The 126,104-nt window shown below is 49.4% G+C and overlaps 4 protein-coding genes across 11 annotated transcripts; 1 reads left to right on the top strand and 3 right to left on the bottom strand.

Annotated features, from left to right (window-relative positions):
- Positions 1–4,260: 4,260 nt before the first annotated feature.
- Positions 4,261–44,417, bottom strand: TLK2 (tousled like kinase 2). Of its 8 annotated transcripts, XM_074163003.1 has the most exons (22): positions 44,326–44,406; positions 42,442–42,507; positions 35,585–35,656; positions 33,037–33,106; positions 31,948–31,991; positions 30,767–30,862; positions 27,602–27,769; positions 26,923–27,018; positions 23,875–23,967; positions 22,328–22,438; positions 20,794–20,930; positions 19,252–19,404; positions 15,423–15,489; positions 13,436–13,533; positions 13,022–13,103; positions 11,242–11,333; positions 10,195–10,284; positions 8,980–9,149; positions 7,375–7,513; positions 6,123–6,234; positions 5,035–5,142; positions 4,261–4,704 (listed from the first exon to the last, which is right to left on the bottom strand). In XM_074163003.1, the coding sequence occupies exons 1-22, from the start codon at positions 44,404–44,406 to the stop codon at positions 4,531–4,533; spliced, it is 2,319 nt and encodes a 772-aa protein (XP_074019104.1). In that variant the 3' UTR covers positions 4,261–4,530. The 8 variants fall into 8 exon arrangements, with proteins under 8 accessions (XP_074019104.1, XP_074019105.1, XP_074019106.1 ...); XM_074163004.1 differs by lacking the exon at positions 42,442–42,507 and having other exon boundaries at positions 15,423–15,549; XM_074163005.1 differs by lacking the exon at positions 42,442–42,507.
- A 13,548-nt stretch (positions 44,418–57,965) lies between these two features.
- Positions 57,966–71,329, bottom strand: METTL2A (methyltransferase 2A, tRNA N3-cytidine). Its single transcript, XM_074162843.1, has 9 exons — positions 71,223–71,329; positions 69,296–69,387; positions 65,075–65,436; positions 63,647–63,696; positions 63,112–63,172; positions 61,804–61,943; positions 60,908–61,014; positions 60,623–60,688; positions 57,966–59,258 (listed from the first exon to the last, which is right to left on the bottom strand). The coding sequence occupies exons 1-9, from the start codon at positions 71,309–71,311 to the stop codon at positions 59,107–59,109; spliced, it is 1,119 nt and encodes a 372-aa protein (XP_074018944.1). The 5' UTR covers positions 71,312–71,329; the 3' UTR covers positions 57,966–59,106.
- Positions 71,330–83,081: 11,752 nt separating this feature from the next.
- ITGB3 (integrin subunit beta 3) lies at positions 83,082–104,825 on the bottom strand. The gene is made up of 15 exons (XM_074162574.1): positions 104,768–104,825; positions 99,148–99,233; positions 95,004–95,196; positions 92,429–92,681; positions 91,908–92,070; positions 91,153–91,314; positions 90,915–91,010; positions 90,614–90,703; positions 90,096–90,230; positions 89,225–89,654; positions 86,938–87,160; positions 86,643–86,743; positions 86,404–86,523; positions 85,178–85,344; positions 83,082–84,465 (listed from the first exon to the last, which is right to left on the bottom strand). The coding sequence occupies exons 1-15, from the start codon at positions 104,823–104,825 to the stop codon at positions 84,397–84,399; spliced, it is 2,346 nt and encodes a 781-aa protein (XP_074018675.1). The 3' UTR covers positions 83,082–84,396.
- Positions 104,826–109,438: 4,613 nt separating this feature from the next.
- RPRML (reprimo like) lies at positions 109,439–109,774 on the top strand. Its single transcript, XM_074163067.1, has one exon. It carries the CDS (start codon positions 109,439–109,441, stop codon positions 109,772–109,774), a length of 336 nt encoding a protein of 111 aa, XP_074019168.1.
- The last annotated feature ends 16,330 nt before the right edge of the window (positions 109,775–126,104 follow it).

Raw genomic sequence — 126,104 nt, 5'->3', positions numbered from 1 at the left:
AGCGGTAGCAAACCTCGCACGGAGGCTTTGCCAGGTCACAAAATAAACCGGGGCTGGCCCCTTTGGCAGAAGGCAGCTCATTTCATAGCGTGACTCCCGACCGCTGGCGTAGGAGGCGAAGCATCCAGCGAGGCAGCCCCTCAGTCAGTCTCATTCCCGCTGGCATCGAGCTGAGAGCGTCATCCTGTGTATGTCCCCCGCTCCCGGTCACCCCACACACGCCTGGGGGGTACCTGGCCCGGGGGTCCGACCGCCGCCACCGCGGGATGCTTGCGCATTCGCTGCCACCTCCCCTTGCCCAAATCTGCGTCGCATCATCAAAACTGGCACGGGGGGCCAAAAAATAATGAGTTGCAGCAGCAGGGAGGGAGCCGAGCTGCTCTCAGTGTTCGGTTTCACTCGCCCTCAGCTGAAAGCTGACTTGAAGTTAAAGCGCAGCGAGGGTGACGTCAGGTTTGCAGAGAAACCCTGATCCCCAGAAACTCTTCCCAGGGAGGAAGCGGGCTCTGGAGGGCAGGTACCAGCCCGTTTTGTGGTGGGGATGCCCCGCACAGAGGGTGGGAGACGCCTGCGGAGGAGCCGGGCATGTGAACCGGCGCTCCCCGGTTATTAGTCCAGATATAAGCAGACTCCACGTCTTCAGCTGCCAAGGTCCTCTTTTGTTTTCTATTGTATGTTTTTAAAGCTGACAAGACTCAGCCATAAATTAATGAGCCGAGTTTCTCATCACTACTCAACGTGGTTATTCTGGGTGACTGAGACCGGAGCCCCGGGGGCTGGGGAGCGGCCAGTGGCTCGGCACAGCCGGCCAGGGCACGGGAGTTCAACACTGATTTTCATCAACAGACAAAAAAAGGCGTTTTTTGTGTCCCAAGCATACATAGCTTCTTAAGGCAGCTGCTACTCTACTGACAACGAGGGACAAACCCACCTTGGATGTGACTGTCTTCCGGAACAAGATTCATAGATTCATAGGTTGGTCCAGGCTGGAAGGGACCTCCAAAGGTCATCTAGTCCGACCTCCCCGCAGTCAGCAGGGACACCCCCAACTAGACCAGGTTGCCCAGGGCCTCGTCGAGCTTCACCTTGAGTATCTCAAGGGAAGGGGCCTCAACCACCTCCCTGGGCAACCTGTTCCAGTGTTCCACCACCCTCACGGTAAAGAACTTTTTCCTAATATCCAATCTAAATCTCCCCTTCTCCAACTTAAAACCATTGCCCCTCGTCCTGTCACTGCAGGCCTTTGTAAAGAGACCCTCCCCAGCCTTCCTGTAGCCCCCCTCAGGTACTGGAAGGCCGCTATGAGGTCTCCCCGGAGCCTCCTCTTCTCCAGGCTGAACAACCCCAGCTCCCTCAGCCTGTCCTCACAGCAGAGGTGCTCCAACCCCCTGATCATTTTGGTGGCCCTCCTCTGGACCCGCTCCATCAGGTCCATGTCCTTTCTATATTGAGGGCTCCAGACCCGCACACAGTGCTCCAGGTGAGGTCTCACCAGAGCAAAGTGGCAGAATCACCTCTCTGGATCTGCTGGCAACACTTCTTTTGATGCAGCCCAGGATGTGATTGGCCTTCTGGGCTGCGAGAGCACATTGCCTGCTCATGTCCAGCTTCTCGTCCATCAGCCCCCCCAAGTCCCTTTCCTCAGGGCTGCTTTCTAATACCTCATCCCCCAGGCTGTATTGATACCGAGGATTGTTTCGGCCCAGGTGCAGAACCCTGCACTTCCTTTTGTTGAACCTCATGAGGTTCATCTGGGCCCACCTCTCCAGCCTGTCCAGGTCCCTCTGAATGAGGATCAATGCCAGTAATTAAATAATACAAGGTAATTTTCAGCAATTCCCACCTCAGAGGAAGAGATCTCAGTGCTCTGAGCTGTTGAATGCAACCGTCCTCCATCCTTCCTCATCATCGCATCCCGTGTCACCTCCGTGCAGCCACTGCAAGAGAGCTCGTGCCAACGCTACAAAGAGCAAGACAGTAAGAGCCAGGCAAATCAGTTTCTTAAAACTTATTTTAATATCCATGTCTCATCTGTTGGGTAGAGCCAAAACAGTCTGGCCTGGTTTAAGTTACAAATTCTTCATACACTTTTCTTTAAGTAAATGAACAGTGTGGCAATAGGGTCTGTTATCGGAAGTGAAACCCATATTAACAAGGAAGCGTCGCAGCCAGAATTCTAGCAGGGTTCTTCACTGCCATCAGCCCCGGGGAAAGGCCAAGGCTGTCCCCAGGCCCCTGGATGGGTGTCGCACAGCAGGAATAAATGCATCTGACACAAAACTAATCACACCCACAGAGATAGCACACACTGTATGTCCAAGAAACAACGGGACCGGGATAGAAAAAACCCCTTTAGAATTCTCCCCGATGCGGACAGACACCGAATCATCAGTTTCAGCAAATGGGATGAAGCATCAACCCTGATTTCGCCTGACAGAGGCTGAATAGACACGTCGAAGCGCTGCTTGCGAAACAGTTAACTTCTGGAATAGAGCAGCAGGGATGGAAAGGGCTAAGAAATTATGGCTGAGGATTTAAAGATGCAGTATTTCTTTTCTTTGTTTAAAACACTACAGTTTAGAGACCACCTTAATGCAGCTGCAAGTGAATATATCCAATTAAAAGCCCAAGAGTCACTACAAAAATAGTAATAAAAAAATGAAAGCGGCAGAGTTCTCTGCTTCCCAGGTCCATTGCTTAAGTTCAACAGACTCTTCCATGTTTCAGTGGATCAAAAGTTCCTGATCGGGTTTAAGCATAGTATTTGCAGAGGATGGCTTAGAGTAAGGCAGACAAGCAGTAGTTCTCTCCGAAAGTGCGTGCTGGAGAACATCGCTTGCCATGAGATCACCATTCGGGTGCGGAGCGTCCCCAGCAGCCCAGGCGCTGCGGGAGCAGCCCCGGAGGTACCGCACAGAGACACCGCAGTGTCTGGGTACCGGCTTAGGAAGTGTGCACAGGGGAATTTGTTTTTTAAACAACCCCCTGAACGGCGGTCGTGCACCGCTCTGCTCCCTCCCGAGGCAAACCTCACTCTCGAACACTGCATCTTTAAATATTTCTGGCTCTGAACTCCTGCCACATGTTAGGAGCACTCCAACCTGGCTGCCACATGTTCAAGTGCTGTGCTTTTTGCGTGTGTTTTCAGTTTTCCTTCAATGCGGGGGGAAAAAGGGGGCAGAGTGGGGACAAGAGGCTTGCGTTTCACAGCAGGCAGACTCCAGCTGAAGGTGTAAGACCCCTGCAGGCAGATTACAGAAGGGAGACAAACCCAACAATTAAAGAGTGTTTGCTCCCTTCAAGAACATTATCTCATTCCCTCTCATTTGAAATCAGACGCAGCGACGGCAGCGAGTTAGGAAAGTCAAGTTAGTTTTAAAAGGAAAGTGTTAAGGGAGAGACGAAGCTTTGCTGCCAGGTCACCTAACTGAGAAGAGCAGACAAATCTTCAGCTTCAGATTTTTATAACCTGAACAAGATACGTACGGTACCACGGGAGCACAGACCGTGCCAGTGATCAGCTGAGCCTTGCTCCGATTCTTTCCCGTTCGCTGCCTGCCTTTTCAACAGTCAACAGTGATCACGCTCACGAGCGCAGAGAGCACGTCGTGAACACGTCAGGGTATGTTTTCAAAAAAGAACAGCACTTCAAATAAATTAAAAAGGTGCAACCGTTGAGAGCGCTACGGAGCAGCAGCTGAAAACCTCGTGGCAGTCTGAGCTCTGACCCACTCCGATCACAGGAGATCTACGCAGGCCCCTTCTCCCGTGGGCTTCACCGCCCTCCTGAGAAGGTGAATTATTCCTAAGAGGCCACCCCAAGGGAGCAGAAAGCTGCACCATCCGCAGAATGAACACTGCCATGAACCTGCTAATATGGGTTTCACTTTGAGACCAGAAAACTGTTTTCTTCCAAAAAATTGTTATTTTTAAAAAACTGAAATTAATTAGGGGTAAAACACTAACTCTAGTGCCATGAACAGGCAGGATCAACTTTTTTCCCCTCCAAAGGGCAAAGAGTCATATACCATCCCCAGCTGAACCTTGGTGCTTCGAGCTTTTCAGGAGATGTTACCTAAACTTTATTAAAAGAAAAAGAACAATGTTTAAATATCAACACTGGACTAGCCCAGTCTTTTTCCAAAGTCCACATTCTTCATATGAAGCACACACGGCGTCCTGGATTCCCCAAGGCTGCATGTTCAGAAGTTCACAGTACATGGAACCATGTCTTTTTTTTTTTTTTTTTTGTATTTTCTTGAGTTTCCCCTCCTTGCTCAGAGCAGCCACCCTTTGTGGTCATTAACTGGATAAACCTCAAGCCATCTCCTATCCACGTGGCTTGGCCTGGATGCCGAAGGTTTTCTTGATGAGAGTTGATGTTGTCATGCTCTATGGATGGAAAAAAGCAAGAGAAAAAAAGCACCTGGTACAGGTTTCTTGAGACCCTTGCAGATTCCTCTATTCCAAAGCTGTTTCTGAAAGTCTTTTTGCCGGTTTCTCAAGCAGTTTTTGGCCTATTACTCTGTCTCAGTTTGAAGAGCTGTTATTGGATGTTCCAGAAGTTGATGCAATTGCAGCTCCAGCTGGGCTGCTTGTGGATACAGATTTGCGGATGTGAGGCAGCAAGTAGGGGTCACAGGCCAGCTGCTGGACATCTATCCGATCCTCCTTTCGGTAGGCCAAACAGCGTCTGATAAATGCCTGCAGATACCCCAAAGGCAAAACAAGAATTAGCAGCCAGACAGAAACGGGAAGCTTTCTCTGACAGATGGAGCAAGGCCGATCTGACAAGCCCAGCGGTGAAATTCCTTCCCCAGGGACCCCAGAGACAGCCTGGCTCCTACACCAGGAGCTCAGCTTAGCTTGGGAGAAAGCATGGGGCTGCGCCCTGGTCAATCCTCAGCCTGACAACTGCAACAATGCAAAAACCCAATTCTTGCTGATTTTAAAGAAACCAAGAGGAAGGAATCGCCAGTACCAATCGCTGACTGACACACACAGTGCGATCAAATTCACTGAGAGAAGATTTACCTTTGCTTCTGGCGTGACTACTGGCTTTGGAGGGAACTGCACCTCGGTAGCTTTCAGAATTGTGTTCTCCTGCAGAATATCTTGCTGTGACTGGTTGTGACCGAAGGGCTACCAAAAAACCAGAAGACAGTTGTTAAAGGTTGATGACAGGCCTTAAAAAACCCGTAACGCTACTGTTTATCATCACTTGACATCAGCATTTTTCCAGGCAAGAAGCCACAAACGCCGTGAAGGTGCTGCAGATTCCAGCCAGATGAGCAGGACACGCTGCTCCTGCGCTTCAACTGAAGAAAAGGGACTAAGCGGAAACATGTCTGGGGTGTCTCCAGCTCACAGGAGCTGCCTGCTTCCAGACCTTGTGGGTCAGCTTCAGCACGTGCAAGAGGGCCTTCATCTAAGGTGACAAGAGATTCACCCACTTGGCTCTTTGCTGGGCTGGTTCCACCGTTTCTCTGACTGACACCACCAAGCAACACAGCCCACGCTTTCACAACACTTGGTTACCAAGGACTCGTGAAAACAAGAGTCGGTGGAATCCTTTTCCTGCTCCAACCCATTTCTTCTGTTGTCATAAAAACAAATTACCTTTTCTCATGACACATCACCTCTTCCTGGTCCGGACCTCTCCCTTCTAAAAGCCATCCTAAAAACTTCTAGAATGGGTCTTTGTACCTACTTTTTTTTTTTTTTTTTTTCTTCCCCTAAAACACTCACAGCTGTCAAGCAGTATCAGCTCAACAAAGACTGAGTGCATCTAAAGCACCACAAAACAACACCAGACCAGGAACCTCAGTGCCTGGCTCTGAACAATACACTTGTCCTGCCCTTAACGGCCTCAGTGGGAACATGACCAGTGGAAAGAGATGTTCTGCAGAACGTTGCTTTTGAAGGAAGTGCCACGTAGAGCAAAACACCACCTAGTGAGCTCTCCCCATTTCATTAGCACGGGCTCTGCCTTGGAACTGATGGCAAGGAGACAAGGCAGAAGCACCTTCTGAGCCTGGGGAGAAGAAGGAAGCAGAAGCTAGCTCTGCCTCCCGAAAGGTTTGGGAATTACTACTAGGAAAGGAGTTAAAATACCTTCTTACCTTTCTGCCGTAGAGACACTGGTAGAAGATGACTCCCACTGACCAGACATCAACTTTATTTGAAATCTTTGGAGGTTCTTTCCCAACCACAAAACATTCTGGTGGCAAATACCTGATTAGAAGGAAGTGAGAGCAGGTTATGAGCAGCATCTCCAAATAGTTTCAATCATTTTATTTTGAAAGGAACGAACAAGCTGTTCTGTGATCAGAATATTGGCTTGGGACTCGAGGGACCCTATTTCACTCCTGTGCATCCCCGGGCCAAGATTGTCAATGCATTCCCCTTCTGGGAACAGGGATACCATGGACTCTCCAGATGCTCATGGTCTGAGCAAGTCAGCACAGTGAGTTTCTTTTCACCAGAGTACATAAACCAATCCCATTTTCTTTTATCTTCAGGACTGGTATTTGTTGTTAAAAGGGCTTGGCCAACAATTCCACAATAGAACCACAGGGCCAAAATACATATTTCTAGAAATACAACCCCAGATGCCACGTCCCAGTCAGAGACGCTGAGCCTCACTCAAACTACAGCAAGTTCCATTTTTAGGAAGGGAGCAAACCTGTACAATACCAAGTGCCTTAACAAATGTCCCTGTACATCTGTTGCCCTTAGTGACAGTCTGCAGCTTGGGTAATATCTAAGAATCATGTTCAGTGGCACTGTAAGTCTTGCTCTCAGCCACGGGTGATGCAGTGACAACACTTGGCACTGAGGATCAAGTATTGCTGAAAACATCTTTCTCATGACACAAGACATGACATAGACACGACATCTTTCACTTGAAAGTGAAGCTCTGGCTACAGACAGCACCGAGGGATTTACTTCTCTTGTAAGAGCTAACTATGGATTTTCACCTCCTCATTTCATCTCCCTGATGTACCCGAATTCCCAAATAGGCATGCTATCCTCCTCCTCCTTGCTTAAACTGTTAGTGCCATTACGGACTGTGACACAGCAGCCAAGCTCCACTCTGAAGCTCACTATCTCAGCAGCATATGCAGCATAAGCACCAGTTTTTCACCAGGCCCTTCAGATCAGAGATGGTTTTCAAATATCTAAACACTAACCCACTGAAAAGTAAAAAGCTGCCAGCCTCAAAAGGAGCTGTGTGACAATGGGAGCAGTTTCCAGGGTCTCAAACCTCCAGCGTCTCAAGCTGTGGCAGCACATACAGAGCTGACACAGCTCCAAAGCTGTTTATAAACTGTTCTTGATCTGTAAGTTGCAAGTGCCCCAGGCGGCGCTTACCAGTAAGTACCAGCCCCCTGCGATGTCAGTTCCATGCCATCAACAGAGTTGTAGCTGTCATCATCCATGATTTTGGAAAGTCCAAAATCTGTGATTTTTATCTCTCCACATGCAGTACCATTGACTAGAAGAATGTTACCTAGACAGAGGAAGAAAACAGCCCCTTAGGATACACATCTAGCAGGGAAAAAGCAAGAATAAAATTGCATTGAACTCTGGCACTCTGCAGGACAGGACAAGGAACCTACAGAGCGAGCTGCAACAGCCTGGGGTAGATGTTTTAACAGTCAATACCCTGAGCTCCAGACAAAAGTCAGCTCCCACCCAGTGATCTGCCCATCCTTAACGACCCAGTGGCCCCACATTACTCGGAGCCTCCAGATTCTGAGCCCTATTAGCCAAATGAGCTTGACACCCCTGCTGTTTTGACCCCTCCCAAAGGTCCCGTTGGAAAGGCAGGTCAAAAAGGAGGACTAAGGAGAGAAATACACACACACACAGTTATGACTCATCCTGCCCAGAAGTCCTGACTTGCCCTGGCCTCGCAGCAGCCAGAAACTCTCTCCTTCCTGGCAGAGCTCCCCAATGGCTTTCTAAGCTCAAAAAGGACAACTGCTGCTTAGGCAGGCAAGAGGCTTTTACAAATCCATCAAGGATCAAGAAGTCGGATGGATCATCACTGTTTTTCTCAGAGCCTACAATAAAGCAGCAGAATGGTACGTGATGGCAGCAGATGAATCACAGTTTTAGGCAGAGCTCTGCAGCGCACTCAGACAACACCAGAACAGTCGGCAGCCGGGGGAAGAAACAGGGTCACTAGAACTAGTGCAACAGCACCACCTCCTGTACAGATTCCTTGTGCTGATGCAATAAACCACATCACATACCAGTTACACAATGCTGATGAAGTGCCACCAGCACAGGGAGACAAGCCAGGGAAAACTGCCCAAAGAGATGGCTGAATTCTACTGGACTAGGAAAAGAGCCGCGCAGCCAGTACGCAGCACCCCAAAAGACAGCACCTCCATTTTCCCCTTCTTGACTCGGCCTAATAATAAAGGGAAATCCGCAACAACGTTTGGAGAGGACCTTACTGAATTCAAAGGCAGAGCTGAGCACACACTTTGACTGTACGTCCCCAGCTTTATGAGCTGCCTCATGGTATGAAAAATTGAGTGCTTCCAAGTTTGCTTCTGCCACCAAATTTTCAGGCAGATGATTACAGAAAGAACAAACCAGAAGAATGGGAACACGAAACTCACTAGTAATTATGGGAACCCTTTATGAAGCAATAACAGAAGCTCTCAACGGCAGAATATAAGCAGAACATTAAGAAACCAAACGCAGACACTTGGTGGTTCAAGGGCTCACTCTGAACAAGGAGCCTACTTTTTCTAGAATGCTATTTCCTCGTTTTATGTTGCAATTCTGAGAGACAATACCCTTTTCACAGCATGTTCTATGCATTTTAGTGTTTTTTTTTTCTTGTTGCAAGTTAGTTTTCCCAGACAGCCCTGTCTCCTTTTTGCTGTCTGACCAAAGGAAACTTCCCCACATTACTTACAACCCATTACCTTTAGGCAAGTCAGTGGCAGCACAGCATACCTGGTTTAAGGTCATAGTGTATGATGGGAGGTTTGATTTCATTTAAGTATTTTAAAGCGTTCACAATCTGCATGATAATGGATCGCGCCTCTTTCTCCGACATTAACTTGTGCTGTTTCAGGTAGAAGTCCAGATCATTCCCCTCACAGTATTCTAACACTGTACAAAACCTGAAGGCAAAACAGTAGTTGTTGTAATTAAGGCACTTGATAGAAACCAGAACACTTTGTTATTGCTTATCCGTAAGACTCAACTATTTGGTCAATATATTAAATTAAGAGTCCTCCAGCTTATTAATCTCTTTCTAAAAATAAGCCACCAGGAGCAGAGTCCTCAATGTTCAATGGTACAAAGCTCAGAGATCCCTCATTAAGTGTTTGATCTAGAAGCAGAAAGCTGGATCAGCTGGGGCATTTTCCCAGGCCAACCAGGAGTAGGATTTACCAGTAAAGCACCACATTTGACATATACGGCACGCTGGTTTGTGAGCCAGTCCCTAGAAAACCAATGTTATGTTGAAACTGCCTCAGATGTCTCTGCAGTACAGTCTGTAGCATTGGTGTGGACATGTTACAGACTGTACATGTTACATGGTGAGGCCCCACCTCAAGTGCTGTGTCCAGTTTTGGGCCCCTCACCACAAAAAAGACATTGAGGTTCTGGAGCAGGTCCAGAGAAGGGCAACGGAGCTGGTGAGGGGTCTGGAGAATAAGCCTTATGAGGAGCGGCTGAGGGAGCTGGGGGGGTTCAGCCTGGAGAAAAGGAGGTTGAGGGAAGACCTTCTCGCTCTCTACAACTCCCTGAAAGGAAGGTGAAGCCGGGGGGGGATCGGGCTCTTCACCCAAGGAACAGGCGATGGGACAAGAGGAAATGGCCTCAAGTTGCGCCAGGGGAGGTTCAGACTGGATATTAGGAAATTTTTTTACACTGAAAGGGTTATTAAGCCTTGGAATGGGCTGCCCAGGGAAGTGGTTGAGGCCCCATCCCTGGAGGTATTTAAAAGCCGGGTTGACATAGTGCTTAGAGACATGGGTTAGTGATGGGGTTTTTTTATCAGAGTTAGATTGATGGTTGGACTAGATGATCTTAAAGGTCCCTTCCAACCCAGACAATTCTATGATTCTCTGGACTCTCCTGGGAAGTTTTAAGGGACCAGATGCTTCATCTGTAGTGAATGGGCCAAACCAAGTCAAAGGACACAGCAACATAACTTACGAGTCAGTATCCAGCGAAAAGTAGTCATATAGCTTAACTATTCGAGGATGATCCAGTTCTTTGTGAATTCTGTACTCTCTACACGCATGTCTGAAAATAGGCAAGTTTGAGCATTAGTCATACAAAGTGACTTAATTTTAAGTTCTGCAGATAGCAAACCCAGACATACCACGCAGCGGTCCAACTTCCATCAAACCCATGCACATTATTTAGGCAGCTTAAGAAAAGGCAAGCAAACAAGGAATTGCACAGAACAGTTCTTGAGAACCACAGAATCTGAGTGCATCTCCAACGCTGGCAATACTACAAAATAACTGACCTTGATTAATGGTACTGCTTGCCAAAGTAGAATAACCTCATAATAAATCGCTAAGGGATCCAAGATAGCTGAATGCAAAAATCAGCAAGTTCTAGAAAAATTCCAAGATGCTCAAGAGCCCAGCTTCCAGGTTTCAAATTCAGCTTAGTTTGTCTAATAACTTATCAGGGAATTAAGATCACAACTTTATCTTTGAAGCTCTGTCAAGAAAGCCTGGCTGCCATTCTGCAGACCTTATCTAAGCCATGGCATTAGGGAGCAAGTGTTACCAACACCTAAGGTTTCCTGTACGTCCCTTCTATGCCATGACATATATATAGTCCTCATCATCTGTGAAAGGATTAAGTATTCTAGGAAGCAAAGGGAAGGGGAAGGCTCTCAGGGAGCACAGTGCAGGTTGCACCTGGAAGATGGGCATGAACAACTGCTTCCTACAAGAGCAGAGCTTTGACATTTCAGAGAGGAGAAGCCACTTCAATGCTTTCTTCACAGAGATCTAGCTACTGGTGCTTTAAAACCTTGTGCTGCAGTACTTACACAAAAGTGTGTGTGTGCACGTTTAAAACATTTCTAATCTGACCATAACTTCTGCAAGTAGCTACTGGGAGAGAGCGTGGCTTTCGAAATGTGGCAAAACACAGGAAAAAATGGCAATCCATTCGGAGACACTGGAAAACCAAATGCAGGAGGAGTTTGGACACACGGCTGTGCTTTACAGCCTTACTTACTTGTGATAGTTTTCTTTCTTCTCATCTCTCCAGTTTTTATTTAACTGGTGTATTTTCACAGCTACATATCTCTGTTCTGTTAAATCAAATGCCTGCAGAGAGAAAAGCCGAAAATCAGTAGGAATCACAACTTCAAGTTAATACTGCAAAAGCAGACAAGCTCTAACAAACCAATATCCCCACCCAGGAAATCAGCATTACGACATACTGAGTGAAGAGCAAACCCACATTTTGATGTAATTAGTTTCACTAATGAAACCAAGCAACTCTGAAAACAATTGAATATTCTGTGCTTTGATCTGACCTTCCCCATGGGATCTAACTAACGCCGCATTTATTCTGACATTTTACCACCAGAGCTACAATGGGATCAGAAAGGCCAAATTACCAAAATATAGACAGTTAATCACTCTGGGAAAGACCCTGCCATTATTCCCTCAAGCCACCTAACTCATTTTCTACACTCAGTTAAATAAACCCAGAACATACAGAGGATTTTCAATACTTTGTTTCATGCTGGTAGCTCAGCTCTCCATCTTGGAGCATAATGTTTCAGCTTATTTAGAAGCTGGAGAATTCAATGGCAGAACTGTGTAAATCTTGTGCTGTGTTTTTTTCCCCCTCCAGCTTCTTGCTATTTAGGCAGTCTTTAAAGAATGGATCACTGGAATTGTACTCTTGGAGAAACACAGAAATCTTTTCCCTTGTCTGAGAGCAGCAGCAACAACTAATAATTTATAGGATGGGGCAAAATCTTATTGTAAGCAAACATGGATAAACTGTGTCCATCCCAGAAGTTGTATACTTAACTCCCTAATGCTTAATAGACCAGCCAAGACCCTGGAGAAGAAGGGCTAAGCATTTCTTTGCTTTAATAACATGGCTGAAACTCTTAAGTGCAGTCAGGTATGAAGCGTTCAGACCCTCTTGCTTTCCTCTGTGGAGCCAAGGCTTTCTACTTAGTCAGCAAAGCCTCCAAAGAGCAATTCAGGGTATTTACACACGCAGCTCACGCTCTTTTTTTCACTACCTGAGGGGTCTAGTCCCCCTGGTTTAGGTATCTATTGTTGTACTGCATCAAAATGATAAATCACCATGAAGTTTCCAATATTTGCATTGGCATAGTCCTTTTCATTCTAGCCAAATTCAACATGAATCAAAACCTACTGAGTACAGACTGGGAATATTTAGAATTGGAAAGGCTCTAAACATAATAGTCAAATAGCAAGCACCGAAGTATCACAGGTCTTGGCCATGCAGGAGTGCTGACCCAAGTAATCCTCAGTTCCAAGGAAGTCCCAAGACTACACACCCCTCCAGTTTGCTACTTCAGAGTGCAAAATGAAGGCACAAGGAAAAAAAACCCTTCTACCCCCAGGAAATGCAGGCTTTGCTCTTATTCTTGGAGCAATTTTCTCTTATTTACAATGATGTTCAGACCTCCTATACCATACTCAATAAAACTTCGCTTCTTAAGGTGTTTGTGTGTAGCACTCGAAGAGACAAGCGGTTTGCTTCTCTGTCCTGACAAAACTTGCAGACTTAGTGCAACATTTTCTCCCAACATACGTTTATAGGGAATCTGACCTCTGAGGATGAGGGCAGAACCTAAAAATCTCAAGCCTGTTGTTTAATGCAAGCCAGATGCAACACGTGCTTTGTCCTCCCTTCTTCCTCCACAACCACACACACCGTCGAGAAAACAAGTGTAGAAATTCTGCTTACTGCATTATTTCATTGCAGATTCAGATTACAGCACAGATTGCCACTTCAAATTTACCTTATATACTTCACTGAAGCCGCCTCTACCCAGAAGATGTAGCAACAAATATCTATCATTTAGCGTTGGATGGTCTTTAAATCTATCAAGAAAGACACAGTTTAAGAACACTGACAAATACTGCAATCTACTGCACCGTAAATTACAGCTACTACACAGCTTAGAAACAACATTTTTATATTAAGACAGAAAAATATTAAAACTATGTTAATGACTGACAGATTTGATACTATTTGACCATTTTGCACTGAGGAAAGACTATAAAATGGTACCTTGATGCACTTGGAAGCCTTTGTGTCTTACATGAACTTCAAATTATATCACCATGCCAGTTTAGAAAAAATTGTTTCCCATTATGAAGGGGATAAACAAAAAATTGTTATACGTTCTTGTCCCTGAGTCCCATGTACTTACTGTGAATTATCTTCATTGTGTATCCTTTTCAATTCCCTGATATGTAGATTTCTAACCCTCTCTAACCGCTCCAACTCCGCCTGGATCTCTGCTTCTTCCTGCATAAGGGAGAGACAAAAGGAAAACACAACACTGTGTAAGCTGGTACAGCTGGCATTTCTGCCTGATTTACGGAAACACACCTGTAATTCCACTTGCGAAGAACATATTGGTAAATAACTCATTTGGGAGATCAGAGAGACGGTCACAGTCAACTAAGAGTCAGGTGGAAGGACACAGGAATGAAAACGGACTGTGCAGTTTTGCTTACACCCCCCCCCACACCGGAGCAGATTCATCTTTACGCCTTGTTTTAAACATTTTCTGTAATTAAGCAGCATTGTAGCTCTGGTCCTGCTCCTTCCCTGGTTAAGTGCTATGAAGCTTGGAGTTTTTTGTAAGAACTCATCCTCTGCTGGGACAAGAGAAAGGGGACAGCCCTCAGAAGTAAGGAACAGGGATGTCATGATGGCACATGGGATGGGGCAGCACCCAGAGAGGATGGAGAAGGTGAAAGAACAACACACAGTCCCATCAGCGGGAAGAGGTAGAACAGGTCAGAGTGTAACTTCGTGCCACGTGCAAGTTCTGATGTAGAGTTGAAGTTCTAGTGCCCTCAAACACGACGCTAGAATTCACATCACTGTGGACAGGGTTGCAAACCTCAATTAAAACACGCGCCTTGAGCGGTATTATTTGGTATATATGACTCAAGGGACACAGTTACCCATTTGTCTTGTGACTCTGTTCCTTTCCTTCTCAACTTGTTCTATTTTTAGGCACAAAGAATGAGCCAGTTTCCAAAAGTGGAGAAGGATAAGCACAGTTTCAGACAATGGCGCGATCCCGGAACATTACTTCATTTTCCATTAAGGTCCATTTCCACACGGATTCCTCTGTTCCAGGGTGGCACACTACATGCCAGCAGAGACGGACCAGCAGTTATTCCACCCTAGCAATGCGGAAGCTGCAGAGCGAGCATGCCTTTAGTCTGCTCCTGCTCCTATCATTTCTCCTTGCTCACAGGTCAGTAAAACACAACGGGCAGAGCACCAGCAGATTCCACGTGTGCATTAACTTTCCCTTGCCACCGAAAATAACGAGGAGCACGGTAGCATTAATGAGGCCTTGCATTCAACTGGTGTGTCAAGGTTACAGGAAAAACTAAGCGTAGAGCTCAGGCACCACCTGAGAAAAGAAGGGGGACTCCAGCAATGCGTTTGCACCCTTCCTCTTTGTTTCATACGGGAAAGAAAACTCTTTGGCCTTAGCAGAGATCGCAGCTAACCAGGAAATGGTGGAAGACATCTGTTTTTTTTCCCAGTACTTTATCTGTTGAAGTGTCGCAAAAGAACTTATTTATAGGTTACTGCAATCCCTTTAAAGGTAACCAACAGCTTATCTAATTATAACCTCACCCGCAGGTACAGCTCCTACTGAAGCCAATGTATCTGAAAAATGTGCATTGCAGCGACCTAAACAGTACTAGCTTCCAAAAGCCCAAGAGATTTTACTGGATTGTTACTGATAATGCTGGTTACTCGATATTGCAAAGAAATGAGGAAGCCAATGACGGCTGCAGGTTTTGTTATGTTCTTATAACTTTCTTCCCTATAATTTTCCATTGCTTCGTGTTCCCCCGTATTAGACACGTACAGAGCCCAGCGCTGTGGAGATTATAGTGACAGAATAAGATGCATCAGAACAGTAGAACTCCCTGCATGAAATCATAACTGTAAGGACACAGAAATCTATTTATTGAAGCAAAGAACATCTTTGCTGAATACCACTGCCTTGGAAAAATTATTATAAAATCCTGGTCATCCCCTTCAAGCAACAAAACCCTCTCAATTATCAAACAATAGTGACCCCTATGGAGAAATGCTACTGTTCATAGAACACTGAATCAAAAACCTACCTAAATGCCTTTTCTGCAGTTAGTTCTTACCTTTTTAAGATGACCTAGTCGGAGTTTGAAGATTTCTTCCTGTTCATGGTATTCTGCTAATGTTAACCTGCATAGAAGAGACAGATCCAATGCATTAGGTTTCAACGCATGTGATAAAGGGAACAGCCTGCAGAACACACATCTCCACTGGAAGTGACAACGACACAGAGTATGTCAACAGCTGCAAGGACATTTTTTAGGTAAACTCTGCAATCTACTATTTTAAATTATTTTTTTTTAATAATCAATCTAAAGGAGACCAAAAGCTTAAACATTGATAAAGCACATATTCATTTCAAATCCAAGTCCCTAATAATACCTATTAAGGCTAGCGACTGACTTTTAACAAAGAAAGCCAAACCATAATCTAAATATGGAACACTGAAGCATTCCTCATCTTGTTTTTCCATTTAAAGTTTGCTTTACGGACTTGTTTTCAAAGTTTTCTTTGTAATAAAAGCTGGATAATTCAACCCAGCTATTCACTCCAGGACTAGCAGTACACCTGGCCACAGAGCCACTGCAAACAGAGCACTGACCTGGGATTCAGAACTTTTTCCTGTTTCAGGCTCTGCAAAGTGGCTTCCAGGGAAACCCTGGAATCACCTCACCATCTCTTTGACTCATGTGTAGTTAGGAGGAGCAATGGGATAAGGGGAATAATCCCCATTTTATTCATGGTGAGTGATGTGCAAAGTTTCCATCCTAGGTGGCTGGTGAAAAAAAGTTTCACAATATTTTCAATGTCTTCTATAGCCAAACTGTGTTGTGTAGGACAGAGGTAAAGCACAGCCTTACACTAAAATAATGATAGATCCCATCACTAGTGAAAGGTAATGATGTGCTGAGATCTTTAAGGTTAGAAAAAGGAATCATTGTACTAATTTTCTCACTACCACCAACAAGGAGTTTGGTAAAGGCATCACGTGAACGTGAAGTTATGAAGCCCGTATCAACTGCATTGGTTTACTCTGTAAACAAGATATGCACGTGACAGCATATAAATATCTTTTTTGAACCTAAATTGAGTTCAAAGCGTATCCCAGGAGGATTCCTGTTGCAGGGGTTACGCTCTGCATAGTCCTTAGGACAAAGGTTAGTGTATGAGGTCTCCACAGCACCAATACCACAACTAGTTTGAAGAGGGGACTGAGTCCTACATCTGCGCAGGGCCGTGGGACACTGCCTCACTGCACTGAACCCAGAAGAGGCAGTACTCTGCTGATTAAATGCTCATCTCAAAATGCCCCAGCTTCACTCCTCTGTTGGTAATGCAGAGGGTCCACAGAGTTGAAGTAAGTGCTAAAGCAGTTGTTAGCCGATAAATTTAATGCAAAATTCACAAGCCAAGTTCCCTTTGAAAGAATCTCGACCATAAGGAACTGCTTATTACAAATTAAAAATACATAAAAAACACAGCTGGTACCATAAATGTTTACATGTTATCTCACTTCATATATAAGCATGTTAATTCACACACCCCTACTTGCCCCAGCGACAGCTAATCAGACTCTGCTAGTCTAAAAGACCATCCCAAAAGTTTAGCTCTTTGGTTGGTGTTGCTGTATAAGGAGTAAAAAGACAATTGAATAAACCAGCAACAAGCTCTCCACATATTCTCGTGCACAAATGAAATACAGGGCTAAACACCAACAGCCCACTCATTAAGCAAGAGATGTAATGAGTACCACCAGGCTAACTTCGCTCAAAATAGCTGCCTGTTAGCAGCAAGCATCACAAAAATCAAGGGGGCTCTAAGACAAACACTGCCCTGTTTCACAGAAACGCGCCTGAAATACACTACTCCTAGTGAAGCTGAAGGCTCTAAGGTTGCCCAAGCTGCCCTAACAAACCTCAAGAAGCCCCAGCAGATTAATCTTCCTGAATGAAAATCTTTTTCTCATTCATAGGCTAGAAAGTAGTTTCAGGAGAGCGCACGTTTAAATTTGCATCATGGGACCCTCCTCTCCTTTTTAAGACACAGAAACAACCGTGAACCAAAGAGGAACCAAACGTCATGTGAAGGAATTTGGCTATCCACCTCTCATTCAACTTTCAGAAACATTTATATTCAACTTGCCTAAAAGACACCTCTGTAAGAATTCCACAAGAAAAAAATCTTCCTCCAAAAATAAGGAAATTTTGTACCTGATACACATCGGTCCAACAAATGCATTTATAGGATAACTAATGATTAAGGAAACAGTCAAGTACAGTTGCTTCAGCTGATTTGCAAAAACAACATTTTCATAAGCTAAAACACTCCACATGAACCATTCATACACTGGCAAGCAGTTTTTATCAAGAACGCCACAAGAAACTCTTCTAAACCACAAAGATAAAACTCTGAAACGTATTAGGGACGAATGATAAACCAGCAAGAAACTCAGAGAAAAAGACCTGGTAGCCCAACAGGCTGACTAGCAAACCCCAGTAAAGCTAGCCTATGTCAAGGCAGGCTCACAGCACAGGGAGAAGCTCACTGGGCGTCACAGACATCGTTATCGTGATTTCCAGGCATATCACGACCTGTGCTGCCACGTCTGCAGAATAAGCCATGCTACGGCTGCACCCGTCCGCTGGGGAAAAACAGCCCTGCAGAAATGTGGAAAGCATCATCCTATCCCTTAGACCTGAAAGGTGACCGCAATGAACAGCAACGCTTCCAAATACCCACACACAGACATCCAATTTACTTCTCCAAATTCAAGCTGCAAAGCAAAAGGACGGCTTTAAAACTTTATTTAGTTCTTCCTAAGCTCACTTGGCCAGAACGAGGGGTAAATGTCTCCACTCAAGCTGCTTACCTGCAGAAAGGACACAGCGTCCTCCAACTCCCCACACCAGCACCCTATTTGGGGGAACTGCCCTGGCTGCTGAGAGCACCCCAAATTCACCCAGTCACGTGCCACCTCTGCAGTGACTGCAAACAGCAGCAGGAGCTTTTGCTTCACATGCACTTTTAAAGATCAAGACCAAGAATTCAAAGGGCTCCAGGAACTCTGAGGTCAAGTCATGCCCAAGAGATTTAGTAGTGCAAAAAGAGAAGCGTCATTGAGAGTTATGGTTTTAGCCAACAGCAATAAAATGAAGATCGCAAAGGAAAATGGTAGAAGGTAGGGGAAAGTCTCTGACTTAATGTATTTCCAACTCACAGGAAATTTCCAAAAAAATAATGTTCTAAATTTCTTGTGAGATACAGCTTTAAGAATACTGAGACTCTCAGAGTATCAGTAACTTCAAAAGAGGTAGGGAAAAAAAAAAAAAAATCTATAAGAAGAAAGAGGAGCACTTCAACTACCTTTCCATTTCCCTGCAACGGACTGCTCTGGAGACACAAGTCAATCCTTAATACATTATCCTTACAGAAAGCATCTTTTTTCTTCAGTATACAAAATTAATTGTTTGAAAATCCTCACCAGGAAGTACATGGAAATAAGTGCTTCTAAATGTGTACGATTTTTTTTTCCCTTAAAAAAACCCCACCATGTATCACACAACGATCCCAAAATCAATTCTGAAGTTGCAACACTGAAGAAAAAGACACCTCTTTTCAAACTCGATGCAACAGGAACACTGAAAAAAACTGCGTTCAAAAAAAGTTAAGCTCATACAAAGCCTGGACTCAGCAATGATCCTTGTTTTACTCCAATGAAAACTATTTAGAACTGCAGCCAGATGTTGCCGAATGCCAGGCTAATTCCACAATATTCATTTGTTGTGGAGCGAAGCCTGGAGGCAAGGGCAAGGTTCCATTTCCCAGTAGCTATTCTGTGCTCCAATCAAAGCACGCAGCTCTGCAATGCACCGAGGCGGCCACGGAACCTACGTTTCATTTTCCGCTCCGTTGGTCTTGTTCTTGCGCTGCTTCTGCTCATTGCTTGCTGGAGGGGTCTGTCCCATCGCAGGTGGCTTCCGTTTTGCTAACATCTTTCGTTGTCTTTCTATTTCTTCCCGCTGGGAATTTATCCTTTCCTGTTGCCTGGAAAGAAGAGAGTAGAAAAATCATGAAGGATGAACTAATGGTCTGTACTCGGTTGTCTTCAGCATCTGTTCTTAACAGATTGGAGCAATGAATTTCAAATCAGTTGTACTTGTAAGATTAGTAACAAAATATTTTTGTACAGAAAAGGGGGATGCGCCAAACATTATGACTCAGATTTCTGAAAGGTATTTTTTACATAAAAGGGGATTCTTCTCCTGGCCTACAGAAACCTTTCAGTAAGTGAAAGGTTTTATTCATGCAGAGGATATCCAAAGCCAAGGAGCTGCTAACCTCACAGAAAACTCGGGGATCCATGGTAAGTCACTAACTTTCCACACGCTTTTTCCTAGAAGGCTCTGTTCTAAATCTCAAGCTTTCCTGTTAAAACTATTCCTGAAATCTGGAACTGTCTGAGAAACTATTCCTTATACTTCAAGGGTACAGTTAAACTACCCTTAGTTCTCTGAAATATAACCAACACCATTCCCAATTTCACTAAGAAAACAGTCTCTCCTCCAAGATAAAAAGACATCTTAAAACATTTCACAGTGACAAAAGCACTCTTGAAATTTCAAGTCTAAATGACTTGAGCATTTACATACTTAATTCACTTTTGAAAAGAGACTGAGACTGCAGGTAAATATTCCAGAAGTATTTCTTCCATGTCTTACAGCACAAACTAAGGAGGAAATACAAAGTCCTTAATCTGCGCCTAGCAAGAGCTGCACCTCCCTATCAGACTACAGAGAAGCGATACGATTTTAAAGGATCACACATAGCACTCTAATGCAATTAATTTGCCAAGTCCTACTTAAAGGTCTAGGCCAGGTGGGAATTCACTGGATATTTTCATTAACATCCTGCATAAAAGGGGCTCTGATCTTCATTTCCAGGTTTCTGCAGTCCCTTTGATCACTGTTACCAGGAGGCAAAAAAAGTTAAATAGTATGGATTTTCTCTTTTAAGCTTCTCTACTTTCTACTTTAAAAAAGAAAAAGGAGATAATTAGCCTTTCTTGACTAATATATGCAAGTATGCAAATCAAGTTGATTGACTCAAGATACGTGTGAGAATCTGGTCCATCCCTGCACCCCAAGCACTGCACAGCCAGGTAGGTGTGCTGAGAACCCCCAACAGGCAACCTGCTGCTTCCCAACCCAACTCAAACAATTCGATTCCAGTTTCGAGGCTCTGGGGGTTTAAATGGAAACATATTTCTCACTACAATGTGAAACCATTCCCCACTGTCGGCAGCCGAGTTTCTATCTCATCCTTTCACGCATCAGTCACACCACTCTCATATTTTGACATGCAAGACATCACAGATAACTGCTTAGTTTTTCTGTCTTTGCCTCTGAAGGTAAAGACAGCTCTGTGTATCCTCACTTGATGAGGTTCTGGAAAGCGTAGCCATCTGTCCACTGCTCGGTGAAGGATGCCCCGTGCCGCACAGTAGTGAAGTGACCTAGCCTCAATCGATCCTGCATGCTCTTATCTCTGCATGCCATCTTCTCCTGTTTTGACTGAAAACAAAATGAAACTCACGTTAATATACAAGCCATAAATTAGCAGCTAAGAGCTGTGCTGTGTTTTAAACCACTACCAATTCTTACCACTTTCCATTGTTTCAGTGCCACTTATCTGAAACCCAGCTGAAAGTCATTGATCAAATAATTGCTGGTGCTTCACACTGGTCTGACAGGCATTTGTTCGACCTCCTCCTTTCTGACATTTCAGCCTCACCTTTCCTTCCCCATTCCTGCTTGGGCAGCTCACACCCACTCCTATCATCAGCTGAAATCAGCCTAGCAGTAGGATTAAAACAATCCTTTTGTATCAGTAGCTCAGTGAGACTCCAGACACGGCTCTGATCAGGCCCTTATTCACTCAAACAGGAGATGAAGGAAGAAAATGAATCAAGCACCTTGAATCACTGTTAAGACTAAGATACAGTGAGAAGCCAGCTCAGTCCTAGACTCACACCACTCCTACAAGTGACACAATCTCGATTAGGTCACCAACACGCCTAAAACTCGGGGGTGGTGTCTGTCAGACAGCGTTTCCGGTAAGTGAGAAGAAATTTCCAAGGCACGAGATGCGAGCAGCAAAGTTTCAGTCAGTTTGGATTAAAGATGGAATAGCAAAGCTCCTTGCTGGAGCCATCCACCACGTACCTCAACGCCATGTCTGCGTAACACCTAGCCCAGAGTTACAAATCCTCCCGGAAAGGGGAGTCCCATTCAGCCAAGAACAATCAGCTCTGTGACAAAATCAACTCAAACAGACAGCACGTACTGGCCAGCACCCTGGTAGTTTTGCCCATCCAGTGCCCACAAACAATAGCTGTAATTGGCCAACAGGTGAAAGAGCAATCAAACCCCCACATTGTTTAGCCATCAGGAAATCTGGAAATCTTTCAACACCTAAGCAAACTGGACGCTGGTAAACAGCAGCCTGGCACCTTCCCCAGTGTCTTTAATATGTCGTTTTGAATGTTACACAAAGCAACGATCTCCAGCTTTGCCATTTGAAAGAAGGAAAGGTCTAAATCACTTGCCCATGTCACAGAGCAGATCTGGCAGTTTCAGTGCACAATGGGACACTGCTCTCGCATTGCCAGATCTAGACAATGTCACTTTTCAGGAGCGTGAGTTTCCCAATCAAGGAATGCCTGCTGCATTTAGAGCTCAGACTATTTCACTTAAGCAAGGGAGACCATTCTTTAAGACCGTGAAAAGTAACCAAACCGAGACATTCTGAACCATTTCAGTCTTAACGTTACATTCCTATTTGCAGAGAAATAATTCAAGGCAGAATTCCAGTTGTCTTTTATCACTATAGCAATAGGAGCAGGTTTTCACTCAGAAGTTTTCAAGGACATGAACTGTGACTGCGAAGATGTGGAAAGTCCCCCGCTCACCTTTTCTATAAGCAGCTTCTTGCTCATTGTTACACATCTATTCAACCGCTCCTTGTACTTCTCCAGCATCTTTTGCTGTTCATCTATCTGCCGTCTCAAATCGCAGTTGGCCTAAAAGTGAAAAGAGAAAAAAAAAAAAAAAAAAAAAAGCCTTTGACTTTAAATCACTCAGAGCCAAGCTAAGCATCACCTAGGAAGAAGTTTCTCCAGCTACCTGCAGGCATCAGATTAAAGAAAGCAAACCAGCAGGGTAAGGAAAAAAGACCAGGTTCCTCTTAGCAAAACATGCAAGCCAAGCTCTTCAGTTTTTAACCCACTCAAATCCTAATACCCCGGTAGAACAGTGAAGTGCTATCACCCTGGTTTACATATAAGGGACTAAGGTTCAAAGAGACTAACACAAGCACAAGGAATTTTTTTTATTTTTTATTTTTTTAAACACTTAAGACCTTGCCACAGCTACCAAGTCTCAAAACAGCTTAGTCATCCTGGACCATCCTCCCTCTTTAGCCACAATACTGGCAGAGGAAAAGGATGGGTAACTCCCTTTGCACTTCCAATTAAATTCTCCTTCAAGTTACTATCCGTTAGCCCTGCTATATGCTGCTCCCAGTAACAGATGCTGTTTTTAACACCACCACAGCGTGCAGCAGGATTTTATGTGCCACCATTTTTGTTGCTATAAAGATAAATTTAACCATCCCCCTTCCAACCAATAGTCTGGCTTCTGATTAAACATCGAATGGTAAAAATAAATTAATTTATTTCCTGCTTCATGGATTGTTTTCTACAAACCCACAGGTGTATGTCTCTACGAGCTTGTCTGAGCTTTTTTTAAGTGCTGAGACCAGACGCACACAAACACAGAGAACTTTCCCTCTAATGTGTTTTCTAACCCTTTTCAACACTTCACAAGAGATGCCTCTCCAGCTGATGAAAGCCAAATCAATGAGAAATCCTCCATTAAGACAAGATCCTTGATTTAAAGGTATTTATCTTTTACTGAAGAATACTAATGGGTTAAGAGAAGCTTTATTCTTTTGGTTTGACCAAAAGATGTTCTCCTCATCTCTGTACGTGTCACTGACTCTCATGAATGAGCATTTCAGAACACAACTTCCCAGTCTACTGAGAGGCTACTGAACATGCTGCTTAACAAAAAGCATTCAGCTCTTCAGTACTTAGAAGAGAGGAATAATTCTGCAGAGAAGCACGTTAGGTTACTTAGCAAAAACAAAACTATGCAACAGGTCAAAGAAAGGCCAACACTAGTGCTGGGGACACAAACACCTGAGCTACAGCAGCTCCACACTGTGTAGCCACTGGAGTCGCTGCTACACTGCTTGTGGGTTCAAGCAGGTCCAAATGGAGTATCTACAAGCCACGCAGTTATCTGGCAAGTAAGGGATGGCCAGATTTGTTTTACCTTTTGAGTGTTGGTTCTACAAATGCTATCCAAAATCCTGCTCTGCAGCCTAGCTACACATGCCTTCTAGGTATCATTAAATTGCAGCCTTTAAAAGAATTGTCCCACTTTAAATACTTACTCTTAGTAAGTCATCTATCCTCCCCTCCTTCTTCTCCAAGTCAGAGTTTTTACTGTTTTCTAGTGCAGATATTTTTTCCATTGTGAGGTCAGACTGTAGGGGAAAAATCACCATAAACCACATTTCAGAAAAACAGCTGATATTTCAGATAGTCAGCACGTAACATCACAGCGTAACCCCCTCTGATCTGAACTGTTAGGTCTAAGAAGAAGGAACTGATCCCCTGCATCGGGGGAAGAACTTTCTCCATTCTTCATTTCCTTATCGCATGGTGGGCTCCTCCAGCACAGGAGGTTCAGTCAGCACAAAGCTGCTCTGCAGAACACAAACTGGTAACACATCAGAGGCTACAACATCCTGTGTCCTGCAAATTTTGTTTTTATAATTGAGTTCTGCCCACTCCTTGGTGGTCTCTGACGTTCACTGTCCTTTCCTGCAGTGCAACATAGCTCGTACAGGAAAAAGCTTTAAGCAAAAACCCACCAAATCCCAACCCTCAGCTGGAATATCAAATTTATGAGATCTTTCATGGGCACAGACAACCACCTGCACAGACAAAAGACAATACCTGCGGGTTCTAAGGTGGTCCTGACAGAAAACACAGGTCTTCATTTTAAAATATTATAACAGATTGACAGCAAGAATATCGGGCACAAGCCTTTGGTTCTGACAAACTGATGTGTTAGTGCCCACTAGGGACAGGTGCTTTAGAGTTCCTGAGTGAAACCTATTTGGAAAGTGTTATGGGGTGCAGCCCATCTCAAATACCTTCACCAACGAAGTGAGAGTTATACCCAGGAACAGAAGACAAAAGACATATACTATATTCTCTAGCAGTAGAAATATTTCAAACTCAGCACTCTCTTTAATGGGTAATGGGGAAGAAAAGGGGAAAGAAGTCAGGATGTACATGAGCACAGCATCTAAAATACCCAAGTCAACACACACAAGGAAATCTCGCTCCATGACCGCATATACAGATTTCACATTTATGTCTAGCAAGCAGCTACCCTGGTTCTGAGAAGAGTTAGCAAAGACTTACCTGCAGAGCTGTCATATAACTGTTCTCCAAATTTCAGGCTTGCCTAGAAGCTACCACCATGAGTAAGAGCCAAACTTGGTGGACTGTTGCTGCTCTACATAGGCCCGGTATGGGAAAGATAAAAAAGAACATGTGCCAGCATTGCACATCAAGCAAGATGATCCTAAATCCCAAAAGATAAAGAGGAGGCCTGGGCAGGTCACCTTACTTCTGCCTTAGCTTTGTTTATGCTTCCTGACAACCTACAAGAAGCTACAACCAAAGCTTTTGTCACTGAAGGCAAGGAGAAGGTTGTCTGGTGAAAACCTGGGCTGCATCCACGCAGCAGAAAGTTTCTTCAGTAAGTGGCTGTTACGTCATTTTGCCAAACGCACAGCCATGCTTGCATCGTGTCAGACGAAGTCATGTTTCAGGATCCATGCCCTTACATCTGACTTCATCACAACTGACTTCGCCTCAGAGTGCTCAGAGGGCCCTGGCTTTGACTGAAAACACTAAGAAAATAATGCTCACGCTGACCCGCTTTTGGCATCGCCGCAAGTGATTCAAACTGCAAATCACTGAACTACTTTTTTTTTTTTTTTTTTTTTTTTCTTTAAAACCCTATCAACTCCAAACAGGTTTGGAAGGGAAAATCAAGAGTATATACCTGTCCTCATCACACAGTCAAGCATCTTCACGGATTCTTTGCCTTAAGCGTATGCTACATGTAGACCCTTGGAGAATACCATGAAGCTGAGCACTGGGAGAAAGCACCCTCAGATAACATGTCACTCTTTTCAAGGAAGATGGATCCTGCGGGCGTGCTAAGCACAGGGGAGAATAAAAACCGCTCGCTTGCTCCAGGAGGGACCACTCTTTTAAGCAGTGGTGTTGGGACAGCAAAGATTGAATCTGAAAGTTATCTCTGGCAGGTTCTCGAGTTATGGCATCATTCTCACACAAGAATTCTCCATGCACTAGCAAGGAAGAGAGATCGTCACAGACCAGTATTTTAACAGTGCAGACAACAGAAGTGACTCTAGTGACACAACAGAGCTCAGAGATTTAAGCTAATAAGTATCCCCAGAGGTTCTTCACGCACAAAGAGCTTGTACCACCCTGCTGGGGAAAAGGAGAATGAACTTCCCCCAGCAACAGAATCATCTCTGACTCAAACTGGTGTGAGAAAATGATTGACACAAACCGGATTGTTTAAAAATCACTTAAGGGAAGGGTCAGTCACAGAGAAATTGGAGATGAAAATCAAAAGAAGATTAAAAGCAGGCTTGGAGAAGAAATAAGCAAGGTGCATTGCAGATAAAGCTGAACATCCTTCTAAGCAACAGAGGAAGATGACACAGCTAAAAAGTAAATCTTGCCATAAAGCCACAAGAAGAATTTTAACAATTTAAAAGGCACCAAAAAGACATCAGCACAGTCAAAGGAGCTACTCCTCTTCTTGCCTCCATGTCAGTGAAGTTGCTGAGAAGCACTGTCAGGAACACATCACGTTCCACCTTGACAGGACAAAACTATGCCATGGATGCGCTCTGCAGAGGCCAAACAACTTCCAGCTAAACTGTGGGCATTTGTACTGTAAGCAGTGTAGAGGCACCCACAACCCAGCGCTTGAATAGAGGCATTCACAACTATGGCTTGGGTTTCCTTCACATCTTCACTTATAAAGGGAGGAAGAACATTCAGGATACAACAGAACGGAAACAGAGCTAAGGTGTTCCTCTCCTGATCGCATTCACACACAGCTGGAGAACTAACCCCGGTATCAACACAGAAAAGCCGCAGTAACAGATTAGGCAAACTTCAGTAGCAGCAACTGAAAGCATCCCTTACAGGATAAGAAACAAGGTTCAGAGTGATTCACTTCAATCAGTAGGTACAGCCTGAGTTGGGACTACTGGCTCTTTTCACTGGAGGCATTATGTCTACTGCAAGTGGCATCCTCTGGTGTGGAAGACAAGCTGCAATCTCATATCCAAGAGATGTTATCATCTAGTGAGCTATACCTGTGACTGTTTGTGCTGGATGGAAATCTGTTTTTGGGAAGTGCAGGAATGCTCAGTGTTCCCTGATCCGGTAGAAGATGGACTGCCTTGCTGGGCCTGCAAAAGAAAGTCAGTGTATTGTTATACGCTCCTCAGCACGATCGCTAGTGCCCATGCAGATACACTTATCTTCACATGGGGGGCGCAGCCCGGCCTGGGTACCACACTTTCATGTTAAGGTTTAAGAACGCTGTAGAGATTTAGTTCATTAAAACAAGAGAGTCAGTTTCTTTCAAGAAGTCTGGCCCAACCTGCTAAAAGACAAAGCTTTTAAAAGCCTAATGTAATTAATGTCAGCTGAGATTAAGCAAGGCCAAAACAAACACTTCTCACAGCAAGACTAAACTTCATTCTTTCGCTTTTTTGTGTCTATCAGATTAGCCTCTCAGATGCTATTATTTTGATCTATGTAAGATTTTGAGTCGTTAACTTAAAACTCACGTCATTTTATTAAACAAGCAAAGCCTGGGACCTAGAACTCTTCACAAGGAAGATGAACTTACCAGAAGATGGTAGACTTGGTCATCAATAAACCAGGCTGAACTTGAACCACTGTCTTTGAGCAGAAAAGCTTCAAATTCCCCATCCCTTAACTAGAAACATCCTCCCTTGGGATTCGAATCTTTTCAGAGCTGCTCACCGAGACAAAAGTAAAACAGAGGCCACCTCCCCTCTGTGCCAGCTGCTCATTCTCTAGCCGCTGCTTCGCCAGCATCACCGACATCAGCGTTGGCAGAGCAGAGTGTTCCTCCTGCGGTTCCTTTGCTGTGCTGCCGTCTACCCCATACAGCGGCTGCTCCACTCGCCGCTGTAACACAGTCAAAAAAAATACAATGAACTTTTTTTTTTTTTTTTTTTTTTTTTAAAAAAAAAGCAATTCTCTGACTCTGCCAAAACTGTTGTCAGCGAAGCAGCAGCTCAGGAATGGGCAGGCAGCATGGTGAGGATCTGATAATTCAAACAGGACTCCTGGAATGATTGTTCCAATGGCAGACATCAAAAAGTAGATGAAGTTTACAATTAAAAAAAAAAAAAAAAGTAACAAATGAACACACAGGACACAGTTCCTTGTCAGTTAATACACCCCCTTCCTTTGTATATACATGTGTTTCAGAGCCAGTGGGGCAAAACAGGTTGGAGATCCAAAAATCTTAGTGTATTGCAATTTTGGTCAATGCATTCAAAATTATGCTACTTGATGTTTTTTAAGGACTCATTTTAAAAGAGCTGATGTCACAATACAGTCATTATTCTGGTGAAGTAAACTGAGTCAGAACTGCCAAATGCCAGCAACCTAACCATGACTAGGACCCAGATGCCACGGTAAGCTCATTTCTGTCATTATAGCTGGGACCAATCTCCTGCAAGACAAGCAATGTACTAATGGGTTTCCAAAATCTTTTAAAGATGCATCGCATCTCTTACAGGCCAGCTCCGTTCTCCTGCAGTAGACTAATTTTCCAACTGTGATACAGGAACTGGGCTCAGTAAGAACAAGAATCATCTGAGCTACATTGATTACAGCACTCAGAATCTCATTGCCCTCGCTTTAAAAGCCAGCCCATCACTGCTAAAAATTGCCAGTCTGGGTAATAATAATCTAAATCCTGCCAAGCTGGAACTCTCGGCCAGGCACATGCCACATAGAAAGTAAACAGTCAGGTCAGGCTTCAGTTTTTCTTAAAAACCTAAATTGCAACCTGAAACATATTTTCTGCCTAACATTCCAAATGTCAAGAGGGTGCTTTCTTCCCCAAAAGAATGCTTGTATATGAGAGCAACCTCAGAAGAGTCTGAAGACCTGCAGATCATTCTTCTGATCAAAGGAGAAGCAAGGCAATTCAAAGCAGTCAAGAGATTTGAAGAAGTAACATCCTGAAGTCATTACCATTCCTCCGCAAGCTCTGATTGCAGAAGATTTCCAGTACAATACAGATTAACTCACAGGTTTGGAGGAGGTTTGTTTCATCGTGAAAGACACTTTAACATTGGTCCCCTTCCTAGATCATACCGACATCTGTAATGGGTAAGATACTCGATCTTCTCCAATTTTCACTCATCCCCCTGTTTTTTTGGGCTTAGTTCAAACCACTGATACTCAGTTTGTAAGAGGAGGACAGGTATTACAAATGTACATAATAATTTGTTATGAATAAGCAAACATTGTAGGTTTAGCTGCAAGAGTAAAGAACAGAAGATAAGAAACAAAAAGAGCACCTGCGTAAGGAGAGACACAATCTGGTCTGGCTGAAACTGTCACATCAGTCTTCACCTCGTGAGAAATACTCTGTTCAAACTTCTACCTACTCAATACGTACAAGCGTAGAAGAAGAAAACCAAAGGAAGAATCAACTTGTCCCACTATAAACACCTGCAGGGTGTCTCGTCTGCTGGAATCAAGAACTGTCCCTAACACCTCATGCATCTGCAACATTCAGAGATGGTATTTCTTCCACTAACTTCTCTCTAAAGAGGTGTATCAGCGAATTAATATGACAGGAGAAAAGGCTTTTCAATTAACCAGATATATTTTAATTTCTGTAAACATCAAAAATATCTAGAAGCATATCTGATGGCCTCCCGTAAAGCAGCATTAAAAGCTTCCAAAATTTAGCAACACATTGAATTCTGAGCAGAGCATTCAGGGCTGGGATTTAGTTCAGTACACATCCGTGAAATGTGCAAAGGTCTCTGCAGAATAATGTAATCAGTAAAGAGCTAGCATTTGGTTTTTGGAATACTAACCTTTCCCATAACGCTTCATACCTTTGTGACACTCAACAAATGCTGAAATTTTTTAAAGAGGGACCCAGGCAACGTTCAGAACTAGAGATCAGACACCACAGCCTCTGAATAAGGCTATGCTAGTTGAAAGAAATTTCTTTAGCTGCTCTGTGCTAAAATGGCTTAAAAATACCAGTGATTTCTTCACATTCAGATCTTGCAGAATGCTGGGACAGCAAAATGGAATTACGTAACAAAAAAAATAACAGCAGATGTGCATGTATACACATTCCTTTGCAAGCTTTTGCTAATGCCACTTACAAGGCACGTGCACGTAAACAGAAGTAAAAGACCTTCCCGATATAATTACAATACCCACGTTTTTCAATATACCCAAAGGGTCCAATCAAGGTCAGAATATCATTGTACCAGTGCTACATGGAATGGTTTTAAATTGAAAGAGGGGACATTTAGGTTAGATATTATAAATAAATTCTTTGCTGTGAGGGTGGTGAGAGCCTGGCCCAGGTTGCCCAGAGAAGCTGTGGCTGCCCCATCCCTGGAGGGGTTCAAGGCCAGGTTGGAGGGGGCTTGGAGCAACCTGGTCTGGTGGGAGGTGTCCCTGCCCAGGGCAGGGGGTTGGCACTGGATGGGCTTTAAGGTCCCTTCCAACTCTAACCATTCTATGATTCTATACACCATACTCCCAACTCCATGGAGAAGTTCATGAGCTACAACAGAATACAAGCTAACTATTACGTCAGTTCCACCTTTTATTAAGGACAGTGATGTATCTGTAACCACACAGCATGCTAAAAACACTCACCTTGCATGCTTTAATCTCAGATATTCATATCAGTTATAACTGGACTAGCCACTGCTAGAGGGTCCTAGACATCTGGCTTTGCTGCCAGAACCCAGTTTCAGATTTAAAAAAGAGAGATCTGAATAGAGAATAAGCCAAATCACTCACCAAGACACCCTTCTTTCCTGTTCAGAACCTTTTATTACCTGTCTGAAGCAGGACCACCAGCCTAACCAATGCCATGCCACCAGCTCCATCCCCAGGGAGAACACTTACCGGCAAGGGGTTGGATAAGGAATGCTGCGGTGACGATCTGGCGACAGGCGGCACACTTCTACCCGGACTGGTTCCTGGGCCACTTCCCCCAGCAAACTGGCCAAGAGAACAGATTTGATCATCAGTAATTCCACAGAGATACTACATTTAAACAAATTTAACAGACACAGAAGAAATGCATTAATCTTAAAAATGAAGCCTTACATGCTCTAGGGACTCATTTAAACCAACCAAATATAAGCTAAGAGGAAAATCTTAACATTTCACGCACTCCTTTCAAAAATAACAACAGAAGTACTTCAAACATTCATATTTGCACAAAGTACATTTTTCTTTTTAACACAAAAAGATGTAAACCCGCACACTTGGATATAGATCCGTTATTTACTTTATAGAATTGGGAAGCCCACTCCCTGTGAGGAGACGTGCCTAACTGTGCACCACAGGAGCGGTAAGAAAGGTACCCCCCTCCACTGAAGCCCCTGCACCAGTCACTGTTGAAGACAGGGTACGTAAACAGCTGGGCAACTGGTCTAGTTGGTACAGAAATTCATACGGTCCTGCATCTAAAAAACTTTAGCCAGCAAAGAACTCAGTGCTTATAAGTACTTAATTTCTGACTCCAAGTTACTCAGTAAAATAAAGAACCAGCTAGAGCTCTGGATTGTGCAGACCTAGAAAAACGCAATTAAAAGAATATTGATTTTTAGAATGTCCATCCTTGTTTTGTGGAGGGATCTCTGTCTCCTGTGTGGTGCCAGTCTCCCCCAGCAAGCTTTTCTAAGGAGGCAACCCTGTAAACAACCTCCTACTGAAACCAGCAGGACTTTGCAGGTAGGTTCTTTTGCAGCACTGGACCCTTATCAGAAGAAGTGTATACACTCAGAGATAACCTCATCTGAGACACAAGTTCCGACGGAAATCAACCTCAAACCTATACTTACGTGGCTGTTCTTTTAAATAATTGCTTTATCAATTGTTCAAAGAAATGTTAATTTAAAAACCAACTTCCAAAAATCTCACATCCTCTACCTACTCAGATCTGAGCATATCAGGTTAACATCGTCAATCAATGACTCTGATGATGGATCAGTAACAGCAGTCACATTACAGACTTCCATCTACGGATTTTGCGTGATGGGGATTCAAGCAGACTTCTCAGACAATGCAAAGATGCTTACCTCAAAATAGTCACTAATTTTATGTCCTCTAGGAGTGCCTTTTCCTAAAAAGGAAAACAAAGGATGAAAAAAAGAGTTCATATTTTTAAGAACATAAGTTATGATGGCATTCTAAAAACATACTTCTACGGTTTTATGCTCCTTTCCCTGTAGGGAGGTGCAACACCTATCACAACAAAAGCTTCTGCACAACAAAAGACTGCCCCAGGGTTACAGCTCTTCTGCTGTTGTTGGGAGGGTTTACAGTTGACAATTCAATTAACTCTCAATTCCAAACATGTCAAATCCAATCAAGCAGCATTTGCACTTGCTAAAGTACTTAAAAAACACTAAACATCATTGAATGTTGGGTAGGTTCTCAAGAATTTCCTTCAAGATAAGGACAGAGCAAAGGGTGCTTCTAGTCCTCCACCTTCAGGTAAATTACTGCATATTAGATCTCTCACCAGCATCGCTATAAGAGTCAGACAGATAATTAGTGGTGGCTTAATACCAGCTCATTAGAACTTAGCCCTTTCCTCTTATTTTAATATTATCAAAGCAGTTCTGTCAACACGATCCTCGTTGAAGAACAAAGGAAATAGAAATCTGCCCCTATGCCCATTTGCTAGAAAATCTGAACTTGGTTTCGAACACGCTGGGTTTTTTCTTAAGAGACAGCACTGCCGGCTTTAGACTTGAGCACAGTTTGTTCTCTATTTGTTATGGTAAGAACTTACTCTAATGAGGCAGGAATACGTCTCAAAAAGCAAGGAAGAGAGTACAGCCTGTATTTTGAAGTCTGGCTGCTGTATATGCAGCATCACAGGACCAAAACAACACTCCAGAGAAGCCATATTAAGCCTTTGGGCAGCCTGTCCTATAAAAACGCAATAGTTTGTGCGAATAAGCTGTGGACGAGTATTTTCCTGCCAATGAGGATAACAAGGCTCCCAGAAGAGAACTACACCATCATGGAGTAGTTTATAACAAGCTGCCTGACACACCCTTGAGAAGAGCCATTAGTTTCCTAGGACACTGACTGTGCAAAACGTGCACAAATTACCAACCGTTCAGAAATCCTGCAGCAGGGTCAGGAGAATGAATTACCTTGACTGGTCTCATACGCTTCCGCTTTCCTCTTTCTATTCCGCTGGTCATTCTGTTTTTTCTCGGGAGTCTGTTAAACAATACTTCAAAATTAACATTTTTGCAGTTATTCCAAGTATTAAAGAAAATACCAAAACACAATTATCTGCTCCATATCCCCAGTGGCCATTTCGCTTCTCTGGTGCATTTGTTTCTACTGCTGCTACTTAAAGAAACAACTGCTCTCAAACAGCTACTACCTTCTGATATATGTGCTGCAGACGGGAGAGAACATGGTTAGGAATGAGGTTAATTTTTTTTCCTATTCCAGCTGCAGCACGCCAACCTCTGCTGCCCAGTTACTTCAGATGGTTAGGAGAACAAGTTCAAACACTTAAAAAAAAAAACCTGTATAAACCATGTCACGGTGATCACAGTACTGGTATAAGAGGAGTGAGGTTTGAGTGACAAGAGGTTTGAGTACAGACATCCAAATTTGCAGCATGGTGGCTACTCGCCATCTAGCAGGACAATTTATCTCACCTGCAGAAAATGCTTCTTCCCAAAGCCCTTTGCAGAGCATAACCAGAACTGTCCTGTCCACCGGTGTGCACAACTGCGACCTTACACAAACCAAGGCAGAGCTCCCAGGAGAAAGCTGCCACAGACACAGCAATTCATTTGGACTTTTCTCATCAAACTCAAGGGTCGGTTGCATCTGCCATTTCTGTGAGCAACCAGAGACCTGAGGGGCAGTTTATCAGTGGACAGCGATACATTTATGCACAGGTACAATACAGAGCACCGGTGGGAGGCCTGAAGGCTCCAAAAGTGTCGTGCCTATCTGTCTGTACAAGGCTACGAAGCCCAGACACGTGAGAGTGGAGAAGACCTTTTCTCCATCACCAGGGTCACTCATGTGGCCAGACCTGCTGAAAACATTAGGCAACACTGGGCTAGAAGCAACTCACTGAGGTTGCTGGAAAGAAGGAGATCTTGTCATTTCCATCACCAACGTCATTTTAAAAACATCTCTTATCCCAAAGGGTCCCAAATAATTTCTGAGCTATATGCTTTACAATCACTGCTGCCACCACTAAACTATAGGCTGGGGGCAGGAAGAAAACCACAGTGTGCAAAACACAGCTCTAGCGGAGGGAAAGCCATGGCCAGAACGTTTGTGGTAAACCTAAGTTTCATGCTCTTTGGAAACCAAAGTCCAAAGTACCCTGTTGAAAGATCTCTGCCAAAAGACTTGGACACAATAAGCACAGAAATCAATCTACCTCCTTTAATAGGATAACAAGGATAAAGCTGACACAGCCAGAATCTAAACCTGGCTGTGTCCCCAGGGGATGCTGGACATCTACAGTCCCATGTTACCAGCTGGGAATCCACCGACACGTTATTGTTCTGTTAAGAGGATGGAGGGGATGTTGAGACAAAGGTGGCTGCTGTGTCTGCAAAGTACTTTTGAGAACGGGGGACTGACAACTCCGTAACTATCTAGAGATAGCTCCTGTACATGTAAAAGTCAGTGACAGAGCCTCCTAACTGCGTAGTGAAGAGCAACTCACGCACAGCGTTGGCGTGACTGTAACACCACAGGCTCCATTACAGCCTCCATGGAACTGTAAGCATATTAATGAGATTCAGTTTAAGTTGTTTTTCCATTCAAGTACTTACATAACAAAAATTACACACATTCTCTGTTACAAACTGAAAAAGCAAGGAATGGTAGATTTGATTATGTCAGCTTGGTCAATTTAAATCACTCCACAAAAGTCCAATGAAAAAACAAGTAAAATAAGAACGAATACTCAGTTTTCCACTATTAACTATACTTACTTGTATGGAGTTTAAGATACTGCATTCTCAAAAAACTTAGCTTCACCAGACACCTCATATCAGTTCTGCCATATAATGGAGGGAAATACGATCCAAAACTTACCTGATAACTGTGTGGAAAGTTCTTTAAATGTATAAGAAAATGCATTTAAACTTGAGCTTTTGCTTTACCAACATGGAATTTTGAAGTAAAAATGTAACTCTGCAATTCATTTTGCTGCTTTAGCAAGTGTTTTGAAATAGTTAATCCTAAAGCAGTGAGATTAAACAAGGACAAAGCATCAATTTTCACCCCCCGACACTTCCACAGAGCGATTCATAAAAATGCTCTGCTTTGTACAGGCTTCTGCAAATTCACATATTTGATAGGCAAGGCAAACTTTTCCATTAATGCTCTCTGGCTTTTTATTTGGCCCGAACTGTATCCAAACCCAGGAAACAAATCACAATGCAGCTGAAAACAATTTCCTATGATGAGCTTCATGAATGCTGTGCTTTTGGGGTTGGGCAAAATCTGCCTTCTACGTTGGGAAGCTTCAAGGAGGACTGTTTCACACCATGGTCCAAAGACTGTGGGGTTAAGATCCAGACGAAATACTTCCACTAGTCCCTTTCACACCCCAAACAAAGAACACTGTCACTCACACAATTCCTTCTATGTTTTGATTTCAGTCATGTTCCACCTCAAACCCGATTACCCCAAGGATTTGTGGCTGCTTACCTCCAATTCTTTATCACTCAGAGAACCCACGCTGCACAAGCTCTGGTTGGAAGACTCACTATTTAATGGACCCTAGTGAAAAACAAGCAAAGACTGTTAGAAACAACTTCCATACAAGGCGGATACGTCCTATCAAACACTGCATCTCTGGGCTAACTACGCTGCTCTATGTCACATGGATACAGCAGCAACACGGGTCAAACACCCAGGCACATGATGGGGCACTAAAAAACTTCAGAAGTGGCTTGGAGCAAGATGGAAGTTGGATGGTCTTGTCTCAATATACTGGTCCAGCCTCTGCAACGGCATTTCTCTCTCAATTTATGTCCTAACTGCTCTATTTAACCACATCCATAGAACGGCCAAGGCAGTATTCATAAAAAGTCTAAGACAACTGGCTTGAGAAACAAAACTTGTGATTTGTTGAGTAGCAGTAGTTCCAAGCTCGGCTCTTCAGGCAAGCATCTGCTTGACCCTGGGCTACGAATTCAGAGGCATCTTCCATCTGGGAAGGCAGCTATTACTGTTATCAGATGCTGGCAGTACCACTGATTTTTCTTTAAACGCGTAATTTTTATGCTTTTTTTAACACTAAGATAATGAACAAGTGAGAGTTGTGTTAACAGCAGTACAACTGGCACCCTTAAGGCGATCTTTCCCATTAGGCTATTTTATGGACCCGTGGCTGACCCGCCAACAGAGTGGTCGTTCCTACCAGGCTAAAGCACAAATTCAAGAGGCTGGAACAGTTTTACTGAAATAGTATCCAGATACCTACAAGCATCTGCTTGCATCTTTGCAAGCATCTCTACTGGATACACATCTGCATTTTTACGTATCCAAGCAGTTTTGAGAAATATTTTTTTAAAAATCTATATCAGAACTGGTTTTAAAAGGAAAGAAAAGTGAATCATGCAAAGTCACTGTGTTTTATCCTAGTGCTCTGACACAAAAGTATCCTCCTACAGATCTAACTTAAGAAATCTAGACGAATTTGACAAAGATATAAAAACAAGATTCACATTTACTGATGGAATGTATTAACAGGAAGAATGACATGATAAAGCCACCTCTCCATTAATAACTTGTGAGCATATTTTCCCTAAGATTCATTCTATTTTAGCAGTCTTATTTTTGCAGTAACCACTTCCCACCAATCAGTCTTTCCTCAAGGCAAAGCCACTTCTCATTATATACTTGAGCAGAAGACTTACGGGAGGGGCAGGGGAGAAGCCTTAACACCACAAAGAAATCCCACAGTAGATTATTTTTGAGGGTAGGAGCACTCCCTTCCCCATTTATAAGACAATCACCACCTGTGACACAAACCTAGCTGTTACTAACACCAAGTTCCAAGCAGGCATCCACAGAAAGCGGAAGTTCTGTTTAACTTTTGTATTACACTGGGAATGTTAACTACCAAATTTGTTTCTCCTAAAAGGACATGCTTAGTTGCTTCAACAACTACAAAAAAACCCACTTGACCAGCTCAAGAAGCTACACATTTAGGATTCTCTTTTAAAAGAAAATTACTTTTAAGAAAAATTGCAGATGATATTGCTTAAGTCATACAGTTGCCCCTTCAACTCATCACACAAATAGCTCAAGACCAGAAAGAAATTTTAACTCATCTCTTCAGCAATACAGAAACTTAAAATTTAGTTGCTTTTTTAAACAAAGAAGCAAGTTCCCCACCACCACAAGTTGTATAGGTACAACTCTTGGTTATGTGAGGGATTTATTCCTTGGCCAACAGGACTTAACAGAAGTGCCCACACTACCCTGGGCTACACCCACATGAAGGCCTCATTGATTAAAAAAATATAATATCTTATGGCAAGTGGCAACAGAAAGTTAATCTTTTCACCCAGGTAAGAAGTTTGTTTATAAACTACACAAATGCTGTCCTCTAAAACCCTCCACTTCCTCTCATGAGCTCAAACCCCAGCAGCACATCCAAGGCATCAACCTTCTGTGCAAGCGTGAAAAGCTTCATTAGGTGCAGGAGCATCTCAAGGAATGAGCATTTGTGGGTCTCAGATGGGACAGACTCGGGGTCTGACACGATGAAGACGAAAGCGAAAGTTGTTTCCACATTTGCTAAAATCTCGCTGCCTCCATTTTGCACATGGAGAGCAAGTGACAGGAACAGCTGCTCCCCAAATGCCACATTTGAGCTTTTCAGGAACACTGTGGTTGAAAGGGCGCATCAGCAGCTCATGAAGGGCCAACATTTCAGCAACGGACCTGTATTCCAGGGTAACCTGGAGACATAGACGGATGAGGCCGCCTACAGTTAGAAACGATCCTAAGATTTTTTCAGAAATAAAAGTTTATCCTCTCCAGTAAAAAATAATCCACTCAGATGCATCCAAATGTAAAGTTCTGGAATGCAAGCAGCTGGAAAAACGCCCAAAACAAAATCCACAATGTTATTCTTACTTTTAGTACCACAACTACCTGTACGGACTATTCCGCATGGGAAATTTACAGCTCTAGCAGTTGGAATCAAACCCAATTTTTGCATCAACAAAAGAGCAGTTCAGTTCTGATCACAGGTTCTTGACGAGCAAACAACATGTTTTCCCTTTACTTTAAAAGATCCTCTAGAAAATACACTGATAAAATCGTAACATTGAACTCAATGCAGTAGTAGAAATGGTGAAAAGGAACTAACTATGTAGTTATGGAACCAGAGAAGAACACCTTGTCAGATGTCCAGGTCCAGCCAGTTCACTGTCGTGTGTATTGGTATTGGGAATAAATGCAGAATTAATTCTTCGTAGGCAAATTCTGACCCATTTCCACTGCATGAGCTTTCCTCTCCCTTGATGATCTTCTAGAGGACCTTCCACTGACACTTCTCTTAGAGTAAAGGATTAGGCCTATCTTACAGACAAGCAGCTGAAGCATCTTGTTCATGTCAAAGTTGGCAAAAAAAGTCTTGTTTTGAGGAATTCTGGCTATGGAAACACAAGTTGTTCATTAGAACGTGCTGTACTCGAAGCAATAAAGACGCAATACCTAGGATGTTTAAGGAACGTGGCCTAGTCCTCAGCTGCACCTCTTTCACGTGCAAGAGAAAGGAAAAGCAAGTTTTCCTGATCATCCCATTAGATTAACTAGTTTCACACATAACCTCCTGTTATCAACTGCTTATACCAACAGGTTTAGACAACGGCTATGAGAAACCATACATCTGAGCATCTCCCCCTCAACTAACAGGCAGTGAGTGTGTGTATAAAAATCCCTTCAAATTTACGTTTTATCATTCCTAACTGTTTATATTTAGCTCAGCAACTGACATTGGATAAATGATCAGTACTTAATTTAGCATACCATTGTAAGTGGTCATGACATAAAAGGAATTAAAGGAACAAACCTGAATTTTGCAAGAAAACAATTAAGCAATGGCAAAGAATATTAACATCACAATATTGCTGGGGAAGTAGCAGTAGGGAATAATAAACATGTAATAGTTTACACAGGAAGGGCTTATACATTTTATTCCTGAAGAAGTCATCTGCGCTGGCATCTTGCTTTTCTAGCATAGGCTACTTTGGGATAATACTGCACTTCTTTGGTCTCACTTCCAGCCCACTCAGCCACTGTACCCTGTCAAGAGAACCGGTGATGGGGCTCAGCAAAAATTCAAAATACGTGGGTCATCTGAAATAAGCTAATAGTTTCTATAGTGTTTACCCAAATGACAAGCACAAGAACAGCACACACTTCCTCCTCCACAAGGAATTTCTTTCTGAGATAAGCTGGCGTGCTCTTTTCCCTTGTGATTCACCTATCAACTGCTGCTTTGAAGTCCGTGACCTACCTATGCACAACAGAACCTCCATGTTGAGAAGTGGATGCAGCAGGAGCAGGCACTTTCAAGACTCCTGCTCAAAGGCAAGAATTTAAAAATCTGTCCACTCACGCGAGTTGGTTACTCATTTCTGCCTTTGCAAGAGCCCTGGAAAGGCCACATGAGGCACAATGGCTGAAGTTTCAATAGAAATGACTTAGCCTGATAATAGTTCCCATCGGATCTTCCGTAGGTGAGGGCAGGCTGAGTCAGGCTGGCTTTGCTATCTCCTCCTCAAGCCTATCTACCGCCTTGCACGACTTGTGCATTTCCTCAGCCTCTCCAGGCTCCCCAAAACGATCCCTCAGGCCTGTCTGCAACTCTTACGTTGGGCCGTCTCCATTTTGTGCTCTTCAACTCCTCGTATTGAAAGAGCTCTAGGAACCCAAGCTGCCAAGCCAGAGCCTCCAACACGGACTTACAGCAACACATGTTGCAAAATTCTCTTGCTAACTCAATGGCAGAGACACGCTTCATTACCTCAAGCCAAGGTAGCCCACATTCTTCTGAATTCCATAGCAAATCAAGAGATTTCAAAAGGGAAAGGTCAATCCTTACTTCCACTAGAAGTTAGTGCTGACTCCACGCAGGCTTACACCAAAGTGAAATGGCTGAATGGTTTTCCAGTTACTCTGGTCCAGTGCTACAGTATAAATCAGGTTTAATTAACATATTCTTATTTTATTTCAAGCATCACATAAGTACGAGAATTACAGCCTGCTTCTTAATTGGGCTTTTAGAAAAGCTCGGTATTCTAGCCAATAATGAAATCCCCAAATCACCCAGGTCTTTTTGCCATGAGAAGTTAATTTACTATCAGACACTCACAGGTAACCTCCACTATATCAGATGGGTAAGCAGATTTGTAACAGGATTTGCTCGGCTTCCATTATGCCTCAAGAGTTCTCACACGTTGAAAAAATTGTCTTTTTATTTTACTGATGGCAAACTAGACAGAAGGGTCATGCAATTCCCCCTAACCTTCTGTTCGGGGGCAGAAAGAGAACTGAGGCCTGACAACTATCTCTGGGCTCTAATAGCCAGACAATACATTTGAAATAACTAAAGCTGCACATGGAAGCATCCAAACAATTTTCAAGTGTCCGGCATAAAGTCCTGGCACACTCTGTGGTATCTGATAAATTCATTTCTAAGTTTCAAAACTCTTTTTTTCGTCTGGTGGCATGTGACATGTGTTAAGGACCATCACTATCCAGCACCACTTTCTCCAAGAAAGACATGATTATTCTCAAACACGAATCCTCAACTTGGTAACTCTGCTGCTAAGAATGTTGCTACCACACAACTGGTACTTACTTAACTGATCAAGACTGCTAGAGTGACAGAGGAAGAGTAAAAACCAAAATAACACAAGTAAATTCTGTTCCTTTTTAAGAGCAATTCTCTTTTTGGAGGCAGGTGTTCTGCAGCATAAGTGACACTCTTCAGGTTATTTTCATTTCCCTCTTTACGATACCTCAAAGAGGGAGGAAAGGGAGCACTAACTACCATCACGACCAATACTTCTTCAATTCTAGCACAGTCATCTGCATCTACAAGACTCCTGCGGCATGACAGAGAAGGTTACTCTCTCTAGAAATACTTCATGCTTTTTAGTTTAAAAAACTAATAAAGCAGTGCACACAACTTCATTTGAAGATCTTTTAAAGACCAAACTTGTAGAAGATATGCGTGTTGCTGTGAGGATCCACCCTGGCCGAGCCTGAGACAAGCCGTGTGCAAATACAGTCACCCATCACAATTACCCATCCCAATTCTTATCCAGGAGAAGCCTGTGGAAATGACACAAATCCTTTGGAATTAACCCACCTGATATCTTAAAGGCAGCACCCAAACAGGGGGAAGGGAGGCAGAAGATGAGAACAGACAGAATTAAACAATGTTATCTAGAGAAACAAACTACGTTTTGTCTTCTGTACCTGCTGACCCAAGGAAGATGTCTGAGATGACTAGTCAGAATAACGCCTCAAGTGAATGTGCTTAGATTTTCCCTCGTAAGTAAACATAAACAGGAGCTAAATAAGCAGGAATCGTGGTAGGTGTCAGATAGTCATGTGTTAATTCAAGGACTGGCTTTGCGAATTTGGGGAATAATGGCACTTTACCATATGGCAAGAATAGACATCTAAAGCATCACTGGCTTTTTGAAGCTATCTAGTGACCTGGATGAACCACAGGAGTATAACAGTTGCCTAGAAACATCCCTTGCTCATAAATTTGTTTCCACGTATTAACTCCAAGCTTCTAGAGAAATACATTCTCCAGCTACTAAGAAAGATAATTCATCACAGACTTGCAACAGAATTTTGAAGCATTTGGGACTGCAAATGACCTCAGTCATTGGGTTGTGCCTTCAGCTACCACAGGAGGTGACAGCACACAGCTGTTTCCAAAACAGTTTAGGATTTCTGTCCTCTACTACTGTTACTGGAAAGCTCTTCCAGAATCCCATGACTCTGATGGCCAGAAGCTTTTTTCTACTTTGCAGCCTAAAAATTTATTCTAGATCAGCTTAGTCTCATTCAGTTCTCAGAAACACGTACGGTCACTCTTTACTTGCAAGCACGGAGGGAAAGCAGGCTTTAATGCTGCAGATGTATTAAGGATGTAAACTAGCGCATTAGTTTTACGCAGGTCCAAAATGCAGCCTGTATTTTTAAACATTAAAGAATCCTAACCAAACCCACGAAGCGATACACCCAGTCGGTGGAAGGCAGGAAGCTCAGTTACAACTGCCTGCTGCCTTCACCCAATAGGAGAGCATCTAAGATGACATTTCTTCCTTTTATGCAATAAACAGCAACAGAATACCTTCTATCCCAGGAGGATGTGCCAGGCCCGGTCCCACTAGATGGCACTAACTTACTCTACGTAGCTTTCCTTAAACATTTAATTGGAGAGAGCTAAAAATCTTAGTTGAATCATACAAATTGTATCACAGCTTTCCCAATATATTCCCTTTAAGACAGTGACCTACCAATGCCAGTGCGGAGCATGACGGACGGAGGCTTGGGGGGGTAGGGAGGGAATTTGAAGCACCAACCTGGGAGGGAATGTAGTATCTGAGATTAATATTGCAACCAAGATCTGCTGCAACATAGTAGAGTCATGCTAATTCATATCAACGGTTGGCTGTTCTATTGCAAATTAGCAAGTAAATAAATATATATTGTTTGCACTTTAACAGTTTACTGACCAGTACAAAGTAAAACTCTATACTACATAACAACAGGTAAAAATAAAACTCAGTAACAGAACAGCTTTGCTCAAAGCAAAGCCTCCAAGAAATGAGGCTTTTTTACTTGGATATGCTTTAGAAACAAAAATGAGCTTTCAATATTCACCCTACAGAGAAAGGGCATGTACTTTCTGCTCCAAACATATTGAAAACATAATTAAGACTTGCTTTCCTGTATCTTTTAAAGGTTATTCCTTTAAAAGGAATAGTTCCTAACATTCTTTGTGAGCACTGAGTATGTTGGCACTGTTTTAAAGCAACAACAGCGTCTATGCTTCTAAGTCTTCGCTAGTCTAGAAAATTGTTTGGCTTTATCTACACTGGTACAGCTAAAGATGTTAAAGTGACATATATGGGGGGAAGAGACAAGAAACAGATGAAAAAGTACATAAAAAGTTGTAATGTTGTATAAAACAAGTTCTTTCAAGATCGTAAATACTTTATGTAGCATAAACTTTTATGCTAGTAAAAGCCTTAAGATTAAAAGTCTTAAGAGTAGGGGAAAAAGATCAAAAATACCCCCCACACTTACTTCAGTAACCAAAACTGTTGTCCCTTAACAACTTGTAGCGTTAATCTTCCTTACTACCCCACCTTGCAGCTGAACATGTTACTTTCTCCTGCTCCCTTCCAAGACTTAACCCTGTTTGGGTCTTGACTGAAGTACAGATCAGAAAGAAAAGTACGAACTCAAACTAAACCGGTTTTCAAGTTCTGATTTGCTTTGAATTTTTCTAAATACAGCATCTACAGATTCTCCTCAAAATAATTCTAAGAGGTTTCTGAAAATTCTCTAGCAATGATATGTTGTTTTACCATCTACCTTCATGTTGTCCAAAACTCAGGATGTTCCTCAAAAGTAAACTCCTTATCACTGACCTAGTTTAAGAGGAGTTCTGCCACCATTTCATTGCTCAGACAGAGACTATCAATTAACACTACCAACATCTGGAGAACTAACAGCTTAATGCTAGTACATAAAGCAACCACACAACGTTGTTATTTAAGTGCCTTACTCAAAAAAAGGCAGCTACTGAACAGTTATGCAGTTGTACGTGAGGACAAAGATGGGATTTTACTAGCAGGTTGTGGATCAGGGAGAGCTTACCTTCAAATACTTTTGTGTGTGTGTGTGTTCTATGTGACCGAGTACACAATTTTAGCACGCTGCACTCCCAGAGAACGGAATAAATTCTTCAGTATATTAAGTCTGGTTACATGTTGTATCAAACACAGTAAACTTGAAACTGTATCTAATCAGTGGCCAAATTCAATTCTCCAATGCATTCTTGGAGAAAGGAAGAGACAGGTGAGATTCCCACTTCCCAAGAAAGTTGTCATGGGTTTTTTGGGGGGTGTACAAGCTGCCTTAAGATGGAGCAACTCCTAAGAACTTAATTAGAACCCAAAATCTTCTGTATAGCAAAACATCTGCTCATAGAGATCCCATTTTCATTCCTCTTAAACATACTTCAAGCAAATTAGCGTTCAAAACAACTATTGACACAAAACATTCTGCTAGCAAAGCAAAATTATCAATGTAGAAATTAAAAACAACAACAACAAAGTGCAGTGCAGGATGGATAAGCAGCCATGCCTGTTACCAACAGTACTCATCCTCACCTTAGCAACCCCGACTCCCGTGAACCTGGCCTCCAGTAGTTCCTGCCGTCGTGGGTCCAGGCTATGCAATTCTTCCATCATTTCTGCTGCTACGGGAGAACAACACTCAGATTATGCAATGCAAGGAAAGGAGAGAGATTTAATATTCTGTGCCACTGACGAGACTCAAAAGTGCCTGTTCTGCAGCACAACCATGTAGAAAGCATTTTCTTGCAAGCGAAATGCAAGATTACCATGCAATAATAACACGACTTTGCCACCACATTACTGTATTTAAACCATAACCCTGCTGGAGAGTTTCCTCTTCTATCCCTTGTACCAGCCATTTCAAGATCTCTAAATCCAAGAAACCAATTATGTCACATTCTCCCACTGGATGCTTTATTAGAAGGAAAACATGGGACCAGAGTGTTATGACTAAAAGCTTCAGAGCTTTTCATCCGTGCTGCATGACTAGCAGAAAAAAAAAAGGAAAAAAAAAAAAAGCAAGCAGCATTCTCTACCCCATAATTTATTTTTGGCCAATCCTAGAAATACTAGATCTCCCCAAACTCCAAATTTCACTGACAACAGCTTTGGTTCTTCCAAGCACAAAAAGGGATTATAAGAAGAAAATAATGCTTGTTTAAACCTTTTACTTTATAAAGCATCAGGCACCTCTAGCGTACCAGCTGCCTCTATATAGCGGATGTACCTGGGGTACATCTTGGCAATCCAACACAATGGATGCCATTATTTGATAAAAAAAAAAAAAAACAACAAATCAGCATAGTTGTGTAAAGAGGTTAAAAATCGGGAAATATACAATTCCAATACTGAACTGCGGAAAAAATGGGACAAATTTCAACGTTCATTATAACTGTGAATCACATCTTCCCAACCGCACCAATCAAGTTCATTTCCAGAAATGTCTGTTCCAGTTTCATTTTCTGGACTAAGGTAGAAAAAAAAAAAAAAAAAAAGGAAAGAGATAGAAGATAAAGATTTGCTGTATAAAGAGCATATGTGATGAGGAAAGTTCTTGAAGGGCAGCAAGTGCCCTCTAGAATAGGCAGTATACAATTGTTCCTTTTATTAACTGTCCATTTTGTCCCTGCCGTTTCCTCCAAACGCTGCAGATCTAAGTTACAGGGGGCAAAGCGAATCCATCCAGGGGCATTTACAACTGCTCTCCCAAGCCAGTAACAAGCCTCAAAAACTAATGGGATACTAAACGCGGTTATTAGACAACCCTATTTCTACTATTGGCTTTAAAGCCCCAACAAAGCTACAAGCCCAGTTTTCAAAACAGGAAATCCGTGCACCGAGGAAAATGACAGGCAAGCCATGAACGCAAAGATGTTAAAGTACTCCCAGCTCTCTCCCCCATTACGGGGCACAAGGCAACCATCCGGGAGGGAATCGCATCCCCACGCCGGAATGCTGGCCTGGGGAAGGGACTGCCACAAGTTCCCGAGCCTTTCCCCCTCCCCGCACCCCACCGCAGGGCCCAGCTCCCTCCCGGGGCCTGCCCGGGACCCCCCTCCATCCCTCCCAGCAGGGGATGGCATTCCCTCCTCCACTCCTTTGCGGGGTGATTTTCAGCACCTCTCGCATCCCACCCTCCCACCCCACTCGGGAAACGGAGGCAGGCGTTTCAAAATAAGCCGGTGAGTGAGCAGCCTTGCCCCGCTGCCAGCTGCTGCACCGCCTCGGCCTGCCTCCTCCTCCTCCTCCTCCTCCTCCCCGGCACCCCAGGCAGCACCGCCTTAACTCCCAGGCCGGGGATTCACAGGCCGTGCCCACCCCTTCACCTCCCCCGCCGGCTCGGGGCCTCCACGCTCCCCCCGGGCCGGGCCTGGCTGACCCCCCCCGCCCCGCTCTTACCCCCCGCCCGCCGGGCCGGGCCTCGCTGCGAGCCCGCGGGGCCTGCGCCGCGCCGTGCCCCGGCGAGGCGGGCACCCGAGGCCCAGGCCTCGCTCCCGCCGCCTCGGGGCACAGGCCTCGGGCCCTTCCGCCGTGACCCCGGCCCGGCCCCGCCGAGCGGTTAACAGCCTCCGCCCCTCGCCTCCGCCGCGGCCCGGGGTCGCTGCTCGGCTCTCCTCCCCCCCGCCCCACCACACCACACCACACCACCACCCCCGGCCCCGCCGCCCCCGGGGCGGCCTCGGGCCCGGCGCCGGGGAGGGAGGCGAGGGGGGTCCCCGCGCTTCCCCCCGCCGCCCCCGGGCTCTCTCACCTGGCGCTGCCGCCGCTGCTGCTCCTGCCGCCGCCCCGCCGCTCCTCTCCCCTCCTGCCCGGGCCGAGCGCTCCCCGGGCACCGCTCGGATCCCGCCGCCGCCGGGGGCAGGAGCAGGAGGAGGAGGAGGAGGAGGAGGGAGGGAGGGAACCTGCTGCTGCGGCGGCAGCGGCGGCACGGGCGGGAGGGGGAGGCCAGGGGCGGCTCCGCGGCCTCTCGTGAGCTAGGCGCCGCCGCCGCCGCTGCGGGCACCCGGGCTCCACGCGGGGGAGAAGGGCGGAGGGGAGGGGGGTGGCGGCAGCGGTGGCGGGGAAGGAGGGGGGGAAGGTGGGGGCTCGCCCCTCGCCGGCTCTGGGGCGGGGAAGGAGACGAGGCGAGCGCGAAGGGATGGCTAGGCCGCGGATCCCCGGCCTCGCGTAAGAAACCTCGCCGGGCCGGGCTGCGCGTAGGCCGGCGGCGAGGCCCAAGGCCTGGCGGGCAGGGACAAAGGCCCGAGGGAGGGCTCGGCGGGCGGCGGCGGCCGGGCAGGTGGGGAGGGCTCGGGCCAGGGGGCGGCGGGGCAGCCCGGGGGGGCGGCGGGGCGCGGGCAGGTGGCGGGGCCGGTGCTCGCCCCCTCCCCGCGGCGCTGGGCCCGGCCCGGCCCGGATCGATTGGTGCACACACACACTCTGGTGAAAGCGCGCGGCGTCTCGCGAGATTTGCACGGCGGCGCGAGGGCGGGGGAGGGGCGGGGAGGGCAGGTCAGCGCGGGGGGGGGGGAGGGGGGGCAGGTCAGCGCGGGGGGGGCGGGGCCTAGGGAGGGGCGGAGCCTGCGCTGAGGGGCGGGGGGGGCCGGGGCCGGGGGGGGGGGGCAGCAGGTACAAGGTGGGGGGGTCAGTGGGCGCTGGGGGTCAGGGCGGGTCGGGGGGGGCAGGAGGTCTGGGGGGGGCAGGAGGCCTCGGGGGGGCTCACAAAGGCCTAGGGGGTTTATAAAGGCCTATGGGGGGGTCACAAAGGCCTAGGGGGACAGGGCGGGCCTGAGGGGGTGTCACAAGGGCGAGGAGGTGGGGTGTCACAAAGTCCTGGAGGGGTCACAAAGGCGTCGGGGGGGGGCAGGAGGCCGGGAGGTGGGGTGTCACAAAGGCCTAGGGGGGGCAGGAGACCCTGGGGGTTGTGGTGGTGTCACAAAGGCCTGGGGGGGGTCCACAAAGACCTGAGGGGGTGTCACAAAAGCCTGGGAGGCAGCATGTGGTCAGGATGGACCGATGACCTATGGGGGTCGGGGGGGGGTCGGGGAACAAGGTACAAGGTGGGGTCAGATTCAGCCTTGGGGTGGGGGGGCGTCAGGGCAGGCCTGGGGGCATTTCCCCCTCGGGGGAGCAGATGCTGACACCCACCCCGGTGTCCCCAGAAAGGGGGGGGTGTCCATCCTCCCTCCCCACTCTCCACCTCCCGTAGCCAGGAGCCACCTTGCTCCCAAACCCACCCTCACCCGCTCCAAGGGAGGGGGCGAGGGCACACCCCCCCCCCCCCCAACACACCATCCCTGGGGACCCTGCAAACCCCCCTGGGGATGGGGGCCCGGCCCAGCTCGCCCCCTCCTTGAGGGTCTGAGCAAAGATGGATATCGCAGGGAAAGACAACCCCGGCGGCTCCCGTTCCCCCGTTAGCCATTGTCCACCCTCGCCTTCCTAAGGCCGGGCTGCAGGGGGAGAAAAAAACCTCCAAAAGATGAAAATAATTAAAATAAAGGCTCATCCCGGCCGCAGATGAGCGATTACATGGCCGTTAATTCGCCTTTCGCCGGGGCGGCGGGGGCAGAAGGCGAAACGCCACTGCCAGGCGTTGCGAGGCTTTAAGGCTGAATCAGCTTTTCTGAAAAGCAAACGAGCAGGGGAGAAAGGGAAAGAAAAAAAAAAAAAAACCCCCAAAAAAAAAAAAAACACCAAGAAAACCAACAAACCAACCCAAAACCCCGAGGTTTGTTGGGAAAGGAAGTGGCCGGGCCCGTCCGAGGGGAGGCAGGCGCGGATCAGCCATGGAGGTTCCCCGCGCTCCAGGAGGGATTGGCGGAGCAGGGGAAGGACGAGGGACACCCGTCACCTCCCTGTCACCGGTTGGTGACCCAACTGGAACCTGCCGGTTTGGCAAAAGCCGCGACGGGGGAGAAGAGCTGGCGGGGAAAAAAAAACAAACAAACAAACAAACAAAAAAAACCCCCACCAAACCCCGCTCTCGCAAAGCGGCGAGGGGGAAGTCGTCATTATTTAAAAATTGTTAATTTATGGTACTTGGAGCCCGGCGTTAGTTGTTAACTCGGGGTTGCAAACGGCTTTCGGAGCGCCTGCCTCCTCCTCGCACGCTGCGTTTCCTGTGCTTTAATCTGTTTTGGTTTTTTTTTTTTTTTTTGGTTTTTTTTTTCTTTTTCTTCGGTAGAAGAGCCACTCCAGTTTCAGCTCCCGCTGCGTGAGTCACATTTTCAGCACAACCAGCGGCAGGAATTTCTAAAATAAATAAATAAATAGCATTTCGTGTGTGTGTTGTGTTGGGTTTTTTGTTGGGTTTTTTTTGTTTTGTTTTTTTTTTGTTTTTTTGTTTTTTTTTAAAAAAAAAGAAAAAATCCTAGAGTAAATATTCCATCAGCTGGTAAACTAATCACTGCCATTTAGGGGAGCGCTAATTAGTACCATTCCCAGTTAATGTTGTTTGGGGAGGTATAAATTTCATTTGTGCGTTTCTGGTTGATTTTGGGTGGAGGGAGGAGAAGGTCTGGGAGCCGTTACAGCCACCACGGGGACCGGTGTCCCCTTCCCCTCGGCTCTTCTGGACCCCCCGCCACCGCCCCCGCAAACGCCTCCACCTCCCAAGGGAGCCGTTCGCCCCCCCTGAGTGCCGGGCAGGAACTGGGCACCATCACACCGAATCCCTGGTGTGTCCCCCCCACCCTTTTTGTGTTTTAGGGGTGATGGGGGCTGCTTGGATCTAATTTTTCTCCTGCTTTTTGAGGGGGGGAGCTTTGCTGAGGCTCTTCCTCCTCTCCCACGCATTGCCGGGGATCACGTTGCCCTCCATCTTCTCCGACAGGATCCCAGAAAAAGACCGTGGGGTTATAATTTCCTAAGGGCGCTTTGCTCACTATCGTTTTCACCGAAGTCAGGCAGATCAATGACCCCGCTCTCCTTCCCTCTGGCAGGACCAGATGCTCAGGGAGGTACCAACCTCCTGGAGAAGCTACTGTAGGAATGGATTTCCTGAGCATTTGACACTGTTCCCCACGACATCCTGGTCTCAAAATTGGAAAGTCATGGGTTCGATGGATGGACCACTCAGTGGATCAGGAACTGGCTGAATGGCCGCACTCAAAGGGTTGTGATCAATGGGTCAATGTCCAATTGGCGGCCAGTGACGAGTGGAGTTCTTCAGGGGTCGGTACTGGGACCAGTGCTGTTCAACATCTTTGTCGGAGACATGGACAGTGGGACAGTGTGCCCTCAGCAAGTTTGCCGACGACACCAAGCTCGGTGGCGCGGTCGACACGCTGGAGGGAAGGGATGCCATCCAGAGGGACCTGGACAGGCTTGAGAGATGGGCTTGTGCAAATCACATGAAGTTCAACGAAGCCAAGTGCAGGGTCCTGCACCTGGGATGTGGCAATCCCAGCCACAAATGCAGGTTGAGCGGAGAATGGCTGGAGAGCAGCCCTTAGGGGAAGGACTTGGGGGTGTTGGTGGATGAGAAGCTCAACATGAACTGGCAATGTGCACTGCCAGCCCAGAAAGCCAACCCCATCCTGGGCTGCATCAAGAGAAGTGGGGGCAGCAGGTCATGGGAGGTGATTCTACCCCTCTACTCTGCGCTCGTGAGACCCCACCTGGAACACTGTGTCCAGCTTTGGAGTCCTCAACACAGGAAGGACACGGACCTGTTGGAACGGGGCCAGCGGAGGGCCACGGAGATGATCAGAGGGATGGAGCACCTCCCCTGTGAAGACAGGCTGAGAGAGCTGGGGCTGTTCAGCCTGGAGAAGAGAAGGCTCCAGGGAGACCTCATAGCAGCCTTCCAATATCTGAAGGGAGCCTCCAGGAGAGCCGGAGAGGGACTCTTTGTCAGGGAGTGTAGTGCCAGGACAAGGGGTAATGGTTTGAAATTGGAAGAGGGGAGATTTAGATTAGATATTAGGAGGAAATTCTTTCCTGTGAGGGTGGCGAGAGCCTGGCCCAGGTTGCCCAGAGAAGCTGTGGCTGCCCCATCCCTGGAGGGGTTCAAGGCCAGGTTGGAGGGGGCTTGGAGCAACCTGGTCTGGTGGGAGGTGTCCCTGCCCAGAGCAGGGGGTGGCACTGGATGGGCTTTAAGGTCCCTTCCAACCCAAACCATTCTATGATTCTTACCATGCTGTGCCAGTGCACCTGAGACCGGGTTCCCTGGAACAGCAATGGTCTCTAAGGTAAAAATATATTTATCGGTGATAAGACACAGCACATGTGGACTCTTTGTTATGGTGTCACCTCCTGCGGGAGCTAATCCCCCAGGCTGGGACTCGGCAGAGAAGCGGCAGACTGCTGTTGCTTTTTAATTCTGTTTTCTAAACAAGAAAAGCCAAGTTATTAGAATGTGCTTCTGGCAAGAAAAGGCCAGTTTGTGACTTTCTGTTTTTACAGGGAGAGGTTTTCTAATTCAAAGTGGCTGGAATAAGTAAATATTTAATCATTTTGCATAGGAAAATTGTTGATTCAATTAAAAAAAACTAATGTCAACTTTTAAGATACTACTTCTGAAAGCCTATAAAGCATCAAAACTAAAACAATGCTTAAGGTTAGGAAACCAAAATTCTGTCAATCTCAACTTGATTTTACCCCCCTAGGATTTCAGTTTGTGAACAGTTTCAGCGAGTTTGGCTTTCTGGCCCAGCAAGAGAAGAGAATATTTAGATCTTCAAGAATTCTCACGCAGGAAAACTCCTTCCAGCCCACACCTGAGCGACACGGGAAAAGTATTGTTTTCCTCCTTTTTCATTAACTTCATAAGAGCCCCTGGTCCTTTTAGAGGAGCTGGTTTGAGAGCTGGCGACAGGATGGTTCTGAGCAACGCAGGACGTACATGGCTGACCAAATATTATCTCATTCATGGGGGGAAGCCAGCCCTCCTACACCATCGGTGCTGCCAGATTCCTCCCGTCCAGCATCCCGCTCTCCCGGTCTGCCACCAGCCGGTGGTTAATGCTTCCCATTACATCCCCGGTGGCAGCTCTCATCTTCTTGCCCTGCTCTCCTCGGACATCAGCGATATCCCCAGCACGTTGCACTTTTTTCATGTCTTGAAGAACTCCTCGGCTGCAGCAGCCATTTTCCCTGTCACTGAACTCGACTGGAGCAGCCTCCGAGAGCTCCCCTCCAGCCGGCACAGCGCACACAGCAAATAAGGGCAAACCTTATCGCAGCTTTGCTGTTAACCCCTGTTAGATTTGACCAAAATTAAGTACGGTTTCATAGATCTTTTACCACAGCATCTAAGTCCTTTGTCTTGAATTTTGAAAAGATAAAATGCCAGAAGTCAAGCTCCTGATCTTTTAAATGTGGTTTTGGTGACTTTCCTTTGCCTCTGCTTTTCCGGGCTTGTGAAATACTCTAACTGCATTTTTTCCTAGCATTTCTGTGCTGCCGTGAGGTCTGGAAATGGATTGATATAGTGTAACACACACACACACAAAAAAAAAAAAGAGAGCTGAGATTCCTCAGTGACAGCAGGACGCTGGGGACTTGAGAAAAGCATCAAATGGGCTAAACCTTTAAAATGCAAAAGCTGGCATCAGTGATTTCAAACCTGAAAATTTTACAGCCATTGAGGAAAAAAAACCACCCCAACAACAAAGTGTTCAGCGCTCAACAGGTTTCTTAAGGTTTTAGCACTGGGGGATGATCTCACCTCTGGGCACCACATCTGGAAGAGGCCAATCCTCGTCTGCAGAGCAGATTGTGTTGTACCTAAGGAGGGATAAGTCCCAAGTGAAGGAGTATTCAAAACATCTCACCCTCGTGTGGACTGAACATCCAGTCAGGGTAGGGCTCTGGGCACAGCCTTTCCCTCGCTAGGAACATTAAAAGGGTCTCTCCTCATTTTCATTAGACTGGGAGAAAGTTGGTATCTCAGCCACTCAGAGATAACATGCCATCGCCTGACTCCTTCCTGAGGCCATTCCAAGAACCTCCGCCCTCCCACACAATGGAGTTTATCTCGGAGGTTGTTCCTGCCCCTCCCTCTGTCTACACCTTCAGGTATCCCATTAGGGAGGCTTTGATACCCGAACCCAGTCGGAAAGCATCCAGGTGGCTCAGCCTCCGCACGCGCTGCAAGCCAAGCGCAACCTCAGCGCCGTGCCCCGAGCCAAGGCAGCGTATCCTGCCTGTCGGAGGAGGGACGTGGACCCCTGCAACCCCCACGGTCCTGCCGAGGGGAACCAAAACCTGCTGTTTTTTCCTTCTGCACGCACCTGAAACGATGCGATTCTCCTTTACGTGCCGGCAAATCCTTCCCTGTCCTCACTACCAGCTTCCTAGAATACAAGAGGGTATTATTCTCAGCAGGATTTGCCCCCTGCTTCTCTTCCCTCTGCATAAAATGGGCATAACAACACCCTACCTTACAGGGCTCTCAAAAGCCTCAATTAAACAAACTGCTCTGAGATTTGTGTAAGAGGAAAATTAAATCAACATCCTACTGTAAGCGAGAGTTACTGCATGCATATTTCTCTAAGTATATTCAGCCTCTGTGTGAACGTCTGTAAATACATACCAACCTTCACAACAAGGCTCGTCTTGGTAGGGAAGAAGTCGCTTGAAGTTGAGGAAAAGCCAGATTTAGTTTTCCACGCAACCTTGATTGACTTCTTCGCATCCACCCTTGGCGCTGAACATGGAAAAAAACGTGCGGCGGTGTAATTTCAGTTCGTAGTGTGGTGTACCCGCCTGGGTGGTGCTCCCCAGGTGAGGGGGACCCAGCACCACGCCTCCTGCTTGGCCCCATGGACGCAGAAGTACTCTCAGGGGAGATCAGTCAGTTTTCTCTCTACACAAGGAAAGCCACATCCCGTGCCCCTGGAGCAGCGTGGCAGGGTACCAGGGTATCTCTCCACTTAAGAGTTGCAGAGCAGATCCCTTGGTGCTCCCCACGCACACCGCAGAGGTGCAGTCCTGCCACCCAGGACTGCAAACAGCAACTTCCCGCTTCACGTGAGCTGGAAGAAAGTTTCATCGGCCAAAGGATCGGCCGCAACCCCCTAGAACTCCCCAACCCCCAAATAACGTGAAAATGCAAGAGCCACAAGGGTCCTTTGGACTAAAAAACTTGAAAACAACCTGAATACAGCAGTCATGCTTGCTCTCCATCCCAAAATCAAGTTGCTGTTAAACACACTGTGGTGGCGCTTGCAGTGAAGACTCTTTGGGGTTATTCAATACCAGGGAGCACGTTTTAGAGCAGCAGGGTCCAAATCTCACCAGGATGTTCTTCCTTCCTGGAAACAGCCATGGACCAACAGGCTGGGAGCTCCAGGCAGGTCCTGACATGTTAGATTTGCTAATTATCTTTGCCATCAATGCTTTCCAATCACAGTGTGTCCCACTCATCCAACTGTGGGTCTAAGAACGTATTTTCAGGAGCAAAAGCCTCCCCTGGCAGGACGCCCCCCGTCACACCACGCAGCCTTCGGGCAGGAGGCAAAAGCAGAGGCACACAGGGCTCGGCTTTTCTTGCTTCCCCCTGCCCGCGCTCCAGCCAAGCTGCCAGCTCTGGTTTGTGCTCCCCGTAACAGAGGTAGCTGCATCCTATTTAGTTGATATTAGCACTCGCTGTTGCCTACACAGGTAATTTCCTGCACTGTGTCCCACTTTTCTCAGCAATAACAAGCTCCCATTCCGCCAGGCACTTGCGCACAGGAACCTACTGCCTTCAGCAAGAGCTAAGAACAAACTCCAGAGCTTTGCTGATTAAGCACGGAGCTGACAATTCCTTTCCCTCTAGAGCACTTCACTTTGCAGGAGAGTCCTCCAAAAAAAAATTCCTCCTTCCTCCTCACTTTAGTAATTTCTATCGTGCCCCGAAAACATACGCAACAGCACTGTTGGAATCAGAATCCTACGGACGCTGTACAAAGACACGTGCCAAGCACACGCCCCCGGCAGGGTAGGCGAATAGCTACAAGAGCAAAAGTGATCCTGATCATGAGTCTTCTCTTCTGGACTAATTTTCCCCAATGTGGCACCAAACCAAACGCGGTGGCACCACTCTAACTGACAAACCAGATCCCGTTGACTGATCAGGAGAACAAAGACGACTGCACGACTCAGTTTCCCTCCATCTGTCTTTATGGAGATGGAAGGATGCTCCCCAAATCCCTTAATAACTTGATCCCTGCAGCCTCATCCGTGCCCTCAACTTTAGGCACTGAAGCCCACGCGTCTTTCATTTGTGCTCAGGAAAAACAGTCAAGTTCAGCTTGGATCTGTGATTCCCATAGGGAACCCAACTGGGGACCAGCCGGGGCTCATCCCAACGCCAACAACAAAAGGAAGCTCTTTCAGCTTTAGTTACGATGCAACGCCAAAAGCCTTCATGCATGGAGGTTCCTTCTACTCGCACCTCTGCTTTATTGAAAATAACCAGGTCTCATTTATCCTGGAACTCTACAACTAACTATGGAATTAGAAATGGTGGCGACGTACCCTGAGAAGGTGGAGCTGAAGTATTTGGGAGAGAAGACAATTGCTTCTGGTCTCAAATGCTTCTGGTCACAAGCATTTGATGATTATTGTTTTAACAATAAAAATCACTATGGATGACTGCCATTTCTTGCTTTCCTGTGCTGTCAGGAAGATCCTGGGAAAGCCCCATTTTTCAGTGGAATTGACGATTTATTTATTTTCGAAGTGAGGGTATCAAAAATACTCACCAGCCTCTTGTTCCCTTTACCTGTTCCCTTTCTGCCTCCCAGTTCCTAGCCCATCTGTGAAATCAGGATGCCGTGAAAGAAACGCTGAACCTGGGGAGGCAAAGTGTTCTTTGCCGTTCACTGGAGCCCTCAGCACCATGGCTGGTCTGAAAGCTTTTCTGAAAGACTAGTTCTGGCTCAGCCCAAGTCACAGGCTCCACGCCACAAGCCCTACACGAAAGGGTTATGCAAAGGGTCAGAATAGGTGATGATAAAGTTCCCTTCCAGCCAAAACAATCTACGAACCTCCAAGGAAATCCACCATCCTCTGGCAAAAGCCAGGACCAGACGTTCCGAAGTGTAACAATGTCTGGCTCCAGAACTGCAGGGGCAGTGCCTCTGAAGAGCTATGAAATCATCTCTTCTGCTTGGGAGGTTCGACAAGCTACGTTGGCATTGCCTGTCGGCCACAGACCACAAGACTGGAACGCTGGGAACAAAACCAGAGCAGATACGTTCAGAACGGCTTGAAAGCTAATGTTACACTGCTAGAGAGGAAAAAAAAAAAAAAGGAAAAGAAAAAAACATAAAGGCACTTAACCTGGCTTTTCAACGCAGTAGAAGTGGATTCAGAGATTTCCTTTGAACGTGGTAGGAAGCTGTTGTGCAACCCAGCCTGCTCAGCAAGCCCGAGGTGGGAATGGCAGAAGCTGCTGCAAGTCAGGACCGAGGCACCTGAGCGGAGCCGTGGGGGAGGCAAAGCCCGGAGTGGCAGGAGAGCAGAGGCTCCGGAGATGAACCCGAGCTGGTGGAGATTAACAAAGGAAGCTCAGACGGTATCTGTCTGTAGGAGGCTTGGCTCCATCCAAGGCCATTAACTTGTTGCCTTCTGAACACCAACAGAAGTGGAAACAAAAGCATGTCTGCCCAGCATGGGTCATGCTCAGGGATTGCTTAAATACGCCGGCAGAATGGAGAGCGTTGAGAAAGGCAAAGAGCCACTTCAATGGCTGCAGGCTCCCAGGGCTGCAAGTTTTTGCATGAAGCCCGAGTCAAAACCAGGCAGGCAACTGGGACGTAGCCTTGAAAGCAGAAACAAATAAATTACTGGCCTTCATTTTCTCCCATTCAGGAGTTTAAATTTAAAGAGGAGTCCATCAACTTTAAATAAATCATGTTTATAATTAAAAACATATTTTCCTGAGCTGCTTACAAGCCTTTGGATGATTAATAAGGCATTTTCCAAATTACTTTAATTCACACTAATTATGCTGCTTGTTTACCCCAGTCAATAATTTTTCTTCCAGGGAGATAAAGCTGTCCCAGGAGGAGGTCTCCCTCCGGGGACCAAGTGGGAAAGGACCCCAGGGGAACTGCTGAAGGCACCAGTAACACATGGGAGGTCTCTCACTGAGAGCGACAGAGCTGGTTACATGAGTCACGTCACGTCGAACACTCACTGGACTCCTTTTGCTAAGGCCGACTCTTTGCCTGGCTGAGATGAGAAGACATGAGCTTGCTCAGCTCCCAGAGGCCTCGAGCTGTGTTTTGCCTAGACCTTGCCTGAGGTACCAACCTTGCCAGGGAACCAGACTTTGTAGGTTTAGCATGAAAACACGGCAGCGACTCCACCACTTCTGGGCTGGGTCAGGCTTGTGCCTGGCAGAAATCAAATGTGCTTAGGAAGAAAGAAGCCTTATCTCCTTCTATTTCATTTGCAGGGGCTGGAAAGTCTCTTAGCCCTTTAGAAAATACAGTACAGCAAACTGAACAAGAATTCTCTTCCCAGTTATTTGATTCCCTTTCAACAGTCTTTAAAAGGGCTACATATACAAAGCAAAGCAATGGTGCATTTCCATTCCTGTCCCGGCACCGCAGCCTGCCTTTGTGGTGAGAATGGATTTGCTGGGTCACCTTTCCACAGGAAAGGCTGAAATGTCCCGACCCAGAAGCCTTCAGGCAGCAGGCACAGTCCTACCTGCAGGGTGACACAGCCAGGCAGAAGCTATGAACTGATCGTGCTGCCACACGCCCAGCAGAGAGTATTGCTACAGCCCCTTCCAGTGCTTTACAAATCCAGGTGCTCCTGGTTTGACTCTCCAGGACTCCCGCAGACTCCCCAAAGACAGCAGTGACGTTTCCTCTTCTTTTGACCCTTTCTCCCCTGTTTCAAGGCAGCAGTTATTTCATAACCCACGTGTCTCTACAGTTGACGGTTATTCTTAGGCAACTGTAAGCTACAAGCACAAACTTCTAGCTGACAAAACATACACGCCTTGTGTAGCACGAACCGCTCTCCAGCCAGCGGTGCACACACAATAGACCTTGTTGCTTCATGAACTAAAACAAGGTAGGAGAGATCAGGCAAGGCTTTCCCTTCTTGAGAGAGATGAGCCCCATGATAACAGAAGAGGAAAACAACCTGTAGTTACCTAACGGTGGCTCAAATCCTTCAGACCAGGCGCGTAGAAGCATGTGAGATTCTGCAGGAGCCTGATTTATATTAATCAAACCAGCACTGAAAAGCATTACCACAAAATTTATTCTAATACCTGTTGTACCACACCCTAAAAATAACAAAAGAAAACAAGCTGAGATAAAAGATATTTGCTGTCAAAGGTGGGGAAATACCTTCAGAAAGCCACAATGTTGGCTTCCTCTAAGAAATTAAACAAAAGTGGTAGACATTCTTGAGATTTCTTATCGAAGGCAGCTGTCTTGTCTCCTTGGGTTTAGCACACCACCATGACAGGGCAGTGCAGCGCATGACCTGGGGGCTGCAGACGCCAAGAAGAGTTTCTCACTGTTTAAGCACAAAAAAGCAGGTAATTCTGCGTAAACCCTGGTCCTGTGAGCTGCTTGTGATATTCTGCGCTCTGGAGGTGTCCCAAAATTGGCATCAGCCCCAGATCTTTGAAAGCCTGACCCTTGCCCGATATGAAATTATAGCACCTGAGCTATAGTGTGCTTGCTCCCTAGATGAACACTCTTGTGGACAGTGAGGGCAAGGCAGCGTAACCTGCTTTCTCCACAGGTTATCTGCACACCACGAGGCATCCATGGGGGAGCAGGCACAGAGAAACCAGCATGTTTTCAGTTCCTGCTCTCTATCAATGTTTTTAACTTGTGGATCTGCACGAACCTGGATGACTAGAAGAGAGCTGCAGGAGATAAGTTGGCAAAGGGAGCCGAATTGGGCATAGTGACCAGTCGCAAAGAGGAGCGGATTTACCCTTTGTGTGTTTTTTGTTTCCAAGACAAGAGTATACAACACAGAGGTAAGGTCGATCGAAGATCTCCTTCTGTTTCATGTGTAAATCCAGAGCAAGAACGACACACTACTCAACGTGCTCAGCTGCTGTAACACAGCTCGACCATTTCTTAAGTTCTTAAAGCCATAAATAATTCAAAAAACTCAGACCAGTGGCAAGACACCTAAAACACTGCTTGGTCTCCTCTTAAAGCATTCGTCCTTAGCAAAACTCACTTGCAGTGATGCTTGGCACTGTAAAAGGCACTGAGGTCCTGTGTGTGCTGAACTCTGTAAAACCGTGTCTCATCAGGAGGACACACTGGCCATGAAAAGGCTCCAACCTAAAAAGCGCGCCCTGTTTCCTCCCAGTTGAGGGGCAGCAGGCTTGCTTGTGGTATTTGTGTTTTCTCACAGCTGAGGGGCAGCAGGTTTGCGGTATTTGCACTGGATCCATACTCGATACATGGTCATTTGTTTCCCACGGTTCACTTGCAATCGCCGATCAACCAGATTCTGGATTTTCTCCAGCCCAGCTGTCGTGAAGAGATCATTTAATTCATCTGGAAGCAGAGAGAAGGGAGACTGAGGATGCCACAGCTTTCATTTAACCAATACTTGCTCACACTGAGGGCTAAACTATGTGGAAAGACGGGACAGAGGAAACTCACAGTCTCACTCTGGCAGGAAAATCTAAAGATCAGACAGGACAACTACTGTGTTATGGGGGGATTGAGATCCCAGTTTCCCTTCTACCAAGGAAGAAAATAATTATTTGGAGCACAACTAGAATTATAGAGACTTGACAAAGAGAAAACAACAGCAGATTCAGACATGGGTATCGCCTCTAGTAACTGACTAAGGGAGCATCTTCTGGCGAGTAGGGACAGATCCATTCCTTCCCCTCCCCTGAGGAATTTCAGAGTCTGTAAGAGCAAAGAAGGGGATCAGACCTACGCTTTTAAATGGTGGCAATAAGATCTGTGCTGCATAGGCTGGAGGGGAACGGGATTCATTAAGGTTAAGTTTGGGGGGAAAAAAAAAAAAAAAAGCAGCTTAAAAAACCACACCCTGCTGGGGCCCAATCAAAGCACTAAGAGCCCCTGAGGCTGCAACACTTAGAGGGGCAGGTATTCCTGACCCAGCAAATACGGATGGTAGTGCCCCAGCACAGTGGCCCTGGGCAAAGCCAGACCCAGTCCTGCTGAGCAGCAAAGAGCTTGTTCAACTGCAGCCTGGGAGCACGTGATTTGTATGGAGTTTCTGCAGAAAAGGGCTAACAGGTCCCGGCTTGTGCTCTTTTATCAGATGCTTGCCATCGGGAAGCGTTTGCCAAACACGCATTAAACATTAATTTTGTTGTGACAAACAAGGCTTGTGCAGCGGGGAAGGGAATAGTGCATTGCAGTTGTGCCACTGCTCTAAAACTAACTGTGCAGAGGGAGTGTTTTAGATGTCTTCCACCCGTGGTGGAAGCGACTGGAGGTGCAACTGGTGATCAGCAGGGACAACACAACCCCTACCGAACACCAAGCAGCAGCGGGACTGGAGTGGCTCCCTCAGCTCTACGCTGAACCACAACCTTCTTATTTCCCTATAGGAGAACCTTAAAGTTAAGAGAAGTTCCTTCAAGTGGTGTCCATCTCACTCCATCCTCTGCAGGCAACAAGAGTCAAGGAGAGCTCCTCCGATCCCACCCATTCCAGTGTACCAAACACACTCATCTTTCTCTAAAACTATTTTCCAATAAAGAATTCACCACGCCATTCGCATCAGCAAGTGACAATTCCAGTTACCCGTGCAACTGGGAGACAACATTTCACAGTGCTCCAAGAGAGACAGGCTGGAAAGAGCTAGTGGCAAAACTTGAGGGCACAGGGACAAAAAGAGGTGAGGAGAGTGAAAGGGATGTTTTTTAGCCTCCTACCTTGTGTGAAGAAGTAGACTCTGGTGCCATCCCCTCTCACATAGAAGTTATCAGACAGACACTGACCTAAGGGCAAAAGGGATTTAAACAGTTACTAGCTATCATTTAAAAATCAACAACTGCCATCCAACTGCACGTAAAGACAAGAGGCACTTTCTCTCAGCGCATGCTGTGCTTAAGGAGAATTAATGAGCTGCCTCCGAAACAGGGTAGACAGTACTCCAGAGAAGCATCACCTATTAGTGATCTGGCAAGACTCCCCAGGGGGCAAAAAACAAACCAAACCTTTCTTAAACCGAAGCTGGGCCAGATCGTAACGGCCATAATCTCGTAACAAAATCATTCCTCCTGGTTTCAGAAGGCGACTCAGTCTGTTAACGATGCACTGCATCCTGAGGAAAGAACAAAACAAGTACTCATCATTCTGCAAAACGATGCTTGTTTCCTTAGCCTACGTTCCAAAAAGAAGCTATGAAGTTTTATGTACGTTTCATCTTCACATGAAGAGCTACCAAAAACTAGCACTTTTCTGAGCTCTTTCAGACTTAGGTGGGTTGATTTTATTTGGCCGCATTATTTCTGACACTCCTTGATTCTGCTTGTTTTTCCTACAACGAGAACTTAGCCTGCCACAGCAGGGATTAACTGCGCTCTCTTACTAATTACAAAAGTATCTCCAATGCTTTCTGTAAAATAAGTAATAAGTGAACTTGAAAAATGCTGTGAAATAAAACCAAAGGGAAGAAGAGAGACTAGTTTAGGTTGTAACACACTGTCACACTACGATGACAGTACTTTTCTTAAATTTTTTCTGAACCTGTCCCCTTCTTTCTTGCCACCTCCCATATGAGAAATTCATCCAGCCTTTGAGCACAAAAATCCAGCAGCACACTTCCCACAAACGGGTGCTCAGTGGGGCTGGGGTTCAGAACAAGTTAGCAACTGTCAACGCGGTAGGACATCACCTACAACCCCTCAGCACTTCCAAATCACACCCACCCTGTACCAGAATTTGCTACAACAGAAAGTACCTGCAAATTTCATCTTCAGAGGCTTAATGGAGAACTGGACCAGACACAGAACAAACTTTAATTTTCCTTGATATGAGGGGATCTACCATTAAAGAATTCCAGTTCTATATGTGCTATCTTCTGCAACCAGAAGGAATTATTAAAACTTACTTCTCTGGGAGAATCGCTGAGAGGACAAAGATAAGAATAACAACGTCAAGACTCTCGTCTGGCATTGGGAAAGGACTTTGGTCATTGCACAGGTCATGGACAAAGGCAAAGCAGCGAGAAGAATCATATTCCGCATTGTTCTGTATTTAATGGGAGAGAAATTAAGAGCATTAGGAGCAGACCCCGATACCAGTATTCCCTGGACATGGGGGCATTTTAACTTTCACATAAGAAGCAGTATATCCAGACATCCGTTTCAGCCTCACTGGACTAAGGCATGTTCCCTGGTCAAACAAGGAACAGGGGTGAAACGTGAAAAATAAGCATACGTGGGATATTTACAATGAGCTTTGGACTTGTAACATTCAGACAATGAGTGCTGCCAAAAACCCAACACTGGGTTGAGGGATTATTGCAATTTTAAGGTCAGATTTTCCACTAATAGTGGTAAGAAGTGAGGGATTTACTCTTAAGATGGAAATCTTTACAAAAGTGAGAGTGTCAGGACCCTCTCTGCATCACTGAAATCAATATCCATTTCAACTACAAGCAGACTACTCCCTATATCCCAAACGTCAAACCTGGCTGCCTAAAGTTATGCTCTTAAAAACCACATGTAGACTTCTAAAAGAAGTTGTATATTTTTCTAAAGCTGCTGTTACAGATGACAGTACCCTCTACAAACAGTGCCTGTGTCAGTTTAAGAGCATGAAAAGGCATGCTGCCTCTGTGCTGTGCTCCCCATCTCCTCTCATGAGGAGACTGATTACATTTGATACCTCATATATTCTCAGTTCTGTTCTGACCTGAAATCTGTTAGCAGTATTTGTCCTTTGACTAAATTACAGCCAGCCTCCTCCTCCACAGCCAGCAGTATCCCCGCTCAGCTGTCTGTGCAGAAGCAATCAGACCACATTCCCAGAACTGCAGTGACGGTAACGCACACACAAACCAAAACCAGCTTCAGTTCCTGTTAAAAAAAAATCGCCTGAATGTTTTCAAGGTTCAGCAGTTACTCAACTAAAAAAGCCCTGGATTTAGAAAAGTTCTGCCAACCACAGGGGAAAGAAAATCTGGCTGACTTGTCCGCGGCCAATGTGACATTTTGAGAACTCCAACTTCCCTCATTTCTACAGTCTTTGATGGCTCATTTTCCTGATTTACCAGTAGAAGGGTCAGCATCAGGGCTAGCTAAAACCCAAAAGCTGCCAACACAGCTAGAGAGCTGGGGGCAGCTGTGATATATTTGTGTTAGTGTGCAGTTGGCACCGCGTACTTCCTACCTCCATAAGTCAGCCTTTAGTTTACCTGGACAAGATCCACAGCTGTTGTAGAAAAATCACAGCAATAAACAAAAAGGCCTGGGTCACTGAAATAAAAGAAAAGAAACTATCATCATTTATATAAAGGTGCTCTGTAGGAATTACAGAAGTATCTTGAATGCATGGAGTCGGGAGCCAGAAAGCCTGGGCTTTAGTCTATCTCCATCAATAACGTGCTGTGCAAAATCTGGTGGATCACATTGCTCCTTTATGCCTCAGTCATTCTCATATGGAGCTGACTGCTTACTTTTCCTTCTGGAAAAGGAGAGACACTAAGGCCTGCATGAAAACGCTCTCAGAATGAGACATGTAAACTCGCATTATGTTTCATTGGTTGCATTTTAAGACCAAGGATTTCCAAGCTCAAAACACAATCATTTGAAGTTGGAGATGGCAAAGGGACCATCTGCATCCAGCCTTTCTCCGAGACTGTGTAAACTAAGAACACACCCAACACTTTCCCAATTGCTTTTCAGAGGCTGGTATATCATGCAGGTAAAAACCTACAGAGAACTACTTACTTGTTGGTCTGTAAAATTGGGAAGACAGTATTTCCAGCACCACAGCCAACCTGCACAAACAAAGCAGATGTACACATAGTGAAAACAATTTCTTCAGCATGTCCCATGCAGCTAATTCCAATCATCTCCCTACAGCTGCAGAACAAAGAGCAACTCATGAGTTACGACTGAGCATAGCAGTGACGATTTGCAAACTCGCTGCACGATCTGAACGTGTTCAGCTCCGAGGAGCAGACTTACATGTAAGCGTTTGTGGGAAACCACTAAGTCAGTTCTCGTAGAAATCTTACTAACAAGCTATATATTGCTACTCTTTTGAAAACTGTTATTGCTGGAATCCCAAAGCAGAACAACCAGTATGAGTCACGGAAGCATTGGCAAAGGCCACGGATTAGTTGCATTCACTCCACAGAAAATCAGAGCAACGGAGAAAGAAGTTTGCTTTACTATAATTACATACTGCTGTTTCCGAGTTTCCTTCACTAGATGGCTCTTCCTCAAGTTACAACTAGGCCTACAGTGATCCTGCCTTCTTATTCCTTCTTCTTGTTCCCGTTTGAAGAGAAGATGGCTCACAAACTGGGTTTGGGGAATTTGCCCAATGAATGTTTAAGGAAACAGTAAAATTGAAACAGACTGAGCCAAAACCACCACTGTTGCCTTGCAGTGAGAGGAATTACTGAAAGTACTCAGGTGAGACTAAAACTGCAGTGACCCAAGAACATAAAAATCTAAGGAAGTCTCAAAGCTTCAGATTAAATAAAAAAAATAAAAATCAAAAGGAGGGTTCATATTGCCTGTCCCTGGAACGGCAGAATTTCTGTAGAACATGAAGCATTCATGAAAACCAGAGTATCTACAGCGAACAAACAAGAGGTGGCAGAGCAAAAGGCCATTACCAGCTGCCAGGAGTCTAATATCTAGAAGTCCTACAGAGTTTTCTGGAACAAACCCTGTATCAGTCTGAGATTCCCCGTTATTACCTGGGCCATAAGGAACAAACCAAAGAGCATCTTTACATCCTTGGTTTCACTGTTTTGTTTCGCACCTCCCAAGGCAAACAAGAGTCAGCACAAACACGCAAAACATAAACGACAAGGGAAAGCTTTATGCAGAAAAGCAAAAGAATCTGCTTCTTCAAAAGATGACTTTTGAATGCTTGTTTCAACATCTGATAGTAATCGTTCGTCTTTTAAACTCGAGAACTTCTTATGGTCCTTGTGCTCTGCCAATTCACAGCGTGAACCAATAGAATCCCAACAGATTTAATTTAGTTTAAACTGCCCTCTGGTTTTTTGCATTTTACTGACTTAAAGCAATTATCCCATTCACTTGTTCTTTGCCAATGATATTTATTTTTATGCGCCTGTCACACTAACACTGATACAAGGGACTCTTTGATATGTGACTCTGTTTTAGAGCTATTACCTCTAATACACGGTAAGATGCAGACGATCCTGGGTAATCTCCAGCACTTCGGTTCAGCTCGCTACATTTCTGCGCAGCCAGCTCCTCTGTGCAGATCTTAGGTGTGCTTTTTATCACGTTTAACTGATTCTCTGCCCTGGTTTCCAATGAACAATGTCCATTTGCACAGCTTCCCAGCCCTTCATTGTTGGATTCTTCTTTGTTACTGAATTCATGCACAGAATCCCCATTTTGACTTTGTTTCCTGTTAGGCGCCAGCTCAGGAAATTCAGTGAACAGCCAGTGTCTGTCCTTGAAGAAGCCATTTTCATGGATTTTATAAAAGTCATCCCAGTACCTTTTAGCATTCACCTCATATTCCTCTGTGAACACAAACAAAAACATCACCAGCAGTCAAATCAGAAGCTCTGAGTTTAATCATTTCGGACAGCGAGGGATCACTGCAGACATCTATTCAGCAATCTGCTTTAATAAGTAAGGTTATTGATTATAAATCACCTTTATTTAATTGCGCCATGCCACATAAACACTCAGCCTGCCTCCTCACAGTCACTTTGTTAGGACTGAGAAAGGGAAAAGAGATAGAAGAGGAAAGTGTCTGTCTCCTGGTAGGATTTAAAGGAAGCTGACATCAGAAAAGGCCTCTTTGAAGGAGACTGGAATGAAGAAATCCAGGTTTTACTTCCATCTTTGAACTTGTTCAGTTCATTGGAACAACTAATTTGGAGCCTCATGACACTAAGTGTCAAGCAGTTACAATTTCTAAGGAATTCTCTGGCAGCTGCCTGGAGCTGAAGAGTCCTGTCCAACATGCTACCCCTTTTTTCAGATGGAGAAACAGAAAAATTAGTCAATCATATAGGCCTGGCAGAGAGCTCCATTAGCATTTATGCAATACCCCAAGATTACAGGACAGCATGTTTTACACAAGTATGGCTAACTCCCAGTGTCCAGCACTTTGTGTTCCATAGTTCCGTGCATTTTAGAGCATCACGCATTTATGAAATTGAAACAAAAGAGGGGAATCAACAGAAGCGACCGCTGTCATTAAAGTACTAATGAGAGAGCTAATGTGGACAGACTAAAGGTGGTAAGAGTTAACTTGAGCAGCAAGAGTTATCATTTTCACACCAAGTGGATACATTCCAGTAGCAAGATGACTATTGCAGAAGCTGGAAGAACTCTTACAAAGCCATGATCTAATGAATTCGAGTCACCCACTGAATTATTTCTACACACCTTCACAAATTTCAGATCAGTAACAGTTCTAGGGGAACTATTTTTCCCTTGGGAAGTTATGAATCCAACTGGTTTTATGAATTCTCATCAAGGCGACTACTTCTCTGTCCTGGGAGATAAGAGCTAATTATAGCATCCTATGCTTGTAATCACCTAGAGACATGAACATCCACGGCCAGAGATCCCAACTGCATTTCAATAGCATGCAGCTCCTTAGCCATCTCTGCATGGCAACAAGTCCATTACTGAATGGAAATGATTCTCCCACAATTAAAGACGACGACTGTACGTGAGAACGGATAACCTCTCTCCAACATCTACTAAGAGGGGGTTAAGAGAAAAAGCAGGCATCTTAAAATTGGAGATTAGCATTATTATCTGAACTGCAGTTTATTTATTAGTCTTTCTGAAAAGCAGACCAGTGTTTAGAAGATATCTGAAGCACAAAGAGCTATACATAAAAATAATTTCTTTACCTCAACTACAAGGATTTTCTCCTTTTAAGAAGCCTTGTCTTCAAACCCCAAGCCAAAAGAAATTTTCATGTCTGATATTAGACTAGAGCAATAAATTTGTGCCATGATCTCACTGTAGCTCAAAGTAAGCAGGGTCAAGTCAGTTTTCTATTTGCATAGGAGAACTCAGCGACTGCTAACGGCAGAGGAAGAAGTGTTACTGATTCGTATCCTGACACACTCCTTCCTGAACTGTCACTTCTTCCAGGTCCTAATAGGGATATGTGAGGCTCCGGGGGCTGGAAATGCTCCTTCACGTAACAAAAATATAAAGTCCTGAGTCCTGCTGATCCCAAACAACCCCGTAACAGCCTGACTGTAATGGGATGCTGAGCACCTGAGATGCTGGGGGAAAATTCCAGCCCAGCCATTTTGGATTACCCACATTTTTGCCACAGTATAATGCCAAACAAGACATTGTGCTCTTCCTGTGTTAAATTATTGTGAAATTCTGTTGGATGCTACTGAAGTATCCAACAGAATTTGGAAGCTTTATTTAAAGTTCATCTACCTCATAGCCTAGTGTTTTCAAAGCACTGGAATAAAGACTCAGTAACAATATAACTGCAAGAAATCAAGGGCCAGCTGACAAAGATAATGCAAGAAACAGATTTAAAGCAAAAAAATGACCATATTAATTTTTTCAGTCTGAATTCCTGCACAACTTATGCCAAAAAAGTTCACATAATACTTGCTTCAAGATCCTTTTGGTGGTATTTACTCATGGGGACATCGGCATGTAAGCCAGATTCCTCCAGAGACTTTTTTGATAAGGGCTCCTGATTTTTCTGCTCGTCTTTGTAAGGATACCCCCAAAGCCAAGCCCATACTCACCCTTTCACATTGCAGAAGAAGGGCAAACAAAAGTAACTGTCCACAAAAGACAGGAATAGAACGAGGGACCCCCTGAATTGCATGGGGGCTAATTATGGAGCCTCAAAAGGAAACCAAGAAACTCTTCCACTTCTTTCTTTGTTCCCAGCCAGGAGACATATCTTCGACATACCCCACAGAACTTCTCTCCTTCTTCAGAACAAATTCTGACAGCCTCAAGAAGTCCACAGAATAACACAGCCATAATGACCAATAGCTTGCCTTTGTTCTCCTGCTTGGACATTACTGAGTCTCAAAATACTAGACCCTTCAGGCACATTTGGCTGGGCTGGCTTCCCTACGTTTCAGCCATCCCATTGTCTCCACACGCTTCCCCCTGAATAGAAACCATCAAAATTTGACTGGCCTCCATTGTTCAGTCTGGGAAATACATCATGAAGACCTGACAAACTGCTCTAACAGCAAATTGCTCCACAATTTCATAGTTGTATATAGGTTCTCAAAGCCTGACAGACAGCATCCTTTAATGTTAACCAGATTTGAAAATGAACTCAACACAATGGGCATCACAATAGAAACTGCTGGATACTTCTGGGAATCCAAGAAATTAGGAGGGTTGCTCTTTGGCGTAATTAAATTTGCTATTGTGAACACAACTGGAAGCTATATGGGAAGTGTCTCAATAACTCCAGTAGTGTTCAGCATCGCCTTACAGATGACACACTCAATTTAATTTGAACAAAAGGCGCAGATCCATCCTAAAGCTCAGCAGGGTATAACAAGATCATCATCAAACAAGTCTCTTATCATACCAAAGAACAGGAAACCATTTCATTGTCATTTAAGGGAGTGGATGATATCTAACAGGTGTGGAGGAAAGATGCATTATTAACCAACCGAGAACTTCAACTGTATTACTTGAGCTGTGCATCTTTAGCTTGATTCAGATTCAGGTAAGCTTTGCCTTTTGGATGTATAAATAGCCTTTAAACCAAGTTTGAGAAAATAAAAACTCTGGAATCCCTTTTCTGCCTCTCTGATGATAAACACTTCAATCAGGATAAAATAATTTTTCTTTGCTTTCGATTTAATCATTATCGTGCTGTTTGTTAACCTGGTAGAGATGAATACGGATACTATTTTATTAGACCCTCTTAAGAGAAAAAACAAGCTTGCATTAGGTGTAGCTCCACAGCACACAAGCAAACAAAAGATTGCCTGCTAGAAGTTAAGCTTTAGAGAGCAAAAGCAAGCAGAGAAAATAAGACTAAATGAGGCTATAGCTCTACACTGAAAGAAGTCTGTTGACAAAGAACACTAACAAGTATTTAAACATACACAACATGAACAAAGAAGCTTAAGCTAAGATGACTCCTCCCAGCCAAGATCATTTCTCATAGGATGAGTCTCTAGAGAAGGTGAAAAAGTCACAAAGAGGTAAATTAAGAACAGAAAGATTCCTCCTCCTCCTCCTCCATTTTTCATTATCAACCACTAGGTAATATATTTCAAGTGATTCAGAAGATGGGGGCAAGGCAGAAATAAATGATGATGCATATGCAGCTCTGGCCAGACCGTTCCACTCTTGTATGAACAAGTTAAGACTCAGCATTACAGTAGTATCCAGAAGTACCTTGTTTATCTTGTGGCAATAGCTGTGAGCTGTTCTCTTGAACTTTACTCCTGGCGCTGGCTTCCTGCTCCTCTGACCATTCCACGTTATCCCTGTTGTAAAAAATAAGATGAACAGCTCAGCTGAGAATGGTAGGGCAAAGACAGAAAAGAGAAAGGTCTAGACAGCTCTCCAGACTGGGAGCTGTGGTGCTTTTCCACGATCTCTAATTCCAGCTCAGCAGCAGTACAGCTGCTATCAGTGCCTATGGCTCCCGGTTCCGAAGGAACTGCACTCGTAGTAGCACAAAAGATATAACTGGAAGGGATCCCAAGAGACACCAAATCCGTCCCCTAATCCTTTTCCCTACTTGATGTTCAGCTAAGTTTAGAGGAAATAAACCCTTAGGGTAAAACCACGAGGGCGCTCAGCAGCTTCCTCAGAGAGGAGCTGCCATTCTCACATGGTGAAAAGCACTTGTGACACCAGGTTGGTGCTTGTGTGCAGATCATCAACATGGGCCATTCGATTTAGCTGTCTTGGAAAACTACCTTTTACTTCTCAAGTTAAAACAAACAAACAAACAAAAAAAGGCAGCAGGGTTATTTGGGAGGTAATGTATTATATTAACATTAAATCCAGTTATGAGGAAAATATGCAGAAAGCTTTAAAGCATTAAGAACCTATTAATAACTCAAACGTACATACACAGTTGTGTAGTCATTAAAGTGATTCACTTGACCTTTTTTCATTAAAACAAGTGAATGAAAAGCAAACTACAAGAGCAAGAAGCACTACTCTGGCCTCAGGATGAATTAGTCTTTTGATATTAATTCACAAAACAAAGACTTAAATGTCAAGTCTGTGAAAAAAAAAACAGATTACTAGGAGCTTCTGCAGGGAAATACTATTGAGGATATGCTTTTGTAACATACCTTTGGTCTAATAGAGTCTCAAAATGAATGACAAGCTGATACATGCACATGTTGCTTTACTACAAATTAAACATACCCAAGTCTCAATAGGGCTTAGCAGCCTGAGACCAAAAGCAGACATATTTACTTCAACAATGCAAAACACCTGCAGTTCCCAGCAAATTCAAGAATTTTGGTGCCTAACATCTCTGGAAACAACAGCATTCTCCACGCAAAGACCTCCTGTTCCAAGCTAACACCCAGCAATATCTCATACTGTCACAGCACCACGTGGCAGCGGACGGGTGAAGTGACCTTTGTTCAATTTATACATTAGTCACTAACATATACAGATGGATAAGAGTTATACATTTCTGAGAGAGGACAATTTAGCTTTATTAACTATATCAATGAAACAACTGCTACAGAGGAAAACAACACTCCTGAAAGTCCAAAGGGACCTGAGGAATCCTGACTGCTTCAGGAGGAGCTGAGGGAGGCTCAGGACCTCCCCAGAGATTAGCATCCCCGGGCACCCAGGGCCCTCCCACACCTCCAAGCCCTCCCAGCACCACCTGCCACGCTGGCAGCACCCAGCCTGGGGGATGCCAACCCCCTGCCCCAGGCTGGCCACCAGCCCCACACCCACAGCTCCCCCGGCCTGCTCCACGCCCCGCCAGGCGCTTCAGAGACGAATCCAGGAGCCGGGCCAGCGTGCCGAGAGAGGAGGCTGAACAATGTCTGCGGCTGGGCCCTCGTGAAGCAGAGCGGGGCTGCGCGGGGTTGACCCACCCCGGCCGCCGAGAAACCCATTACTCAGCGTCTCGTCTCGGACTACCGACAGGCCGGGGCGGTGAGAACAAGCCCCTCACAGCCCAGCCACCCCAGCCCAACCCCTGCGGCCGGACGCGGAGAGATCCCACAGGGCAGCAGCGTCCTCCGCCGGCTCCCCAGGCCTCCCCGCGGTGGGCAGCGAAGGACCGGGGACGCGGAGCCGGGCACCGAGGGGGCGAGGAGGCTGCGGCCGTCCTCACCAGGCATTGTGCTGAAAGAGGCGGGCGGGGTCGGTGAGGAAGCGCCTCCCGAAGGGCCGCCGCTCCGGCACCTCCCTGGGCGCCGCCATGACGGGCCGAGCGCCACCGGAACCGGAAGCACTGACCCGCCGCCCGACCGAAGAGAGGACTAGGCGGGCGGGGGCCGTCACGTGAGGGGCGCCATCGTCACGTGGGGGGCGGTGGCGGGAAGCGCGCGGCCGCTGCCTCAGAGCAATGGCGGGCACGGTGTGTGGGGGTGTCGTGTTGGGTGGGGAACGGCCTCCATGGCTAGAAAAGTGCTTTTCCGAGCTTTTATTTCGCATTTGACACACCGGGAGGGAGCAGGCCCGTCCCGAGCCGCCGTTCTCCAGCGTTCACTGGCCGCCGGTGTCGTACCGGCACGGCCTTTGTCGGCTGCCCATCGCCATTTGCCGCCGCCGCCTGCGGCAGAGCTGGCGGTCCAGCCTCCGGAGGTCGGCCACCGTCACCAGCTCCCGGCAGGCGTTCCAGGACCAGGAGTAGGTGCAGAAGGTCTGGTGGAAGCGCCCCTCACCTGTCTGCAGGCCCATCTGGGCCCTGACGATCTTCTGCCACAGCTGCAGCAGGCTGAGGCGCTGGCTGAGGGCCGGGCTGTGCCTGTAGGGCTTGGCTGCCTGCGCCTTCTGGGAGGAGGGAGAGAAGTTGAAAGGGGAGGCAGAGGACAACAGGCTGGGGGAAATCACTCAAGTTTTGCCCGGGTGGGAGCACGTGCCATGTATGTACAGACACGACTAAAAGCACCTCAGTGGCACGTTACAATGTGGTGCTGGCAGGTTATAACCAATTCATGCTGACTATTAACAGTAATAAACATCTAAGCTATTATTACACCCTGGTTTCATTTTTCCTTGCGCTTAAGACAAAAATTGCTCTTTAATACCTGTGTCTAGTTAGGACATTCACCAGACAGTTAATTAATAGGTGACACAAGTGACCAGTCACACTCAGTTCTGCTCTAATTACTGTCCCGTATGGCAAAGGGTCACATCTTCCCTCTGCATTTCACACTCACTTGCGCTTGTGTCTTGCCGAGGCTGGCTGGGAGGGCGTTGGAGGCTGTTGCCGGAGAATCTGGTGTGTTGGGGCACTCGGTGGTGTCGGCAGGGGAACATCTCTGCTTCGTGTGGTGAGCGGGAGGCTCCAGAGCAGCTGCCTGATGAAACAAAGCATGGGTTTCCAGGCTTGTCCCTGCACCTCCTCTGGTGCTGAAGCAGCCCTTGTCTCTCACCTCCTGCACCTGGTTTTCCTCATGGGAGATATGGCTCCTGAACGAAGTGGTCGGCTCATTCTTCTGCCTTGCCACCTTCTGCGAGCCCATTTTTGTCTTTGCCAGTGTCGTCTCATCTTGTTTATAAACCAGCGGGAAGATGGGGACCTGGGCGTAAGGGCTGCCTGAACGGGGCAAAGGGAAATAGGAACCAGAGTCACTCTGCGCCTCTAGCACCTCGCTGCCTCCTGCCTCTTGGTTTGTCTCCTCTCGCCGGGGAAGGGCTCAGTGGGTCCTGAATTCCTCACTCTGACCCAGGAGTCGCAGGAGCTGCCACCCGGCCTGCCCAGCGTTAGCCACGAAGACACCAGCCCCTTGGCTACAGCGTTGAGGTGCTTCATCTGCAGCAATCCCTGGCACAGAGGTGCCTGGGGGTGTTGGGGTGACCCAGCGCTTCCCCACCCCTGGATGCTTTGCAGTGGGATGTCTACAACAGACACCTCTGGAGGGTGATTCCTTCGCCTGTATGAGCCCCCGGAGCAGAGCCCCCTCCAGCTCTTTGCACCTTGCCCCGGGAAGGTTTGGAGCTGGACGGACTCCCAAGGTCTGCTCCAGCTCTGCTTTATGTAATCCTCTTGGGAACGACATTGGGAAAGGTGTGCTGAGCTCAGCACCAGGAGCACCGATCCTCCCCCTTTGGAGAAGGCCATGTGCCGGGAGGGAACAGAAGAAGCTGTGGCAAACGCCCCAGCCAGGTTGTCACCCTCACAGCTCCGCTGATGTCCCTTTCGGACAGAGCGGGAGTGACGGTGTGCAAGCCTTACCTCTGAGGTGCTCCACGTACCCCCCTGCCTTCCTTTTGTTCATGGCTGGGACGTGGAAGGCAGGAACGCTTACGAAGGAAGGCAGGGAGTAAACAATCTCCTTCTGGGTTTTGTGGGGCTTCTTTTTGTGACACTCGGGGAAGTCACCATCCACCCAGACTCCTTGGCCAGCGCAGTCGCTCAGCTGCTGCTGGTAGTGACTAGAAGACAAAAGAGGGCGTCGTTGTCCCATGAAACACAGCCCAAGGCCCCACTCATCGTCTGGAAAGACTGGGTCCGTGAGATTATTTAAACTAAAAAGGTGTGTTCTAGACACGTGGTGACATTTACAACAGTGTCGTAGAGCAGGTGCCTGAGCCGTGCAGGTGCTTTTAGATGTCCAACTAGGTATGAAACATTCCTGGAAATCTAGTCTTGGGGCCCCTGTGTTCTGTATATTTTGTTAATAAGGCACAAATATCCTGGTAAAATGGAGAGGTCCCTTCTCTGTCTCACAGAGCTCACCTGATAATCTGAAACAGAATTCTCTGGGGCAGAGCTGCCAACTCCACCAGCTTCAAGAAGAGTTTGAAGAAGAGGATTCCTCTGGCATGGATAGAATCGAAGTTGCCCGAGTCGTTTGTCCCATGGGCTGGAGAGAAGGAGAGGGGTCAGAGCCATGACTGAGCTTTGCCTTACCTTCACAGAGCTCAGAGCAGAGACCCCAGCAGCCCCCAGGAAGGTCTGGATAAGTGATGCTGTGGGGATCCATCCCCATTTTCTTCTGAGTGCTGGTTAGGTACCTACCAGGGAGGACAACTCCCTGCAGCTTATCATTAGGCAAAGAAGGTGAGGTCTTCTACTACTGCTGTGCCCCATCTTGTAAGAGAAGAGTTTGGCCTCTGCTCTTGTAGCCAGCAAGATCTGGAGTGAATGCTGGGTTCCTGCCCCTGTCCCTGAGATTGGCAAGCACAACGATGGCTGGCCACAGGGGCAGAGGTAGCCCTGAGCTGGCCTGTCCTGGTCCACTGAGCTATTGCTGTCTCGTCTGAGTAGAGCAGCCTCTGTTTCTTTGGGTGCCAGATGCTGATTACTTGCTCAGTACCAATTAGTCTTAGAATCAGGGAAATTCATATATCTCTGGAGAAGCGAGGCTTTTGCTGGAGTGCCTTTGCCAGCGGCAAAGCAGGTCCCTCTAAACAGCTTCTGGGGGCGCAGGGGGAATCTGGGCAGAGGAAGAGTGAGCCTGTATTTAATGTGGTGCTGGGTGAGCGGTTGGTTTAGTTCTAGCTCTGCGCTCATGAGCTTCGGTTATCTCTGTCAAAAAGGGTATTGATACTTCCTTCAATCACTGGGTCCCCAAATCCCTGGGGCAGGGGATTGTCCCTTCCTCTGTGGACGCCTGGTTATTGTCTCAGGAGGATCAAGCAATGCCGCAGGACCAAGCTAAAGGGCAAACTGGCCATGCTGGCAACATGTCTTCTAGGGGGGAAGCCCATAAGAAGGTGACATTACCTTTCCGTTGTTTCCTTGTCAGGCTCTTTGCTGCTTTACACTCAATTCCTGGCAGAAGGATTTGTGAGGGGTCCCTGCCATGCACACAGAGGCATAAAGAGAGATGGACAGATGGACAACTGAGAGGCACACACTCACCAGAGACCAACCCATACGCTGATGGAGCTGCTGATGGAGCTGTTGATGGAGCTGGAGCAAGCAATGCAGGCACCAGTCCTTCTCCCAGTTCTGGAAGGACTGGCAGAGAAGAGCTCCCCACCCAGCTCCATGCTCACAGTGGTGGGAGTGAGACACGGTTTGGCAGCTGATGTTAACTGCTCAGGGCTGCCCAGAACCCATAATGGGATCTCAGTTGCCTTCCCCAGGTCAGGCCAGCTTTGACAGAGGGCAGCTGTGGCCACCCTGGTGTGTGTCGAGAAACAGAAACATCAGCCAGGAGCCAACAGCCCTGAAAACCCCACCTTGGCCACGCTGCAACACGATGGACCAAGCTCTGTCACCCACCGCCCTTGTCAGGACTGGTGCTCAGGAGCCTGGCCCAGTTCTCCACCTGTGCCTCAGCATTTCTTCTGTAGATTGACAATGCCAACATGGCCAGCACTGTAGGGATGAGTGTGAAGGTAGGATCCCTGCACGCAGTCACATAAAGGGCCTGGGACAGCAGCAGTTCCACACACCCAGCTTCCTGCTCACCTGGTTGTCTCCTTTGGGAGGGGTTTTATCACCTTCTTTGGCAGAGCCTTTGGTGTCACGCTGGTTTTGGAAGCACAGCCAGGAGAAGGAGCAATTCGTTCTGGGTGTGGAAAGACAAATAAGCGGAGAGTCTCCTGGGCTTCCCTCCGGGCTGTAGCCATCCCCAGAAGGAGAGCTGGAAGGACTCTGCGATGGCACCTGTCCCTATAGTGCTACCACAGCATTAACTCACTGTCTCATCCTGTTCATGGGCAGCAGGCTCTCCAGCAATGGAAATCCTGTGCTCTCCCAGTATTCCCTGTCCTCTGCTACAGCATCGTCCCTATGGCTAGTTTGAATCTCCTCTTCTTGCCACTTAAGCCTCTGATTGCCTGTCCCACCTGCAGTGGTCGTGTGCAGGGTCATTTATTCCCTTTCCTCTGCCCTTCCCTCCAGAGTAGCCAGCGCCTGGGACAGCAGGGACCTCTGAGACAAACTGCCACCCGTGGAGGTGACACTTCATGGACAAGCTGGTTTTTCTTTCTCTGCCCCTTGAACACGGTGCCTCATGGTAGCCAAAGGCTGACTAGTCACAGGGGGAAAATTAACATCACACCAAGCTCTCCCTCACAGGTATTGTCCTCCACCTGCTAATCCCAAACCTGATTCGCTGATGGACGTGAGGCCACACAGCTGTGATTGCAGCACACCAGCCTGTCACCCCTGCAGCACTGTGACCCAGCACAAAGGTCGATGGTGCGGGTGGCTAAGCACCCAAGCTCAGTTCCTACTGTCACCCCAGAAAATCTGGAGACACTGAGCAAGGTGCTTTGGGCCATGCCCAGACCTCCAAATCCAAAAGGAGATGCCCAAGGCTTGGCCAGACAAAACCTCGACCAACCTGATCTAGTGCTGGCAAGAGCTGGCTCCACGTGGGAGGCTGGTTTGGAGGCCTCCAGAGACTCCTTCCCACCACTATTTCCACCATTCACTCACCGTTTACTTTTGCCTCTTTCAGGTCCTCCAGGTTTGAATGGATCTGTGGGGTGGCCAGGGTGGAGCCCTCACTGCTGCCATCAACTTTGTCCTCTGCGAAAATAAAAGAGCCCCTCTGAGTATTGTTTTCCTTCTAAACGTGGGTGTTTTAAGTAAGTACCATCCTAAACACGTCAGCAAAGTGCTACTGCCTTCTATGCACAGCCAGGACACAAAGGGAGATTGGTTATATAAAAATAAGAGCCGCGTTGGTAATGTCTTTTGCCTTTCTCCAGCTCCATCCTCCAGAGGGTTTAGTCTTTTCAGCGCATTAGTGAAAATACTCTCTCCTGCATGCACGGAGGGGAAAAACCCTGCCATCACTGCGACGAGGGAGAAGCAGAGTGAGATGAGGTGGCTTGTGGACAAATCGGGTCTTGAAAGAAGAAGGGGAAAAAAAACAAAGGGTGTCAAGTAAATCTTTGTCAGTCTCAAGCAACCCATCCTACATCTGTGACTTCCCACCCTCGTGGCTCTGGAGTTACAACACGGAGCAAGGAGCATGCTGAGAGCAGCGTCGTGCTTTGATTTTTCCAGCAGCTTCAGCTTTGATGTGTTAATCTCTGATGGCCCTGAGCAATATTAGAGTGTCTGGTGGGAAACGTGTTCAGTTGGAAGGTTGGACTGGGGACGGCACACTCGAATGCTCAAGGAGAAGCCGGAGTTTAACACCATTTCTCTTGGCGTGCTGTACTTGGGAGCTTGGCTGCACAACCCAAGTGCTGTGACTGCCACCTGTAACCGCACGTGTTAAGGAAGGCTAGTGAATATGGGAATTTGTGTTCCCTGTCTGGCTTCAGTGAGTCTGCACATGGCTGCAGTGAGCCCTGCAGTGAAGTTTTGGAAACCTTCTGCTGCTGGTGGCGTGTCTCTGGCTCTCCCTGCACAGCACCACTACCCCCAGATTTGCAGTTCATTAAGATAGGTGGCCCTGGAGTTTTCTGCTGAAGGACTTTTATCTAATCCCATTTGCTGTCAACTAGCAGCAGCTTGGGTGGTGGAGATCCTCACCACCTTCATGGATTAACTCCATGAAGGTTTTTAACAAATCTGTTGGTTTCCAGAGATTCCTAGGCTTCCTCCAAGGAAAAAGACCTCAGATATCTTCCCTTACCTTCCATGTCTCCTAAGGCTTCCAGATTCTCCTTGCTGGCAAAGTTGACCTCTCTGGCCACAGAGTCCAGGATGGAGTCGAGGTCCTGGGTGTCTTCTTTGTACCCTAAGATAGAGCCCGGGCAATGTTTGAATGGAGCAGGACATCTCACCAGCTGCAGGGACTGGCTCTCCAGGGAGATATCAGGCCTTGGCAATGACAGGGAAAGGGCAGCCAGAGAGATACCATCCACAGCAGCATCCTCCTGCAGCTCCGGGATCAAGCAGGTCTCCAGCGTGGCCAGGTAAGAGCACAGACTATCCACAGAGGCTGTGTCCTCTGTAATGAGAAAGTGTTGGAAACCTCTGCATGCTGGCAGCCAGCACAGAGAGACTTGGCATAAAAAGGTTATTAGTAATAATAATAGCGTCTCCTTTGCCTTTCACCTACTCTTTCCATCTCAGGATCTAAAGGGCTGCAGCCACAATAATGCAATGAAACTCCCTCCCCCCGAGGCAGGGTGGGATGCTGAGGCCAAGAAAGATTAAATTCCCTTTCCACGGCCATTCATCACCCATCACCTCCCCTCCACACGCTGCACCATGTGTAACACGCTCTAGACACAGCCCCCTTCTCCTTTGATGCGCTGAGGGATGGCATTTATTTCTTGCCGAGACACACAGATTCACACCGTGCCCCCCCCCGCCCCTTCCCGTGCCAAATAACGCAAAGCAAAAATTCCACACAAGATGAAAGGGGAGGGAGAAACGGAGGGCGCACGGCATGTCCCACGCCAGCCATGGGCCAAGCGCGAGCTGCAGGGAGCCGGCAGCCTCCCCGAGTCCCCGTCACTGGGCTATTGGCGGGAGGGGACACGTAGGAGGAGAGGGCAAGGAAGGAAATGTCAGTCCCCACCTCTGGTGTGTCCTAGGGCTTCCTGCAGCTCCTCGCTGGGTAAGGGGACCTCCGTGGTGTCCACATTAAAGTCTGGGTCCAGGATGTGGACCATGTCCCCTGGGATATGGGGGAAGAAGGAGTTCAGTCAATGGGGAAATATGTTTGAGGAAGGGGAGCTCCAAAAAAACACAGCCAAGAGCTTGCAGGGAGACTTTTGGCTGCAGCTGTCTCACAAGAAGGGCAGTTTGCAACACTGAGAACTCTCATATCCACAACGGATTTGGTAATTTTAGAGAATCTCACCCCCAAACTGCTTCCCAAACCAGGGCCTTTTTGGCCAGATGTAGGCTGGAGGTCCAGGCTTTCCCCAGAGCACAACGCTCTCATCCCAGGCTAACCCCACCTCCTTTACTGCCCCGGAGATCCTCTACCACATAAATCCCAGAGCAATCCAGTCTGACCTCTCAGCTGACCCAGCTTCGAGCAAGAGGTTGGACTAGAGACCTCCTGAGCTCCCTTGCAACCTGATTTATTCTGTGACTTTTTGCCCTGGGAAATGTCAGCATTTTGGCTTTTTTTGGTTCCAGCTTTCTCCTCTTCTTCCCTAAGTCTTAAGCTTTTTGCCCAGAACACGCTTCAGACCCTGAACAATCCCAAAGTGCCAATATACTCACCATCCACAGCCACGTCCTCCAGTACCTCCTGGTAATTCTGGTCTGGTAAGTGGATTTCCACTGGGGGTAGGTGAAACTCCATCTCTCCGACGTTGACCTGCTTCCCTAGAATCAATGGGGAGATGTGTTTCATTTCAGAAAATTTCCTAGAGACCTGGAAAACACAGTTCTGGGTTGTGAATGGGGCAGAACACACCTTAAATCATCTCCCAGCTGCCTCAGGAAGCGCTTTGCTCATTCTGGGATTTATCAACAGACATCAGTTTACAAAAGGAGTTGATGTATTAATGGACTCCAAGAAGAGGGAGCCCTTCAGCGCTTTCGGGAATAAAAGTAGCACTAAAAAGAACCCCGGCCCGAGGTGTTGCTGCAGGAGCTGTGTCCGTGGGACGGGTTGTGGGGTGTCCCCACTCTCTGGAAACCCCCATGGGGGAAATTACTCTGGGGATCCATCCCTGTCGGCAGTGGGAGATGTTCAGAAAGCAGTACAGGAAGGTGGAAAGCATCTGCCCGAGCACGTAGAGACATCACCATCTAGTGGTCCCTAACACCAACAGCCTCAACGTGGCCCAAAATGTGCAGGTTCAGCAGGGTTGGAGTTATTACCGCTCGCAAATGGCTTCTCCCAGAGAGCTGGGAGCAACTGCCACCTCTGTCTCCTGCCCCAGGAGGTACCTCTGGCCACTCACACTCCTTTACACCAGCCAGCACAGAGACACAGCCCTGATTTTTTTCGGGGGACAAAAGCCACTCCAGACTCCCAGTAGCTGGTCCTCACGATCATGGGCCTGATCCTGCAAGCAGCCATGCCCGCTGGCACCAGGGGACAGTGAACTTAGCTAAACAGGGGTCTTGTCTCATCCCACAGCTCAGTGGGAAATGGAGATCTGCCCGAATCGCACACGTGGCACCGCTCTGGTTTCTGGAGCGGTGGGGTCATGGAGGCGGGACAGAGGATTTCAGAGGAGCACGATGGAGCAAACACAGTTGAACTGGATGGGGAGGAGCAGGTTTACCTTCCACCTCCAGACCTGCCTCACCCTGCTCTTCTCCCTCCTCGTCGTACATAGCCATGCACAGGCTGAACAAGCTCGTCCTACCAAGGGAGCAGATGGACACAGGTGAGAAGACCCTGCCCACCACCAGTCCCTCTGCCATGGGGGTCCAAATCACCATGGGGGGAGACACCCAGGGGTGGGACTGGCTCAACCCCAGACAGTCCCTGTGTTACCTCTTCTGGGGTGTGACAGCCACCTCGGGGGGGCTGGGGGCTCTGTGTGGCAATGCTTGGGAACAGCTCTCTGTGGCGCTGCTGGCCCTTGAGGTTCGCCGCTGCAGCTGGTCCTGGCCATTGCTCATGGAATTATTTTTCTTCTTCCTCTTCTTCTTCTTGCCCCATGGTTGCCATTCCTTCTGTAACATCTTGAAGGAGCAGGGGGTCTGGGGCCGGGAGCCCCACACCATCAAACTCTGCATATGGGCGGATCCCAGGGAGGGGAATGGGAAAGACTCGGCAGCCCCCATCTGGGGGGCTCTGGGAGGGTCAAATCCTCCATCTCTGGAGGGTCCCCAGCTCCTGTGCAGGAGTCTACCCCAGGCTGGGCCACACCAGGGTGCTCAGCAGTGGCCAAATCCATCTCCGGGCCAAATTCTGTGCTCCCCAAGAGGATGTATGGACATGCAGCCCCTGGCATGAACCAGCTGCATTCCTGAGGATGAGGGTTGTGTGTGTGGGTGATGGACACGTAGATGGGCATGCTTCCAAAAGAAATCGTGTGAATCTGTGCCGGGGGATCCAGCACTGCCCACCCTCACCTGTGATGCTTTATCCGCCTTTGGCACATCCTTCCTGCACACCACATGCCTGGGTGGATACGTCTTGGCCATCAGTACCATGCACCATGAGGCAGTGCTCCTGTAATGTTGGCACCGTCCTTCATCACACTCCCCTTCCTGTCCTGCAGCTTTTCTGCATTGAGGATGAGTGGAGAACATGAGAAGACCAAAACACAGACAAACGTGGGCTCCCGCCATCCAAGGAGGCAACCCCTTACTTGTAGGTCCTGCTGGATGTGGACTTCTGGCTGGACTTGGTGCTCCTGCTGGACGTAGAGGACTGGCTGGATGTAGAGGACCTACTGGAAGTGGAGGTCCTGCTGGACGAGGACACCTTCCTGCGGGCCGATGGAGCTTGGGAGGAGGCAGATGTGTCCTGACTCTCTGTGGAGCCAGAGCATGGTGGCTGCTGCTGGCCCTCGGTGGCTGTGGGGCCACAGGATTCTGGTGGCTTCCAGCTCTCCATCCCCTCCTTGTCCCAGCCCTGCTGTCAACAGGGGCACCCGTGGGGACCTGCAGATACCCGGGCGTCTCACCCCCAGAGGGGCTGCGGCTGAGGGCACAGCTGGGAAGGATGTGACCTGAGACTCTGTGTCCGTGGTGGGGCAGGAGGTGACTTCAGTGCCAGCGGCTGCCTAGCAAGAGGGTCCTGCAGAGCAGGCCCCCCTCTGTGGCACCCCACATCCCCCCCGCCCCACTCCAGGGATGCTGCAGCCTATTCACCCCCTGGGCGACTGCCCCGGTGGCCTTGGGTGCACCCAGAGGGTGTGGGACAGCCCTCCAGACTCGCTGCCTGGTGTCACCCCCCTGTCCCTGTTCTGCCTGATGTCACAGAGCCCCTGGTGGCACCGGTTGCATTCCTTTGGCTCAGCTCCCCACCACCAGCAAGCGTTGAGCTGGAACAGGGTCCAACAGCATCTCTGAGGCACAGGGTGGCACCGGGATGGGGACAACATCCAGGGCTCGAGTACAGCTGTGCCTCCACCTCTCTGGCTGCTGCTTGCTGGGCTCTGCGCCGTGCAGGATCAGGCCCGGCGCCGGCTGGATGTGTCCTGGGGGAAGGACCCTCGTGGGGTCGGCAGGGTCCCAGGCTGGCACCGTGCCCCTGTGGCACCATGAGCTCTGCAGTGTTGTGGAGTGGATGCCCAAACTGATTGCTGCTTTAGGGCAAGCACAGAGGGCTCAGCTGGACCCCCTGCACCCCAAACTCACTCCCCCAGCTCACTCTGGGCTGGAGCAGCCCCAGCCAGCATGGGGGGGGGGTGTCTCATCCTGCTCCTTTATGGAGCATCCAGGCTCTGCCTTGGGCACCTCTTTGCCTTCTCCACCACCAACCCTACAGCTGAAATGCTCCTCCTGGGGCCAAACCCAGCTGAGCCCATCACAACCCCACTCCACAGCTCTCTTGGGTGCTGCTGACACCCACCCTGAGCCCCCGCCCGGTGCAGCTGGGGGCACTGAGTGCTGCCCCGGGTGCCTGGACCCACTGCATGGGCCCAGGGGGTGTGTGGGGGTGTCAGAGAGAGAGGTAAACAATTTTTCCGGCGCCTTCTGTGGTCCCAAAGTGCTGCTTGGAAGGGTGGCCGCTGGGTGTCCCTGCAGCCCCGTGCGATGCAGCACTGAGTGGGTCCATGGGCTGGGTGCTCTGAGCTGGGGCCACTAGCAGGACCCTGCTCCAGGGTTTAGCACCTTCACCCCCAGCCCCTGGGATGGTCCCTGGGCAACTGTCCCAGCACAGCTCCCCTCCTCTGAGGGCTTCTCCAGCAGACTGTTGGCCTTGCAGGGACCTGTGGGACAGGATGGGGGGTTGCCAGGAGTACCACAGTCTGCAGCAGGCTCTGGCCCGCCCTGTGTCCCCAAATGTGTTACCCACCCCAGGAGGCCACCAGTAACAAAGCAGAGACCCCCCCCCCCCATGGGGGGCCACCATCCCTCAACCCATCCCAGCCCAGCCCATCTCCCCAAGTCATGCTGGGCTGGCAGGGGCTGCCCACGGGGCAGGAAGCCTGGACACAGACCACTGGTGTGGGCACCAACACTGTTAGTGGTTCAAAGTTTCTTTATTTTATTTATTTTTATTTTCGTGGTGAGAATCGCTGCCGCTCTGCTGCTGCCCATCCACCTCCCCGCCCCAGGGCTCAGCCCCAGCTCTCACCCCAGCATCGGTGACCGCTGCCAGCAGCCAGCCCCTGCTACCATCCCCAGGCTGCCGGGGACAGGCCAGTCAGGGAGCAGGGACACACGGCCACCGCCAGCTCAGCCAACACGCTGCTGGGACCCTCGGGGCCAGCATCATGCCAGACACAAGGTCTCTGTTGTTTTTTGGTGTGATCGAGGGGAACAGAGCCACCATGCTGTAGCTGGGGCATGGACCAGACAGCACCACCATTACAACCAAACTCTGCTACTGGGACATTTTTTTTTTTGTTTTCCCACTAGGGCCACCCAAACCACAGGCAGCAGGATATGGCCTGAACCCTGCCTGCTCTTCTGGAACCCTGAGCTACACAGAAAATAGAGCGTGGTGCAGTTACGCAGCCCCAAAAAGCACAGAAAAGGGAGAGAGATGGCCAGGCTCGAGGGATAATGGGCATCACGACCCTCCCCAGGTTGCTGCCCACGCATCCATGTGCTTTGTGGCAATAGCAATGGTGGAGGGGGACATCAGGAGCTCAGCACCATCCCAGGAGCTGAGCCAGGCTGCAGCTGGGACCAGCACAGCTGATGCTACATAGAGTTGGCCAGTGGTGCAAAGTGCGTGTGGAGGGAATGAGGAAGGGCACTGGGAGGCCAGGGCATTTGCTTTTCACTGTCCCAGGCCAGTGCAGTGCCAGAAAGACGTGGCTGCAAGAGGCAGGGGGCTGCCAGGTTGCTTGAGCGGAAGCCTCAACCTCCAAAGCCATGGGATGGCTCCTGTGGGCTGGCAGGGAGTGTAGCTGCCCTGTCCCCCCATGGAGATGGCTCCTGCACCCAGGACCGTGTCTGTCCAGTGCATGAGGGGACTCTCCGAGCGGGCAGAGCTTCACCAGCACGGGCCAGGGAGGAAAGCACAGCTCAGCCTTTAGTTCGAGCAGCTGCTCCTGAAATCCCCTTGGCCCGATGAGCACCTAACAGTTCACAGACTCGCCAGGCAGAGAGAGTCCCGTTTCTCTGCGTTCAGTGTATGGAGGGGCCACCAGCTCCCGCGAGGCGACCCGCCGAGGTAAGGACGAGAGGTTTGCTGTGGAAAGCACGTCCCTGCAGTTACAGTGGGGTGACGGACAACAGGGCCTTGGAGGGATTGTTAAATTACACGCAGACACACTCACACACTCAGACACACACAAGCTCTTCTGTAAACCGGACTCTAGGAGATCCCACAGATCCTCGGCTGATCCCACGGCCCGCACTGGATGCGGCATCCTTAATTGTTCCCGCGGTACGTGATGTTGGTGAAGGTAGACGTGGCTTCTTTGTATAAAGGGTTGTGGCCCTGGAAGGAGGAGGAAAAAGAGCATCATCACTTTGTGCTTGGCATCAGCATTCACTCTACTTTACAGCTGGGGAAACCGAGGCACCATTTCAGCATTGAGTGGTGGATCCACATCTCTGCTCAAGGCTTTGGCTGCACAGTTTAATGGCTCCCCATGAGGTTTCATGGGGGAGAGCAGGGAGAAGCTGCTGTGGAGGAGAGGAAAGGCAGCAGGAGCTCAGGAGCAGAGAGGCCTCCGAAGAGCCACCCCACCCCATCCCTTCCCTCTGGGGAGGCAGAGGAGAGGTGGGGGACAGGCACTGGTGCTGTCCCAGCCCCCTCCCTCGTGCTCCAGGTGCCTCAGACCTTCCAGCATCCCGTGGCAAGAGGGACCTTCTGTCTCGCTCACGGGATGGAAACACTGGTGTGGGCAGTGAGTAAGAGTGTCACGCTGGTGACAAGCGCTTGGGACATGCTGGAGGTGGAAAAAGCATCTGGGACATTTGCTATCGCCTGTGCACAGCCCCTGGGACCACAGTGGACTTGGAGAAGGGATGGGACTCCAAGTCCTGCTTGTGACACTGTGTCGTTCTTCAGAGAGGGATGGGGCAAGCAGGTCTCTAAGGACCATTGCCCAGGACCACAGAGAGCAACTGGGATCTAGATCCTCTCAACCCAGGGGCTGTGGTCTTCAGGGACTCCTGCCTGGCACATCTGACCCACTGGCCCTCACCGTGTCCCACTTGGCCCTGGCCTTCTCCTCCTCGAAGCGGGCAAACTCTCGGCGGTCATGGATGGTAATGAGGAGCTTCCAGATGAGTAGGGCAGCAAGGCCGATGAGCAGGATGGCTCCCGTCACTGAGAGCAGGACCACCAGGACGTCCGGCCCCTTTGGGCAGTCTGGGAGAGGGAAGAGGGCAGGGTTAGGGGAGGCTCAGCACCCGCAGGGCAATTAAAAGTAGCTCTGGGACTGCCTGGCCATGGGTACATGGAGTTCCTCTGGACTCAGGAGGGCTTCATCCTCCCCTGTTAAGAGCAAGAGCCTCTACCCTTGAGCTCAGCAGGCTCTAAAAAGGAGGATCCCATCCACGAGGTGCATGTGCCAAGATCCTCAAGCTCCTTTCTATAGAGTGGGGGTCTGCACCCAAGTCTGGAGCAGCCCAGGTTAGGGGCATCACAGGTCCCACCCACAGTAAGGGATGACACTGGAGATCAAGTCCTTGGGCTGGTGGAAGTTCATCCCCAAACCACCAGCCCAGCTGACACCCCACACTCCACGCCGCTCCTGCTCTCCGGCTGTGCATCAACACTGCACCCACAAACCGGGGTGGTGAGCTCCGGTGTGAACCCCAGCAGCCACACACCTTACCCCAACGCTGCCTTGGGCTCTGCAGCCCCACCAGCCTGTGGGGGCCAGGGAGGGTGGGCTGGCTGCCACCGTGCTGATGGCTGGCAGCTGCCTTTGTGACAGCTTTCAAAGGATCTGTGGCCACACAGCCCCTGGCTCAGCTGGAAATCAGACCTCGAGGTCACTGGAGACCCCAGAGCCACTCTGCGTGGTGGGGGGTTGCTGTATCTCAGCTCAGCATCGCTCCCATTGGGCTAGAGGGAGCTGGCTCTTAACGGCATATCGAGAAAAATCACACCCATGGAGTCAGAAACAGGGTCAGGGGAGTGGGAAGGTTGAGCCCCCATCCTTGGCCTCAATGCAGGGCGTGAAATAACAGAGCAACGACGTGTGGAAACGTGAGACAGAGGCAGGAAATCTCAGCCCCATGACACAGAGCAGGGAACAAAGCAGCTCTTTAACCCCTCTCAGCCCCCAACCATGGTGCCCTGTGAGCCTAGGGTGGGGTGGGAGGTACAAAGGGGACTCAAAAAATCCTCCCATTTAGCACAGAAACCCAGCGCGGTACGCTCTGCACCCCCTCCAGCCTGACCATGGTGGCAGGATCTTACCAGGCTCCTCGATAACGTAGAGGATGGACTTGCCGCTGGAGTCCTCATAGTACTGGAACCGCACCACGCAGTCGTCCTCGTCCTTGTAGGTGCAGTTCACGGCGTCCTTGCCCCTGTCGCCTGCCAGAGCGAGAGGCTCAGAGTCCCCCATGCCGGGGGATGCACACTCAGAGGGAAAGCAGAGGGTGTACGTGGCCCCCCCGGATTGCCACGCTTTAGGGCAGGGGTTTGGGTCTTACCCAGTTCCTGCACCGTCTCAATTTCATCACGGCACATGCGGCTGCAGGACTGCTGCTCCACCAGCGCTCCCCGCTCAAACTTCTTGCACTCCACACACTCCCTGAGGAAGAGGAGGGAGGTACTGTGAGCTCCTCCGTGCTCTCCCCATGGAAACCATCACACTTTTTGGTCTCAGGCTGCAGAAATCACTGCAATCCCAACCCAGCCAGGCTGCAGGTGGTGAAAGCTCCTGCTGGCACCACTGCCAACTCCTGCATGGGGTACAACCCGTCCCACCTCTCTGCCCTCTCTCACTTTTTGATGGTGCAGGCATCCGGGCACGTGGGACACTTCTCGCAGGTGTCGCCGTAGGAGCCGGGCTGGGTGCAGTCACACTTGCCACAGACGCAGGAGCCATGGCCGCTGCACACCAGCCCGTTGCTGGACATGCACGTGTCAGTGCGGGTGGTGCAGTTGCAGTAGTCACCGGTCCAGTCCGAGTCGCACAGACAGTCCCCACAGCTGCACTTCCCATGGCCTGGGGACAACCCAGAGGGCATCAAGACCCTCAAAGTGTCCCCATAGATCCCATTAGCAATCACCCATATGGGATATCCATGTACCCAGAGCGGCAGCTCCACCTCCGAGGGTATGGCAAGGCAGGACCAGCCACCCAGGACAACCCCTTTCCAGCGTCTTTAGGGTGGGACACACAGCAGCTCACATCAAATCTCAACCTTTGCCATGTCCCCAAAACTTTTATTCCACCCAAACAAGAAAAAAAAGATTCCGGCTGAGCTGCCCCAGCACTGACAGGTTGGCAGCAGCTGGAGATGCTCAATCAGATCCATCTCCGAGCTCGTCGAGCTTTGCCTTTTAATTTCAGATTGAGTCAGGACATCGGCTGAAAGCCCCCAAATCCCACTCATTTTCCAGCCCTAGACCAGGCAGGGGAAGCCAACTGCTGGGAAAAGCCGGACAAGCTCAGCACTCTCACCCAAGACTGGTTTAATCAGACAGACAGACAGACATGCTCAAACCCTGCCAAAGCCTGGAGCTGTTTGGATTGCGGTTTGATTTCAGCTCAAAGATAAGCCAGGGTGAGCGGTGGAAACGCCGTGGAGCCGGCACGCGCTGACCCGTCCCGAGCCCCGAGCGCAGCGGGGCACATCGGGAACACTGCTCCCGGCGAGGGATCGGCCGGGCACCATCCCCGCCATGGCCTTGGGGACACCGGCATGAGAAATGAATGTGTAACCCCGTTAATGAGGAACTAGGGCTGAGTCACAGGAAAATAGCGCCGCGCTGGGTGACAAGGCGTGGAAACAGACGGGGAGGCTGGGGAGAAGTGGCTCCAAGGGACGGGACGGATGCCAACAGGGTCAGGCAGATTGGGTTAATTAACAGCCTGCCCAGGCTGGGGGCAGTGCTTCATCATTGCCCTTCAAACCTGGCAGCCCTTGAGCAAACAGGCAGCGGGAGCAGGGACAGGCGTCCGGCTCTCCGGGGACACTGACTGTTCCGGGTGTGGGGGAAAACCCCCAGTTTCCACCTCTGTTATCAGCAGGCTGTTAAGATAAGGGATCAATCCCAGCAGCACAGGCGCAGCCATGAGCCATGAAGTTGGGCTGGGGGGCGGGCAGGGACCCAAATATAACTTGGGGACAGTGGGGAGCAGGAACCAAGTGTTATCCGGCCAGCAGGATTCACCTCACCCATGCTGGGCTCCAGCAGAGTGGGATCAGCTTTGGCCACTGACGCTTTCCTCGGGATTTTTTGCCTTGAAGCATGAGAGCAATGGGGTTTTTTTGGGCACTGTGTTAGCAGCCACCTCACCTGGGTTCCAGTGCTTACTGGAGACAGTTGGGTGGGATAAACCCTACATGGCGATTCCCAATGGGGAAGGCCCTGGCACACCAGGACACGTGAAACCACTCTTGGGACGGATGTTTTGCAGAGAGGGGCTCCTTCTCTGGTCCCTGGCGTGGGAGGAGCACCCAAGGAGCTGGCCCTCTCTCCCCAGAAAGCAGCAGCAGCCGGGGCTGGAGCAGGGGAGTCTGGTAGCACATGGCAGAGATGAATATTCAGGAGGGCTGATGCCATAAGACCAGCGAGACAGGAGAATTTGCTTCCCCAACTGCTTTTGTCAATTAGGAGCCTTCAAAAACTGGGTGGAGGATAAAAATTGCCTCTCCCGCCACCCCTCTCCCTCTACCCCGGAGTTTCCTCCCACAGAGCAACACCTCTGATGTGTCGGAGGCTGCGATTCAAACAGGGTCTGGCTGGTCCCTGCCCTGCACATCCCAGAGCTGCTCCCTTGGCTGCCCACTGGGCACCCTCACGGGACTCCTGAGTCTAAGCAGGGACTAAGGTCTGCTTTTAACCCTCAGAACCCATCACCCTGCCACGGCTTTTGGCCACAGAATGTGATAATGAGCTGCCAAAAAGGGAATAATTCCCCCTGGCATCACTTCAGACCTATGGCTGGTCCAGGGAGAGCCACGGCCGAGTGAGGCAGTGGGGACAATGCGTGGGACAAGCCCTGAAATAGATGGTGTCTCTTTGTCCACGAGGTTGGTCAACGTAAACGCCCAGCACTCACCTGAGCACATCTGGCCCTTGAAGCGGACGCAGGAGAAGTCGTCGCACTCGCAGTACTTGCCCGTCACCTTCCCGAAGTCGCTGCTGTGGCACACGCACTGCCCGCAGATACACTCGCCGCGCTGGCTGCAGAGGGGCTGGTCGCGCCGGGGGCTGCAGTTGTCCTGCTGCGAGGGGTTGTACTCCTCCTCCGAGCACTCGCAGTGCGAGCCCAGGCGCCCGGGGTTGCAGCGGCACACGCCGCACTCCAGCGTCCCGTTCCCCCGGCTGCAGGACGAGCTGTTGACCTCCGCTTGGCTCTCGCAGGAGCAGTCGCAGTCAAAGTTGACCACCACTGTCAGGCTGTCCTTGAAGCCCACCGGTTTGATGGTGAAGGATTTCTGCTGCTCCCGTGGGCACCCCCGTACCTTGGCCTCGATGCTGAAGCTGACCTGGAGGGCAGAGGGATGCGTCGGGGTGTCAGTACCACCAGCATGATATTGAGGAACCCACTCCAGCCCATGATCAATCTTAAGGAGCCCAGAAATGGGACCCACCACATCTTTGGGCTCTTCAAAGCTGTCTCAGCCTGGTTTGGGTCAGGGGACCTGCCTGCCACAGTAACCAGGCTAAATCCCATGCACTGTGGCCAGCAGCCCGGGCTGAGCTAGAGGACCCCAGAGTTTGTGTCCAGCATATTCAAAAAAGCGTGTTCCTCCTTGCACCCTCCCAGCTGGACCCCTCCCCTCCACTGCAAAGATGGTGACACAGGGTCTGTGTCACCCGGGATGTGGTAGGGCCAGCAAATGGTCTGGTGGAGAGCATCAGACGAACTGACAGCGCTGCTACATAGAGGGGGAGAAAAAAACCAAGCCCATGAAGAGGATCCTCACCGTGTCCCCGATCTTGAGCCCCATGCAAGACTTGAGCCCAGGGATGACCTCATCGTTGAGGCAGGTGGCATTGAAGGCCAGGGACAGCTCTTCAGGGAGGTCACGCACCTCCAGCTCCACCTTGGAGCGGATTTTCTAGAGGAGGAGAGAGGAGTGATGAAGATGACAGCACAGGCTGGGCAGGGCTCAGCACCAGGGAGGGGTCCCCCCGAGCACCACAGCAATGCTCCCACGCACACGGGAAAGGAGCCAAGTGCCCCAAGTCTTTTTCAGGGCTCAGCTACGTCATTTCCCACAGGGAAACGCCTTCCAGGATGGGAAAGAGCAGGCAGTGAACACAGTGATCTCCATTCCCTGGGATCCCCGCACGTGTGGGTGGAGGCAGATGCTCACAGCTGGTCCAGGGAGGATGCTCAGGGCTGGGGGAGCTGCCAAGTCTGGGTGGGCTGCTTGCAGGGTGAAGCAGTGGCTATTTTGGGACAGAGAGCGCTGTGGGGCCAACCACACTCCACACTCACCCCATAGGAGTCCACTATGAGCTGCAGGACGTTGCTGGAGTCTCTGGACAAGGTGCCCACTGTTGTGCCTGGGATCAGCTCACTGTAATTCTGGAGAAATATCATAAACATGGTCTGCCTGGGACAGGTGAATGTGCCATGGCTGGGCCAAACCCTGTCCAGGCACAAGGGAGCTTCCCAAGGAGCATTGATAGGACAGGAGACAACCAAGCTGTATCTGGCCACTCATGGCCAGCTGCACAGGGTGCTCCTTGGGACCCACCAGCCCCCATAGAAGGTGGCTTTGCACAGCAGCTGTTACCTGGTAGAGGCCAACAACTGTATCCGTCACAGCAAAGATCAAGTTGATGTTTTTCTGTGAGAGTTTCTCAGTCATCAGACCCAGAGAGGGATAGTCCTGGGGAAGAGGAGAGGCTATACCCTAGGATCATGTACCCCCCACCACCCTAGTACCCAGGCCCGGACCACCTTTCCCATCCCATGGGGACTCTCAACAGGAGCTCTGGGCTCCCCAGCCCCATGTGTGGGTCAGTGTTTACCAGCGTGGTGGAGGCAGAGTAGAAATTATCCTTGTCGATGTGGCACTGGGCATCGTTGGGCTGCACGATGCCGGCCAGCCTGCCATCCAGCGCGATGTGGGTCTTGGCATCCGTGGTGAAGACAAGGAGGTGGGAAGCATCATTCCTCCAGCCGATTTTCTCCTGCAGTGAAAGGCAGTTCCCCATCACACAGCAGCATGTGCCGAGGACAGCCCCACGTGCCAGCACCCCATTGCTGCCTCTGCTGCCACCTTGGGCCATGGCTTGGCCATAGGGACCAACCTAGCACTGCAGAGGGTGATCACTCTCCCAGGGAAGTGCTGGCAGAGGGTTATGGGCTGTGGAGCCCCACATGTGGGCAGGGGCTGCTTGTGCAGGTGAAAGACAGGTTTTAACTTGCTAGAGTGTTAATCAAGGTGGCTAATGATGGAGGGATGCAACCCCTCCCGTTTCCAGGAAAATCAATGTGTGAGCACAGGAGCAGATGTCTCTTCTGGGATGGTTACTGCAGGGCTGACTTGGGATCATCATCAGTTCCCAAGCTCCTTCCCTGCTCTTCTCTCCTCCCAGGACCATGTAAAGGTCCTGGTCTAGAAATGTCCTAGTTGAATGTTCACCCTCTCCAGATATGAGCCTTGCAGCAGCTCTACAGGGTTTACAGTCCTATCCTGGTGGGGTTGGGTGGTCTCTGCCAACCCACCAGGTCCAGCCTCCTGACCTTCTCCCAGCCCCACCCAGGCCTTCTTGCCCCTTACGTCGCACACGGTGGCCTGGATGATGGCATCGAAGCCGCCCTCGGGCGCATCACGGTTCCGTGAGACGCTCTGCTTCCGCACTTCCTCATTGAAGCGAGTCACCTCGTCCGTGAGCGACAGCACATGTTTGTAGCCAAACATGGGCAGGCAGGTTTCCCTGATCCTGTGGGAGGAGAGAAGTCAGGGCATGAGTCTCACAGGGCTCTTCAGCTCCCATCCGCACCCTGCAGCCATCCCACGTCCCATGGTGCTGTCCAGGATGTGTTGGAGGGACCCAACCACAGCAAGAGCCTGAGGACACAGCTGGACACTGGTGAAGAACCTTTTAGAAATCAATCACATGTTCTAGAGATGCTCAGGGTCAGCTCCCAGCCTCAGTTCTGCTGGGATTTTTAGAAGTCACTTTCTTTGAGCCTCAACATCTCTCTGAGCTTTTCACTGACAATGATACTTTTAGCTTAGACCTGCTCCTTCTCCCTGTGCCAGCAGAACATGCAGGACTCCCTCATCCTGGGACTTACTCGTAGCAAGGGTTCGTGATGGCTTGTGGAGGAGAGATATACATGTAGGGGGAAATGGGCTTGTCCACAAAGGCCCCAAAGCCGATGCGTAGATTGCTGGTGAGCTTGCGCATCTGACTGGCCAGCTTTGTGCCCAGGTTCTGGATGTTCCTCAGATCATCCTTCATGGAGTTGGACAGGTCCATCAGGTAGTAGATGTCCACGGGGTAGTCTTCTACTTGACGCACTTGGACGCGAAAGATCTGGGAGTCATCTGTAATGTGACAGGGCAGCAGAGTGAGGGAGGAGCAAAGGGGGCTCACTACAAGACTAGGGAGAAAGTCAACCTACAGGGTCAGCAGGAACCCAAGGAGGTAGTTTAAGGGAGGAAAACATCACAAAGAGACACAAAGGGGCAAAGCCCTTAGGGCAGGGTGCTTGTGCAGGAGATATGCTGTGCCATCCTTGGAGATGGCAAATGTGGCTTTATGGCTCCTGTTCTCCAAACCTCTCATTACCAGGACACGAGCAGATCCTCCTGCTCAGAGCTGACCCCCCAAGCTGTCCCACACGAACAGCGTGACCAACACATGCTGGATGGAGTGAGTGAAACACCCAGGCAGTAGGTCTTACAGGTTTTACTGGGGGCTGCGTGGCTGCTTTGGACTTCTCTGAGCTTCCAAGAATTCTGAGAATCTCCTGGGGCTTCCCCTATCCCTCTTCCTTCCCTCTCAGCTCCTCCCAGCCTCTTCTGGGAAATTTTTAGTGAAACATTTTCCATTGAAACAAAAGCCTCCTTAGACAGAACCTTCTGGGGAACAGGCCAGTTTCGATGACTTTTGTACTTTAAAAAAAAAATATGCTGAAAATGCTTCGGGTTGACCTTTTCTTTCTGCCTTTTAACAGAGACAAAGGTTCTTTCTTGCTGTTCTTGAAATGTAAGCTGGGGCACAGCTGCATCTTTCTCAGAACACCTCAAATGCTGAGGAAAAAAGCTTTAATTGAGCTTAAATTGTTATTGTTTCCATATTTCCTTCTAAATCTGCATGTCACATTCTGACTTTCAGGATGGAGAAAGTTTCAAAATCTATGAGAGCCCAAAGTTCTCCATCCCCCCTCCAGCTGCATTGCTGGAGCACCATCACGTAGTCTGGGTCCCAATTTTGTGCTCAGAGAGCATCTGTTTCTCCTTGCTAAGCTAAAACCATGAGGACTCTGAACTTGTGGGACATGGGCTGTGACCTGTCCTACTTATATCCTTCAGCATTTGGTCTTGATTCATGAGACAAGGCAGATGACTCATGTCAAGCCTCCTTGGTTGGACAGACATGATACCAAGCTGGGGTTTTCTTCTACTGCTTCCAAGGAACAGGGCCTTACGGCACTGCACACTGCCTCTGTTCCTCTCCAGAGAACACACCTACCTGCCCCCTGTCAAATACCTTTAGACCTAAATAGAGCAAGACATATAACTTAGCAGTGTGGGGACTCTTCAGACTGTTGTCACTCAGATGGGTCAGGACTCCTCTTGGCCAGGCACAGGGATGTGCACAGCACGCTATGTGCTATCAGCCACCTATATCTGGCCCCAGGGCTTTAATGAGCATAAGGAACCAAAATTATTCCTGCCGAGATGAAGAGTCCTCCATAAGTGGATGGCCAGGGGTGGGATACGTGTGGGGCAGAGCATGGTGATGGCACCACTCGCTCCACATTCCCCAAATCCATTTTGTGACCCTGGGTGAGCGATGCCTGTTAGTTTTGCCTCCTGCCTGGCATTGCTTGAAATTCCTTGATGCTGGCAAATGACCATGACAGTTAATTGGCTCCAGCCTGCCTGGCTGAAACAAGCTCCGGAAATTACAGGGACCTGTTGGCAGTCTAGCCCTGCCAGCTGCTCTACAGCTCATTAGACACGAGCTGCCTTCCACCAAAGCATTCAGAGTGCCCCAGCAGTGGCTAAGATCTAAATGGCTTTATAAAATAAGCCTGTGCGTTGTTGAAGTTGCATCTCACCCTGCCCTTGGGATACCACAGGACTGAGCCAAGAGACTGAACAGCAGAAATCAGCTTGCAGACAGCCCAGCTGCCCATCAGGGATGTTCCTAGAGGGTTCAGTGCAGCCCCCAGTCTGACCTTGCCCCCGATGGACATGAGCCAGCCTTGGCCAGCAAGGCAGAATGATGGCTCACTCATCACTCGATCTCTTTGAGTTATTCCCGGCATCTCCCCTTCCAGTACCTAAAGGAGTCCTACAGGAGAAATGGAGAGAGACTCTTTATGAGGGAGTGGAGCCATAGGAGGAGGGGGAAGGGTTTGACACTGACAGAGGGGAGATTGAGCTGAGATCTGGGGAAGAAATTCTTTGCTGTGAGGGTGGTGAGACCCTGGCCCAGGTTGCCCAGAGAAGCTGTGGCTGCCCCATCCCTGGAGGGGTTCAAGGCCAGGTTGGAGGGGGCTTTGAGCAACCTGGTCTGGTGGCAGGTGTCCCTGCCCAGGGCAGGGGGTGGCACTGGATGGACTATAAGGTCCCTTCCAAACCAAAATTCTATGATTCTATGATCTCCCCTTTCTGCATCAGTCTGGGGGCTCTTACCTGGCCGCAGGTTCAGCTGTATTTTCTGGGGGCTCATCTGGGTGGTGGTGGAGCCCCCCGAGCCCTTGTCGCTGAGGGGTCGGTTCTCCAGGATGGTCACGCTGCTGGTGGGGAACTCGATGTAGTCGTTCCCGCAGCCATTCTGCAGGAGGTTGGCGAGCAGGTCACAGCGAGGGGACGATTGTGCAAAGACCTACAGGAGAAGGATACAGTCAGGAGCCAGCTCCCCCTGGGAACTCTTAGGGTTATGCCAGGAGGAGGAAAGAGGGCCCCCTTTTCCCCAGAGAGCCCCTGCCTTGTCACACCTAATATGAAACCAGGATAAGAGGCTTTTTGGGGCACGTGTTCCCTGTTCGAGGGAGGTGGCAGACAAAGGGGATCTGGGATCAGCAAATCGTGCTGGGGTTCAGAGCAGGCTTTGGTCTGCTGTGCTCCGCAGTGGAGCTCAACAACTCCTGCCAAAAAGGAGTGATGGATAATATATCCCTGCCAAACCCCCTCCTTGCTCCTAGCTGGAGCTTCAGGTTTGTTTTTTGGCAAAGCTAAAAGGAAAGTCCACCTATGCAGGATGACTAGAAGAGGGTAAGATGGGATGTGAACACAGCAGGCTGGGGGTGAGGGGCAGAGTCTGGGACTTTTTATTATTATTTTCTAAACTTTGGCAAAGGATGAGCCACCTTTTCCCCTCCATGTTCTTGACACGTGCCCTTAGAGATCTCACTGCAAGCAAGGAACAGCCCTGCTGCGGGTGAGCCCATCGCATGGAGTGGTGATCGGTTCCTGTCCGGGAACAGTTCAGTCTTATCTCCAGCTCTCCATCTTCCTGCCGGATGGAGCTGGCCGGGGGAAAGGAGAACCAAAAAAGGAGTGAAAGAGCGAAAAGGCTACAGGGCTGTGGGAGAAGCCGTCAAGTGCCCATCAGGGGCAGGAAGCACAAAGTGTGGTGTCATGGTGGGGCTCCAGCCCCATCCCTCCTTTCCTAGAAAGCTGCCGGCTCCTTGCCCTTATCACGGTGCATTCAGAAGGGCTTTCATCGCTTCAGTTTCTCATGAAGACAAATAGGAGAAGAATTTATTTCTCAGCCCAGCACTGCCAGGATCTACTGCCCCATGTTCCCAGCCTGGCAGCAGCCATCCTCCCCTCCAAAAGGTTTCTCCATCTCCCTCCCACAGCCCAGATCTTTCTACAATCAAAGTCCTACAGCAGATGACCAGCAAAGCCTTTCCCTGCAGCAAAGGGAGGTGGCACAAGTCCTGGTGGGGCTGGTTCAGCTCCCTCCCTGCTCCTGGAAAGCTGGATCCCAATACTGCAACCTCCCAGCACTGCAGAGCTTCCCCGTCTGAGATCCCATCTCCCCTACGTTCAGGCTGGCTGAACCCAGGGAACAAATGTGTGTTTTACACAAATGAGTAGAAAAAGGCAAACGGTGTCAGGAGGCCCCGGCTGGCCCACAGCCCTCTGGATACAGTGGCCAAGCAATAGCCAGAAAATACATCAGCAGGCGTGTTCCTCCCCCACGGCCTCCCCCTCCCACCCTCACTGCCTGGACAGCACACTGTCGGTGAAAAGGACAAGTCATCCCTCTAAATTAGCTCCTTCGCACGCACCCACCCCACAGGCTCACCACCCCTTGGGGCTCCCCCCTGCAGGAAGAGGTGCCTGGTTCAGTCCACATCCCATCAATCATCACGTACATTCCTGTTCCAGGCAGGGAAATCACTGGAAAAACATGTGGGTGAAAAGCAGGCTGGGCAGGGAGGTTTTTAACTGTGGTGCTGGGCTCTTGGGTGACACCTGAAGATTCTAGGGAGGTTCCAGGACCTCCAAGACCATGTAACACCTTATGGAATTAGCAGCATCTTTCCTGCTCTGAGATTCCCATGGAGAAGCTATTTAACCCCAGGGCTGCATCCTTCCCCTCTCCCTTGAACCCTAACTATTATGATTGACTCAGGACTCACAGGAGCCTCCCCAGCAACAAAACTATTGCAAAAGGCAAAGGAAAAAGTTACTGTGCCATCAAAAGGGTATTTGGCTACAAAGCCCTCGCAGCCCCTAGTCTATTTTTGTGGCTGCCCCATCCCTGGAGGTGTTCAAGGCCAGGTTGGATGGGGTAAGTCCTGTAAGAAAGGGCAGGGTTTACACCAGCTCCCTCGCTGCTGGGTGGGGAGGCTGTGAGAAATCGCACAACGCCAGGGTATCTCCATTTTCATCTCGCAGGCAACCACATGCAGCATCAGCTTCTCTGCAGGAGAGCTCCTGAGAGGACCCAAAGCACAGATGCTTTTGCAGATGAAGCTAAAACCTTCCATCAGCTTCTCTAAAAATCAAACCCTGGGCCAGCCTTGCTTTCACCTTTCCTCCAAGGGAAACAGCGTGGGTGAGACCCCAAAAGATCTATCATGATAATCTCCAAGTGACTTTAGAGCCATGTTTCAGTGTTAAGGCTTGGCTGCCTTTTTCCGAAAAGAAAAGTGAGGGGATGGGCACATCTATTTGTTGTTAAGAGTGGCCAAGGTTTCTGAAAAATAAATAAAACTCAGTTCTCCTCCACGTCAGAGCTCGGTGGGGTCAGTGATCACAAAAAACCACGATGAAATCCATCTCCTGTCCAAAGCCAGGATGGAGCAGGAGTCACTGATAACCCTGGCTCCTCGGGAAGGCAGTGTGGGTGGGAAAGCGCTGCAGTGGGAGTGGAAGGAGCACAAATAAGGGCACTGTCCCTTTAAAAAAAGGGGGGGTGCAGTATCAGAGACCTCCCCCACCCCAGGGAAATTAAACAAACCCACAGAAAAAAACCCTCATTTGCTAAATTAAGACAATGTGGTCCAGATGTCGGAGGCAGAGTTGCTGAGCAGAGCTTGCACAGCCTGGCTCTCCGGGGGCCGGTTGCTGGCAGCGGGACGGCTCCCTCACTGCTTGTCACGTCTGTCCATGAGCACAGCCTTGAGCAGCACTGGAAATATTTCCTTTTTTGGAAACCTTTGCTGATGTGGAGGATAAAAAAACCCAATCACAACCCCTGCTGCAGCGTCAAGACACCAGCCCAGCCCAGGATCAGTGGCTGGGAGGGAGCAAGGCCCCTTATCATGCTGGGAAGTTCAGCCACTCCTTGTGGGAGATAAGATGGGGCACAAGCATCTTTATTCACACTGAGATCCTGGAGGTATCTGATGGGCACAGCAAGCAGAGGCATCCCCTCCAGGTACACACTGACCTCAAAGTATCGGGGTCAGACACAATCCAACAGTGTTTTCCAGCTTGGATCACTTTTTCCCAGGTCTTTTCCCAGTCCCGGTGGGCACCACAGACACAACCACACAAAGCAGGAAAGGAGCAGCAGAGAGCAAGAAAAGCCTTTCCAGAGGGGAAACTGCTCCTGGCTATGAAGCCCTGGAAGAGGTTTCATCACTGCTCCCGTCTCCAGCCTCACCTCCCCTTGTCTCTGCCCTGGGGTGTTGGGAAACTCCATCCTCTTACTGCCTGGAGTAACACCCAGGGCAGCATTTTTGGAGGGGAGCGTGGCAGATCTTCCAGGCTCTCACCCACCCAAACAGGGTGATTTTAAAACCACAGCTCAGTTCTCACATTCTCATTAGCTCAGTAACCAAAACCAGGCACCCTGCCTTCCTTCCCCCTCCTTCCCAATGAAAAAAGGCTTTTAAACACAAACCCTAACTTCTAGTCAGTATTTTTCTCTTCCTCTCACCCGGCTCCCTTCCCAGCCCTTCCAGTAATTCAACTCCTTTAGCCTGAGTTTACAATGAGTTTTCAAGAAACAAAACAAAATTAAACTAAGTTTTCAAGTGAACATTTTTTGAGAGACAAAGGGAATTCCCAGTGAAAACATCAGCATTTCCCAGCCAGCTCAATGTAGCTCTCACCAACCCACCCAGATAAGGGGCAAATTTTCAGAGCAAGGCAGGAATGGGCAGCCCGAGCCCCATAATGTACAGCTCAAGGCTGTGGTCAGAGCCAGATGCCACTGAGGAATGTGTTTAGACACGGTGGGAACAGATGGAGATGAAGCTTGTGGCTGTAACACAGGGACCAACACCCGTCCCACAGGCTCATCCCTTCCTACACGTCCCCTGTCCTGCTCGGGGACATGTTTCAGCCCTGCTCAGTCTCCCCCAGCTCTTACCGCCTTAGAGCACCAGGCGCAGAGGGGGCTCACGGCCAGGCACTGCTTGCAGGAGTTCACCCCACGGGTGGTGCAGATGTTACCCCCTGAAACAGCAAAACAGAGAGCGGTTATAATCTGCAGAGCCCAAAATCTACCTGTGTGCTGAATTCTCAGTGCTCAGCCAGCAGCTTCAGGAGCAGGCACAGCCTCCATCCCACCAGGGCTCTGCTCTCACCCCTTTCCCGGCACCAAAACCCAAGTGCTGCCTCTCTGCCCCTTTTATAACCATCTCCCCAGCCCGGTACCAGCTGGGATTCATCCTGCCCAGCACTGAGCATCGTTTCCCACCTGGCAGCTCCTTAAAGGGTCCCCCCCATCCCTGCAACCTCACACACGTGTTGGAGTGAAGCCCCCAGTGCCAGTGGAGACACACAACATGTCCCCCTGTGTTTCCCTGCAGACTTTTTGGGGCAGGAGGGAGGGGAACAGAGTGAATTCCCAGGGGTGCAGTGTGGTACCCGCAGCCCTGCCAGCTGCCTCTTCCCGCCACCCCTGACCCAGGGTTGTTGGTCAATACATATTCACTGTTATTTTATTATAGAATCATAGGTGCCTCCTCATGTGGCTAAACTCAGTGGCTGGTCTTGGCTCGGGTTCAAGCCCAGGGACAGGAGGGGAGGGAAAGGGCATGAGTCCAGAAACATGTGGATGGTGGTTTGTGCCCATGCCCCGGGCAAAGGTTGGGCTCCGTCGGTGGAAGCGGCTGTGGGGACTTTGGGACATGCATGATGGCACCAGCCATGATGGTTGGAGGCCAGCGGTCCATGTGGGGGATTAAAGGGCCCCAAAATGCCTGCAGGGGCCCCGGGGCAGCGTCAGAGCTTGCTGGGGCAGGAGGAGCTCCTCCGGCAGAGGCAAGACCGTGCGGTTCTGCGGTTCCACTGCCGATGGCCGATGCAGCGAGCAACCGGGGGCACGGCCAGGGTGGTGTCACCCTCGGCTCTTCCTCCCTCCTGGGCACAAGAGTTGGCAGAGTTTTAGGATTCTCTGGGCAGAGCAGACCACAGCCATGTGCCTGCCCAGCTGGGGGAATGCTGCAGCCTGGGGGATGCCAGCACGGAGCAGTGGGTGCCGGCGTCTCCCCTTTGCCCTCTGTCCCCCCGTCCCTGCCCAGGGATCTCCCCAGCAGCCACAGGCAGAAAAAGCAGTGTTTTCCACAGCTGCAGGAAATGCAACACAAAGCGGTAAGAGGAAATGGTGAAACGATATCATCAGGTCTTTGGGCAGAACCTCGGTGACGGCACCGTGCACTCATGCCCGCTGGCACGCAGCCTGGGAGCGCGAGCGCGCATACATGTGTGAGCACGGTGGCCGTGTGTGCAGCGCGTCGTGGATGTGCGTGTCTGTACGAGGGTGGTGTCACAGGCCGAGCTGGGCACGCTGTGGCTGTCCTGAAGGCTAATGGTTGCCTGGGGATGTGGCCCAGGGCACTGGGGATGGTGTTCCCCGTCAGACCTCTGCCACCCGCACTCCCCGCTCATCCCACGCAGGGACTAAATGCTAGAAGCCAACGGCCTGCCTCAGCACCGGTTTTAGGGTTGCATCCGCTCCCAGAGCTCTCGCCACACACCAAAATACCCACCTACAGCACGTGAGGATGGGAAGGATTTTAAATTTAGCATTGCCCAAAAGAATGATGGGTTGATCTCTGGTGCTTTCTGCTCAGCGACCTGCTGAGCAACGTGTCAGCAGCGCTACTGCGTCCTTGGGGGACAGGTCTGGAGAGCCGGGGCTTGGCGGGGGCACGGCAAAGGGCTCTCAGAGAGCAACAGCGGCACCGACAGCGCCGGCTCCCGCTTCTCACGCTGCTCCTGCCGCGTCCCTGTGAAATCCTTCCTGCCTTGCCAAGCGCCGGCAGCTGCAGCCTAGTGCCGGGGCACGTGCCTTGGATTTGTGCTGTGCCGTGCCTTGGATTTGTGCTGTGCCGTGCCTTGGATTTGTGCTGTGCTGTGCAGCTGGGAGCCGGTGTTGGCACGGCTGGCAGCGACTCAGCCCTCTGGGGACAGCAGGGGAGGCATTGCCCTGGCAGCCCTTAAGGATGGGGATGGCCCTGGCAGCCCTTGAGGACAGGGACGGCCCCGGCAGCTCGAGATGCTCGGGATTAAACTCTCAGAGCCGCCAACCCCCGGGCCTCGTGCCTGAACATGGGAACAGCTTCCGAAACTGCAGGTCCCTGGGGAGCCCGGATGCTTTGATACCCGGACCAGCACCATGGCCCCTCTGTCGGGGATGTGGGGAGAGGTGCCAAGTAGCTGCCTGCCCCGTGCCAGCAGTTTCATTGCTTTCTGCTCTCACGTCCCTCCCTGCAGCCACCGTGTCCAGCTGCTCACTCGTGGCCACGGTGGCTGGGGCAGAGTTATGGCACCAGTACCACCAGCAGCGCTCCTGACCCAGACTCCTATTCAATGCCACTGTGGGGTTTTCTCCCCCCCAGGGTTGGGTTTTAGCTCACCAGGGGATGGTTTATCCACCCAACTCTGCCCCAGCACCCAGCTGGCTGGGGAAGTGTGGAACTGGTAGGGTCTCCTGCACCCATGGGTACCCCAGCTACGCTCCCAGCCGGGGGACAGGACCCAGGGCTCACAGCAGCATCTGGTATGTGAGATTCACTGGTCCAAATCCTCTCTCAAACAGGTTTCCCCCGTGACTTGAGCCAAGTCCCTCAGCTGTTCCCTGCCTCAGTTTCCCCTGTGCAGCATGGGGTTCTAGGGAAACGAACACTGCATGGCTATGGCCCCCACTCGAGCGGTGCCATGCGATGGGACCGGAATTTCTGCTGGTTTGAGATTGGGCAGAGACCCCAGAGCCACCAGCTCTGCCCGTGTAACCGCTGGCATAAACCCAGTCCCTGGGGACCGGCATTAACCCTGGTCCTGGCAAGACCCGGCTGTACCAAAACACGACGTGGAGGATTTCCAAGCTTGTGTCTGCCGGCTGGGCCCCCGGCTGCTCCCGCTTCGCCTGGTCATGCCAGGAAACCTGAGCTCTGGGGCTAACGAGCCCCAGAACAGTCTCTCTGGGCTGCAGAGTTCATCTGCTCCCCAGCAGCTGGTACACATTTACCTCCTGCCTGTGCACAGCCTTTTGGCACTGGTGGGTTCCTCTCCTCCCCTCCTGCCACCACCCATAGCCCGGGGGGGCCTTGATCTGCCCCCCTTACCATGCTGGAGATGTAATCCCAATTTTCTGGCTGACTTTGGCACGATGTCCATGAGCCAGGCTGTCCCACCCAGACGGAGCAGCAGCCCCGTGGCCAGGGGGCAGCACATGGGGTTGGATGGGGCTGCAGCACCGAGGGTCCCTGTGGGAGGGATGCTGCTGTGCCTGAGGCTGCCCTGGGGTCTGCTATCACGTAATGCCACCATGCCATTGCTTTGCCAGGGGGGTCCCATGGGTGGGTCCCTGCCCCCTCGGGCTGCCTGAAACCCCAGCCCAGGAGTGCCTGCTCCAGACTCACGTGGCCCCATGATCTCCATGACTGAGACACACGCCTGGGGGTGGAGGACCCTTCCTCAGCCTCCAGCACCGTATGGAGCCATTCTTGGCTGCGCTTAACCCAGGGTTGGATGGAGCAGGGCTATCCCCTCCCCCGGGGAAGGGGCCGAAGTCTCCTGGGCGCCAGCGGTGATTAACAGAGGGCAGTTATCAGCATCCAAACATGCCGCTCGTCCTGCTTGGAGCAGGCAGCCTCACCCCTCACCCCCCCACTGCAGGGAAATGTCTCTATTTTGGCATTTCCAGCAGTGTTCGCATGGCTGGACACAGGGTGCGGTGTCGGGAGGGCTTTGCGGGAGGGAGGGGGGACCTTGGGGTGATGTAGGTGCAAAAGCACAGGCAGCGGAGAGCAGGGGATGCTGCAGCTTGAACCCCTCTGGGTTTTGGCCCTGTGAGTGCCCAGCAGCTCTTCCCAGGCTCAGGACACCGCCTGGCCGTGAGCAGGTTAACAAGAACCCAGCAGAACCTAAACTAATAAAACTAATAAATTTTGTGGGTTTTAGTTCCTTTTTTTGTTTCATTTTTGGGGCTTGTTTTTCCAGCCATAAAAACTAATAAACCGAAGTACAAAAGCTGCATTTTTTTACTACTAGAGCAGCTGGTCTCATGTAACGATCTGATATCAAAGACTCAAGCCCCCCCGAAAAAAGAAATCCTGGCACATGAAATACAGGGAAAGGGGGGATAAAACTGGGCAGCGTGGGAACCACTCGTCTGGGGCTGGGCAGAGCTGTGGCCCCGAGAGAGGTGAAATGATGCACTCGAAATACCCCAGACGGCTGAGGCCGAGCATCACCCTTCCCTGGCTGGAGAAAATTACTCAGTCCCCAAGCTGCACTCCAAATAACCTCCTCTCCGTACCGCGTGAGCCAGCCACACACTTTGTTTTTTCCTCCTCTGCCAATTTAAGCAAGAATGTGCACACAGAAAACTTGGTACAGATAGTTTAGAAAACTCGATAAAGACACAAACCATACTCATTTACTCTCTGGCCTTTCTGCTTGACTAAGCGATAAGGATTTGGGCTTTTCTGGCTCATCTCCTGCCCACGCCATCCTGGGGCTGTGTCTTTTCTCTGAACCTCTCCCTGTCTGCCAGCATCTTCCCGGAGAGGGGATGCCCCAAACTGAGCTCAGCCGAGTCCAGGCACCAACGCACAGGACCAGAGAAATCACCTGCACAGCCCCAAACTGCAGCTCTATAAACCCAAACTCTCCCAGGGCTTATCCTAAGTCCTGTGCTGATGAGAGCCCGCTCTGGCAGCAGGTCGGAGCCTCAAGCTGTTCCTGGGAATTCAACGCAGTCTGGAATTCTTTAAACTGAACACTGTTGCCCCAAACCTCCTTGAGTGGGGCCTCGAAAACAATGGGATGATTTATAAATCAGGAGGTGAAAGCACTGCACTATTTTGCAGTTGCCAGATTTGCTTTGAGCCCCGGAAACACACCTGGGGAGGAGATAACGTCTTTCTAGGCTGCTTCTCCGTGCTTCAGACATGGGAAATTTTTTTTTAAAGTACAAACTACGTTTGTCCTGAAATCACCTGATGCCAGAAATCAGAGTTTTAAAAGAAAAGCACCAAAAGAGCATGAGGAAAAATAACGCAGGGCAGCAACGCTGACATAAGTACACCCCATGCCCCTAAAATGACACGGTTACAGCCACTACCTGCCCTGCAAACTCCCACAGAATATTTTCTGTTTATGAAGGATGGAGCCCAAGTCACACCCCGGTCCTTCCATTACAAACCAGTCCCCGGAGCCAAACACGGCGTAGGTAGAGAATACAAATTTGCCACACCCAGTGTGAGAATAACGCACCAAACCCTCTCTTGACCCTGTAACATCTTTGAGAAACCCTCCTGGCCCCGACCCAGTCGAAGCCCAACCAGCTCGAGCTGAGCTTTGTACTTGGGAGCTGTGCCAAGGTTTCAGGCTGCCAGCTCCCCCTCTGAGTGATTTTCCCGGGAAATCACAGACCCTGGGAATGCAGAAAGTCCTGGGATTTGGGGAAATAACAGGCAACATAATCACTAAACGAGCCGGGTGTAAGCAAGCGACGGTGATACAGGCTGTAAACCTACCCCAGCCGCCAGCAGCGCAGAGCACGAGGATCCCCACAGCCACGGAGAGTTTTCCCATCTTCTTCTCCGAGCCCCGAGCTTGGGGGGGATGCTCGGACCAGCCCCGCCGTGAGCGATGGAGAGCAGCTCTGGGGCAGCCGGAGGTTTTGAGCAGTCCAGGAGATGAATCATGAGTCTGGGTGTATGACACACATGGCGAGCGGGGCTGGCCGGAGGAAACTGCGCTGCCTCCTCACTCAGTTTTGAGTCAGGAGTGCCCCCGCCCGCCCTGCCTGCAGCTCCTCATGCTCTTTTTTTTTTTTTTTTTTACTCTCTCAGCTCAGACAAGGACCTAATAAACCCTGGCAGCCAGTACGAAGCACTGGTGACCTACAGCCCTGGGGCTGGTAACAGGCTCTTTCCCATAGGCTCTTTCGCCTGGGTTTTAATTCCTTGCAAAATCTTGCTCACTCCCTCCTTTTATTAACTCTTGCGTGAAAGGCAGCCTGAGTCTGAAACCTGCTAGAGTCTGGGTTCAAGGATTTAAGGGGAAATAAATAGAGCAAATACGTACGGATATGAAAATGTGGATTCTCAGCTCCCCTCCCCAGAGCACTGGTGCAAACGGGAATATCTCAGCTGCAACAGAGCTGGGAGCTGAGTGAGACCCGGCCAGGAACCCGAAATGGTGAAACCAGCAGTTTGGGTATAAACCTGGGCATTGCAAGGGGAGGGAAGTTCAGCTTTGGGTCAGATAATTTGGACCTGATTTTCTTCTCGCTTGGATTGTTTTTTCCCCCTCTGTGTGCTCATAAATCGCTCCTGTATTGAGCAAGTGTTGGGAGTTGGATCTGCACAGGAATTGTCCCCCCATGAAAGGCTGGAGCTGCTTGTGGGTGCCCCCTGAAAGGGTTTTTTAAACCTCGTTCCCCTGCAATAACGAGGTCCTACTCAGAGAAGAGGAAACTGAGGCACTCAAAGTACAGGCTGGGGGGCAAAAGGCAGAAAAGGGCCGTTTCCCTGGAGCCCTGGGGTGCTCTCTCCCACCAGGTGACAGGAGCTGGGAAAAGTAATGTCACAACCCTGTGTCAAGATGATCCAACACACAGAAACGCCAGGTAGCAGAAAAAGAGCTTGTGTGGGTGCCGAGAGCTGCAGCCACAGCCTGGTGATGTCGGAAGCTGTGGGGAGATGCGTAAGGTGCTGTACGGGACCCACAGCCCCACAGCCCCACGCCGGGAGAGATGGGGATAATGGCATCATCCCTGGAGCCATGCGGAGAGGTGATGGTATTTGCGCGGATGAGATGGAGATGGAGACTCTGGCTCAGGAGCTGGGGACTTGTCTTGGCTTTAAAAGAAGATGTTTTGATGCCTCTTTGCTTCCCTCCCCGCTCAGCCCCACTGTCCCTGTGGGGTGCTGCTGCCCTCCCGCAGCTGCGAGGGCTCCGCTCAGCGGGGGGAGCATTTTCCACCTGGGATCCAACTCCCTCCCCAAGATTTGTTAATGAGGATTTGGCAAAGCGGACTAGGAGAAGCCCATCGACCCCTCCTGCAGTGTCAAAAAGGGCTGCACCTTGGCTGGGACATCGATACAAACCCCAAATCTGCTTTCTAGAGGGTTCTAGGTCTCTCTCTGCTCCAGATCCTCGAGCCATTTCACACTGCACACCTCATTGACCAGTTCTAGTGCATCCAAATTCCTGCTTTTCCCGCAGGAGTCCTTCTCTTCCTGCCTGGAAATGCTGCTTGGGTGGCCTTTCCCTGTTATGCAGGGTTTTATCATAGAATGGTTTGGATTGGAAGGGACCTTAAAGCCCATCCAGTGCCACCCCCTGCCCTGGGGAGGGACACCTCCCACCAGACCAGGTTGCTCCAAGCCCTGTCCAACCTGGCCTTGAACCCCTCCAGGGATGGGGCAGCCACAGCTTCTCTGGGCAACCTGGGCCAGGCTCTCACCACCCTCACAGCAAAGAATTTCTTCCCCAGATCTCACCTAAATCTCCTCTCTTCCAGTTTAAAACTGTGTCGTCGTCCTCCCCCCCCGCAACTGTTAACAATTTTCTGGCCACATGGCAGCTTGTCTCTGTACCACCCCACAAGCACATCTGATGCTGCATGGAAGGGACGATGAATTTGTCCAAGTTTCTATAGAGAGGAATATGGGAGCCCTGCTTGGCTCTGCCCTCCCCACAGATCCGACCTGCCATCCATCTCGCAGGCCCCTCTTTGCTGGGGGACTCATCCTGCCCCGCAGCTGGTTATTCGAACTAATAAGTGCTGCTGGCTCCAAAGGAGCAGTCCTGAAAATCCCTGCCCAGCATAAACTGGGATACTCCAGCCCTTGCTTCCAGCCTGGTGCAAAAACCTTAAAGAAGAAGGGAAAAGTCACAAAATGAAGGATTTGATCTGCCTGCACCCACCTGAGCTCTTGTCCTGCCTGAGGACAAGGGTGGCATGGACTTAATTCAGCACATTTGGACTGAATTTCCCTGCCGACTGCAAGAAGGTGCTGCTTGTCCTGAAGACGTCACCGTGACATTAACTCTGGGCACTGCGTAACTGATATAACGGGATGCTCTGGGTATTGAAGTCCCTGTTTGGATTAAGGCAAGAACCAGGCAGGGGTGTTTGAGAATTGAGTGTCCCCAGTGTCCCCACTGCCCCGTCACCGCAGGCTGTGACCCAGGAGCCATGGGTGCAGCAGCCCGAATCCCTGCTCGGGCGTGCGGGGAGAGGAGAGGCTGGAGCTGGAGCCACCAGAGGGAGCAGAAACTCCTTGAGTCTGGGAACGAGCCGGGGAGAGGAGCTCCCAGCCGGGCTGGGGCACCGAGGATGTTCCGGTTTCCCGGAGGGATTTTTCCTGGCCCTCAGGTTAAACACGAGCAGATGCTCTCGTTCGATCCGGGCTTTCCGCCTCCCTCCCGCAAGCTCTTCTGCCACAAACTGCCCTCACAGACCGGGCAGCCCTTCAGCGAGAGACACGCCACACGCAAAACAAGGAGGGAAAAGCAACAAGTAAAACCCAAATCAAACAGTTTTTGAGCCCCTAAAGTCACAGCAGCAGAGCAGGGACACGGGTCCCAGCCGCATAAAAGGAAAATTAGTTGACACTCCCTCCCAAGCCCCCCTCCATCCTCAGCCAGGCAGCATCACGCTCCTGCCTTTAGCTGCGATTTATCAATTCTCATTTAGGTTTATTAAAAACCCTTTTGGGGGCTGGGCAAAGAAAGCAAGCCAAGATGTACACAGATAAATCAGAACAAAGTCCCTGCATCGTGGCTCGAGGGTGATGTCCTGTTCTCTGCCACCCAGACGTGTTTCCAGGCAAATGCCAAGGGGCAAAGCTGGGATATGGCAGTTCCAGGGGCACAGCCCTGGGACGGGCAGGGTCAGGACTAAGCCAGGCACGGCTGGACACCCCGACTTGTGCTTTCCCTTTGGGAGCTTACGCAGACAAGGAGAGGGGAGCGACAATGAACCTGCCCTTGGGATTCCCTCAGTGGGGCTGAGGGCCCCGAGGGAGAGGGTCTGTGATGCTCCAGCCCTCTGTGATGCTGCTGTAGGACCCAGAGCTGGGGACAGGGCAGGGAAGGGGTATCGGGCAGGGCTCAGGGTGCAGCATCGCAGTGCTCCCCTTTGAAAAGGCTAAAGGAGCCGGAGGGGGAGAAGAGGGAGACAAAGGTGCCTGGGGAGGAAACCCCCAGCCTGAGGAAGACAAGGATGCAGAGAGGGGGATGGATCCAGCTCTCATCTGGAAGCACAGGACAGGCATCACTGAGCAGAGCTGGGGGAGGACCGGGCTGGATGGGGCCAGCGCTGCTCTCAGGAGTGGGTGGCACAGAGCAGCAACCAGGGATCGGCAGGAGCAGCACTGACCTGAGGCTCAAGGGAGCCTGCGGTGGGGGGGGGGGGGACAGGGACCCGCCAACGGTCCAGGATGGACACTGAGCATGGGGGCTGCTTTGGGGAGCAGGTGGGGGGGCTGGGAGGAAGGATGAGTTGGGTGTCGCTCCCCAGGGCCTCAGGGGTCAGGCCCCGCTTGGGGGTGGCACAGGTTGTGGGTGCGGGTACCCCTGGCAGGGCAGAGGGGGGGTGCACAGGCGTGGGGAAGGGGTGGGCAGCCTGGGTGAGCGTGGAGGGGGGGGAAGGCGGTCCTGGGGGGAGGCTGGAAGGGGGTGGAGTTGCTGGTTTTTTTCTTTGAACACGGTGAAGACTTTAGCTTGGAACTTGCATTTGTGGAGCTCCCAGCTGGCAGGAATCAGCTCTCCCTCCTGCGAGAGAGCCCCCCGGGGGGGACACAGGCACCGCGCCGCTACCCTGCGCTTTGGGGTGACACCTTCGGGGCAGCGTCGAGGGCAGGAGGCATGGGGTGATCTTTGGCTGCCTTCCTCTTCCCCGCGCCCCCTTCACCTTTTCTCTCTCTTTTTGCTTGTCTGGGGGCTCGTGCTAAGGCTGCCTGCACCAGGAGGGATCCGGGAGCGAGACATCCTTCGGCTGCACAAATTGGCTTCCCACCTGCTCGCAGCCTCCAGGAAGTTTTCCCTCCATCCCAGGCATTGTGAGAAGAAAGGCAGGAGGTCACTCAGAGCCCACCAGCCCACAGAACGGAGCCTTGGCATGTGAGGGGTGAGCAGGGGGACAATAAGCTTTCCTCTTGCCTTCCCCGGAGATCTGGGATCGTGCGTAGACCATGAATGGATCCTTTTTCAACCAGACTCTGCTAGAGCAGGGAGCTTACCCCAACAGGACCCAGGGCTTGGGGATGCTCATGGCCTGCTGCAATGGGACCGGCTCGGTGTTGGCGACCGATGGTGGCTCCTCGGTCCTGGTGCCTGACGAGAGGAGCCTTTACATCACACGGGTGGTGCAGATCGCCGTCCTCTGTGTCCTCTCCTTGACTGTCATGTTCGGCATCTTCTTTTTGGGCTGCAACTTGCTCATCAAGTCGGAGAGCATGATTAACTTTCTCGTGAAGGACCGAAGACCTTCCAAGGATGTGGGAGCTGCAATCATGGGACTTTACTGAAGCCACCGGGCTTTTGTAGGCAAGTGAACTGTCTGGACCTGGTGCTGAGATGCAGATTCCCATGTGTTTGGGGCAGCTGGGGGGGGCAGTGGAAAGGGGGGAGGGTTCTTTTAATGTGTCTGTGTCCATGGGAAAGCAAACCTGTGCTTCCCGGTCAACAAACTGTCGTGGTAAAGGGGAAAATCTCCCCAGAGTTGTATGAAGTACAATAAATGACCAGCATCGTGTTGCATGCAGAAATGGCTTAAGTTTTGCATGAAACTTGCAGAAACAGTGATAATGTGCAGATCTGGACTCTTTTCTGCTGTTACCTTGGATACCGCTACCTGGGATTTAGGGCTAAAAAAAAAAAAAAAGGAAAAAAAAAAAAGCAAATAACTTACTACAAAAAGAAAACAAAAAAATGAACTAAAGGGAAAGTGAAATGTGTGGCACGGACCACATCTTTGACCATGGGGCAGGGGAAGGGAAGTGCCGTGTGGGTCATACAACAAAGTCTGCATGCTACAATGCTACAAAATGTGTCAGCCTGTTTGTATATCAGACCTCAAGCATGCATCTTCTGGTAGAGTTTTGTAACAGGGAAAGCATGTTCTTCCTTATTTTTCTGAGCTATCTTGTTAAATAAACTGGTACTTTCTTCTTTCATGCTATGCTGAAGGAAGAAAAGAACCCAGATAAATACAAAAGACCACTGCAACCCCAAAACAAAAGCATGCTTGTTTTTGTACACAACAGCCTTTTTCCAAGTGCTATATTGTTACAGTCCTTGAGGCTTTTGTAGTTTTTTGAAAACTGGTGAACATTCAGGAAAACAAAAGAACCTGTTTCAACAGAATTTGGTGTTGTCTTCATTTTTTTTCTCTGTGTGTGCCGAGTTCAGGTATTTCAATCCTAGTTCCTGATGTAATCATCTCACCTTCCAATTGAACTCTAATTAGAGATATTTATGTAAAGCAGAAACCTCCACACATTTTTCACTGGCAAGTGTCAGTTACCACTAGCAAATAAATTCATGGAATCATAGAATGATTCAGGTTGGAAGCGACCTTAAATATCACCGAGTTCCAACCATTCTGCCATGGGAATTCAATGGGGAATTCATCAGGAACTATGTATTTCAGGCTCGTGTCAAATACCTGCACAGTACTGAAGCAGAGATTCATAAAGGTGCACTGAGCGCCTCTTGCAAAGCAAGATTTCAGCCTCTGAGTTAAAGTCTCCAGCTCCTCTGATCCTGATGAGCTGTCAAAACTAAATTATGTGAGAGGAGGAGGACTCCTCACCTTTGTTCTGTGGTGGAATTACAGTTCTGTCCGTGGGTGTGAGATGGAAATAATTTGAGTTTTGTTGCGCCAACAGTATTCCTGCTGGGTCCACTTCTGTAGTGGGAAAGCAACCCTGGATACTGGAGGAGCTGATGATCTGATGTACTTGGATATGAATCCAGAAAAACAGCTCTCTGCCTTTCCCAGAAGGAGGAAAAAGATTAGAGTGTGTTTTGTAATTAATCAATATTTGCTGAGCCCCTTCTTCAAGGTTCCCACAGGGTATTAGTGGACTCAACCCGATGCAGAGCAGGACTAGTGCAGTGCTGTCACTGATTGCTCCCACTCCTGTTGTCTTTAACGCCTTAAGAGCACAAAGACCATGTGGCAGCAGGACCAGAATTTGGGATTCAAAGCTCTGAAATGTCCCATTGGTGCCAGTGAAATGGCTGAACAGGCAGGGCTCTGATTTTTATGAGCGGCTCACAGCCCTGCACACCTGAGCAGCCTTCTCGGCAGGGAGGGTTTGCTGCCCCAACAGCAGAGGTGAAAGTGGCTTCACACCACAGCATGGAAAGGGATTTTAGTCCCTGCTGATGAAGGGGGTGTTATGGCCATCGATCTCTTTGTGTATGAGTGCAAACAGCTCCCGCCATGGGAGCACAGCCTGGTCACGACACCAGGGTGAGATGCAAATAACCCCAATGCAAACGATGACCCAGCCCTGCAAACGCTTAGGAGTGTGCTTGAGTGTGTAACCTAAATGTATAACTGCATCTTCAGGTTGCTGTGCTGTCAGAGGACAGCCCAGATGTATTCACCAAACTCCCATCCAGCTTCTGCTTTAAGCTGGTGTTTGGTCCCTCTGGCCCGTCCATCCACCGGCCGTGTCCCCAGTGCAAGGGAGGATTCAGAGACAATGGAAGAAACCTTCCAGTGTTAGCAATGCAAGCAAGGCACAGGAGAAGTTGCTAATCCAAAGACAGTATCAAAATCACCTTAACCCCGACCTGCAGCAATGCCCTGAGTGAAGAAGCTGGTCAAATTATCTCAGCTGTCCCCACCTGCCTTGCTCTGCCAGGGGCCATGAGAGCCGGTGTGTGTGTTGAGGGGTCCTGCTGCCGAGTGGGGAAACACGGCTCTGCAATCCCACATAGCCACCAACTCGCCAAGTGTCCTCAGAGGCCACATCCAGCAGTGGGGCGTGGGGGTCTTCATCCCTTTTGTGCTGTGGGATCTGTCAGAGGAAAGGAGAAAAGTCAACCACAGTAGGGTCATGGATACATGCGGTGGAGGAGCAATGTAATGCCCCAGAAAGCAGAGCTGGGCACCTGCTGAGGCAGATGGAGCTTGCTCAGGAGTCAATTAGGAGAGGGAAGTCTTTCCGCGTGGCCTCTTGGGGCAGGAGCACAACTTGACATCGGCTGATTCATCCTCTAGTCAGGCTGTGTGTCTTTCCTGACAGTAAGGGCTATTTCTACATTACCAGGTGATGTGGACCAACAGAAGAGGGTCTGCAGAGTGAAGCAGTTGGTGGGCCCCATCCACATTTGCCATACTACATGGCATGTGTCCCCATGGGGTTATTGGGCTTCTGTCTTGCTTGCAGTGGATTTAAGACACTTGCACACAAGTCCTCACCCCAATTAAAGGGTGATTATCCCACTGAGAAGATGAATTATTTGGGGAAAAGAAGATCTCTGGAGGATTGCTAACAGCACTGAGATGGCAAGGGAAGACCAGAAGGAAGGCAACAGAGGTCCGGCATAGTGAGGGAACACTTTGGATTAGTGATTTGGGGCCCAAAGACCCTCTTGAGGTGAAGTCATGGCTGCTGTTTTAACTGCCTTACACAGAGCAGATGCCAGTGCAGGTTGTGCCTGATGGAAGCGGGATGTTCCTGAGGGCACCATGATGCTCCCCAGATCTCAGGGGAAGAGCTGCCTTCTCAGACCCTGAAAACCCAGTTGCCCTGCCCCGGAGGCACGAGTCCTGCAGCCGGAGGATGAGGTGGTTACTCCAGGGCTTGTGTAAGGAACGCAGACCATAATGGCTCTTTCTGCTGCCTTTCCCCACAAATAGCTGCATTTTTTCATCTCACGCCTCCTCATTTAGCTTAAGCTCGCAAGTGGGTACTGGCTCCCAAGAAAATTTAAGCACGTTTTTTTTTTGATCAAGGCTGGTTTAATGTTATTTTGATTTATTTTTTTAATTGTTGCTTGTAGCATGTTAGCTTCCAGAACATCACTGGGGTGCCAGGAGCTGTACAAGTATGACTGAGAGACACTGCTGTCTATAAAGTACAGCAGAGGGACAGGGAGAGAGGGACAGGCTTAGGTGGATTGTCACATCCGTGGCACAGTGAGGATCAGCCATTGAGACTCATTTAAAATCATGTCCTAGCAGTGGAATACGAGATATTAGTGCAGTCCTGTGGGACTGGCCACACTGGTCTAAGCCTCTGGTCCATCTAGTCTGCATCCCTTCTCTGAAAATAATCATGATTTTAGGCAGTATATGGTCAGTCAAGTTATCCTACTAATGAGGAACTGTTTCTTGACCCCCACCAAGAGCAACCTGCATGGGACCTTTGCAATCCTCCTTCAGGAACAGCTCCCTGTCTCTGGGCTGGTCCCCACTTGCCACGACTCTGTTCCAGCAGGAACTTCTTTTTTCTAGACAGGCAGCAGGGAAACAGCAGAGAAAGGCAAGTGTGAGAGCATTTCCCCCTGCTGAGCAGCCTGCCTGCAAAGAGAAATCCTCTGCCTCTGTGATCACTGATTTTACAATTGGAGAAATAAAGAGGTGGCTTGACCCACCTGAGAAAACCCAGCAACCCTGGTCATACTCCTGCTTGCGGTGGGGAAAAACCCAAAGTAAGTCCCAAACAATACCCACCTCCTCCCTGCCCTGGTAGCCTTGGCTGAGGACAATGAAAGAGTTAAACAAGATGAGACAGACAAATAGATTAGGGGGGAGGGAGGATCCCAACCTGAGCCTGGCACCAGATGTACTAGAGCGCGTGCACCAAACATACACAGTATTTAATAATTCCTGAGAATTGCCATGGTAATGAAGAGCAGAGTCAGGTTGTTATGGCAACAGCCTTTTTTTTTAGGCAGGGAGGCATTACCCAGGTTGTAACCTCAATCCAGACTGAACACATTGCTGAGAGCCCAAAAAATAAAAAAGAAGTAAAATAAAATCAAATTAGTTAAGTAGCAGTTTCCTGTCTCTTGTCTGGCAGTTCTGGGCTTGTTCTGTAGGTAGGTGGAGGGAACCAGGTTCTTCCAGACACACATTGCCCTGGGAAGTCTGGGGAACACTCTGGGGAGTGGATTTCTGCAGGTCCAAAACTCAGTGCTGATGGGCCTGAGCACCTGGACCCCTCTCATGGTGGGTTCTGGGATGCTCCCTCACCACCTGGTTTTCCTTCCAGACTTCTGGCCTGGCTTCAGGCATGTTCCCAGCTGGCTAACGGGAAGAACACGTGTATCTCCCCAAGTGTATACACACAAGAGCGGCCATGGGCAAGCCCTCATCCCAGCCGAGCCCACAGAAGGATGCTGAGATCCCAGTTTGCAGCCTGTCTAAGGTTACCTGGTACTGGCCCAGGTTGCCCAGAGAAGCTGTGGCTGCCCCATCCCTGGAGGGGTTCAAGGCCAGGTTGGACAGGGCTTTGAGCAACCTGGTCTGGTGGGAGGTGTCCCTCCCCAGGGCAGGGGAGTTGGAACTGGGTGATCTTTAAAGTCCCTTCCAACCTAAACCACTCTATGATTCTATGATGCTAAGTGATAAAGGTCCCAAAGCTGGTCTCCAAGATGAATCAGGCAGTTTGGGGGCTGGAAAGGAGGTAACAGACCACTTTTCCTAAAGCCACATGACAGACCTAAGAAGACAACACAGGTTCCCTGAGCTGTAGAAAGTTCTCCAGGCTGCTGTGCTCCCCAAAGGGCCACCCATTAAGACATAATGGAAATCCTCTGTGTCTCCCTCCTGCCCTCACATCAGCGGACAAAACATCACTTCCATCTGCCCTCCCAAACCATCCCCTCCAACAAGTGTGTCAGGTTTGTCCGGCTGATCCTCACATTGAATTTTAACTTAGTGCTGGTTAAATCAGCAGCTTTGTGAGCCCGTTTGCTATGAAGGAAGCCAAGGCAGCGCAGCTGAACCCCTGAGCAGGGGGTCACTTAGCAGAGACATGGCTGGAAATGCGCAGTGCAATTACTTGGGAACATGGCTCCACAAATCCCCACTGCAGCTCAGCAGGGTTCCCTTGTATCGGCTGTGTGAGAGCCATTACCTCCCAGATAAAGCCTCTCTAGTCCATTAGCTCTGCCAGAGAGCGACAAGTTGGTGCCGTGAGAGTCAGACACTCAAGGGAGAGCTGAGGCCAAACAGAATTCAGGAGCCAGCGTTGCCTTACAACTTCAGTGACTTTGCCTACCAGTTTTCCCTGTTTGAAAGGGAAATGTTTCCCAGTTTCTCTGTCTTCCCAGCTGCTCTGCTGCTGTGGACTGGAGTTCTTCAGATCCCCCCTCCTGCCCTGGCTTCGTGCTCGATCCTGCCTGGAGTTGGGAGCCTGGCACAGGGCTCGCTCCCGACTGAGGTGGGCAGAGTACCCAGCACCCAGCACAAAACCTGGGGTGCAGAAAGCTCCTCACTTCCAAAGAGATCTGGGTTGTCCCTCTTGCTCTTTGCCAAATCAGAGCTGGTGTGGGATTGTGTGAGCATTTAGAGCCCGCAGTAGAAAACATGGACCTTACAGCCCCATCTGTACTAGGAAAATGAGCGGCGCCAGGGATGTCCCTGGGCACTGGAACTTGACTGATGACACTGTGAACTTGTGAGAATGGTTCTCAGTATGGTTCAGACCTGTGCCAACAACCTGACCCAAACAGTCCCTGAGCAGTGGCAAAATGACAGAGTTAAAAGACCAAAGTGCATTGCTTTGGACTGTGCTGTCTGTTCAGGGCGAGTATCTCATTAGATTTGATGGATTTACATGCTATTGTAGATGCCTGTTAAAACAGCTGTTTGGCTTTCAGAACCCAACTTGGTTTTCTCAAGTATGAATGAGGGACTGGAAACCCCACATTTTAGTCCTGAAGAATACATCTTTGGAAAAACAGTGAATGCAGGGAAACACAAAACATCCTCAACAACCTCGACAGCTGCCCGTTCCATGGTGTTGGATGCATCTTTGGGTTCACACCAGTTCCCCCATTAAGATGTCTTAGACAAGCAATTCCCCAGCAGTCTGGTCGAGTTTGCGCTCTGATTTTAGAGACAAGCAATTTCTTGGTCTTGTTTGTTCCATGAGGACACAATTATGAAAAATTCAGTTAAGAGAAAATCAGAATGTTGCCAGCAAACAGTATGGTTTGGCACATCCCTGAAGACATCGCTGTCAACGTGCCGGGGGCACTGGCAACGCTCAAAGACATGAACACGTATCTAAAGTGACTGTCTCTGATCTGAGAAACGCTGCTCATCTACATGTATTTCAGGTTGTAAGTGTAAGAGAAGTCTAGCTTCAGAGACGTCTTTGCAGCTCTCATCCTTCCCAGAAGCTCATTAGTGTGGACGAAGTTTTCACATCATTAATTTAAGACAGGTTAATCAACAACAAGCAAAAATGTCTTTTTAATGACAAAGATTGTAGCACAGCAGTGCAAGAAGCTGACAGGTGGGCCTGTGTGGCAATCTTGGCTGCAGGTCACAGATGACTTCAGGTTGAAGGCAGCAGTTTGGGCAGTCTCTGTCAGCCTGTGGCATTCAGCTGGTCAGCATCATGAGTCCTGGCCATGAAAAAAGTGCTCTCTGTTGGGGTCTAGTCAGAGAGCAGCTATTAAATCAAAAAAGTTTCCTCTTTTTGAGCTAATGAGACCTGTCAGAACATTGCTTCTCAGATGAATGGCGTTCTGCTGCCTCAGTGACAAACTTTGAAGGTACTGCCACTCCTAGCAAGTAGCTGTGAGACTAGAGGACACAGCACCAGAATCCCTTGTCAGATGTGCCCTTTCTTGCCATGTGGGCTCACTCGCCGATTATGATTTATGCAACACCAACTGTGCCTTGCTGATACGTGCCTTTGGTGACCACCGCCACTTCTAGTTTTGCTCTGGATGACTCTAGGGGGAAAGGAGACAAGATCCATCCTTCCTGTCTTGCTCCAGTTCTTCTGAAAGAGTCCAACATTGCGAGGACATGAGTTATCACTTCATTATAACTGTGGATATGACACTGGAAGTGGAGATGATCAAGGCAATAATCAACAAAAGGCAGGAAAAACATCTACCTGGTGTCAGCAGGTAACTAGAGTGACCTCTCTGAAAAAAAGGGGCTGGAACTGCAGAATTACACAGCTCTGCTTCTTCATTAAAGAGCCAGTTTTATTACCTTATGTCTCTGCTGGTGTTGTTCGAGGCTGGTATACAAACGCGGGCGTGAAGATGGACACGGGTGCTTGTGCAGAACACTGCACCTTCTAGGAAAAGAAGGTGTGCATGAAAGCAAGCTGAGGGCACTGCTCCCTCCCCGGGATGGCCGCGTGGCTGGGGCTGGATGCTGGCTCTCTGCCCTGCCATGGCACAGCCGTCCTCTCTGGCAGGCCCCACAAATGTTCACATCCTACAGGTTTCTGTGCAGCTGTGAGTACTCCCCGCCTGCCTGCCTGAGTCCCAAAATGCAGGTTTAATAGGACAAGACAGCTGAAGAAGCAGGCAAAATGTAATTAGGCTTTAATTAGCCAAGTTCGTTTTCTCAGATAATTGAAAATCGGACTAATTGGTTGCAATGAATTCCCAGTACAGACAGCCATCCAGCTTGGTGTGTGCTGTGCCAGCTGCCACCCCACTGCACGAGAACCAGCCTGGAAACTCAACATTATGACACACCGACCTGCCACACTCTGCGGGGCCCAGTTCCTCAGCTCCAGAGAGATGTTAAAACCCCTGAACCTCCCCCCCCACCGGCTGCAGCGAGGGTGGTTCAGTGACCCATGTACACAGCAAAGCTCATTGTTCTTCAGACCACACTTCACAAACTGGGGTGTCGGTGGACCATTAAACCTCACACACCCAGGCAGGAGCATGCCAATGATCCTAGTGTGATGGGACCTACCTTGGGCTATTTGCAGCATGGCAAAGGGTTACAGCTAGAGAGGACAATAGGTTTAATCTCCACTTGCCTCCATCATGATTACAGCATGCAAGCAGCTGGCTGGCCTGAAGGACTGGCTGAATGTGGTCAGTACTGAGTCAGCTGTGCTGGTTGCCCCTTCTCCTGTCTCTGCTGCTCCGTCTGTCTCAGCTGGTGGGTTTCCAGAAGCTCTGTTTCATGATCAGGGCTGCCCTGGACTGATGGAAACCTCTAGGGTACAAGTTGGAATTGTCAATGACACTTATAGATCTGTGTTGGCAATGCTTTCTGGTAGAAAACCATAGATTTAGTAGCCACTGGCTGTACTGGAGCTTCCTTCTACTTAAACGTCTCCAGTCTCCACCATGAACGTGACAAGGCAAAGTGAAGCAATCATTCTGGTTGTGGAGCTTCAGGAAATAGGTTACTTTGCTCAGGTGCACACAATTTTTCTAGCCAGTCCCTGGTGAGACTCCACATCCCTGTTTCCTGGAGCAAAGACTTGGCGTTCGGTACAAAAGGCAGTTTCCCAGTGGCCAGGGATGGCTCAGAGAGGCAGGAACAGGTAGGAACAAACATGATGTTCCTTTCATTGCAGTGCTCGAAGGATCACGTCTAGAAAAGTGCTGGACTTATTCTGCATCCTTGGCTCGAGTTTGCCTTCTCTCCCACTGCAAGGCAGTGCGCTGTGTACCAGGTGGCTGCATTTCATTACCGAGTTTATAAAGTGCCTGGAGAAACGAGGCATGGAGGGATGAAAAATTACACACACATTTCACTCAGCGCTGACTGTTTGTCAACTCATTGTACAGAAATGTAATAATCGCTGGGGCGGGCAGGGGGTGAAGAAGGGAGGTACTAATCACATTTGCACCATTCCTGTAGCTTGCAGCTTTTTTTTCACACTTCCATCTGCCTGGGCTGCCTCACTAGGGATATTTATTTTGTTTTGGGGTTAAAACCGTCTCCAGGTTTATGCGCTTCCCAAATGAACGGGAAGAAAAAAGAAAGAGGGCAGCTCTGGGGTGGCTGGGCGCTCTGCATGTTGCTCCAGTTTCAAGTCAAGACCTGACATCTCGTTTTTCCCTTGGGCTGCAAAAGCAATTCCAAAGTACTCCTCTGTGCTGACCACATTTCATCGTGGTATGAATGGCTCTGCCCACTCCCACCCTCTTGTCTTTGAGGTGCTGGTTTCAAAGCACTTTGCGCTAGAGATGAAGTCTCCAGTGGCTGCTGTATGAGCCACAACAAACCCATCTCCTTCTTGGCTCTAGAGGGAGCAGCAAAGGAGAGAGAAGTTAACAAGAACCTGCTTAGGAATTTGCCCCATGCACAGTGACTTTAAACGGCTCCAGCCTGCTGCCTGCAGGTGTTTTATTTCAGGGCTTTAGGCTGACTAATAGCTCCATTATTCTCTGTGAGGTATATACCAGGTTACCCTTTAACAGAGAGGAGAGAACAACACCTGGCAACAAAACACAAAGAGACACAGCTGGCCATTTGGACCCACTGGGCCAAAGTCCCTTTTTATAGCTCCCTCCTCATGTGCAGGGGGGTGTGGGATGAAGAAATCGAAGAACAGCAATGCCAAAGCTCAGCATCAGCACTCCCCCCTCTTTGTTATGGTGGAAATGCCCAGTTGAGCCTCACAGTTAGGACCGTTTCCGGAGGAGGTGATCATTTAGGGCTCTGTTTTCATGCACTAAGGCTTGTGGCAGCTACAGCTTAGAGCATCCCCAGCTCCCTGCGCCCCTGCTGTCTCTTCATGCCTTCCCACTTCACCCATAGGGGAGTCACGCTGTGAACCAGATCAGGAAACCTGAAAAAAAACCAAAGTAAACTATCCCTAAACAAAGGTTTCCATGTCGGTCAGTTCATTCTCTGGTTCACCGTGCGGCCCCCAGGCCACACTGCTGGCACAACTAATGGCTATGCTGTCCTGCAGGAAAGAGGAGGGGAAGGCTGACGAGGCATTTCTCAAGCTCCTCCAAAAAACAGCTTTAGCGGAGTTGTCCCTCAGCTTTGGATCTACTAAAACCCCAGGACTGTTCCCGTATAGCTTCTGCCTAGCTCACTGCCCCCCATCCACAATCCCTGTAGCTGATGATCAATGATCAGTGTGGGTTTGCAGAACTCTGCAGTTGTTCCTGGTGAACCCCACCACCGGGGCCACTTCAGCTCCATTTCTCTGTTTTACTGGGATCTTTTCATTCTCTCATCATGTCTTGTATTACTCACACCTCTCCTCCCAACGTGAGGTGTCTGCAAACCTATTACACATACTGGTCTCCTTTCTTCAACCCACCAAACACTCCTTGTGCAGAAGCCCCTTGTTTTCCAGTAGCTTCTCCCTGGTTTTTCTCTTCTGGGTGCGATGAGGTGTTTTTGGGAAGCAGGTAGCAAACACCGAGTCTGCCATCTGCAACAGTAATAAATGCCTTGCCCAAAGCAACTTACATGGGACCTGTTCCTCCTCTACCCAACGTAAGGTCTTCCATGTGGATCGTTTCACTGCAGTGGAGCCGGGAAGTTTTACTCTTGCTTTGAATTTGGATCACAATGCAGAGATGGTGGGAGTATGTGGCATTGGTTTCCTGCTGACGGGTAATTCTGGAGCTTGGGAAATAAACAGAAAGAGACAAAACATTAAAATCTCGTGATAAAACTTGGCTTGCTTTGCCTTAGTCCAGCTGCCACACATCATTTCCATTTCTCAGGCTTTTTCTCCCTTCTTTTAGTCTCCATTTATTGCAATGTGACAAGAAAATAACTTTTTATTACAAAATTGGCTCTTGTCACTTTGCCTATGTCAAAATGTCTAACCTCCTGTTGCCTCTCCCCCATCTCCCCCTCATTTTCCTTAAAATTTTCTCCCTTTGCCCAGCTGAGATAATCTCCCTGTAAATCCAGGCTACTCCAAGGAAATGCTTCCACTTAAAAATATCCTAGAGCAACCAATTCTAAGCCATTCTTGTCATGGTTTGCTTTGTGTGGGTCTCCTACAAGTTATTTCTTCCTGAAATCCCAAGCTCAGTGAAAGAGAATTACCTGTCTTTTTAATCAAGGAATAATTTCAGCTGGGTAATGAATTGCCTGAGAAATGAATATGGAAGGAGCTGAAGCCCTCCAAGAGAACAGCCTCTGGTTTTGTGCTATTAATGCTCCTTATGAAACGTGTCAAAACTCTGCCAGCCTTCGCTGCGTCTGCTCTGGGGACTCTGCTTCGTGACTGGGAAAATGAGAAGACGGTGGGGGAAGTGTGCCCAGACCAGGGCTTGAGGAGAACATCTCTTGAAGGCCAGAGAGCTCTAGCATGGCTGCTACATCCAAGCTGAACACAGGGAGCCCATGGTGCTGTGCTGGGGCTGGAACTGGCCCCGAGCACCTCACTGCTTTGTCTGCAGGTGGTCAGAAACCCACTGGTGCTGGGAACAGGCTCTGAGGATGCACAGTCCCTCGTGCAAAGCCCTGCTTAGCTAAATCAGGCCCTGCACTGACTGCACTCTGACACCAGCTCATATCACACCTTCATGACTGCACACCAATGGAGACGCAGACAGCCACCAGAGAAGGGGCTTCCCTCCTCCCATCCCCTCTCCTGTGCCCATCAGTGAGGTAGATCAGAGCTGATATGGCTGAATATTGGGTTTTTTTTGTCCTGTGGATCAGCTTCCTGACCTGACTCACAGCGACGATCCATCTGCTGCCCGTGCCATGACAGGGGAGGCAGGTGGGAACATGGGACCATCCATCTGGCAGTGGCCTGCATCTCCCTGGCCACAGCCTCAAGATTGTGGCCGAACCTTCAGACAACCCATCTCTCCATCGTGAGGGTCGGTGAGGCAGAGGGACAAGCCCTGCAGCTGGAGACACAGAGCAGCAAAGGTGCTGGTGGACATTCCTGCAGTGACTGAACCCCACCGGTGGCTCGGGGGGGCAGAGGGTGTTGTGTCCTGTCCCAGCGATGAAGCCAGCCGTCCTGATGCTGAGCACCGCCTGCCTGCTTGCGACGTGGCATCTCTGGTCCCGCTCCTGCTGTACATCCATGAACCAAAATAACTCCCTGTTGTTCCCAGCCAGCGCCAAGCTGGGATGTGTTTGGGAAGGCGACTGCGACACTGTGACAGATGGCCAAGAAAGCAAATGCTGTTTTTTTATGTCACCTCCGTGTTTCCTCCTCTGCTGTCTCCTGCGGTGGAGGCGGTGTTTGGAGATGGGGTGTGCTGCCAGCAGGCGGCTGGCGCCGGGGCCAAGGAGATGGCAGAGGGTTGGAGCAAGGTGCTGGCCACCTCATGCACATTTCTCCCCCGGGCTCTCTCATGCTTTGTGACCTACATCAAGGCCTTCTCCTACAGGAGTTCGCGCCAAAGATGGGGCTTGGAAGCGGATCGGTGCTTGAGATGGGGTGTTCGCTTTTGCAGGGCCACTGAATGGCCTCCCACAACCTGCCTGCACTGATGGCTGGCCCAGTCTGCTTGCTTTTGCCCTGAAGAGTCAGGTAGGCCAGGAAAAACAGAGGGCAGGTTGCCCAGAGAAGCTGTGGCTGCCCCATCCCTGGAGGGGTTCAAGGCCAGGTTGGAGGGGGCTTGGAGCAACCTGGTCTGGTGGGAGGTGTCCCTGCCCAGGGCAGGGGGTGGCACTGGATGGGCTTTAATGTCCCTTCCAACTCTAACCATTCTGTGATTCTATGAAAAAAAGGCCAGGTTCTCCTTCTGCCTGCTAGCGTGCAATACCGGCTCTTCTTCTTACAGATCCAACACTCACTGCACAGAGAGGATTCTGGATAAGCCAAAGCTTTGATAAAAGCCAGTTTCTGAAATTCCTTGGTGTGCCGCTACCTCTCCTCTGTCTTTGTGCATATCACTCAGTATCTTTTGGCAAGGGACCACTCGCCTCCTCTGCTGGGGCACAAACATCACGGCAGTGTTCAAGCAGGGCTGGGCTACTGAGAGACGGAGCCCTAGATCCCTGATGTAGGGTGGAAATTCGGCAGGGAGAGAGGCATATTTCAGCAAGAGAAGGGCAGCACAGAGAAGCCGGTGACTGTAAACTGCTGTCACTTGGGTTACACCTTGGAGGAAGCAGGAATGGCCCTGGGCATGACCCACACCATTCCCTGCGGGTGGCTGCTGCTCCACGCTGCAGGCTCTGTTTCCATGGCAGGAGGGAGCCGCTTCTGCCGCAGCGCTCGGCGGCCAGGATGCCAGCTCCTTTGGCAGCCCGCCTGGTGTGGAAGGAGTGACTGACATCTCTGTTTGGCACAGCGTCTCTCTGCCTCCTGCTCCTGCCTTGTTGCGCTTGGCAATTCTCCCCCTTCTCCCTCTGTTTTTCCACTAGGAGATCTCACACTCCTCTGCCTTGGCAGCGGGTAGACAGACAAGAAGGGGTGGACAGATACATGGACTTAGAACACCTCAGCAACGGCTCTCCTGGTTCCCCCTGCCAGTGATGGAGGAAGAGTCTCCCTGAATTCAAAGATCCCTGAATCCAGATCCCCGAATTCAAGGATCTGGCATTAAGCAGTGGGGATCACCAGTGTTTAAGGCAGCCAGAACCTCTTTTCCTAAGACAGGGCACTGAATTTAGAAGGCTGGTGAAAAATCAGTGTCACATTAGGTGACAGAGCTATGAACTGGACTCATTTCCATCGTGAGCTGGGAGCCCTCCTGGGATGGGGAGCACCACAGGGCTCTGCATGACATCTTCCAGCCTCACGGCCCTGAGGACCAGGAGATGGCAAGTGAGGGATGAGCAGCAGCTCTGCTTTGGGCTGGTGTTGTGCTGGGCTCTCTGGCTCGCTACCACCTCAAAGCCCTGGGAGGGGTAACCCCCATCTAACAATGGTTCAGGAGAATAAAGAGAGAGTGGTGGACAGATATGAAGGTGAGGGAGCAGGGCAGATATGATGACAGGAAAATTCTGCGGAGACACAGCACGAGGTAGGGAGAGGGAGAGACAGAGCTGGTCTGCACCCACACACCCAGGGCCCAACCTTTCCCGGCAGCAGGAGCATTGAAATGGAAATTACTTGCTATTTACAGTGTCAGCATCCTTCCTGCTCCCCCCATGGAGCCAGACTCAGCGGGCAGGGAGGGCCCCAGTCTGTCTCCGAGGTGGGAGGAGGAAGGATGCTGGCACTCTGTGCTGCAGAGGAACAAGGCAAGGTGGGAGACACAGGAGCTGGGCAGAGACACTCTTTCCTCCAAATGGCCGAACAGGCCAGGAGGTATTTCTGATCTCCATAGAAGTCCCTGGTCATTATTCATTGATCATTAGAGGGCTGGAGCCCCTCTGCTGTGAGGACAGGCTGGGAGAGCTGGGTATGTTCAGCCTGGAGAAGAGAAGGCTCCAAGGAGACCTTAGAGCCCCTTCCAGTCCCTAAAGGGGCTCCAGAAAAGCTGGGGAGGGACTCTGGATCAGGGAGGGGAGCCATAGGAGGAGGGGGAAGGGTTTGACACTGACAGAGGGGAGATTGAGCTGAGATGTGGGGAAGAACTTCTTTGCTGTGAGGGTGGTGAGAGCCTGGCCCAGGTTGCCCAGAGAAGCTGTGGCTGCCCCATCCCTGGAGGGGTTCAAGGCCAGGTTGGATGGGGCTTGGAGCAATGTGGTCTGGTGGGAGGTGTCCCTGCCCAGGGCAGGGGGTGGCACTGGGTGGGCTTTAAGGTCCCTTCCAACCCAAACCATTCTGTGATTCTATGATTCTGCAACATTATTCAGCTATGCAGGGAGACACATGTGTGGAAGTGCGTAAAAGCAATGCCAGCCCATGACCTGGCTTCATTTACCCATAGAGGCAGCTTTGGCAGCAGAAAAGAAACTTGATCTCATGGTGCTGACTGCTGTGGCTGCACCCGCCTGGCCCCAGGGAAATTAGTGGTGTTAAGAGCCAGGCACCAGTCCAGGTCCTCAGGGCAAGCATCTGCTGAGAGGTGCCAGCGAGCAAGAGCTGGGGCTGAGCTGTGCCTGGAGCCAGCACCCTCCTTCTGAGCTGCTGAGCAGCAGCTCGTGGTTGTGGAGACCTCCCACCTCTCAGCAGGCCCCTGGAGCTCAGCCTCCTGGACCCACGCTTTCTCAGAGTGTGGAGCAATGTCAAGGTGAGGCCCGTCACAGAGATGTGCCCCCAGTGCTTGGCAGAGAGCAGATGACAGGTCCCTGGAGAGCAGGGCTGAGAGGACACAGAGCTTCAGGAGAGGACCTAGGTCTTCATCTCTCTCCACACTGCCACACACCAAGGACACCTGCCCCAGACCTGGAAAAGGGTCTGTAAAGACACAGAGAAAGTCTGTGAGGGCTGGTCTGTGGGATGGTGGGATTAAGCCCACCTTGCAGAGGTGGGAAGACTGCGGAAGTCCTTGATACTTCCAGTTCTTTGCCTTCATCAGGTCTACTCTGAGCAGCACTCCACAGAGCACAGGTCTTTGATGTGGCGCTCTGCAGACTGCATGATGAGAGAGTTAACTGTCCCCTGGGATGGGGCTGAGGCTGGCAGCAAAGCGTTTGGGAAGTCAATTAAGCAGAAAGCTCCTCCAACTACTCCAGCCCCCCCCTCCCTCCGCGCCTTCCCCCTTGCTCTTTCCCACTAGAAACAAGGCTGGAAGATGGAGGCAGAAGAAGGAAGGAAGCAAACGACTCTAATACTGGCATTGCCTCCCTGGGTGAAGGGTGAGAGCAGCCTCATGCAAGTCCTTTTGGAAAAAAACAATAGAAATGGTGAAGCTACAGACCTGGAAATAAGAGGTTTTTCAGCCGGGTATTTGATTCCCAATGTGGCACAACCTAGACATCTCCTTGCACTTATTCTTCCCTTCTGACTTGCTCCCAAGCATTCACACCAAACCAAATGGCTCGTACCATCCCCATTCCCAGCCTGGAGCCCTGCGGGTTGTTCCCTAACTGGGCTGTCTCAGACCAGATGG

Source organism: Numenius arquata, chromosome 23, assembly GCF_964106895.1.
Source record: "Numenius arquata chromosome 23, bNumArq3.hap1.1, whole genome shotgun sequence".
In the NCBI taxonomy this organism is placed as follows: Eukaryota; Metazoa; Chordata; class Aves; order Charadriiformes; family Scolopacidae; genus Numenius; species Numenius arquata.
Note: the sequence above shows the minus strand (reverse complement) of the source record. Positions and strands in the feature narration are given on the sequence as shown.

Coding starts and splice junctions, on each gene's coding strand:
- TLK2 (XM_074163003.1), bottom strand. CDS start 44,406: ATGATGGAAGAATTGCATAGCCTGGACCCACGACGGCAGGAACTACTG. Junction 35,657..42,441: donor CATGCTCCGCACTGGCATTG/GTAGGTCACTGT, acceptor GTTTTTCACTAG/GGTCCATTAAATAGTGAGTC. Junction 10,285..11,241: donor AAGAAAGAAAACTATCACAA/GTAAGTAAGGCT, acceptor GCCTATTTTCAG/ACATGCGTGTAGAGAGTACA.
- METTL2A (XM_074162843.1), bottom strand. CDS start 71,311: ATGGCGGCGCCCAGGGAGGTGCCGGAGCGGCGGCCCTTCGGGAGGCGC. Junction 63,697..65,074: donor CATCTTACCGTGTATTAGAG/GTAATAGCTCTA, acceptor TTGTTTGTGCAG/GTTGGCTGTGGTGCTGGAAA. Junction 61,015..61,803: donor TCAGCGATTCTCCCAGAGAA/GTAAGTTTTAAT, acceptor TTCTTTCCTCAG/GATGCAGTGCATCGTTAACA.
- ITGB3 (XM_074162574.1), bottom strand. CDS start 104,825: ATGGGAAAACTCTCCGTGGCTGTGGGGATCCTCGTGCTCTGCGCTGCT. Junction 99,234..104,767: donor CTGCGCTGCTGGCGGCTGGG/GTAGGTTTACAG, acceptor TTGCTGTTTCAG/GGGGTAACATCTGCACCACC. Junction 89,655..90,095: donor GGCTCAAGATCGGGGACACG/GTGAGGATCCTC, acceptor TCTGCCCTCCAG/GTCAGCTTCAGCATCGAGGC.
- RPRML (XM_074163067.1), top strand. CDS start 109,439: ATGAATGGATCCTTTTTCAACCAGACTCTGCTAGAGCAGGGAGCTTAC.